This window comes from Chlamydotis macqueenii, chromosome Z, assembly GCF_036417535.1.
Source record: "Chlamydotis macqueenii isolate bChlMac1 chromosome Z, bChlMac1.mat, whole genome shotgun sequence".
Classification (NCBI taxonomy): Eukaryota; Metazoa; Chordata; class Aves; order Otidiformes; family Otididae; genus Chlamydotis; species Chlamydotis macqueenii.
The window spans coordinates 55,092,199-55,236,377 of record NC_141593.1 but is presented as its reverse complement, the minus strand read 5'-3'; the positions used below and the strand labels follow the sequence as shown (position 1 = coordinate 55,236,377).

The 144,179-nt window shown below is 39.8% G+C and overlaps 2 protein-coding genes across 4 annotated transcripts; one reads left to right on the top strand and one right to left on the bottom strand.

Moving 5' to 3' along the window:
• Positions 1 to 60,095: 60,095 nt before the first annotated feature.
• CHD1 (chromodomain helicase DNA binding protein 1) lies at positions 60,096 to 115,081 on the top strand. Of its 2 annotated transcripts, XM_086770523.1 has the most exons (37): positions 60,096 to 60,457; positions 62,107 to 62,309; positions 79,896 to 80,100; positions 81,063 to 81,167; positions 82,438 to 82,505; positions 84,653 to 84,802; positions 85,090 to 85,367; positions 86,904 to 87,129; positions 87,954 to 88,054; positions 88,315 to 88,493; positions 89,554 to 89,681; positions 90,263 to 90,479; positions 91,065 to 91,154; positions 92,013 to 92,203; positions 93,328 to 93,516; positions 93,834 to 93,996; positions 94,652 to 94,804; positions 95,300 to 95,371; positions 96,563 to 96,712; positions 97,301 to 97,449; positions 97,742 to 97,838; positions 97,927 to 98,022; positions 98,991 to 99,167; positions 99,364 to 99,524; positions 100,824 to 100,865; positions 101,599 to 101,729; positions 102,148 to 102,286; positions 103,016 to 103,166; positions 104,178 to 104,300; positions 104,676 to 104,813; positions 107,082 to 107,345; positions 107,777 to 107,917; positions 109,735 to 109,913; positions 111,765 to 111,861; positions 112,075 to 112,132; positions 113,057 to 113,267; positions 113,474 to 115,081. In XM_086770523.1, exons 2-37 carry the CDS (start codon positions 62,257 to 62,259, stop codon positions 113,835 to 113,837), a joined length of 5,436 nt encoding a protein of 1,811 aa, XP_086626649.1. In that variant the 5' UTR covers positions 60,096 to 60,457; positions 62,107 to 62,256; the 3' UTR covers positions 113,838 to 115,081. The 2 variants fall into 2 exon arrangements, with proteins under 2 accessions (XP_086626649.1, XP_086626650.1); XM_086770524.1 differs by lacking the exon at positions 107,082 to 107,345.
• Positions 115,082 to 120,730: 5,649 nt separating this feature from the next.
• RGMB (repulsive guidance molecule BMP co-receptor b) lies at positions 120,731 to 135,941 on the bottom strand. Of its 2 annotated transcripts, XM_086770526.1 has the most exons (3): positions 135,586 to 135,941; positions 132,942 to 133,453; positions 120,731 to 125,337 (listed from the first exon to the last, which is right to left on the bottom strand). In XM_086770526.1, exons 1-3 carry the CDS (start codon positions 135,686 to 135,688, stop codon positions 124,669 to 124,671), a joined length of 1,284 nt encoding a protein of 427 aa, XP_086626652.1. In that variant the 5' UTR covers positions 135,689 to 135,941; the 3' UTR covers positions 120,731 to 124,668. The 2 variants fall into 2 exon arrangements, with proteins under 2 accessions (XP_086626652.1, XP_086626651.1); XM_086770525.1 differs by lacking the exon at positions 135,586 to 135,941 and having other exon boundaries at positions 132,942 to 133,963.
• Between the last annotated feature and the right edge of the window lie 8,238 nt (positions 135,942 to 144,179).

The following is a 144,179-nucleotide window of genomic DNA, read 5'->3' as shown; positions in this document are numbered from 1 at the left end:
GTCTCATGAGAGCAGAGTAGAGGGGCAGAATCACCTCCCTGGACCTGCTGGCCATGTTTCTTCTTATGCAGCCCAGGATGCAGTTGTCTTTCTGGGCTGCAAGTATACATTGACAGCTCATGTTGACCTTCTCAGTAGCCTCCCTGCTAGCAAAACCTTGCTAAGCAAACCCAATACAGCTGTATATGTGTGCTTTGGGTACGTGGGTGCATACTGGCAATAGATTTTCAGTCTGTCTAGTGACTGGACCAGTGGGCACAGAGCTGAGGCAGCTTCAACTCTCATTGGTTGTAATTTCCAGCCTGATACCTCTCGTAACAGTTTCCATTTACGTATCTGGCTTTTATAAGCTATTTTACCAGCTATGCTCCAGCCCGTGCTCTTACAGAAGCTCAGAAGAAAGAAAGACCTTCAAGGAAAACCATGGAGTTGTTGCTCCTACATCCAAATGCAATCCAAGTGAAGTTCAATACCTCTCTTGGAGTTAAAGTGGGTTTTACTATGATAATAAACTGAGGCAAAGAAAAAAAAAGAAGTTCAAAGAGTTTAACACGGAGTCACAGATTTAAGATGCTTGGGAGTTTCTGTGTCAGAGTACTGAACATTGCAAGTCACTTTGTGGCTTCCTAATCAGAGTGTATCTCCTATTGACCTCAGTAGCAGCTGAATACTCAATATTTACCCAAGAGAAATCATGGATGTCCCAGCAAATGAGAAATACATTTACTGTCTGTTTTGAGAAATAGCATGCAAGTAACTTGCTCCCAATGCCACATAAGAACTCTATGGTCTATACAATGAAAGGAACAAATACCTCAGAGCTTATCTCTATTGTGAAATAAATCTCTCTCTGTGTAGGCATTCACACTACATAATTTTAAATTCCTGAAACAAAATGAGGTGGATGCAATGCAGAGCACAGCCTCTTTGATTATAGAAATCATATTCCTTTTCTGAACAGACTGACATTGAAGGCAGGTATCTTTTCAAACAACTAAAATTATATTGGGTAACTCTAACCATGTAGAACTCTGAAATTTTCAGAGAATTGAATGTATCACAGAGTAAACTCAAGCTTCACTAGCATTAGAACTCATTATTAGGTAAGCTTTACAAGTTTAAATGGCAAAGACTTTTAATTTCTAGGACAGTCTTTCCAAAAATAAAACTCTAACCTTTAAAAGACCTATATTCTGTGCTGCACCAGAACAGCAAGCTTGTTTTTAGCCTTTTCTACACTATTCAGTTCAAGAGTAGATGATAGAAATTAAATGCTGCCTTTTGCAAAAGGTACATATGATGCTTTTGAAAACAGGTATATTCTTGACTGAGTCATGTAGCAGCCATAGGCAACCGTCCAAAGATTTTTTTTAAATCACTTTGGATAGCTATTCAAAGCTGTACTAAGACACTGCATTTCTTTGATGTGAAAAAAAAAATAAGATAAAATCCTTAAAAGACCTTTTTCAAGTGTCATGTTGATATTTGCTTTCAATTCTATCAAATATATTTTTTAAATGTCTTCTGTTGTGATATTTTTAAATGTTTCTTTCCAGGCCTCAATCAAGAGAAGAACAACATAAAAATTAACAAATACTGTTTACATTACAAACCGTCCATTTTAGTCTAACTAATTGGATCTGCCACTCAATGAACAATTATGTTAAGGTGGTGATTAGGCTCTCCAACTCCATCATAGAGGAAGTTTTCAAATGAAAAGATTCTGTCTTTCAAACGATTCATAGCCTAAACTTAATATGTAATCTACCTTACACTCTTCTACTTACTCACATCTGGAGAACTAAATTGAATGAGAAAATTACTAATTAGACTTTGCTGATATGAGAGTATATAACAAGAGAAAGGATGGGTCAGTGGTTGCAGTACCAAAATGGAGATTGGAAAGAGAGAGTTTCATTCTTTTCCTCAGTCTCTCAGCTATTTTAAATAAACCATTTAATGTCCCTGTCCTTCAATTATCTGTTAGAAAAATCAGTTTTCCTTTACCTCCAACCCTCTTCTACCTCTAAAAGAGTCAAGAAATGAGCCAAGACTAAGATCTCTGCAATAGGAAACACACTTCATTTTGCTATTTAACTAAAGAGGTTCAACCCAGGAAAAAGGATTCCTGACCACTAAGTATATTTATAAAAATACAGTATAGAGGCATTCCAAAGAGAAACAAATAAGAAGAGGAGGAAGCAGGCTGTAACTCTTCCCTGTTACAGAAGATCATTCAACTTAAGATCGTCCAAGCAAACAAAACAGAGTAAATAAAGTATTAATAAAGGAAGCATTTCCATTAAAATGGAAATGTGACAGTATTTCATTGTCAATGCCACCAGAACTAGAAAACAGTCTTTTGGAGCTCCACCTGTTTTTATATGCTATAATATTTTGATTTGACTGGCAACAATGACATTAAGCTGAAGTTATAACCTCTGCTGCTATGGCATAAGAAGGCCTCTGCACTCTAGTCTGTGCCCTTTGGCCATGCAAAGCTTTCAATCATCAAATTCAGGTGTTAGAAACCCAAGAAATGTTAGCCACTTTGTATTTAACCTTTCATTTTTGTTTTGCCATGAAATGTCTCAAGTATAATCATATTAAGTACAGCGAAAGGCATCCTGTTACACACAGAGCATGCCAGTCCTCATGCCAGTATCTATATCATGTTTTCAATTGTGATAATTTGCGAAAGTTTCAAGAAGCCAACTGGAAAATGTTCCTCTGGAAACCAAGGGAGAAAGTTCGCAGTATGCAATTCAGTGTTGTCAGTCAACTGCAATCCCTCTAAATACCGAAGCTCTATTGAACCTTTCTATGGTTTTTCTATAACTGTCATGATTGATTATAGGCACAAAGGAAGTTGCATCTCTATCAAGGCAACAAAATAATGTACTACTGCCAGTTGTTAGAAATAAATGTCTAAGGATTTTTGGTGGAGCAGTAAAGACACGCTCATCAAAGATCAGTACTGATCTTTCTTTCTTTGTTTCCTTTCTCATATTTTCTCATTTGTAAGACTCTGTTCCTTCTTTAAAGTGACCATCCCTAGAATGTGAAAGGGCATTGTTGGAAAATGATGATTTGCCATCAGTAAAGAAATTCTCCCCCATTAAGAAGGTCAGACATTGGAACAGGTGCTCAGAGAGGTTGTGGACTCCAGCCCTGGGCATTTTCAACACTTAGTTGAGCAAGGCCATGAGCAGCACGATCAAACTTATGTTAGATCTGCTTTGAGCAGATTGTGACTACAAGATTCCAAAGCGTCATGTTACATGAGAAAAGGCTCATCTGGACATGCCTGAGGGAGCACTGGGCAACAAACCTTACAGACTGGGAGGGCTTATTGCCTACCAGTTTGAGACTCAGGGGAAAAGCATAATGTGTGTATCTGTGTGTGTCTGGCTGTGTTTAAGGGGAGCCTGCACCAGCAGCTGGAGTGGGCCTGCAGTCTTGTGGCCCACGTGCCCACGTCCCAGCAGCTGGAGTGACCTGAGATCCAGGGTATGCTACCTGTCAGACTGAGCACCTGAGTCAGTTTTTGAGGAAACCAGACTTGTGCATACACATATTTCCCATTAACAGATGTTTATCTGCCACAGAAGAGAACAGAATGAGGCTATTGGTGCTTTTTTGCATTTGCAAGTCTTTTCTGTCTACGATCTGTGTGGCCTCCTGCAGGTATGTGGACTCTATGTATGTATTTGTTGGTGCCTCTTGGGAATACATGCTCAGCATTGCTCCTGGTTGGGCCTAGGGGCATGGAGCAGCAGCATGCTGTCGGATTCAGCAACCCCTAACACAGAGAATCCTTGCAAGACAATTTTTCTCTGATTCTACAGGTTCTGAAAGAATCTTAAGGAAAACTAGATGTCTGAAGTGAATGTCAGGGAAAGTGATATGGACGGAAGTTAAAACTGGCAGCTTCTCCTTCTGGGATGAACATAGTGACCTCCAAAGAATTTTGTACTCTTATAATGATGTCTAGATTTTAGGCACAAAATGTTAAAATTCAAGGACCAGGAAGCTAGCCTGTATGACCTTTAAGATCAAAAACAACACAAGAGTTTAGGTAATCATTTTTACTTCAGGTCTTTTGTGGAGCAATAATTAAACTTGGCCTGTGTGTATGTCTTTCCCTCCCTTGTCCCAATTCAATAGTGAAAGTTAGCCTTGTTAACAACTGGTATCTGACTTCTTTCACCTAGAGACTTAAAAAGCAGCACTTAGTTCAAAATAATTTTAAAGGTCCAAACTATAAAGCCACAAGTACTAGCCAATTAAAGTCCATATTCTACAGGGAAATTAACCAAGACCTCACTGTAGTATATGAAGTAGGCATGGAAACAGAGAGTTTGCAGTGAATTATGTTGCTCATTAAATAATATTTCTGAATAGTTTTGCTGTAGCTTCATACATCTCACATTGCATTACACCTTTCTAGAAGAAAAAAGAAAAATGACACAAGGATCTCTTTAGACTTTTCTCACATATATTTAATAAACTTTTTGGTAACATTCACATTCTCATTAAGCACTTTGTTGACTTTAAATGGCTTCATACTGATTAATGAATAAATATAATTCCTCTGATTCATTAGCTCAAAGCTACATTCTAGTTCCAGCTACAGCTCCTTTAAGTGACAATACCATGATAACAGTTCACATGTAATAGAGATAGACTGTAGACTGCATAGCCATGCAGCAAGTTAGATCAGTGTAATGATCTGCAGGAAAACAAACCTTTACCTTTTTTTTTCGTTCAGTTCATTCTCAGCCAACTGACTGAACTCTCCAGACACAGGGTGTCCACATACTCTCTAAAGCTGATGCAAAGTAAGAAACAAGACAGCCCTGTCAGTGACAGAATGCCCTTAAAGCAGATTATTCTGACTCAGAATTTGCACATACAGTTAGCGTAAGTTTGATGTAGACATCCCCTTACTAATATGGTGGAAGGAATTTATTTATTCCTCCAAATTAAACCTCACAGAGGATAAAAATCCTTGTCAATAGGTTGGATCACTATTTTATTCTTCTCCTGGCAGTTGGAGAGAGGGAAGAATGGTAATTAAGAACACTGCTATGCCCATCTGAAGGGGGAGCACCATTCAATTAGCATATCAAAGAAAGTTGCATTTCGTGTGCTGCTTCTCTGAAATAACAAAATAGCCCAAAATTGTAGATGACTGAAACACCTGTGGTGTGATTAGAAAAATTTACCAGAAGATAGAGAGACAGTAGTTTCCATAAATGCTGAGTGGCATGGAGAAAATTTTGTTAGAAGATCTAAAGATAGGGAAAAGTAATCAAATATAAAAGCATTGTAGAGTCTTTTAAATTGAAAATGTTGGGGGGGAAAAAAAGCTTTTAATTATCATTTCAGCATTTATATGGCATCTTTTCCCAGCATCCTGGCACTTGCCTCTACTAATTTATTCAAATTCTGTATGCTACAACAACAACAACAATCTGATCAGATATGGAAAGCCCAATACCATAGATAGGTTTTTAAAGTTAAAGTGTGGTTGGATGCAAAACAAAATAAAGTCAAAAACAAGCAGATGAAAGCTAAAGTTATTTCAAGTCATTACAGCACCATAATTAAAAGTGTGAGCTTTTTTTTATTAATGTAATGCATGGGTAATTCAGAAAAATCTCTGCATAGTAGGGAAGTATTCAGCATGTAGAATTTGGAAACGTTACTTTTTTATCCGTAAAACTCTGATAAGAGATGGTGTTTTAGAAGGGTTGAGAGCTAGAAAAAGGAGAAAATTCTCTCAGAAACAAAATAATCCTGTAAGAGACAGTCTATGATGTGTGCTTTTATGTGCTGGATATTATATAAGTAATATATTTTCTTAAATAACAGAACAAAACTAGTGTTTCTATAGGCAGCACTAATTTCAGATAACAGAAAATCAAATACAATATTAATCAGAAATAAACTACCTGGCTAGAAAATTTAATACCTGACTAAATTTACAGCTCTTGCTAACTTAATCACAGCCGGGGGGTGTGTTTGCAAGGCATCTCTCCATAACCTGTATTAGGTCCATCTGCCATTGATAAGGCCTAGATAATGGATAAAACAATGATAAGCCCTAGGACTGTAGCAACACAGAAAATAGAAGTTGTGGGAAACAAGTACTGAAATCTGTTGCCATGACAACAAAATCCTAATTCCATTTTCAAAAGGAAGTCAATTCCTCAATGAAAAATAAACAGCCTAAGCAAGTTAAAAAAATTATGTTTGGGCTCACTGGCTCGCATAAATATACAAAAACTAACCTGGTCTCTACACAAGCCCGCTTTAAAACAAGACACTTACCTATAATAAAAACTACTGGAAGTTCCTCTGCAGTGAAAAAAAAAAATAAAATAGACCAATACTTTAGTGTGGCAAAGGAACACCAATTTAAAGAATCAAAAGTGTCACTGATTTCAAAAGAATCTAACACAGTGAAGACAAGGTAGAATATATTTTCTTTCAGTTTGGTCTTTGTGAACTTGACACTGTCACATACCACATTGTGGCTTTGTGGCCAAATACTTCCGGCTAGAGAAGTCCACCTCTATAGATATAAGGAAAGAGACATTTTGTGGGGCTTTCCAGTACTACTGGAAATTCAGCTGATCCTACATACAAGTGCTGTCAGATTCTTTAATAAAAGCACTTCTCATGATGCCAACATGGCTAATACTAAGAATGTTCATAGAATTATAGAATAGTTTGGGTTGGAAGGGCCCTTTAAAGGTCATCTAGTCCAACCCTCCTGCAAGAAGCAGGGACATCTCCAACCAGATCAGGTTGTTCAATGCCTCATCCAACCTGGCCTTGAATGTTTCCTGGGATGGGGCATCCACCACCTCTCTGGGCAACCTGCCCCAGTGTTACACCAACATCATTGTAAAAAAATTTTTTCCTAATGTCTAATCTGAATCTACCTCCCTCTATTTTGAAACTATTATCCCTCATCCTATCACAACAGGCCCTGCTGAAGAGTTTCTCCTCATCTTTCCTGTAGGCCCCCTTCAGGTCCTGGAACGCCACTCTAAGGTCTCCCCAGAGCTTCCTCTTCTCCAGCCTGAACAGCCCCAACTCTCTCAGCTTGGCCTCATAGGAGAGGTGCTCCAGCCCTCTGATCATCTCCATGGCCCTCCTCTGGACTCACTCCAACAGGTCCACATTCTTCTTATGTTGGGGGTTCCAGAGCTGGACACAGTACTCCAGGTGGAGTCTCATGAGAGCAGAGCAGAGGGAGAGTATCACCTCCCTTGACCTGCTGGCCACACTTCTCTTGATGCAGCCCAGGATGTCGTTGTCTTTCTGGGCTGCAAGCATACATTGACAGCTTCTCATCCACCAATACTCCGAGGTACTCAGGGCTGCTCTCAATCCATTCTCTGCCCAACCTGTATTTGTGCCTGGGATTGCCACAATCCATGTGCACGACTTTGCACTTGGCCTTCTTGAACTTTATGAGGTTTGCATGGGCCCACCTCTCCAGCCTGTCAAGGTCCCTCTGGATGGCATCCCTTCCCTCCAGAGTGTTGATGGCACCACGCAGCCTGGTGTCATTGGTGAATTTGCTCAGGGCGCACTCAATCCCACCGTCCATGTTGCCAACAAAGATGTTAAACACGGCCGGTCCCAATACCAACCTCTGAGGAATACCACTTATCACCAGTTCCCACTGCACTGAGCTGGAATTCAGTGGCAAAGAGTACCATTTGTCCTTAGAAACATATCACATCTGTCCTCCTCTTCAGAAAACTAGTGATACAAATCTTGACTCCTGAGATCTGCCAGCCAAAAAGCCAATAATTTATCAAGGTCTATAATGAAATGACTGTCACAATAACTGTACCATCATAAGTAGAGCCAAGAGCACCAGTAAAAATATATTATCAGTACTTTCACATATATACAGCACACTTAATTAAGGTAGACATCTTTAAATGGAATCCTTAAGTATTCAAGTGAAGAGAGAAGTTCAGGCAAAAGGCAACTCAACAAAAAAAAAAAAATCTTTACCTTCAAATTGTACCAAATACATATCCTCACCCCTCTCCATAAACACTATGAAACAAGTAGCCTTTGAAATATTCTGGAAAGATCATTTAATCTAATTGATATTGGACCAAGAGATAGTAAATCCCAGGGATCGCACAGAGAACATCCTTCCCCAAGCACCTCCGCAAGCAACCTTTGTGCAATATATCATAGAGTAAAAAATAACTCTGAACACACAGGAAGTACCTTTAAGCATACACACAAAGTAGCTTCACAAAGAAGACATGCATGTAACATACAAACCTGTATTGCTTTTATTCTGCCTCCTCTTGTTAAGGACAGAAACCACTTTTCTTCTCCCTTTCTTTCTTTAACCATAACTTCAGTGTTACTCTTTAAACAGATTTGTTCTAGATTATAAATGCATCTATAAGGAATCATTTAGTGTTCATGAGTATTTCTTCAATCTGTTAAACTGCATGCTCACTACTTATCAATGCGCTTGAAGTTCTATTCAAATCATGGTCAAACAAAAGTCTCCAGCTCAGATAAGCAATGGCAAATCTTTCTATAACAGAAGACTCTGAATATTGCGACCAAAGTTCTGGTGATGTTTTAACATCTTCATCTTAGCTGGTCACAGATTCATTCAACTACCTACCTTTGTTTCTGTTTATCAGCTACTAATAACATTCATGTTCAAGATACTCATCATTTCTGAATGGATCTTGAACAATATCTGATTCAGTACGAATCTGTCTTAAAACTTTAATCCATTATTCGTGCAATCTCCCTTCCACTGTCTCCTAACAATAATTATTTTTAGGTCTGGATTTTTTTCAAAGCTTTCAGCACTAACCCAATGCAGTAACAACAGAATTAGGATACTATTTTTCAGTTATTTTTCAGTATTCAACATATAAAGCCTTCATAGAATCATAGAATCATAGAATGGTTAGCATTGGAAGGGACCTTTAAAGGTCATCTAGTCCAACCCCCCTACAAGGAGCAGGGACATCCCTGACTGGATCAGGTTGCTTAGAGCCCCATCCAACCTGGCCTTGAACATTTCCAGGGATGGGGCATCCACCACCTCTCTGGGCAACCTGTTCCAGTGTTCCACCACCCTCATTGTAAAATAATTTTTCCTAATGTCTAATCTGAATCTCTGTTTTGAAACCTTTCATCTTTATTGATAGGAAAAATTATATATTTTTAACTAAGACAATAAAGGGTGAAGTAATAATTTTCTGAAGAGACATAGAACAGAGACTTGCTCTTAGAAGGAGCTTAAGGCTTTTTCTGTTTAACATGCTTCACAAGCAGCTGCACATTATTTTAAGTTGTATAGTGCTTCAGCTATATTGCTAATAACATTACATCATTATTTAGTGAATGTAACTAACTGAACAAGCACATATTCTTTAGCTGTCAATCTTTATCTAAATCATTACCTTTTTTTCCACCTTGTGCCTGCCTTATTACAGACAACATTCAGTTCTGAACAATGGAACACATAAAAGAAGGAAAAATCCATGTGGGAATAGTCACTTGATGCCATCTTCCTTCCACACCACATCTCATAGAAGTTCCACTTTGTAAAGAACCTCACACTTTGACAGAGGAGTGTACATACCCTGAGCGTCCAGAGGTGGTGTGCTGCAGGAACTACACAGGAGTAAGCCAGAAATTCTACCAAAATCTCAGTTTTTTCAGCATCTAATAAAAGGAGATTTTTTTTTTTTAATTCTGCATTACAGTTGATAGAGTTTGTCATACTACTTTTTTAAAAGGATGCTAATTAGGCACAGTTTTTACTTTGATCAAGCATTTAGTGGGGAAAAATATGGCAGACTTAGAATAATAAAATGTAGGGGATGCTAGATCCACTTTTGTCAAAAAAAAAAAGGAGTCACACTCGTATCTGTGTTACATGTCACCCTGAAGTGGCTATACATAGCTACTTTCACTGAATTTTTAGAGCACGCAAAGCCAGTAAAAACAGAAGGATTATCTGGGGGGAGGAAGGGTAATGCTTGCTTTGGATTTACACTTAAGAACTGAAACACTTCTGAATTACGTAAAAGCATGCCTTACACAACGTTTTTTCTCTCACAGGGAAACCAGCACTGCTGAAAAGCAAATGTTGCAGCGAGCTAATTACTTTTAAACCTAGCACTATGCAGGTTCCCCAGGTGTATGTTTTGCATTCACCTGCGCACTAGAGAAACAGGGGAAAGGTGCAATGCTCGGGCTTTCGTTTCAGTGACATCCAGGCAGCCTTTGCCCGGTTTATTTAAGAGTTTCCAGTTTCCTCTCCTCGCTGCCTTTTCCAGCTGAACAACAAGGAAAGAAGCCGCCAGCGTACCCTCCCCTGCCCGACGTCTGCCCCCCGCCGCGGGCCCGCCTCCACCAGCCCTCCCCACGCTCCCCACGCCCCCGCCCCGCCCCGCCCCGCCCCGCCCCCGTGGGCGACGCCCCGCCCCTTGGCGGCGACGCGTGCCGCGGGCGACACCTGGCGGCTGCCGGGAGGAATCGGGCGTCTAAGGACGGGGAGGGGGAGCAGGGGGGCAATCGCTGTCGCAGGCTTGGGGCTATCTCAGCTTCCTGAGAGGCTTCTCGTAGCGGCTGTACGTTCTGAGATATCTAGAAATTATACGAAATTATAAATTCCTGTCTTCTCAGCAATTTGGCGGGGTTTTGGAGAGGAGTTCGGGTTTAGGTTTTTGTTATGTTCTTCTTGAAAAAGTAGATGGAGTCTAAATTAGGGGGTAGACTGTACTATCTCAAGGTATATTTTGTTCCAAAGGATTGGACTTTTTTTTAGCAGAGAATCGTTGCAATACAAAACAATCACTATGGCTCCGTTCTACTTTACAGTTCCAATTTCAGAACAGGCCAGTTCCACTGAATCTCAAACACAAATCAGTCATGACTGAGGAAGAAAATTCCATTCCTAGTCATCCATGCATAAGACAGTACACCTGATTTTCATAAACCACTAAAGAAAACTGGGGACAAAACACATGCTATGATGGACAGGGAGGAAAATCTAATTATGTGTGACTATATTTCTTTTGAGACAGCACTATTGACAATGATGACAAATTTGAGCAGATAATAAAAACTAAGAAATTATAATAAAACTCATGTTAGACAAAGATTTACAGGGTCCTGAGTGGGCAGGGGTGCAGAGCTGGCAGCAGGAGTGAGCCAACAATCAGCAGCTGAGAAGGCAGCTACAATGATCTATCAGTCCAAAAACATCTGTAGAAGAAGATGTAGCATTCTGTTATTAGCAGAACAACACAACTTTAAAAGCTTGACATGGAAAACAATACATTTTTGTCACAGATGTCTCACTTTGAGACAGAATAAATCCCCAGCTATGGCCCAGAACAGTACCTACTACCAAAACCCAGGGGTGTTCTAATCTACACTGGGACACCAGCAACAGTCAGTTAAGATCAAAGCAACCCAGCAAACACCAAACTCAATGAAACAAAGCTCCAGGCTGACCAGAGAAGACTTGTAAGAATCTGCACAGGAGCTTGAACACAGCTCAGGCAGTCAAACAGGAAATTAATTTCATCAATACAGAGATGATACAGGTTATAAACCCAAATGCGTTTGTGTTTAGATACAACCAAGGGGTCATATCTTTGGACTTAGAAAAAGGTATGACTGGAGATACAGCTAGAAGTAGAGGGAAAGAGAGGTGTTGTAACTGAGAAGTGGTTAACCCTGAATCCTGTTTCAAGAAGGATACCCCTATTATTGAAACCACGAAAGAATGATACTTCTAAAATTCAGAGTTGCAAATTTCTTTCCATCATTGACTCTCTTCAAGAGTCATTACCATCATGTGATGGTTTAGCCTGAATTACCACACAGTTTCTCGCTCACCCTCCCCAGTGGGAAGGGGAAGAGGATTGGGAAGGAAGGAGAACTTGTGGGTTGAGATGAAGACAATTTACTAAAATAACAAGGGAAAAATACAATAATAACAGAATATAAGGATATTAAAATATACAAAGTGAACAATATATGTTTTCTCACCACCCGATGTCCCAATGACCGATACAGCCCATCCCGAGCAGCGATCACGGAAACAAAACTGAGCAGCAAGCAAAGGAGCAAAAGGGAGCCAGCAAGGTAGAGGGAATGATGCCAGCAAAACGAGGAAGAAAGATGGATGCCAGGAAGGCAGACACCCACCCTGGCCTGCCCCGACTTGTATACTGAGCATGGCGTTTATGGCATGGAATACTCTCTTGGGCCAGTTTGGATCAATTACTCTGTCTGTCTTTCTCCCAGCTTCCTGCATCTGCAAATTAGCGAGACTTGGAAAGCAGGACAGTGTCCTTGGTCTCATTCACCACAACTTATATCATCAGAGTGTTTATCAACATTCTTCACACATGAAATCCAAAATACACCAGCTACTGAGAGAAAAAATTAACTCCATCCCTGCCAAAACCAGGACATTTATCCACATGTTTTAATGTAAGTTTTCCCTTTGATACACACTGATGTGGTTTAACTTGTAGTTCTCAACAAGTAGGTCAAACGATTCTTTAAGCTTTTTCTGACTAAAAAGAAAGGGGTGAGTATGGAAACGATGTTTCATTCCAGCTATTTAGCAAGCATGCCACCTCGTTTGTTAATCTACACAGGTGCTACCTGCAGATATGAATAGAGATTCACCTGCCATTTCAAATTCAAAATAAGCAAGTGTATTTGGAGGTTTACATAAACCAAGCAGAAGGCTGTAGAAGACTGTAGTAAGATTTATTTATTTATTTACTTACTTACTTCTTAAAACAGCATCTAAAATACCAATAATCATCCTATAATCCAACAGGGACCATGCACCTATATTAATGCATTTCTTTTGCACACAGATTAGAGTCAATTTTGAATCACCATTTCAATGCTTTAGAAAGCTATTTCCAACCTCAACCACCTAGAAGGATCCTGTGACATCTCATTTATAAATTTATTAACTTTTAAAGCTTAAAAGCAAATGTTAGCATACTACTAGGGGTTATTAAAGTGAATATACAATTCCATTTTGAAGTTAAAAGTTAAAATTACAATTACAAAATTGATTTGTGTAGGTTATAATACCTGCCTCCAAAGAGATTATTAGTCTTCAGAAATATGAGCTACACTTGAAAATTGTAAATTCATATTCCCTGTGACCCTATTAGATTTACTAAATAACCTCAGATCAACAGTAGTACAGTTGTAAAAATTATATTAACATACTTACAGGGTGCAATGGGAACAGATTTGAAAGTAGTTTCTTGAAGCTTTGAGCTCTGAAAGCAAACTCGAACGCCACCTACTGGCCAAACTGACAGGAAGGGGTGTGTGTGTGTTTGTATGAAAGGCATCATCATCCTATGGTATCACAGAGTATCTCAGAAGAAAATTGAAAAATTCTTCAGACAATATTCCCCAAAGTGAAAAGTATTGGGTTTCACTTTCAGTCGACATCAATCAAACTCCATATTTAACACAACAGCTCTCAGCAAGGGGGCAGGGAGGGGGATACGAAGAAGAGAAGGAAAAAAACTTATTTCACAGTCGTGACAATGGTTTTGAAGACATAATAACTAACTGTACTAGCTCTCAGGTTTAAGTTCCATGAAACGAAACAACTATGGAAAGTCTATAAAGGAAAGCACTGTAGGGATGCATTCACAAGTCTCCACTCAGATTACAGATGCACCTTACATAATTTGTACAGAAAAGTTTTCACAAATGTCTTTTTACAGGCAGTTGTTACCATTTTACAGATGTGGATATTGCTGCAGTGGTTTAAAACATAATCTCTAGCTGTTTATACTAGCGTTCTCTCAGGTCTTACACTTTCATAAGACAAAAAAGCACAAAAGTCTGCCTGCACTTCAACCATCGCAATCCAGTCCAGAAATGTTTCTAAAACCTGTCAATGCTGCCCTCCAATGGATGCATGCTGACACAGGCTGGAGAACACTAGCTGTACAGTACTGGAGATCAGCTGGCTGTGGTCAGGTGGTGCTTCATTTCTATGGACAGAATTGTGTTCATGATGTGTTGCACTCTGAATTGTAAAGGACCACAAATAGTTCAATGAACAGTTCCCACCAAGTTTTAATGTGCTTTGCCATCTAGCTGCCTTTAAATTCTCAGCCTTAACCTAGTAATGAAACTTTAGCCTCCTGGAAAAAATAAAACCAAACTAAACTAAACAAAACCCCCATACATTAAAAGCAAATTATCTCACAGTCTAGGTAAAGGTGAAGTAATAAAATTTACTTGTCAGGGAAGGGAAATTATTTTCACTAATCATACATTAAGAAAAAAAAAAGCCTTATTCTTCTGACTTGTTGAAAGATTCAAGTTATGCAAACTTTAATTAATACAGTTTACCCTGTTGTAAAAGATTAAAAAGAATCTAGGAGTTCTCAAGAAGTCCATGATACTTCTGTTGCGGGTCAAGGAGCTTAAAAGAAGAATGCCACCCAATCTCTGAAGAGTTAGAAACAGGCTTTAAGAGGCCTGTATTGGTATTTTAGGCTCATTTCTGACTTGACTTTCTGCTGATGTTCATTTCAGCTACAAAGAGTATGACTGCTTTAAATGGGGATGAGCAGGAGATTATTTGTGTAGACCTACAAATAATGAGGAGGTATGTTAGTAACAAGGTAACATCCATGAAATTGTCATCTCAGAATTGACTCTTTCTCCTTCAATATATTACTGTTAGCTGCATACAGAAATGTTCCTGGTGTCTCAGTTTTATCATCTGCACCAAGGATCTCCTTTGCTGTACTCTAGAGTGTGGTCAAGCCATAGTCAACCATCTACTTGAAGGCTGTGCAATATGAGGAAGAGACTAATGAGACACTCATCAGCATGCAATTTTTAAACTTTTAATTTGGGTTTAACATATCCTTGCAGCTTTCTTTTAATGAAATTATGTCTCAGTGTTTCAGTAGCTTCATTACAGTTCATTTCATTCAGACACAGAGACATTCAAAGCTCAGAGTGGACAATTCACAGCAGGCTTGAAACCGAGATTTTTTACCTGTTTTAGCCAGACATATATCCTAATAAAATTGAAAAAGAAAAATGTAATTTTGTCTTAAGTCTAGTTTTCTTTCCAAATTTCTTCCATCAGTGGGGAAGACACCCCACTTCTTCCTCATTTGCCCATCTTCTGTCTTTTCAGCTGCATGGTACCACCACTTAATTTGTGTCTCTACAGCAATGAGACCAAGTGTCTCTACACCAATGCACACAGCATGGGGAATAAACAGGAAGAGCTGGAGATGCGTGCACACAAGCAGGGCTACAACCTCGTTGGCATCATGGAGACATGGTGGGATGACACATATGACTGGAGCGTCAACATGGAGGGGTATAGGCTTTTTAGAAAGGACAGGAAGGGGAGATGAGGAGGGGGTGTCACTCTCTACGTCAGCAACCGGCTGGAGTGCCTGGAGCTCCGCCTGGGGATGGAGGAGTAGCTGACAGAGAGCTTATGGGTCAAGATTAGAGGATGGGGACGGACAGGGGACATTATGGTGGGGGTCTGTTACAGGCCGCCTGGCCAGGAAGACCGAGCAAACAACGCGCTCTATAGGCAGATAGGAGCAGCCTCATGGTCACAGGCCCTGGTCCTCATGGGGGACTTCAACCACCCTGACATCTGTTGGAGAGACAACACGGCAGGGCACAGGCAGTCCAGGAGGTTCCTGGAATGCGTGGATGACAACTTCCTCCTGCAGGCGATAGAGGAGCCGACAAGGAGGGGTGCCATGCTCGACCTTGTGCTCATCAACAGGGAGGGACTGGTCGGGGATGTGAAACTGAAGGACAGCCTTGGCTGCAGCGACCATGACATGGTGGAGTTCAAGATCCACGGGGCAGCAAGGAAACTACATGGCAAGCTCTCTGCCCTAGACTTCAGGAAGGTGGACTTCGGCCTCTTCAGGGACCTGATGGGCCAAGTACCATGGCAGGCGGCCCTGGAGGGAAGAGGGGCCCAGGAAAGTTGGTCCATATTCAAGGAGCACCTCCTCCAAGCTCAGCAGAGGTGCATCCCGATGAAAAACAAGTCGGGCAAAAAGGCCAGGAGGCTGGCATGGATGAGCAAGGAGCTCCTGGACCAACTGAAAGTGAAAAAGGAAGCCTATAGAGGGTGGAAACAGAGACAGGTAGCCTGGGAGGTCTACAAAGAGGCTGCACAAGTGGCCAGGGATAAGGTAATGAAGGCCAAAGCCCTGGCAGAACTGAATCTGGCCAGGGACATAAAATGCAACAGGAAGAGCTTTTATAGGTATGCAGGGGACAAAAGAAAGTCCAGGGAAAATATAGGCCCCCTCCGGAATGGAACTGGTGTCCTGGTTACCCAGGACATGGAGAAGGCTGAGGTACTCAATGACTTTTTTGCCTCAGTCTTCACCGACAAGAGTTCTTGTCCCACCACCCAAGCTGTAGAAGGTGCAAGCAGGGACTGCGAGAATGAAGAACTGCCCATTGTACTTGAAGAGCAGGTTCGGGATCAGCTGAGGAACCTAAAGGTGCACAAGTCCATGGGACCTGATGAGATCCATCCGCAGGTCCTGAGAGAACTGGTGGATGAAGTTGCCAAGCCACTGGCTATCGTATTTGAGAAGTCATGGCTGTCTGGTGAGGTCCCCGATGACTGGAAGAGAGGGAACATAACCCCAATTTTTAAAAAGGGGAATAAGGAAGACCCGGGTAACTACAGGCCGGTCAGCCTCACCTCTGTGCCTGGCAAGGTCATGGAGCAGATTCTCCTGGAAACCATGCTAAGGCACATGGAGAGCAAGGAGGTGGTTGGTGACAGTCAACATGGCTTCACCAAGGGCAGATCGTGCCTGACCAATTTGGTGGCCTTCTATGACAGGGTGACGGCATCGGTGGACAAGGGACAAGCAACAGACATCATCTCCCTGGACTTGTGCAAAGCTTTTGACACTGTCCTGCATGACAACCTTCTCTCTAAACTAGAGAGACATGGGTTTGATGGACGGACCACTCGGTGGATAAGGAGTTGGCTGGATGGCCGCACTCAGAGAGTGATGGTCAACGGCTCAATGTCCATGTGGAGACCGGTCACAAGTGGCGTCCCTCAAGGGTCCGTGTTGGGCCCGGCCCTGTTCAACATCTTTGTCGGCGACATGGACAGTGGGATAGAGTGCACCCTCAGCAAGTTCGCTGATGACACCAAGTTGTGTGGTGCCGTCGACACGCTGGAAGGGAGGGATGCCATCCAGAGGGACCTTGACAGGCTGGAGAGGTGGGCCCGTGCCAACCTCATGAAGTTCAACCAGGCCAACCTGCACCTGGGTCAGGGCAATCCCAGGCACAAATACAGGCTGGGCGGGGAATGGATTGAGAGCAGCCCTGAGGAGAAGGACTTGGGAGTGCTGGTGGATGAGAAGCTTAACATGAGCCGGCAATGCGCCCTTGCGGCCCAGAAGGCCAACCGCATCCTGGGCTGCATCAAGAAAAGCGTGGCCAGCAGGTCGAGGGAAGTGATTCTCCCCCTCTACTCTGCCCTGGTGAGACCCCAACTGCAGTACTGTGTCCAGTTCTGGAGCCCCCAACACAAGAAGGACATGGACCAGTTGGAGAAGGTCCAGAGGAGGGCCACGAAGATGATAAAAGGGCTGGAGCACCTCTCTTATGAGGACAGGCTGGGAGAGTTGGGGCTGTTCAGCCTGGAGAAGAGGAGGCTCCGGGGAGACCTGATAGCGGTCTTCCAGTACCTCAAGGGGGCCTACAAGAAAGATGGGGAAAGGCTGTTTAGTAGGGCCTGTTGCAATAGGACAACGAGTAATGGTTTTAAAATAGTGGGGGGTAGATTTAGATTAGAAATTAGGAAAAAATTTTTTACGATGCGAGTTATAGAACACTGGAACAGGTTGCCGAGAAAGGTGGTGGAGGCCCCATCCCTGGAAACGTTCAAGGCCAGGCTGGATGAGGCTCTGAGCAACCTGATCTAGTTGGGGATGTCCCTGCTCCTTGCAGGGGGGTTGGACTAGATGACCTTTGAAGGTCCCTTCCAACCCTAACCATTCTATGATTCTATGATTCTAAATTATTCTTATGACAGTGAATGGAGATGTATTTATTTAAATTACATTGCATTCTGAGATTTTTAATTTATGAGTCTATCAATCCATCTGCATCATTAATAACAAAACAGAAAAAAAAAAGGAGGAAAAAAAGTCTTCCTGTGAAACAGTGGAGGGACTAAATTCTTCATAGCACCATACTTCCAGATACATGTGTCTAAACTTGTTCTGCAAATGCAAAGAGCTGACTAGATGATGTATAAATAGAAAGCCACACAAGAAAGTCCACAGCTGGCGACCGTCCAGGGAGGCAACCTAGCATGAAGACAGGCTCTGAGCAGGGATTTCAAGGAACATTGGCCCTTTCCAGAATCAAGGAAAAGCTTAAGTTAAGATAGTCCTTCATATAGCATATGGTTGAGATCAGCTCTGTCTTACTTGCTTTCAGAAATGGAGTAGGCTCTCTAATCACTGGTTATTGCTGTCACTGCTCCTAGAGGAAAGGATTAGAGGAAAGAAAATCAGCCCTAGTAAGGTAACCTTCGTTGATCACTGGAGTTCAGGACCTGGCTAACAGTAGGCTAATTACAGAGTTCCACCCCAGAGATGGGAGATGGCACAAAGCCAGCACCTAAAGGAAGAGCATATTCCAGACGGACCTGGAGGGCTCAGAAGTGCAGTTTGCTCTAACTGATGCACAGTGCAAAAGCACTAAATTTGGCAACAAGCTTCAGTGACAAGGACAATGATGTTTATTCACTGGATGAGCTGTAAATTTTCTGAAGCACTTAGATTCTCCTAACACAGGTCAATCATATAACCAACATCTTTGACTCATAATAGTCCTAGTCCTTAAAACAAAAAAAAAACCACCTGCCCTTCATTTCAACTAGATGCTTTTCCCTGCTTCCATTAAATTACACCTTAGGTTTAATCATGTGTGGATTCTATGAAGTTTCAGAGTTTTAAACACCTCTGCACCATTCAGATTTATGTTTCCTCACATCCTTATTTTTTTTTATTCCTCAGGGACTATTATTTCCCCCTCGTCACCTCAGCTGACAGGTAGCATCAAAACTTGCTGCACATCCCCTGTCTCGCAGCTGACATTTGGGAAATAAATTAGAAATATTCGGTTTGTTTAGAGTTCTAGGAAAAAAAATAGCTCATAATTTACTAAAATGTATTATTACAGTATCTGTATTTTCTTTCACTGTGATTAATTATGGGAAGTATACTACCTATATGGCTCAAGCCAACAACTATTCAGAGCTGTTAGCTTTGTCCAATTATTGTTTAATTGGGGCCATTATAAACACCAGTAATGTTTGTGAAATGATTCTCTAAGTCTTAGAAACAGTAGTTGTTAATATAATCTGAGGCATACTTTCTGAATGAAGGGAGAATGTATATGTATGGTTAATGACTGATAATATTCCAGATAGACTTGGAATTATTACAATGCTCACAAATACTGTAATTTTTGTTATTCTTCATGGTTAACATATGCTTTTTCTTATTCTGATCTGTACTGCGTTTGGTGTTTCTCTAACAAACTCTACTTTTAGCTTCCTTGAGATGGTTTATTCCCTTGATTATGGAGAAAGTGCAACACTGAGACTTAGAAACAACACAGAAAACCTCATTTTCATTTCTGCAATGCTCAGCAGGCAATTAAGGATCTTGGGCTCTTGAGCAAGTTGCTTTATTAAACTTCTAAATATTATTCCAAGTTATTGCAATATTGCCACACGTAAAGCATTAGTTTAAAATACACTGCAGTGTTTACTGATTTATTTACAATCTTGCTCCAGTATGACACACAAAGATGTCATCATCCTCCTTGATCCCTATTAATTGTGAAAATGTCACCTTGTTGCATGTTTATAATCACTGACTACAATGAAATCAAACTCAAACTTGATTTTAGTTTTCAACTTTCTGCTGTTGTATAATACTGTCAACAACTACTACTTGCTGCTGAGCAGCAAGTATAAATTGATACTCTTTTCAGGCAAAGTTTTCAACTGAGCTACCGTTTACTTCCTGCAGAATTCATTTCCTTGTATTGAATTCATTCATCCTCATACAGCAGGAAAACCTAGCACTGTCATTGTGTCTCTGAAGAAAACACGGCCAAGGTCCCAAGTCTGCTCTTGCACCTTTACCTAAGAGGGTCAGCTTGTCATGAACAGCTCGCCATCTGAGACCTTGCCGCAAATCGCAATGATCTTATATGCCCTTCCTAAGTTCCTAGTAGAACTAACAATCAGCTTCCCTCTTTTTCTGAAAAATGCAGCTCTAGTCACAGATAAACTGCAACATTAACTCTTTCTTACCAACACCTTCACTTGTGAGCAGGGAGTTTCCTAAGAAAAAGTAACCAGTTTTCTTATAAGCCCAGGCTTAAACCTTTTTCTCTCACCCAAAGAAAAATCCTAGCTAGATATTTCTTTCTGTGCACTCTTACTCCTCTTTGGTGCAGGAGAAAAGATAATAAATTTGCTGGAACCAGTTCCATGTCTTCTGGAGTCACACATATATAGGTAGGTTATTGCGTTAGGAAGTTCTTAGTTTTTCTCCTTGATACACATTTCTGTGGACTTGTGGGACACACAGGTTAATTATCCAACTTTCAATCTGCATTTTTAAAAATTTTTAATTAGCAAACTCTCATTCTTCCTTCCTTCTATGACACAGCGGTAACACAACTTACACGTCTTATAAAAATGATTGTCAGGGTTCTTTCCCTTGACCTTTGAGAAGAGTAAAATACACTGTAGTAGTGTATGAAGAAATTAATTAACTGCTGTTCTGGTTTTGTTAGTGAGGGGGGGCCTAAGGTGGTAGCTTCTGTAGGAAACTGCTAGAAGTCGCTCCCCTTTGTTCAGTGGACTCGGCCGGGCCTAGGGCGGACCTGCTGCTGGCCAAGGCCAAGCTGATTGGTAGCAGAATGTCCCGTGATAACGCCTCTGCGATAACATATTTAAGAAGGGGAAAACAGAAAAAAAAGAGGAGAGAAGATGTGAAGAAGCTGAGCGGGGGCAGAGGCGCAGAGGGGGAGGCGCAGGCCTCATGGGCCTTGCAGGCCTCACCCTCTGGCCTCTCGCCAGGCAGCCGATTGGGCCTGACTCGGTGCAGCCCAGCTGCAAGAAGTGGAAAGGAGATGAGAAGTGAATAAGATGTAAAAAAAGATCCTGAGAGACATCTACCAGCCTGTTGTGAGGAACGGCTGCAGACGCCAAGGTCAGTTCAGAAGGAGGGGGAGGAGTAATGCGGCTCCTGGCCAAGATTCCCCTGCAGCCTGTGGTGACGACCATGGTGGAGCAGGTTGTCCCCCTGCAGCCCATGGAGGTCCACGGAGGAGCAGAGATCCACTTGGAGCCCGTGAAGGACCCCGTACCAGGGGAGGTGGATGCCTGAAGGCAGCTGTGGCCTGTGGAGGGCCCGCTGGGACAGCTGTTCTGGAGAGACTGCACCCGTGGAAGAGATGACCCATGCCGGAGCAGTTTCACGAAGGACTGTGGCCCGTGGGAGGGACCCCACAATGAAGCAGGGGAGGAATGTGAGGAGTTCTTCCCCCGACCATGAAGCAGCGGCGTAAAACAACATATGATGAACTGACTGCAACCCCCATTCCCTCTTCCCCCCTGTGCCGCTCGGGAGGGGAAGGTAGTAGAGATAATGTTAAGCTTGGGAAGAGGGAGGGGTGGATGGAGGTTATCTTGTTCTCTGTCTCATTATCCTGCTGTTTGTAGTAATAAATGAATAGTTTTCCCCAAGTCGAGTCTGTTTTGCCCGTGACGGTAACTTTAAGGATTTCTCCCTGTCCTTATCTCAAACCTCGAGCCATTTTTCCTTATATTTTCTCTCCCTGTTCTCTCAGAAGGTGGGGGGAGTGAGAGAGAGACTGCGTAGTCTGGTCCGATCGGGGCTGAACTACGACAACTGCATTCCTGTTCCTTCAGCTCATGTTCATTGGTGTGCAGGTACTCTTCAATGCTGAAAAGACAGTATGAAGCAAAAGGCTATAAACCCATTATGCCAACGAAGGAATAAATAGTGGTCTTAAGCCTCTCTATTGCTCATAGCTATCTACTAAAATGAAGCTGACAAGCAACAGAGTGTTGAGAAACCCTGTTCCCTGCTATTTCTTGTCTTGAGAGAGACAAGCGTTTGTTGTCATTTCCTCTTTTGTTTTTCTTTTGCCAAGCTGGTGACAAGCAATAGCACACATTTTATTCCAGCATTTACTTCCTTCTACTTTCCCCCTTGTGTCCTCTGAACACTTAAGTGTTCCAACTTGAGCTAGTTTACTGCACTCTGACATATGTATGTTACAAAAGAATCCAAATTAAAGAGTAACTTATCTGAAAAATACAGAAAAATTTCCATAACTTCACAATTAAGGAAAAACTGGGGCACTTACCAAGAAAATAACCATAACCTTCTATCCTTCAGATAATGTCTTTGGGACAATTTACAGTAAATTAAGGAGAGATGCATCTAAAGGAATATAAAAAAGGAATATTCAGAAAAGAAATCAATTTAACAAGCCTGTCTTTGCACCCTTCTTCTGTTTATTTTAAACTCTTTATGTTATTGAATAAAACAATGAAAGATATATTGGAGATGACTAATCATTGTGTTTAAAAACAAAGTTTATTTGGGAAAAAAATAAGGTTTTTTTTAATATCTTCTTTTTTTAAGTTCTAAATGGGTTGAAGTGAAGAGAACAAAAACCTCAACAGTCTATTTTTGATAGACCTGATCTTTCAGACCTTGATCTTTGCAGAAAATTGAAGTTTTACTTTACATGTCTTGACCTGACAGAAAAACGAATAGAAGAAAACTGAATTTTTCAAAAATCTTGACAGATTATTAAAAAGAACAGACTTCTTTTGCTCAAACAACATAAATTCTACCTTCTTATGCCTCTGCCATTTTGACTAATTAGTAGAAAATTTTGAAAGATTGTTATAAGCACTTTAAGGAAAGCTGTGCCATCTGGGAGAAATAAATTGTTTAAACCACACCAACAGAGCTTGAGATCTGACAAGCTGTTTTTCAGCTGAACATTTGACAACAGTAGTCATTATCTTGTACTATTGTCAGTGTTATTGTTCTCTCCTTAGACATGTTATTTTGCTATATCTCTTAATTTTTTCTTTCACTTGGTTTTCCTATTCTCCTCTTAAAAATGAAAAAAAAAAAAAGGGAAGTTAAAAGACAAGAAAAAAAAAAAAGTTGATTTAAGAACAACTAGAAACAAAATAGGTGTATCCACCATCGACTTCTATCCAGGAGTGGATCTATCTTTTGTTTTTAATTCTCCCTTCTTTTCTGCATTCCACCTAATAATTATCTTCTCTCCATTATTTTTATTATTTTGAGAATTCACAAGCGCTTTAATACAAAAGGAGCAGCTGTTAAAATTTTTTTTTAAAGTAATCAATTGTCAATCAAGTCCTTAAAAGCAGCCTTTCGTTCTATGTACTTGTACAGAAATGTAAAAAAAAAAAAAAAAAAAAAAGAGAAAAAGAAAAAATACTCTTAAGGAAAATTTAGAAAGAAATGTCTTGTAGTTTACCAAAGATCATCCAGTACTGAAACTTATAGCAGCAAAGTCGCACATTGATTACCTTGTGTAGCAGATCGAGCTGCTACAATGCATTAGTCAAACATCCTGGAACGATTTTCCCTTTCATGTCTGCATGGGTGAGCCCAGCCGTCACTTGAATATTTATGTATTTTTTTCACTAGAGGGAGCCAAAATATCTAAGTATGTAGTTTTAAATACCAATATTTCTGAAGTTTTCAGTCCAGTCCTGTATTAGCAGCGACTGTGGTAAAGCTAAACATGCTACCTCAATAATATTTTATTATTATTATTATAATTTAAAATTTTAATATATTATTGCAGGATAAAGAGGAGGAATTTTAAAAGACACTGGTTTAGTCCCACTGGTACAAGTTTACAGGAATTCAGGCAGCTAAACTTAAAGTCTTGGTATATAGCAACAAGTTACGCATTTGCATCTCGGTACTAGTAAGGAAGTTACTTTATATCCAATCACCTCCCCTACTAATTCATGCTCAGAACAAGGTGGCCCAGTGTCACTGTTTTCAGTGACAGAGGATAATTCAGAACACATGCTAATTTGGCCGGTTTTAATCATGGGTCTGTCTACATGACACCAGGCCTGCTGGTGACAGATGGAGTACACCTGTCTCAAAAGGGGAAAAGGATCTTTGCACAGGAGTTAGCAGGGCTCATTGAAAGAGCTCTAAACTAGATTTGAAGGGGGAAGGGGATAAAGCCAGACTCCTTAAAGTTAAGCCTGGGGGTGGCATGTCAACGTTTGAGGGACAGTATGCTATTGAGGTCCTTCGGTTTGCCATCTCAGTGGAGGTAGGGGATGGAGATCTGTGCAGCAGCAAAGACACAAGGGTTCTTGATGTGTTAGAAACCATCTAAGTGCCTTAGAACAGCCATATAGGGATTAGGACTTCTCTCAAAAATATGGCAGGATCAACAGCCGAACTGAAGTGCATCCATACCAATCTACATAGCACAGGCAACAAACAGGCAGAGTTGGAAGCCATTGTGCAGCTGGAAAACTATGGTGTAATTGCGATCAAGGAAACACAGTGAGATAACTCACCTAACTGGAGTGCTACAATGGATGGGTATAAAACTACTTCTCCCCAGAAGTGACAGCAAGGAAGGAGAGGTGGTGGAGTAGCCCTGTATGTCAGGGAGTGTTTTGACTGTCTAGAGCTTGATGATGGTGATGAAAGGGTTGAGTGTTTACGGGTAGGAATCAGGGGAAAGGCCAACAAGGCAGATATCATGGTAGGAGTCTGTTATAGACCACCCAACCATGATGAAGAGACAGATAAATATTCTATAAGCAGCTGGGAGAAGTCTCATGATCACTAGCTCTTGTTCTCATGAAGGTCTTAAACTTGTCAGATGTCTGCTGGAAATACAACACAGCAGTGAGGAAACAGTCTAGGAGGTTCCTGGAGTGTGTGGAAACTAACTTCCTGAAACAACTAGTGAGTGAGCTGACTAGGGAAGGCTCCCCACTGGATCCGTTGTTTGTGAACAGAGAAGGACTTGTGGGTGATGTGATGGTTGGAGGCCATCTTGGGCACAGTAATCAGGAAATTATAGAGTTTTCCATTCCCAGAGAACTAAGGAAAGTAGTTAACAGAACTGCTACCTTGGACTTCCAGAGGGCAGACTTTGGCCTGTTTATGGCCCGTTATAGAATCATAGAATCATAGAATGGTTACAGTTGGAAGGGACTTTCAAAGGTCATCTAGTCCAACCCCCCTGCAAGGAGCAGGGACATCCCCAACTAGATCAGGTTGCTCAGAGCCTCATCCAGCCTGGCCTTGAACGTTTCCAGGGATGGGGCCTCCACCACCTCTCTGGGCAACCTGTTCCAGTGTTCTATAACTCGCATCATAAAAAACTTTTTCCTAATTTCCAATCTAAATCTACCCCCCACTATTTTAAAACCATTACTCGTTGTCCTATTGCAACAGGCCCTACTAAACAGCCTTTCCCCATCTTTCTTGTAGGCCCCCTTGAGGTACTGGAAGACCGCTATCAGGTCTCCCCGGAGCCTCCTCTTCTCCAGGCTGAACAGCCCCAACTCTCCCAGCCTGTCCTCATAAGAGAGGTGCTCCAGCCCTTTTATCATCTTCGTGGCCCTCCTCTGGACCTTCTCCAACTGGTCCATGTCCTTCTTGTGTTGGGGGCTCCAGAACTGGACACAGTACTGCAGGTAGGGTCTCACCAGGGCAGAGTAGAGGGGGAGAATCACTTCCCTCGACCTGCTGGCCACGCTCCTCTTGATGCAGCCCAGGATGCGGTTGGCCTTCTGGGCTGCAAGGGTGCATTGCCTGCTCATGTTAAGCTTCTCATCCACCAGCACTCCCAAGTCCTTCTCCTCAGGGCTGCTCTCAATCCATTCCCCGCCCAGCCTGTATTTGTGCTTGGGATTGCCCTGACCCAGGTGCAGGACCTTGCACTTGGCCTGGTTGAACTTCATGAGGTTGGCACGGGCCCACCTCTCCAGCCTGTCAAGGTCCCTCTGGATGGCATCCCTCCCTTCCAGCGTGTCGACGGCACCACATAACTTGGTGTCATCAGCGAACTTGCTGAGGGTGCACTCTATCCCACTGTCCATGTCGCCGACAAAGATGTTGAACAGGGCCGGGCCCAGCACGGACCCCTGAGGGACGCCACTTGTGACCGGTCTCCACATGGACAGTGAGCCGTTGACCACCACTCTCTGAGTGCAGCCATCCAGCCAACTCCTTATCCACCGAGTGGTCCGTCCATCAAACCCGTGTCTCTCTAGTTTAGAGAGAAGGTTGTCATGCAGGACAGTGTCAAAAGCTTTGCACAAGTCCAGTCTGTTGCTCGTCCCTTGTCCACCGATGCCGTCACCCCGTCATAGAAGGCCACCAAATTGGTCAGGCACGATCTGCCCTTGGTGAAGCCATGTTGGCTGTCACCAACCACCTCCTTGCTCTCCATGTGCCTTAGCATGGTTTCCAGGAGAATCTGCTCCATGACCTTGCCAGGCACAGAGGTGAGGCTGACCGGCCTGTAGTTACCCGGGTCTTCCTTATTCCCCTTTTTAAAAATTGGGGTTATGTTCCCTCTCTTCCAGTCATCGGGGACCTCAACAGACCGCCATGACTTCTCAAATACGATAGCCAGTGGCTTGGCAACTTCATCCGCCAGTTCCCTCAGGACCCGCGGATGGGTCTCGTCAGGTCCCATGGACTTGTGCACCTTATGGTTATGGTTGACAGGCCCCTTGGGAGGCAGTCCTAAAGGGCAAAGGAGTCCAGGATGCCTGGGCATTCTTCAAGAAGGAAATCTTAAAGGTGCAGGAGCAGGCTGTCTCTATGTACTGAAAGATGAGTCAGCAGGGAAGAATCTTCATCCTTTATTGGATGCAGAGGGAAACATAGTGACAAAAGCTGAGGAAAAGGCTTCAGTCTTTAATGGCAAGAGCAGTTTTTCTCAGGGGTACTCCACACCCTGAGCTGGAAGGTAGGGACAGGGAGCAGAATGAAGCCCCCATAATCCAAGGGGAAATGGTTAGCAACCTGCTACACCACTTAGACACATTCAAGTCTATGGGGCCAGATAGAATCCACCCAAGGGTACAGAGGGAGCTGGCTGAAGTGCCCATCAAGTCACACTCCATCATTTACCAGCAGTCCTGGCTAACTGGGGAGGTCCCAGTTGACAGCAGATTAGCTAATGTGACACCCATCTACAAGAAGGGGCAGAAGGAGGATCCTGGGACCTATAGGCCTGTCAGCCTGACCTTGATGTCAAGGAAGGTTATGGAGCAGCTCATCTTGGGTGCCATTATGTGGCATGTACAGGACAACCAAGTGATCAGGCCCACTCAGCATGGGTTTACAAAAGCAGGTTTTGACTAACCTGATCTTCCATGACAAGGTGACTCACTTAATGGATGATGGAAAAGTGGTGGATGTTGTTAACATGGACTTCAGCAAAGCCTTTGACACCTTTTCCCACAGCATCTTCCTGGAAAAACTGGATGCTTATAGCTTGGGTAAGTTTACTCTTTGCTGGGTAAAAAACTATCTGGATTGCCAGGCCCAAAGAGTTGTGGTAAATTGAGTTAAATCCAGTTGGTGGCCGGTCACAAGTGGTGTTCTCCAGAGCTCAGTATTGGGACCAGTTCTGTTTAATATCTTTATCAACTATCTGGACAAGGAGATCAAGTGCACTCTGAGTAAGTTTGCAGATGACACCAAGATGAGCTGGAGTGTGGATCTGCTTGAGGTTAGGAAGGGTCTACAGAGAGATTTGGACAGGCTGGATAGATGGGCTGAGGCCAATTTTATGAGATTCAACAAGGCTAAGTGCCGGGTCCTGTACTTCGGTCACAACAATCCCACGCAACACCACAGGCTTGAACTGGCAGATAAAGTTGCCAAGCTGCTGTCCATCCATCATATTTGAGAAGTAGTGGCAGTCTGGTGAGGTTCTCGATAGCTGGAAAAGGGATAACATAACCCCCGTTTTTAAAAAGGGGAACAGGGAAGACCAAGACCCGGGTAACTACAGGCCGGTCAGACTCACCTCTGTGCCTGGCAAGGTCATGGAGCAGATTCTCCTGGAAACCATGCTAAGGCACATGGAAAGCAAGGAGGTGGTTGGTTATAGCCAACATGGCTTCACGAAGGGCAAATAATGCCTTACTAATTTGATGGCCTTCTATGACAGGCTTACAGCGTCAGTGGACAAGAGACGAGCAATAGACATCATCTACCTGGACTTGTGCAAGGCATTTGATACTGTGCGCACGACATCCTTCTCTCTAAACTGAAGAGACATAGATTTGATGGATGGACCACTCGGTGGATAAGGAGTTGGCTGGATGGCCGCACTCAGAGAGTGGTGGTTAATGGCTCAATGTCCATGTGGAGACCGGTGACAAATGGCATTCCTCAGGGGTCCGTATTGGACCCAGCTCTGTTTAACATCGGCGATATGGACAGTGGGATAGAGTGCACCCTCAGCAAGTTCGCTGATAACACCAAGCTCTGTGGTGCTGTCAACACGCTGGAGGCAAGGGATGCCATCCAGAGGGACCTTGACAGGCTGGAGAGGTGGGCCCGTGCCAACCTCATGAAGTTCAACCAGGCCAAGTGCAAGGTCCTGCACCTGGGTCATGGCAATCCCAAGCACAAATACAGGCTGGGCAGACAATGGATTGACAGCAGCAGGAACAGTGTCACAAACTAAGAGTTACAGTAAGTCTTTCCTCATTCAACATTCGCATTCCTTCTCACAGAAAGATTTTGTACAGGACCTCAGACTAGATGAGGAATTTTAGAACAGGATCAGCCATGCTGCAATGTTAGTGTAGCGTGGCTGAGATGTAAGTTTTGTAGTAACTGAAAGGCAGTATTCACCAAGCAAGCATACGGAAGTCTGCAGAACCAAACTTGGCTTAACAATGTACATAAGATTACAGCTAGAGAACACTCATTTGGAGTGTAGCGAGGAGAATCTTCAAATGTGTCTTTAGCCTGAAAAACTGATCTTCTCCATCATTTTGACAGTGTAAAAAAGGTCTTTTTTTTTTTTTAGGTAGATCTATGATGATTCCAAGGATGTTGCAATAGTAAATTTGATTTCTGTTTGGCAAAAGATTTCATACAGGGACTGAAGATTTGGTGACCTGGGATTTGGGGTTTTTTCAGGTTGTTCTTTTTCTTTTTTCTTAATAACTTCCAAATACTAAGGCTTTTATGTTACTGAAAATAAAATCTACTTTTTCTTAACTATATAATCCTCTTTATTCCTCTAAAAATATTTGATACAAGACAGGTTTCATTTGTTACATAGATTGCTATGCTCTTCTGTTTCCTATTTCGTTTTGGCGGTTAGCTATAATTTATCTAGGACTAAGAACAGCCCAGATCAACCATAATGTATACAGCACCACACATTGCTGTTTCTTTAGTTGATTTACCACATGAAAGGGACATAAAAGACAACACAAAAAAAAAAAAGAGAAGATAGGATCTAAGCACTGTTTAATCTTGAAAGCAACATATTCTAATAAAGAAGGAAATTATTTTAAAAAGGCTTCTGAAAAAAAAAAGGCTTCTAACAAAGAAGGAAATTACTATGCTGTGTTCCAGGGGAAATATTACTTACCGATATAAAGATCTTTTAAATCCTCCTTAGTGGAGTGTTCTTTTTTCAATTCATTTTCAATTTTTTTTTACCTAAATGAGTTTTTCCTTTCATCTAGTCTCATTGTCTATGAGGGGAAAAAATGCAAGAGAGTAAGGAAAGTAATTACTCTTTACCAGAGGAAAGAAACTCTCATAGATTTGCTAGTGTAACAGATGAACAGTACAGCCATAAGTAAGGTAATTTTAATTAAGTTAGACAGAGTTCCTCAAAAACTGAAAGCAGACTTTGATATCTAAATTGCACTACATTTGTGCTTTGAACTTAGAGTCACACACGTGCAAAGTTTTGATACAATCTTAAGCTGGTTTCAAGAAATGGGTAGATGAGAAACTCAACATGAGCAGGCTATGTGCCCTTGTGGCCCAGAAGGCCAACCACATCCTGGGCTGTATCAAGAGGAGCGTGGCCAGCAGGTCGAGGGAGGTGATTCTCCCCCTCTACTCTGCTCTGGTGAGACCCCAACTGCAGTACTGTGTCCAGTTCTGGAGCTCCCAACATAAGAAGGATATGGACCTCCTCTGGAGAGGGGTCCAGAGGAGGGCCACGAAGATGATAAAAGGGCTGGAGCACCTCTCCTATGAGGACAGGCTGAAAGACTTGGGGCTGTTCAGCCTGGAGAAGAGGAGGCTCCGGGGAGACCTTAGAGCAGTGTTCCAGGACCTCAAAGGTGCCTACAGGAAAGATGGGGAGAGACTCTTCAGTAGGGCCTGTTGCAACAGGACTAGGGGTAATGGTTTCAAAATAGAGGGAGGTAGACTTAGATTAGATATAAGGTAAAAATTTTTTACAATGATAGTGGTAGAGCACTGGAACAGGTTGCCAGAGAGGTGGTGGAGGCCCCATCCCTGGAAACGTTCAAGGCCAGGCTGGATGAGGCTCTGAGCAACCTGATGTAGTTGGAGATGTCCCTGCTCCTTGCAGGGGGGTTGGACTAGATGACCTTTGAAGGTCCCTTCCAACCCTAACCATTCTATGATTCTATGATTCTATGAAAAGCTGTAAATAATATGGACGTAAAAATATAAATTTCCTACAGGTGGGGGTAACATTTGTTTAAAATATTTTTTAAAGTCACCCAGTTCTAATCATAGCACAAATAAAATAAAAATATAAACACATAATATTGGCTTTAGTATCTAAAATCCCTTCAATTTTCATGTTGGATTGTGAATCCATAGTCAGTGCCTGCATAGTAAGTAACTACCAGTGCCAGCTTCAGCATTTCTAGCCTAACAATTTGTGACAGTCATTCTAGCCCTTGCACTGTATCAGTGAAGTTAGGAGTATTATCTAACTGTCTCTGTTGTTTATACAATTTCCTTGTCTAGAATATCTCTCCAAGGCACAACAGCAAAAGCATTGTCTCCTCTATCACCCATCTTCACACTACATAAGTCTCAATAATAAACACAATGCAGCTGGGGATAATTTCAAAGGAAGCTGTCTCAGTGAAGCATACAGAAACTGTAACTTACTTTGCATAACAACTGTGCTTGAAAGCACTTTAGAGATCTAATAAAGGTCTGTGTATACAGGAAACAGGAAGTAGCAGCTCCGCAGTAAAGATGTTAAGACTGTCTAGTAAACTGCATCATAATTATAGAGTTATGCATTATAGTCCGAAAACATCACTTGGGGGTAAACGTATACTTGTACTGGCTTTGGCTAGGATAGAGTTAAATTTCTTCATAGTGGTCCGTATGGCGCTGTACTCCGCATTTGCAACCAAAACAGCATTGATAACACCAGTGTCTTGGCTACTGCTGAACAGTGCTTGCACAGACCCAAGACCCTCCCCATTTCTTACTCTGTCCTGCCAGGGAGTAAGCTAGGGGTGAGCAGGGGCCTGGGAGGACACACAGCCAGGACAGCTGACCTACACTGACCACGTGGAAATGCCATGCCATATAATGATGTTCTCAGCAGTAAAAACTTGGTGTGCAGTCTCTCCAAAGTAGTCCATGCTCAGCAACAACTTGAGCATTGATGTGCTGGTTGGAGATGGCAAGTAACTGCCTTTGCGTCACTTGGGGTTTTTTTCTCTTCACTTACTAAACTGTTGCTATCTCAACCCATAACATTCTCTTGCTTTTGCTTTCCCAGTTCTGTACCCCATCCCACGGAAGGGAAAGGAGAGGTAAACACGAGAGTAAGTGACCGGCTGCGTGCTTAGTTGCTGGCCAGTGTCAACACATTTTCATATAAAAAGGGTATAGCTGTTGTCTACTTGTGTGTGACTTCTTATACATGTTATACTATTGACAACAGATTAATCCAAACTGCAAGAAGCACCTCTTTAACCAGCTTGCTTATTCAGTACATAGATCATGTTGCAGAGTTTCCATTTCTTAGGGGCGTTGAGGCACTAAATACTTTAAAATTAGTAATAGCAGGAATAATAACTAAATTTGTGTACATCTCAAGAATATATATTCAGCAGTGAATACCAGCAATAGGAAAGCTGTTCTTTAAAATATGCATTCACAGAGCACCTGCTAAAACAGAAATCAGCACATACAATTTTAATTTTTGCCATGCCATCATTATGAAATCAACTGGCAGAGTTTAAAGGAACCCTTCTCATAAGAATAATAGCATCCACTATTCTAGCAAATATATGTAAAGAGTCCATTATGTTTTGCATAAACCTTGGCTTAAGCCCTTGTTAACAACTGCTTTGAGTAAAGCTTTATGGAGATCAGCAGTAAGCCTTCTACACTTCTGAAGTCTTCATCCATAAAAAGAAAGAGTGCCACTAATCATAGAGCATTCTCTAATAATAAATCCATTCTGTAATTTCTGCAGTCCTTAAGATTATTTTTCTTTACATAACCATAGCCTGAGAAAACCAAAACAGGAATTCCCTTATGTCTGTCACTACTGTGACAGAGTCAAATGGGTTGGAATACTTGGGAGTGACATCAGATTACCTCAGCATGTGAAGGAAACATTTGTTCTCCTGTTTGTAGATATTGTTACTGTCATAAATCAGACAAATTAGATTCTTACACTGATGAAATAATAATCAAATAAAAAAATACAAACAGCGAATAAGAGAGAAAGATTAGCACAGTCATGGTGTTTTCACCTCCAAAGTAATTCCAGAGCATTTGGTAATAAATAATGAAAAACTATTTATATTATATTTCTATTACCACAAATAGCATCTCTAACTGTGGGAACAGACTCCAGTGCTTCTGCATACACTCCCTGCTACACCACTATACAGTAGAAAACAATCAGAAGAATTAATGACATCATCTTCAAAATGGAGGGCAGCAATTAGCTTATCATGACCTAAAAGCAAGGGAAGGCAAACTATGTGTAGCCACTGGAAGAAACCCCTTTTTGAGCAATAATGAATCAGAAAGAGCAAAGGAGAAAATTATGGAATTTCCAGTTAGTGGAGCGTGTTAAACCCTCCTTCAGAGTCAAACTTTGGCACTCTTTAAACATTAAGCCATACAGAAACTCATCTACCTTGAAGGTGCTAAAATACTGAGACACAGATATTTAAAACCCGTAAGGAACACTCTTGACAATCTAGTCTGAAATTTTATGCCATAGAGACCAAAACTCTGTAATCAGCAGGTTCTGCATCGAGTTTATCATGTGTCTGAACCTAGAACATTTGCAAGTAAGGCACTTTGCACATACATAGGCACTTCAACATCAGGAATCTTTATGTGATCCCTTTATACTACATTCCAATTGCTGTCAAAAAGCTACTCTGTCTCTAGTCTGAATGTCTAATTTCAGCATCCCCAAAATGAATTTCAAAATGCTTCTTTATATCAAAGTGAATCTAAAGCCAGCTCTTTTCACAAATCCTTTCCTTGAGTATACATAGACTATAATTAAATTGCTGCTTAACCTTTTCTTTAAAGAAACTGTATAAGTGGCTATTCCTAAATATTCCTTCTAAATCCAGCTATCAAACTTCCAGACACTGTAACTTCATTTTGAATTCTCACCTTGTAGCGTTCTCTTTCTAGGACACAAGCAGGGAAGGTTCACCTCAAAAAACACTCTCCTGGATGTCAGCTGAAGAGAGTGCTGCTTTCCTGTCTGCCAAAAAGCTTTCAGGCTGTTGCAGAGGACTCCAGGCACACTCACACTACGAGAGGACTGACATAAATCCACTGACTCAGGAAAGTCAGTCCCAGTTTGACATCGGCAAGAGATTATTCAACACTGACACATTTCTGCCTTTGACACCCTCTTTGCTGGGCACCTAATAAAATATCTCCCTTCAAAGTATCTTTTTTGCAAGACAAGCTGTCATAGCTAAAAACCTATCCAAACTATAATTAATGGCATATCTAGTACTCCTTCACTTAGACAGATATATATTATGAACCATTTATTAAATATGATCTCCTTGAAACTTTAAACCATTTTCTTCCTGTTCTAATAGATCAATTTTATACAGAAATATTGTATATGTTACTGAAAATAGCAATATATGACATTCAGAAGGATATTAAAAAATAACTTAGGCACGGCAAGATTTTTCATTATCCTGGACACATAATAAGAATGCACCAGAACCAATCTCTTACTCCCTTTCTGACATGGAACTACAGTCCATGTGAAATTTTATGACCTGTCATAACAGCCAAACTGTGACTGATTGCCTCTCTTAACAGTTCAGAAAGAATGTACCTCAGAATTTAGAATCTGGCCTAAGTAGCTCATTTTGCTTAAAGTCTGCAATGGGACAATTGTTTCAATTATTAAATTAACAGTTAGAGACTGCTGATCATGTCTAGGTTTTCAACTATCTCACAAGAGCCTCCTTAAACAAAATTTATTTTGATCATGTGTTTGAAGAAAATTGTCACTAAGCTATCACTTAAACAAAACTGAAGTACAATATTACAAACTCACTGAAAAATATTACACTTGTGTTACTTCTAACAGCTGCATAAAATTACAAGCTATTTTGATAAATCCATATTTTGAACCTGATTCATAGCTCAGCAGGTATTCCCATATACACAGAACTACAAATTTTGGCACAAGCCTTCAAGTTAAAAAAAAAAAAAAGTCTTTAATTTCTTATACAGTTCTTAGAATTATACATAGAATAGCATCTTAGAAAGTCTAAGACTTTGCAAGCATGATGTGAAGAAATTAGGAGAAAGGAAACAAAGATCCACTACTCCATTAGCATCTCTGTACCTTCATTCAGCTGTAAACTTTGGTCATAAATAATTTTAATAAAGGTAAAGCACTTGTTCACGTCTATTACCTTGCACTTGGGAAGGAACTCTGTTCCCTGAACCTGTCGTAAGTATTCACAAGTCAGAACCATGCATTCTGCCAAGGCCTCATCAACAATAAATTTATATATAGGAAATTACTCAAAAATCATGCAAGATAGGGCATAAGAGGTCATTTACAGCTCACGACCCTGTTTGATGCAGTTCTCACAAGCCTATTGAAGACAGTTAAACTTCTACCTTGCCATAAACAGTGTATGCGCTGATTCTAAAACATTCACCAAGACTTATGCCTGCCCCGCAACTTGCACCTGCTACTGACAGTAAATATTGGGTTACTTGATTAACAAATGCTTTTAAAAAGGTATATAGGGAAGTTGCTGATGACTTACAAAAAAAAAGACATTTTAAGACAATTCAGCTAGTTTTGCCTAATAGATAGTTGCATTATCTCAATACTAAATCCATTCCGAAGGTCACATTATTCCCATACTAAACTGTAAAAAGATCTTTGTAGCTTTTATATTTTTATAGCATCATTTTTATTTGCAATTAAAATGACACCAGTTTCTGCACAGGCTGATATTTAAAACAAGATTGCTAATACAGCGAAAATCATTTGCTCTTATTCAAAGCTCTTAATAAAAAGGCTTTTCTATTCAAATTTGCTTTCATTCCTCCTAACTCAGCAAGAGAGGGTAGTGTAGAGAGAGAGAGTTTACCAAAGGCAATGGAATAATATCAGCTCAAGTGTCAGGGATCAAAGAATGACATGCTCACGAAGTAAAAAGTTTTATTTATCATACCAGGGGGGTGGGGAGCTGGGCGTATTTATTTTTTTAATCAAATTAAAATGCAGCCTTTTCATATTTCTTGGAAGAAATAAATTAATGATTCAAAAAAGTAATTTTTCCCATTTTTATTCTGTTTAAAAAAAAATTATTAACTAACAAATTCCAAATAGGTAAGGTAGCAGCAATTTTTTAGGTGTTAGTAGCCGGTAAATATGAAAATTCTTGTTCAGTCTGATCTTGATTTCCAATATTTCTTAGAACTGCATCTGTTTTAATCTAGGATTTTAAACATTACAAATTATGCTGTTTCCTCAGGTAGATATAGAGAACTTCCAATTTTCATGGCATTTCAACAATTTTTGGTAGTTCTGCTGAATTTATACATACTAAGTTGTTTAGTCCTCCAGAACCAGATTTATTACTTCAACTGTACTAATAGTTTATTATTACAAAAGTGGGCTTTATAAAAGCCTTTATCCTTCAGTTAAAGCAGCAAAAGAAGAATTTTAAGCTGAACTTTTGACTGAAATTTGGTTTATTTTCGAGATTTTAGGGAATATCCTTGTTCTAAGATTTGCTCGCCTGAGCTACCAGCATTGGATCCTATGTTTTGGCCTAAGTAAGGCCTTTCACTACCACAGCTTTTAAATGTATAATGGAAAAAACTAGTGAGGTATCTTACATTCTAGTAGAATGATCAACGACTGCCTCTAACAAAATCCTTAAACCTTTGTTTCAGCACTAGGTTACGTAACAAATGATGTTTCAAAACATTACAATGAAACTCCTCCCTCTACTGCAGAACTTGTAAAGAACATAAAACATACTAAGATTCTCTACAGGTATGATTAATGATTAATTAATTAAATGATTAATTATTTTATAGTCTTAATCTGACCTGCATTAAGTGAGATTCTGAAGGAGATGGTGTTAGTAAAATACTTACTCCAAAATAAATCCACCATGATGTCCTTAATGATTAGGTGAGTACTTGCATTTTTTAAAATAAAATAATTTTTTCCAGTTACTGATCAATCTGCCCATTTCTCTGTCCCTTTCTAGTACCTGTTTTACCCTACTGAGTACTGAAAAGATCAACAAAGAAAGATGTAGAGTGATGATCTTGATTTTTAGTTTAGTTATTATGCTTTATTGACAATATTTCTCAATTATCTGCAGAGTTCATCTTTCTAGAAGGGAATAAGATCTTCCAGTTTCTGAGTTAACATAATAGTTACCCATAACAATCTAGCAAAAAAAAACCCACCAAACAAAAAAAACAAAAGGCATTTCATCAGTAGTGGTTTAGAATTAGTGGACCTACACAGTAGTTTAATATAATAGGTACCTTCTATAGAAAAGCAGTTGTGGGTTATTACAAGCCAATTATGACTACTTCAGGACTACAAAGATTAAAGGACTATAAAGATATGTAAAACTAACTTACATTTTAAAAGAATACTGAAGATTCAATTAAATAGTTGTATTGGGTCTGGCTGGGAGTCTCATTGGTGCTCTCTCTACTGCACACTGACAAATCATACAAAATCAAATTTCAGCAATACAAACGTAAGAACATGTTAGAATTTTATTTTCTCCAATTACTGTGTTTAGTTTGAATAAAAGTTCAATACCAGTAGTACCTTACACTGTAACTTATCAGTGTCAAAAATGCCAGCTGTAAATACTAATATAAAAAATATTCCACCATGTGAAATTAATGGTGTGATGACAAAGTGTCATTTTTCAATCCTTCTGTTCAAAAATATGTTATTTTGTCACAGAGCATTAGCTGTTGCAACAATATTACAAATTTAGTTTTATTTTAAAATGTGTGATAATTTATTTTAAAATGTGTGATAATTTATTTTAAAATGTGTGATAATTTGGCGTACTCCAATGTTGTTAAACACCTCACGCATGTTTAACAGATCAACATTCCTCAATGCTCCCTTTTACATCATACCAATTACTTCAAAATCCTAGATCCTTCAAAGATGTGAAAGAATTAGTGCATACTGAAGGACACAACATGTATCCATATTATAATCCAGGCTTCTCTAATAAAAGTAGAGAAATATCTACTGTCACTCTCATTTACATGCTGTACTAGGGCCTCTAAGCTTTTTTTTTTTTTGTGCTGATTGTCAAAACAATTTTAAAAATCCAAACAAACAAACAAATAAAAACCTTAAAACCACACCACACCACAGCAATAGCAAATATTTCCTACCTAGTAAAAGAATGACTTTAAGACACATTTATTATTTATTATTTAGACACTACCAAGAAAAAGAGACGAGTGGTAGTAGTGGGTGACTCCCTCCTGACAGGTACGGAGGCACCCATCTGCCGCCCCGATGCGGTCTCTCGGGAGGTGTGCTGTCTCCCGGGGGCTCGTATCAGGGATGTCACAGAGAGACTACCTAGCCTCATACGGCCCACGGACTATTATCCACTGCTGGTGTTTCATGTGGGGGCCAGCGACACAGCTGGCAGCAGTCTGAAAAACATCAAAAGGGATTTCAGGGCTCTGGGTTCAACAGTCAAAGACTCTGGGGCACAGGTGGTCTTCTCATCAATCCTCCCAGTGGAAGGGCAGGGGCCTGAAAGGGCCAGACGTGTCTGGCAGGTTAACTCGTGGCTCAGGGAGTGGTGCTGCAGCCAGGGCTTTGGGTATCTAGATCACGGGGCGTGCTTTGAGAAGCCTGGGCTGCTAGGGGCGGATGGCGTGCACCTAACCAAGAGGGGGAAGAGTGTGCTTGGACAAAGACTTGCCAGGCTCATCCAGAGGGCTTTAAACTAGTGTTGCTGGGGGAGGGGCGCACAGTTCAGCCCACTGCGGTCAGCATGGCGCCAGTGCCAGCACCGAGGGTCCAGAAGCTGAGGAAGGATCGCAGAAAAGTGCAAATAAACCTAAACTGCGGTCCAATAGCACCCCTGTTGCTCCAGCCAGCAAGTCGGCTTTGTCAGGGGCCCAGCTGAAGTGTCTCTATACCAATGCACGCAGCATGGGGAATAAACAGGAAGAGCTGGAGATGCGTGCACACGAGCAGGGCTACGAACTCATTGGCATCACGGAGAGGTGGTGGGATGACACATACGACTGGAGCGTCAACATGGAGGGGTATAGGCTTTTTAGAAAAGACAGGAAGGGGAGACAAGGAGGGGATGTCGCTCTCTACGTCAGCAACCGGCTGGAGTGCCTGGAGCTCCGCCTGGGGATGGAGGAGTAGCTGACAGAGAGCTTATGGGTCAAGATTAGAGGACGGGGACGGACAGGGGACATTATGGTGGGGGTCTGTTACAGGCCGCCTGGCCAGGAGGATAGAGCGGACGAAGTGCTCTATAGGCAGATAGGAGCAGCCTCACAGTCACAGGCCCTGGTCCTCATGGGGAACTTCAACCACCCTGACATCTGTTGGAGAGACAACACGGCAGGGCACAGGCAGTCCAGGAGGTTCCTGGAATGCGTGGATGACAACTTCCTCCTGCAGGCGACAGAGGAGCCGACAAGGAGGGGTGCCATGCTCGACCTTGTGCTCACCAACAGGGAGGGGCTGGTGGGGAATGTGAAACTAAAGGACAGCCTTGGCTGCAGCGACCATGACATGGTGGAGTTCAAGATCCACGGGGCAGCAAGGAAACTACATGGCAAGCTCTCTGCCCTAGACTTCAGGAAGGCGGACTTCGGCCTCTTCAGGGACCTGATGGGCCAAGTACCATGGCAGGCGGCCCTGGAGGGAGGAGGGGCCCAGGAAAGTTGGTCCATATTCAAGGAGCACCTCCTCCAAGCTCAGCAGAGGTGCATCCCGATGAAAAACAAGTCGGGCAAAAAGGCCAGGAGGCCAGCGTGGATGAGCAAGGAGCTCCTGGACCAACTGAAAGTGAAAAAGGAAGCCTATAGAGGGTGGAAGTGGGGACAGGTAGCCTGGGAGGACTACAAAGAGGCTCCGCGAGTGGCCAGGGATAAGGTAAGGAAGGCCAAAGCCCTGGCAGAACTGATTCTGGCCAGGGATATAAAATACAACAAGAAGAGCTTTTATAGGTACGTAGGGGACAAAAGAAAGTCCAGGGTAAATGTAGGCCCCCTCCGGAAGGGAACTGGTGTCTTGGTTACCCAGGACATGGAGAAGGCTGAGGTTCTCAATGACTTTTTTGCCTCAGTCTTCACCGACAAGAGTTCCTGTCCCACCGCCCAAGCTGTAGAAGGTGCAAGCAGGGACTGCGAGAATGAAGAACTGCCCATTGTACTCGAAGAGCAGGTTCGGGATCAGCTGAGGAACCTAAAGGTGCACAAGTCCATGGGTCCTGATGAGATCCATCCTCGGGTCCTGAGGGAACTGGCGGATGAAGTTGCCAAGCCACTGGCTATCATATTTGAAAAGTCGTGGCCGTCTGGTGAGGTCCCCGATGACTGGAAGAGAGGGAACATAACCCCAATTTTTAAAAAGGGGAATAAGGAAGACCCAGGTAACTACAGGCCGGTCAGCCTCACCTCTGTGCCTGGCAAGGTCATGGAGCAGATTCTCCTGGAAACCATGCTAAGGCACATGGAGAGCAAGGAGGTGGTTGGTGACAGCCAACATGGCTTCACCAAGGGCAGATCGTGCCTGACCAATTTGGTGGCCTTCTATGACGGGGTGACGGCATCGGTGGACAAGGGACGAGCAACTGATATCATCCACCTGGACTTGTGCAAAGCTTTTGACACTGTCCCGCACGACATCCTTCTCTCTAAACTAGAGAGACATGGGTTTGATGGACGGACCACTCGGTGGATAAGGAGTTGGCTGGATGGCCGCACTCAGAGAGTGGTGGTCAACGGCTCACTGTCCATGTGGAGACCGGTCACGAGTGGCGTCCCTCAGGGGTCCGTTCTGGGCCTGGCCCTGTTCAACATCTTTGTTGGCAACATGGACAGTGGGATAGAGTGCACCCTCAGCAAGTTCGCCGACAACACCAAGTTGTGTGGTGCCGTCGACACGCTGGAAGGGAGGGATGCCATCCAGAGGGACCTTGACAGGCTGGAGAGGTGGGCCCGTGCCAACCTCATGAAGTTCAATCAGGCCAAGTGCAAGGTCCTGCACCTGGGTCAGGGCAATCCCAGGCACAAATACAGGCTGGGCGGGGAATGGATTGAGAGCAGCCCTGAGGAGAAGGACTTGGGAGTGCTGGTGGATGAGAAGCTTAACATGAGCCGGCAATGCGCCCTTGCGGCCCAGAAGGCCAACCGCATCCTGGGCTGAATCAAGAGAAGCGTGGCCAGCAGGTCGAGGGAGGTGATTCTCCCCCTCTACTCTGCCCTGGTGAGACCCCACCTGGACTACTGTATCCAGTTCTGGAGCCCCCAACACAAGAAGGACATGGACCAGTTGGAGAAGGTCCAGAGGAGGGCCACAAAGATGATAAAAGGGCTGGAGCACCTCTCTTATGAGGACAGGCTGAGAGAGTTGGGGCTGTTCAGCCTGGAGAAGAGGAGGCTCCGGGGAGACCTGATAGCGGTCTTCCAGTACCTCAAGGGGGCCTACAAGAAAGATGGGGAAAGGCTGTTTAGTAGGGCCTGTTGTGATAGGACGAGAGGTAATGGTTTTAAAATAGAGGGGGGTAGATTTAGATTAGATATTAGGAAAAAATTTTTTACGATGCGAGTTATAGAACACTGGAACAGGTTGCCCAGAAAGGTGGTGGAGGCCCCATCCCTGGAAACGTTCAAGGCCAGGCTGGATGAGGCTCTGAGCAACCTGATCTAGTTGGGGATGTCCCTGCTCCTTGCAGAGGGGTTGGACTAGATGACCTTTGAAGGTCCCTTCCAACCCTAACCATTCTATCATTCTATGATTCTATATTCTATGATTTATTTATACATAATCATTTATGACAAGCTAGTTCAATTCCTTGGTTTGCTTGTTAGAAAACAGTATCTTCATTTTCCAACAGCAGAATTCATGTTTTGGAATAGTTAGTTGCAAGAAGCTTTTTTCAGGTTTAGCCTACCTCACGTGACTGTGATATACTGAATTAAAAAAAAAAAGTTTTAAAATAGACATTATTTTGAAAAGCAGTATGACAAGTCCTCAATTACATATTTTGAAGGTAAATCTCTGCTGCTTACCATAGGATATCTCATCAAGTATAATCCGTCTCTATTCTTGTTTCCAAGAAAATGTTGCTTAATGCCAGATCCATCTCACACAGCTGTGTGATCTCAAGCAATTCACAATCACTATTTATTTCCCCACTTTCATAAATGCAAATCTGGATTTTTTTTTCATAGTGCAAGCAAGGCATATATGCACATACTTCTCTCTGCATCTTGAGGCACTCTGTCTTCCTCACTAGTCTTAACATCTAATTTTTGGACCTTAGGAATAAAATTTAATAATATACAGAATAAGTAAATTTTTTTCTTCCCTTTGAATATGTATGCATGTGCTTCCTTAATGTCAGCATACATTTTAAATTATTTATCAAATTGCTAGGTATACCATACAAAACTAAAATAAACTGAAGGTGGCACTCATTCCTATTCTACATAACCATGATATTTAATATTGGGGAAATATTCTCCTGTCTGGTATTTATAGGCAAAGTCAAAGTTGAAAGTTAAGAGCACTACTGGGCTTACATTTCCTGGATTTTTAAGACAGAAATTGCCATTTTATCCTGATCTAAGATGTTATTTTTCTTTTCTTAAATTAAAAACCAGTACTGTGTCTATTCCAAATTCAGTAATCAAATTTATTTTCTAAAACAAACTTTTGACATCTAAAAAATGGAAACAGGTAAGAGTACAGTCTCTGTATTTAAAGTCTCTGTGTACAGAAAGATATGACAGAATTTCTGTCGTATGAAAGTGTCTTCAATCACAAAAAAAAAATATCTGTAATAATAGTGAGAATCATAATGATACTATATACTGTAGCTAAAGATCAGGAGAATTAACTAACTGAGCACTAATGGTTTATTCAAAATGAGGAGAGCTGGTATGGTTCACTAATTTGGTTATATTATAGTATCCCTCATGTCTTCAATGAAAACAAATAAATAAATAAATACTCATTTCTTCAGTAACAAAGTTTTGGAGTTTAGCGCTTTATTTCTTTTTTAAACAGACATTCTAAAAATTGTAGATGTATTTTTTTGCAGTAGGATTTAGCCTGGAGAAGAGGAGGCTCTGGGGACACCTGATAGCGGTCTTCCAGTACCTCAAGGGGGCCTACAAGAAAGATGGGGAGAGGCTGTTTAGTAGGGCCTGTTGTGATAGGACGAGTGGTAATGGTTTTAAAATAGAGGGAGGTAGATTTAGATTAGATATTAGGAAAAAATTTTTTACAACGCGAGTTATAGAACACCTGCATTGAGGTTGCCCAGAGAGGTGGTGGAAGTCCCGCCCCTGAAAATGTTCAAGGCCAGGTTGGATGAGGCTCTGAGCAACCTGATGTAGTTGGAGATGTCCCTGCTCCTTGCAGGGGGGTTGGACTAGATGACCTTTGAAGGTCCCTTCCAACCCTAACCATTCTATGATTCTATGATTTCTAATTCATATATTTGTATATGTATTTCCCATCCAAAAGACTGGAATAAGGCTGTTCATATATAGTTGATCTAACATTTTCTAAATTTTAAGTTGTCAGTTTCTTTACATGATTAAGGGTCTCTTAAAGACAGCCACATACTGAAATGATACAACACTGCTGCTTTACCCAGTATGCAGAATCTTTGGTATCCGTATCACTGAATGTTCTCCATTTAAAAACACGTAATGACCAAATGCACTCCTGCCACAAATATAAAGGTATTAATTTTCTCTGAGGCTTTTCTCTAACAAATATTATTATTACATCTTCTTGTTTCATAATAATTTACTAAGCTTGATGAAATCTCTCTGAGGTACAGTAATGCTCTTACTTCCATTCTGCACCTGGAGAGCCATACTGCAGAAAGTTAGATATGATGTTCAATAACTTTGCATGTCTAATTTGAGAAATCCAAGATCTGATCTGCCACTATCCCCATATATACATTTACTCATGTTGTTGTGTGGTGGTTTAGCCCTGGTCACTACAGTTTGTCACTCACCATTCCCCTCCCCAGCAGGATGAGGGAGAGAATTGGGAAGAAAGGAAAACTGGTGGGTTGAGATGAAGACAGTTTACTAAAATAGCAAAGGAAAACTACAATAATAACAGAATATAACAATATTAATATTTACAAAATGAACAATGCACGATTTTTCACCACCTGATGTCTCAATGACCAATACACCCCGTCCCAAGCAGCGATCATGGAAATTAAACCGAGTGGCAAGTAAAGAAGCAAAAGGAAGCCAGCAAGGTAGAGAGAACAATGCCAGTGAATGAGAAAGAGGGATGGATGCCAGGAAGGCAGATACCTGCCCTGGCCAATCCCCACTTACATACTAAGCATGATGTTTATGGCATGGAATACTCTCTTTGGACAGTGTGGGTCAACTGTTCTGTCTGTCTTTCTCCCAGCTTCCTGCATCTGCACATTTGTGAGACTTGGAAAGCCAGAGAATGTCCTTGGTCTCATTAGCAACAACTCACATCATCAGGGTGTTTTATCAACGTTCTTCACATAAGAAATCCAAAACACACCGGCTACTGAGAGGAAAATTAACGCCATCCTTGCCAAAACCAGAACATGTTGTCTTGAATATCACACTAAAAGCAAGCAATGCCCAACCTTACAAACATATATGTAAAACCACACATGGTTCCAGGTTCCTTACTGCCACTCCCTTTGGGAGACTCTTTTAAATTTCAAAATCTGAGTCTTGTTCAGGTTTGAAACAGGTTGAAGCCTTTTGCCGGTTCCCTCCAGATCTTGTATGCCTTAAAGAAGGACAGGACGTTCTGTTAATCACGGAGGGGCCATTTGTTCCCAGCCTCCTCTGATGGAAAAACAGGCAGGGCGCAGCTTGTGTTCACAGACAGCTCCACACCTCCTGCTTTCTGCTTTTTACATTTTACACATGTAAATACTAGGATAGAAGAGCACAACTTCCTGTAATACAATACAATGTTTTTTTTTCTAGTCATCCGATCCCTCAAAGTCTTGCCACACAGCTAGCAATTTACTAGGACTTCCCCAGGAAATGGAGGAGCACCTCAGCAAATGACTTCGTTAGGGCCATCAAAAGGAAGACATAATTGCCTAATCTCTGTTGCATAATCCACATTTTGGTGCGTGCATAATTCATATCTCTCCAAGTCAGTCCTGACTTGTGTCTCTTGAGCTATGCTTGGAAGGACTATCCAGTTCTAGAAAAAAAGCTACACGCTCCCTTCCAAGGTCAGGAGTGCTGCTATTACCTGGGTGCATATTCAGCTACTGATAGTCACCAGAAAGAAACTTTTTGCTCTCAGAATTTTGGAGTATCATCTCTCAAGCAGACTGAGCAGCTCAAGTTGGGGTACAACATGAAACCTTTTGGAGATACTTTTTGGAGTTCTGGTTACTGTGAAAGCGATCCAATATCTTAGTGTCTTAGGTTACAAGGCAACATTCTGGTAGCTGGGGTGGTCTGCAAGAGTGGCCTTTGGGAGCAGAAGCCGGAGCTGCCCCATGCCAGACACAGCCGGTTTGCAATGGGCCCACCACAGGGCATAGCTGAGCCCATCAGCCAAGATGGTGGCACCTCTGGGAAAATGATTCTATGATTCTATGTATTTAAGAAAGGGTAAAAAACACTGCACAACAGTTGAGAGACAGGAGTAAGAAATATTTGAAACAGCCCTGCATGACCAGAGTCAGTGAAGGAGGGGAGGAGGTGCTCCAGGCACTGGAGCAGAGATTTCCCTGCACCCTGTGGAAGAGACTTCAGTGGAAGTGTTATTCCCCTACAGGCCATGGACAGCCCAGGCTGGAGCAGGTTTATCCTGAAGGAACCACAGCTTGTGGACAACCTATGTTAGAGCAGCTTGTGACGGCCTCTATCCCATGGGGGAGATCTGCCCTGGAGCAGGAAAATAGTGTGAAGAGGGAGGAGTGGCAGTGCAGAACCATTATGGACAGATCCCAGCTCCCATTCCTCATACCTCTCTTTTGCTCAGGGGAGGAGGTAGAAGAGTTGAGAATAAAGGAGTGAAGTTGAGCCTGCCAAAAGGCAGGAGGGTGAAGGGAACGTAGTTTAGGTTTTTTGTATTTGTTTCTCACCACCCAACTCCATTTTAACTGGTAAAAAATTAAATTAATTTCTTCCAAGTCTAGTCTGCTTCCCCTGTAACAGTAATTAGTAAGTGATCTCCCTGTCTTTATCTCAACCCATGAGCCTTTAATCTTATTTTCTTCCCACCCTGCTGAGCGGGGAGAGGGAGAGAGCGGATCCACGGGCATCTGGCAGCCAGCCAAGGTCAGTCCACCACACCCAGTGGAATTTGTCACCATGAAGAAACAGAAGAGTCAGATAAAAGCATTCAGTTTCATTGACAGACAAGTTATAAGGTGTGCTGGTTTCAGCAGGGATGGAGTTCATTTTCCTCTCAGAAGGCCAGGTGTTTTGGATTTCCTAGGTGAAGAATGTTGGTAAACGCACTGACGTTATTAATTGTTACTAATGAGACCAAGGACACTGTCCAGCTTTCCAAGACTCACTAATGTGCAGGTGCAGGAATCTGGGAGTGACGTGGCCAGAATAATTGACCCAAACTGGCCAAATACATTATTCCATGCCATAAAAGTCATGCTCAGTATATAAGTGGATGTTGCCCAGGGTGAGGCATGTCTCTCTCTCTCACTTTCTCCCTCTTGCTCCATTGCTTGCTGCTCGGTTTCATTTTCCATGACCGCTGCTTGGGACGAGCTGTATCCATCATTGCGACATCGGGTGGTGAGAAATTGTGCATTATTCATTTTGCATATATTAGTATCCTTATATTTTGTTAGTATTGTAGTTTTCCTTTGCTATTCTAGTAAACTGTCTTAATCAGTTTTTTTTCCTTCCCAGTTCTCTCTCCCATCCTGCTGGGGAAGGGAAGGGTGAGTGAGAAACTATGTAGTGACTAGAGCTAAACAACAACATAAGGACAAAATAACTTGTTTACTTAAAGTTGCAGATTGTAGAAGAAATAAACAAACAAAAAAAAAAATGTTAAAATTCACATTATACTTTCTCCTTAGCCATTCCACCTTCTAAGCAAGTTTATGAGGCTTTCTGATTTGTTTTTACAGTTCATACCTGCCATGAACTTGCAGAACTTTATCTTTTCTGCTCTTGCTCTGACATACAGCTTGATATTTTCTAGCAGATGCAAATAAACCCTCTGTTACTATTTCCTTGCCTCTTGTGACCTGACAGTGGAGTCTTAAATAATAGCCTGATAACAAAGTTGTCTCTCTTACCTTTCTTTGGGCTTTAGAGTTGACTCTTCTATCTCAGTTATCAGATTCCTAGCTCTACAGTGTTTCTTCCTGCTAAGTGAGTTCTCAGCTCTACAGTAATTTACTTCTCTAACATTTTGGTAGAAGTATTACAACTCAGTATTAATAACTTCAGAAAGAACTTTTATCCCAGCTTGTATGTAAGACCCTAAGACAGAGATATACATTTCAATATGTTAATGAACTGTCTCAGACAAGGCCTTAAAAATTTCAGGAGTTCCCATTGCCCTTCTTCTAATTTACATTAGCAGTACATAAAATATGCAATTAGTGTCTTGAGAAAATAGATGCAGTGAGAGACACTGTTATGTCTTCAGTGTCTTGCTGTAAAGTCCCAACAGCCTAACATTTTGCAGACCTTTTTTTCTTCTGATGCTATTGAATAATTTTAATTCTTATTTATTTTGTAAGTACTTTTAATCTTCATTTTCTTACTATAACCTGGCGTAAATGCTGTGTCACAGGGAAATTTTGAGGATCAAATTCTTAGTGACAGTACAAATGCTTTGAAGGAATTAATGTATTTCACATTTGTTGTGACTCTTCTCAGCTTCAAAACCATTGCTTTTCACCACTTTCTACATCAAAGAGCAAGTTACAGATCTCAACCCAATTGTTACTGTTGTATACAGCAATATAATGCAGGCTTTTTCAACAGACCTCTGCATGTGTTGTATGTTACATGGCTAAGTCCACTTTCAGACAGTTTCTGTTTACTCTCCCTTTAGTAACTGGAAGAAACAGTTCACATATAATTCCCTCAATTTATCTGGTCTACTTTCCCGTCAGCAGCAGAGATAGTAATAACCCTTAACTTTGAGCTGGACTTCTGCATGCTCAAGTTATAGCCAGCTGTCCACTCTCCCGGAGATAGTCTAAACTGAAAGCACTGAAAACACTCAATTACTTTTTGTAAATTTATTTACACTTAAAAGTACTAAAAGTATTGAAGTACTAAAAGACTATTCATCAATATAACTGCTAGCATGATCTACCCATTATATTGGAACAACTGAGAGGGAAAAAAACAGTGTCTTATACAGCTTGGACCAAGTCTAAGGCAATACATTATTTCAGTTGCTCTAGTGAGAAAATCGCATTAATCCAGTAAGCAACAGGCACAATATTCAATGTTTTGGCCAAATACAATAGTTATACTAGTGTAACATATATTGATTTCATACAATTGATACCCAAGTAGACTTCCTGTAGTTGAGGGGAAGCTCCAAACATTTGCATTTGTATATGTTTGTAGTGTAAACTATGCTAGGCTGGGATATGAGTAGAAGAGGCTTGTGTCTGAAATAGGTGTGCAAACAAAAGCTCCAGATGTAAATACAGTGTTATATATAGTGGCATACAGATATGTCACTTTATGCCTCTTTCCAGTGAATTATAAAATCCAAGACTACAGTGACATGTTACAAAGAATGGGCATTTTATGCATAAGGTCACACAACAATAATGCTTATCAAATGAAAGGGAGGTTCCCAGCAATACATGGCCACAGAGGTGGGTCTACAGCACAGAAAATGTCATATAATGGGAGTTCATTAGGTAAAGGTGTATATTCCCTGGCAGCTGCTCAGTACCATGTCTTTTGCTGGGCCACTCCACCTGCCATGTGTATCTGGCCAGTTTTGTTGGTTTTGTTTAGTGCGGGGCCTATGTTGGCAGCTTCTGCAAGAAGCTTCTAGAAGTTTCCCCAGGCCTAGGACGGACCCGCTGCTGGCCAGTGCCAAGCCAATTGGTGGCAGAATGTTCCCTGATAACGCCTCTGTGATAACGTATTAAGGAAGGGGAAAAATAAAACAAACAAACAAAAAAAAAGTGAAGAAACAGAAGCCAGAAGCAGAGAGGGGAAGGTGCAAGCCTTGTGGGCCCTGCAGCCCTCACCCTCTGGCCTCCTGCCAGGTGGCCGACTGTGCCCGACTTGGCCTGGCCAAAAGAAGAGAAGAGAGGAGATGCGATGGGAACCTGAGAGGCGTCTGCCTGAGCCGGTTGTGAAGAACTTGTTGTGAGAGGAACGGCTGCAGACGCCAAGGTCAGTGAAGAAGGAGCGGGAGCAGTAATGCTGCTCCTGGGAGAGATTCCCCTGCAGCCCGAGGTGCAGCCCATGGTGAGGCCAGCTGTGCCCCTGCAGCCCATGGAGGCCCACGCAGGAGCAGAGATCCACCTGCAGCCCGAGGAGGACCCCACACTGGAGCAGGTGGATGCCTGAAGGAGGCTGTGGCCCATGGAGGGTCTGCACTGGGGCAGCCGTTCCAGAGGGACTGCACCCCGTGGAAAAATGACTCACGCTGGAGCAGTTCATGAAGGACTGCAGCCCATGGGAGGGACCCCAGGGTGGAGCAGGGGAGGAATGTGAGGAGTTCTTCCCCTGAGGAGGAGGGAGTGATGTAAAGCGACACATGATGAACTGACCATAACCCCCATTCCCTATTCCCCACTGTTCCGTTCGTGGCAGGGAAGAAGGTATAGATATTTGAAATGAAGGTAAGCCTCGGAAGAGAGAGGGCTGAAAAGAAGTTGGTTTTGTTCTCTTCCTCATTATCCCGCTTTGATTTTATTAATAATAATACAGTTTTCCCCAAGTCACGTCTGTTTTGCCCATTAAGGGTAACTTTAATGATATCTTCTTGTCCTTATCTCAAATCTTGAGCTTTTTGTTATATTATCTCTCCCCCATTCCCTCAGAGAATGGGAGGAGTAAGTGAGAGACTGTGTAGCTTGATCCTGAGCAGGGCTAAACTACGACACCAATACTCTACCAGCCAGGCCAGATGGCCCGTCAACTGAATTTGGGAGGACTGATCAGGAAGGAGACCACTATAAGGTCATTATACACTAGCATGAAAACAGGAAAAGCAAGACAAACCAGACCTGTATGATATTATTACTGCAAACTCTGAAAAAGGAAATCTATACTATAAATAGTATAACAGCTCTCTAAAACAGACTTATGATGACTTAAATCTGTATGTAGGAGCTGACATTTTTTGATTGTTCAAGAGATATTTTAAGTAACTTTAAACTTAGATTTTTAGGGGTGTTTTGCAAGTGGACAGTAGAGGGACTCTTTGAAAGATTGGCTAGTTTCTTTCTCACGAGCATTGCTGGCACTCTTCTTCTAGTAGAGCTTCCTAATTAAAAAAACATATGGTTGCACTGACTCTATTTACTTTTTTTCATTCTGTACCTTCTTCTGCAATAAATTTTGAAATCAGCTAGTAAGTTCAACCAAGTGTATCAAAAGTGCTGGGGCTCTGAAAATATAAAGTCTGTGATTATAAAGAGATGTCTAAATGAAGGACCCTAGTATCGGGTATCAATTGGTATCTGACAAAGCCAAATCAGTCTCCTCCTGCCTTCCTCCTCCCTCGCTCTGCAGCACAGCACAGTTAGTGGACATAAAAAGGAACCTGAGGCGTTGAAGAGTGGGAAAGGTCAGGGAACATAACAGAGATTGAGATGGTGGTGTAAAGGATACAAGTTTGCAGAAATAAAAATCTTAGTTAGTTGTCCCCAGAACACCTATTTTTTTTTCTTCTTTCAAGTACTTGGAGACACCCAGGTACTGTGTAACCCTGCAAAGGTAACTAGTCTCACTTCGTAAACAAGAAAAAGGTATCTACTATCTGGTGTGCTTATGGCTGGGTCTGCTCATGTCATTTTTTAAAAATAGCCAACTCTGGTTTTACATTCAAAGCCTAAATGATTTTAAAACCAAAGTGCTCTTTTGAAATAAGACACTGATTTTTCAAAGCGACAGGTGAGAACCAAATTAAGCTGTTTCCTGTCTTGGACGCTGCTACTGAAGCCATATACTTTTCCAGGTAATTGAAGCACTCAGTAAACATTGCAAGAAAGCACAACCTAAAGGAAAAATGGTGCCAAGTGGAAACACAGTCTGAAAATACTGTTGTTGTTCAGCACTGGCTTGCCACTTGTGTTGGAATTGCTCTGATGTACAGGACCAGAAAACACAATCGGAGTGTTAATCATTTGTACAGCTACAGATGAGGTATTACTAGTATGCTGTCCTGTTTTCTGGAAGGATGGAGTTAATTTTCCTCTCAGTAGCCAGTGTGTTTTGGATTTCTTATGTGAAGAACGTTGATAAAACACCCTGATGATGTGAGTTGTTGCTAATGAGACCAAGGACATTCTCTGGCTTTCCAAGTCTCGCAAATGTGCAGATGCAGGAAGCTGGGAGAAAGACAGACAGAACAGTTGACCCACACTGTCCAAAGAGAGTATTCCATGCCATAAAAGTCATGCTTAGTATATAAGTGGGGATTGGCCAGGGCAGGTATCTGCCTTCCTGGCATCCATCTCTCTCTCTCGTTCACTGGCATCATTATCTCTACTTTGCTGGCCTCCTTTTTTGCTCCTTTACTTGCTGCTCAGTTTTGTTTCTGTGACCGCTACTCGGGACAGGGTGTATCGGTCCTTGGGACATCGGGTGGTGAGAAAACGTACATCGTTCATTTTGTACATTTTAATATCCTTACATTCTGTTATTATTGTAGTTTTCCTTTGCTATTTTAGTAAACTGTCTTCATCTCAACCCACCAGTTTTCCTTTCTTCCCAATTCTCTCCCCCATCCTGCTGGGGACAGGGAGGGTGAGTGAGAAACTATGTGGTAACTCAGGCTAAACCATCACAGATGCTTACAGTGATGATTATCACATGCAAACCAAGTAGTCTCAGAAAGGCTTGGAGATTACAATATTCTGAAATTAATTTTACTTAGCTGACTGTTGCTCCCCACCCTTCTTCAGCTTCTCTTGATTTCTTCAGCATCTCTTGAACAGCCAAAACTTAGCTATGCCAATGACTTATGTGTTAATCTTTAATTTATGAGCTAATTTTCAACTAAAATTAGAACTAGAAAGCAAATTTAGAACACTTAACAAAATTGGTTAATTATGAATAGAATCACTTCACAAAGTGAGATCATTTGAAAACAAATAATATAGGAGCCTCAAAGTGAGAGCTAATATACTAGAAAAAAAGCTTCACTAATATTACCTACCTATCTAATATCAGGCTTGATTGCATTTTGCTTCAGCAAACCAAATAGTCTGCTTGTTGAAGTATAGGCTACTTCAAACATACATCTTTAAATCTTGCAGTATTTATTTTGGCTTTTAACAGTTTCCTTTAAGTTACCTTGTAGACTAATTCAATACATGTGTATGATAAGACAACTATAAACCAGAACTTAGTAGGGGTCATTGTTAGAAGTTACCACTTCCTACTATCATCAACAAAGAAGGCTTTATTAGATTCTCAAATTAAAATTGCAAGAAATCTGCCTTTGGTATGTCTAGCTCTCAGCTTTTACAAGTACTAAGCGTGTCCCCCTCCCCGAGTCTTGCCTCGTCAAAAAAAAAAAAAAAAAAAAACTAAAAACAACCCATAGACCTACAAATATCACGTTCCTAATAAGGACATGGGCTGAGGCTACAACTTTTAATAATTACAGTAACAGCTGTAATTGCACTTTCATGAGCAGAACAATCTGAGATTGTTGAAAACAGTGTGGGAAGAACTTAAAGCACAGGCCAAAGATATATTTATAACAAAGCCAGGCTATCTACATTCCATCCATATCAGAAAATGTCCTTCCCTTTCCAGACACACTGAAACTATAGGAAACTAAAGACTGGCGATATCATCACAGAATGAAGGTATCATAGACAATGAAGAAAAAACAATCGACTTATTTTATTATCAGATTCTAAAGCACAGGTAAACAAATGAAATATCTGGAATTAACTGCATTACAAACTCCTCTTCCTCTCAATATAAAAATTCCTTTTTTTTAATTTTAAAAATCCTCTGAAAGAATTATTATGTATATGATCAATCTGACTGAAAAGAAGAAAGGCTACAGAAAGAAAATAGCCACGTTTAAAATTATTATCTGACAATTATTTATACAAAGACTACTTGTGGCCTGAAGGATCCTTACTGTAAGTTTCTTCTCTGGATGCTAGATTTATTATTGTTATCTGCAAACATGTATGTGCTTACTGTGATTAAGTAAATCTCCAAGAATTAATTTCTTTCTCCTACTCCAGAACATAGTCTAAAACAGTCCATGGTTGTCTCTGCAACAAATAGGCACAGGTTTGTCTTTATTTTGAAAATACCAAAGGTTATTGCCTAAGAGGGAGAAAAAAGAAAAAGTTTATTTCAATCTCAGTTTACACTTTCTCTAGCTAAACATCGAGAAGATTACACTAACAGACACCATGCTTATAAGGCAGGCAAGGTCTACAGCCTGCAGCTGCTTGTGGAGAGAATTAATGTCTCCAACAAATCAATGGTAATTTAGATAGACCAAACAAAACAGTACTCTAAAGAAAAATGTGAACTTTTCTCAGTTGGCCTGGTGGATATTAACTTTAAAGTCTCATTATAACCGTTTGAATGCCACCGTTTTAATTACTTCTTTGATCTTTTCAGCAAAACATTCAGTCAGTGCACTGATCCAATGTTTCTGTTCAGATGTTCAAATCATGTTCAGATACTCTGTCCAGATAAGGCAGAAATTTGTAAGTAAAGTCTTGAATCATACTTGCCCAGTTATCAGTTTGTTGTTCAATTTAATTAAACTCATATATTTAAAAAAAATTTATGTATACACTTGTACCAGTTGAAACTGTTATATTTTGTTTTGACTGAAAATAACTTACTTGAAGCTGATGTACTTCATAGGGATTGCATAAATAACTTAAGAAATTTATAAATAAATTATTTTAAAAACTAGTTAGTTGGTCAAATTTAGCCAATTTATTTAACTAGTCATTAGGATTTTTTTTTCTTTCATATTTTCAGTTTCCATGCTCTGCTGTTAACAAATCTGCCTACATTTTAAGTATCTACAGATTAATGACATTTAAAACAAACAAAACTTTGTATCTTACTATGATGTAAGTATCTATACACAAAATTGTTTTGAAATAAGTACTTCTGATCAGCTAAACAAAAGCTAAACAACTGGTGGATTTAAAAGAAACTAATTTCTAACAAAAGCACCCTGAAAGTGGCCCACAGGCTAAATAGATAAAAGATTTAGACTAGTTTTTTCCTCCTAGCACAGAATATTTTTCTTTTCTTTTTCTTTTAGCAATTTCTATAGAATAAGTGATTTTTTGTCACCTTTGTTTTCTTCTAAACTTAATCTCCCTAATCTTTAGCATTGTGCAGCTGGCTGGCTGATGAGGCACAAGTGTTTTAGAGTTAACTGAAGAAGAGTAAAGTAGAAGGAGAAAAATCAAAGTACTAAGACTAGTGGGAGAGTTGTTTAGAAAGAAGATAAGAAAAAGGGAAGAAATCAGCACATAACTTAGTGCTTAGTTAAGGATATTTCTTGTGTCTGTCTTGCCTCACTGAAGGCTGCTAGATCCAGTATTTAAGGCCTCAGTACTTTGAAAAGGAAAAAGCTTTGTTCTCCAGAAGAGCTTCTAAATGTTAAGAGCAGATCAGTGATAAATCTTTTCTTTAGCATAAGATACTGTGATAAATATGAACCACTACAACTGAAAAAAAAAAGTTAAGGCAAATAACCTGAAAACATAGACATTCAAATGGATTGTGCTTATTGTGTAACAGTGCACCTAACTTAGATTGTATATTGATTATGTTTTGTCTATAAGCATGAATCTAACTCAAGAACAGGTGAGGTGGAGGGGGTATAGGGATGGGGTAAATCAGTGGCACCTTAGGCACAAGAAATATTCTTACCCACATCCTGGAAGCATGCTGAGATGCCAGAAACCTGTACAGTTTAAGTAAAAGACAGCTTATTCCCATGGGTGATAGCTTTTCTGTCACAACAAAAACCTCTGTCCAGTCATCCTTAAAATGTTGTGCATTACATGTATTTGTCTTTTGATACAGACTAAAAGCTATTTGTATCAGAAGTTAGTACTACTTGTGGTATGAAATGCTTCTAAGATAGGAATGTCACACATACTTTACTATGTCATCTAGGAAAGAAGGAATTGACTAAAGATGCAATACACACAAGTTCTGATGTGAAAGAAAAATCCATATTTCACAGGGATGTGGAGAAAGATCTGCAGATTCTTCTCATGTTTTAACTCCAGTCAGTAATTGAGTACCACACAGCTGTTCACTCACCCTCCCCCTCCCCAGGAGATGGGGGAGAAAATCAGGAAGAAGAGAAGACATGTAAGTTGAGATAAAGACACTTTACTAGGATAGTAAAGTGATGATAATATATATACACACACACAAATAATAATAATAGGATTTTTTTTTTACAAGGAGGGAAAAAAAACCAAAACAAAACGAAACAAATGATACACGATTTCTCACCATCTGATGACGCAATGACCAATACAGCCTGTCCTGGGCAGCAATCAAGGAACGAAACAAAAAAAACCTGCAAACAATCCCAGAACGATTCTGAACAGCAAGAGAAAAGCGAGAGCTCACTGGTCCACCCTCACTTAAATACAGAGTGTGACATTTATGGCATTGAATACTCTATTTGGCCAGTTTGGGTCCACTGTTCTGACTATATGCCTCCCAGCTTCCTGCACCTGCACATTCACAAAACCTGGGAAGCCGGACAGCATCATTGGTCTCTTTTGCAACAATTTGTAACCTAAGTGCGTTTATCAACCTTCTTCACATATGAAATCCAAAACATGTGGGCTACCGAGAGGAAAATTAACTCCATCCCAGCTGAAACCAGGACAATACTGTTGCAGAAACTGCTAATCACTCTAAGTAACAATTGCTGCTGCTATCTTACTGCACAAGGATTGCTCCATGAGCAGCTGTATGGTCAGCTAGTTCAGAGAGCAGTACTTTTTGAGAGGAGGTAGTCTTGGCCTGATATGGCAGCACGAGGATAGGATCACAGCAACTCTAACTCCAGTTAATTTAAACCATTGTGAAACCATACCTTCAAAAGGGATTTCCAAGGCAGTTGAGAGACTACCAAAAAGAATCTAGGTGAAGGAAACTGAAGAAGCTTAGACAGCTATTAAGTAAAATACTAAAAATGAAGACTTCTTCCCAGTTTTGTAATTAGGAGTTCAATTCATATCTTGCAGAAACAGAAATTTATTCTGCTTTAATCTTAAACCTGCCTTACATTGCAGTGACTCCAAATGAGGTTACCAAATGTGAGGCACCTTAATTTCTCAAACACAAATGAAAGGGTGTGTGCATATTTAGAAGACTTAGGGAATGGAGGTTATCTCCTGGGTTGCAAAGTTAGGCCAGTATTTTTAACTGCTGGGTTCAGGAAACAATTCATATTAGTGAGCACATAGGCTAGCATGTTTGCTACAGACAGGAAGAAGAAAGGCATCTCACAACCTAACTAAATCATGCAACTATTAAAAAAAGCTCAGAATTGCTCTTCATTGGAAAGGAAGTATGTTTAACATTATTAATTTGGTTATGAAAACTACTGCTGTTGATAGTGAAAAAAAAAAGTGTTTATAGCAGACCACCCAATAGTAACAGATTATGATAAAGTTTACACATAAATGCCTTTCTGGCAAAAGAATGTTGATAGCAGATAAATATACGTGTGTATTGCTTAATTAATCTAAAACAGCATTGCCCACTCCAGAACCTTCTAGCAACCACAAGGCAGCTCTCCAAGGACATCTGACATGCTGGACTGCATGTAACTGTGACGAGGTTAGAAGTGCTGCGCATCTGAAAATGGAACCATATGTAACAAAAACATTAAAATCTTCATAGTGCTGCTGGTAAAATTCTCTAGCACTCACTCTGATTATTAATTCATGGTAGTGTTCATTCTGTCTTAAGTTCACAGTTAGTTACATTTGATAGTTAAAATAAGCTATTACAAATATACTTAATATAAGTACCTTCCTATCATGCAGACAATCTTGTAGAATGTGACCATCTTAATGAAGCAGAGGCCATAAACACTTAGAGAAATGCCAGGACATTTTACTCATATTTAAAATGAGCACATTTGCTTGAAGATTTGGGGCCTCAGCCCAAAAAGGAAACTGTATGTGCAGTGTGATCAATATTGAAATCTAGAAACTGTCACAACAGTAACTCTAACTATGCAAAAGACAAAGTACTAGTTGCCATGTGAAATGAAAAAAAACCTGGACTTTCTCCCTTATTTTCCTGAAAGAGTAGATAGTTTTTGTTAATTCCTGTACTAACAGCTAAACCAACTTACTGGACTTACAGGAATACTACTTTACTTTCATTTGTTAACTGAAGTTGATTACTATTGTTGATGTTACTATGGATTAAAAATTAACATGTATTAAAACAAAATTATGCACGTGACTCAAAGCAGCTGCCAGGAAAGATACTTTCTAGCAGAATAAAACTCTTTTCTGTACATTATTTATTACAGAGGGGTAGGAAGGAGGAGAAATAAAGAAAAGAAGATGAAAGTCACTGTATCTCTGTGAATAATCAGGAACTTGACAGGAAGTTGGATAGCAAAAATAGAGGAATTTAATTAACGTGCCCTCTTCATTGATGTTTAGCTTTTTGGATGGTTAGTAAGAATTGAGTGCATTCTGTACTTGAGCAACTGCAATTGCTGGAATTTATTTAGTTTTCTCTTTTTTTTTTTCTTTTGTTCCCAATCTCCTTTCTTTCCTAAGCATTTTTTATATATCTCCAACCAGATAAAGTGTAGCAGTTTTACAAGACAGATTCTGTAAACAGAAAGGGACTTCTAAATTCATGTATTTCCTTTTATTTGTATTTAGACATGATTGCATTATTAAAGATTTTACTGATTCTGTGGATTATATTGATATTAAAGGCATAAATTTTGTATTTACATATCTATATTGACCTATGGGAAGTTTCACAACCAGCTCTAAAACCCACTGAAAAATGAGTTGTTATTTATCTATGTAATTCAAGTTACTCATCAATGTAAGTCACATAATTTGTACACCTAACCCTGAGCATGTACCCAAATTCTTATCAACTTGGTTTTACCTCCTGCATGCTGCAGATAACTGCTTTAGTCCACAATTTCCGCTTAAGGCTTATCCCTTCTGCTTGAACAAGGCAGTGGCTTTCCACTGTTTCTTTCCTGAAAATTATCAAATCCCTAACAGTAATAAAAATCTGTGTCTGAACTATCCTTGGTAAAGTGTTTTGGTATGAATTACCTTAATTTAAAACAGTTCCTTTCATTTTGACATTCTGATTTTTATTTCAGGCCATTGATCTTGCAGCACTCTTGTAGAGCACAACAAAATATTCTCCCTTAAGCTGACTTAAGCAAACTTTTGTGCTTCAGTAAGGAACATAGTGTAATATAGCCTCCTTGCAAACGTTGAAGCTGCTTTCTTGTCTGAGCAATTCCTGGTGTATTTTTTTTTAACTCTAGGGGGAAAAATTATTCTGTACCATCAACCACTGAGATTTTGGGGTACTTTCCTATAAGGTGCCTGGGAGCTGGGCTATTGTATATGCCTCATCTAACCTCTTCTGCTCCTTAGACAGTGAGTCACAGTGGGTGGCAGCCAATCCCACAACCTGCTTGGTGGGCAGAAGGTGCAGCTCCAGGAAACCCCAGCAACCCAGAAAAAAGGTGGTGGGTACATCGCCTGCCTGCTGAGGCAACCAGCTTTGCTCATCTTGGAAGAGCAACCATGAGGTAAGCTATAGGCCCAAGAGGTCTCCAGCTGACTGGTTGCGGCTCAGGCATTGGCTCCCAGCCAACACAACTCTTCAAGGTTGAACTCATTTGACAGCTACTATAACCACCTTCCTAGAGTGAACCCACACCGTGACTTGCTTCCTTCTGTCGAAGAGCAAACTGTGTTTTAACGCTGATCTTGACTTCCTTTGCTCATGCTGGGTTCTAAGTGAATAAATGTTGAAAGGTCTGGTGCCAGATGTCAGTCAGCAATGACCCTACAACCCTCCTTTAGAGTGACAGAGCAAAACTGCCTCCATGTGCCTGCAAAGGGAAGAAGGCAGGTGAGGTGCTTCCTCTTTCCAGTGTTTGGCTGCTGCATCGTGTTGTTTACGGAACACTCTCACTCAGCGGCCACTGCTTTCCTTTGCCACTCTGAGACACTCTGGACACACAACTTACACGACTTTTTTTCTTATGTCTTTTATGCCGGGTTCGTTTCTTTTTTTCGTTTGTTTCCCTGATAACCAAACTGAGGCACGTTAAACTAACGGCAGACGTTAGGCGCTTCGGAAAGAGCGGCGTTAGGTCTGGAATGGAAGGAGGAAGGCCAGCCCGCAGACAATCCGCACGGCGAGCAGCGTCCCCCAGCAGCAGCGCACCCAGCCTTCTTCAGTAAGCCCAGTACCACTTCTAGCCGCCTCGTTAAGACTAAGAAATGCGGTCGTGTTGTCGTCAGGCTCTGATTTTACACCGAAAACCGTCGAGCAAACACAAACCCCGCGCTGCGCAGAAGGATTAACGGGCAGCCCCAGCGGGCAGGCGGCCGCGCCGCGCGGGTCATGGCGCCCCTCCGCACCCAGCCAGGCCCTGCGCCTTCACACGGGGACGGGGACGGGGACGGCGGCAGCGAGCAGCCACGCCGCCTCGCACTCCCCTTCCATGCAGCGAGCGCGGGAGCCTGCTGCCGGCCCCTGAGCCCGCGAACGACCCATCCGCCCCCCGCCGCCCCCGCCCTCCCCCCGCTCTGAGCGGCCCGGCGGCGCTGCCCGCCGCCCCCGGCCGTGGCTCCTCCTCCTCCTGCCGCTGGGTCCCAGGGCGCAGGGCTGACATCACGCCCGGGGTTTCCATCCGACCCAGGGAGGGGGAGGCCGAGCGGAGCGGCAGCGTGATGGCGGCGATCGGCAGGACTTGAGAAGCGGTGGTGGAGCAGAGCAAGAGAGGAGCGGAGCGGCGACCACCCTGGTTCTCCACTCCGGTTCTCCCTGCCCGGTTCGGGGCCCCATTGTTCGTAGCCGGCGGGCGAACCCACTGCCCGGGGCTGCCGGGAGCCGGCGGAAGGAGCGGCGGCCCAGGCCCCACCGCCGCCGCGGGAGCAGCCCCCCGACCCTGGCCTGCGGCAGGAACCTTCCCGTGGGGCGTAGCGCAGGCCGAGGCGGCCCTGGGAAGGCCGGGCCGGGCCGAGCGCACGCAGGTAGGCAGAGGCCCGCCATGCCTCCTCTCTCTTTCGCCGTCCGGGAGTTGTGCGGCTTCCGAAGACGAAGGAGGGGGGAGCGGGCGCTGCAGAGGCGGTGGGGCCTGGGGCCTGCTGTCGGCCGGGGGGAGCTGGATGCCCGACGCAGGGCTGGGCTCTTGGGCCCTCTCGCTGTTTTCTGCGGAGGGAGGGAGCTGCGAGGAGCCGAGGCGGGCAGCGGGGTCGAGCCGCTCTCGCTGGCTCCTGCTGGGGGAGCCAGCGTTGAGCCGCCTGGGAGGCAGGAGAGCGGCCGTGGCTCTCCTCTGGCCATGGGGGGCGCCGGGGGAGGCGAGCACGGAGGGCAGCGGCTGCCTTGGAGACGCTGCCTGGGAGCCTTGGCTGGGAGCGGCGCCTGTGCAGGCCGCGCCGCCGGCCGAGAGCCGTCTCCGGGGGCGGGAGGCGGCCCTGGCCCGCGGGCTCCCGTGGGAGCGCCCTGGGGGCGGGCAGCAGGAGAGCGGCAGGCCGCGGCAGCGCGGTGCGGGCGGCCGGGGCCCCGGTAGAGATCGCCGCAGAGCGGGAAGCGGGGTGGCAGGGAGCAGGTTTTCCGAGGTCCTGAGGGTGCTGGGCCCGGAGGGGAGGCGGGCGCAGGCGGCTAGGAGCCCCGCCAACGTGGGGTCCCCGAACTCGCTTCGCGGTCCCTGTGGGGCTCCAGGGCTCGTTCCTGTCACTTTTCCCTCCCTCGTCGCCTTTGTTTGCTGGCCGGAGTGGCCCGGGTGTCTGAGCGTAGGGCATACCCCCCACCCACCCGGTGAGCTCTGGATTGGGCCGTTGCAAATTAGAGGAGAGCACCTCGGGGCAGGCAACCGGCAGGCGAGCCCTTAATCGGTTTCACACCACTAAATCTGTGAGAGGCGCTGCTCTTTATCTGATTATCAGTGAATTTATACTTGCAGTCCCTTCCCCGTGAGCCTAAACTTTCTCTAGCTCCCTCGGATACTGCAGTGATCTGATTTCAGGTGCTCTTGTATGTGAAATAATGATCATTCCATCTGTGGGGTCTTGCTGGTTTCATTTAGTTGAGACAGATTTTTTTTTTTTTAACGGGGCAGTCTTTATCTTCCTGCTTCTACCCACAACTGGATGTAAGCATTATGTGTGTATCTGGAAATGCTTCCATCATGTTTTGTACAGGAAATGTATTTTACTAAGCAGCTGGTGTTTCAGAAGAAATTGCCAGCTTTATAGCACCATCAATGAAAAGTTGCGTAAAGAACTGTAATGGCCTGTGTGCCAGGACCCAACTGCAGTCGAGGAAAAAGCTAAGACAAGTCTTTCACACTTTTGTGAGTTTTGCTTGGTAATTTAAGGTTTTTTAGGTTTAACTAATAAAAAGACCTGTTCTCTTGAGAAAATTTTCTTCTGATTTTTCACAGCCATCAGGAAAGATTTTAGGTTTTGGTTTTTTTTTTGTTTTTTTTTTCAGATAAGAAAATGGTGATTCATAATCAACCATGAACAGGTAGCACACAAAAAGATATTTTTCACTTAAAAACATGACGTCAAACATGGTGCTCCCTTTCAGTGTTACTGAAAGACCAAGTTATTTTTGGTATCTTTTTAGCTGCAAATGTACTTTCAAGTTGTGCCAATGTTTTCCTTTACTGTTTTAGGTATTTTGGGAAAAAACGTGAATACCCGCAGAGAAAACTAGTGCAAACACATCACCTGGAAAACATACAGTACTAAGAAGTGGATTCTTAATATCCACCTTGTATCCTGAGTGGACTTTTATTTATCTCTTAAACTTCTTAATATTTACAATGAATGGGCACAGTGATGAAGAAAGCTTAAGAAACAGTAGTGGAGAGTCAAGGTAAGCACTTGTTCATTTCAGTTATTCTTGACTGTATGTTCTCCTATATTTTGTTTGCTAAAAGTGGTTTATTTTTGAACTTGGTGCCGAAGCTTACTGGTTAGCAAGCAGACCATAGTCAGGAGAACTGGATGTGCTTTCTGCAGGTACTTAATCTGCTTGTTACATTTCCATTGCTTCAGCTGAGAGTCGTAGTAGTCTTGTATGTGCCTTGTGTAATAAAGATTAAATGGTATTAAAACCACATCAGCATCCAACAGTCTCTTGAGGGGAAAAAAAAGTCTAAAGTATCAAAAGCTGAAACATTGATTAGAATGTTTTAATAAAACTACTGTCCATAAAGTGCAAGGCACACTTGCGTAGTATTTGTTGTATAAAACCCTAACTAGACATTCTCTACAGGTGGAGCAGTGAGCTGTTCATTTTAGTTTTTGTTATGGAGTACTTCATTATTCTTCCTTCTTCAGAGCTGTCAGTGCAATATAACTGAAAATGTTAACTTTGTATTTATTTTCTGAAGTGAAAGTACAGTTTTCCAGCCATTTTTTTTAGTTAAAAAAAAAGTCACTCCTAATGTTAAATGCTAGTCTTCTAGCATGCGTACAGTGTTCACATGTTTGCAAGAGCCTGATCAGAACTTCCCTGCGTCAATGCAGGATGACATCCAATTTGTAGGGGTGAAATTAAGTTCTCGTTCTAGAACAATGCTAAGTTCAAAAAGTCTCTCCTGCGCTAGAAGGTTTATGTTTCTAAAACTGGAAATTTGGTGGATGCTGAAGGTTTAGGAAGTCAAACTAAATTTGCAAATAAAAAGTGATTTTAGGCTTGTAAGAGGTGGTTGTGACCATACTGTTAGTCGACCCATCTGTCTCTCTGCCCCTTGTTCTGATTGCAGCCTGTTGAAGCAGTTACCTGATTCTGTCAGTCAGAGGATCATAAAGAAAAGTGTGTTCTGCAGACTTTAAGAAAACTTCCGGTTGGGTAGAAAGTATAGAAATGCAAAAAGAATATAATTTCCAGCTGATCAGTCAGCATGTGCTGGCTATTATGCTTGCATGTAGCCCAATGTATGGTGGAGTGGGAAGCAGGGGAAGAGAGTAGTGTTTAGGTGAATTTAGGTGCAAATTGCAGGGAAATCTATGAACAGTAAAACTAAAGAAATTTTAGTAACTTTTGTGTATTTTTATATCAAGCTTCCTGTTACACAAAGGAATGTCCTAGAAAGACAGTAAACTTTCAATCTTGTGAGTAATTTGTAAGCTCTAATACATAACCATTTTTGAAGATTTCTCCTTCTGATAAAGTTGATACTGTTCCAGTTAGAAAAGAAATCTGTGGTTTTTGTGAGTAAGGGGTGGAATATTCCTGATTCCTTAAAAAACAAAAAAAATGCTTGTCAGGGAAGAAGAGAAATGTGAACAAGTAAAATGGTGTGAGCAAGGCTATTCTTCTGAACTATAAGACCTCCAACAAACATGAATTTACCAGGGACAGGTCTGACGATTTTGTGTGTGAATTTTTTTACTACTTGAAACAACCTTGTTAAAGATTATGTGGTAGAACTACTTTGTATCCAACTGTGACTGACCATAGATACCAGTATACCAAAGTTATTTAAAAGCTGTAGCAACTTGTAAGACTAAAGCAGCTAAAAACATCATGAAGTTCCCGCCAACTTCATTAAAAGTAAGTATCAGGACAACGCATCGTACTCAAAACTTTATACTTGCCTGTGAAGCAACACTCTGTTCTTCATCTTTAATGCTCCACTGTGCACATCTTAAAGTTTTAGAAACTTTAAAATGCTAAAAACTTTTTTTTTCCTAGGCTCAGATCAATCATTAACTTATAGCCTAATTCAGAGGCAGGTCTTGGAAATCTTGTTTTCTTGTTTGCCTCGCATTATTAGGAAACTGTTTTTGTAAATGAAAAGTGAAAGCTTACAGTTTTAAATGATGGAACCCTTTTCTGTGTAGCCTAGTTCCATTATTAAAGTAATTATTGCAAAAGGAGTGTGATGCTTACGGAGTATCTTTATGTGGCTTGCCACTGTTGTTTAGTCTTTTTTTTTTTTCTTCTTCTTCTTTATAAGTTTCCAGAACTCTAGATCATGTTTATCTGGGAGTGAATCGCCTTAGCAAGCTGCAGCTGCAGACAGATAGCTAACTGTAACTTGAGAAGCGTTGCTGTATTTAGCCTTCAAATCTGGAAATGTGAATTCTACAGAATAGAAGTAGAGATCAGTAGCAAAATACATTTACTAAGCTTCTAGTGGTCCCGTTCCATTCAGAATGCTAGGTAGGGAAGTGGAACAAGCAAGGAAAACAATTGAGAATTGCTGCTGGCTGTAAGTTGCAAAGAAGATCCAAACTCTCAAGAACTGATAGAAAAGAAGACATGAACGCAGTGGCATTGGTGATAAGTACAAATCTTTGCGAATTTGTGTCCTTTCACAGATTTGGCAGTTTACAAGTGGGGTCAAGCCATTCACTTTCCTTTGTCTTGTGTAAACTTCCATTGCTGTCCTTCTGGAGTGACAGTCTTAATAACAATTCAAGATAGCCTGATCTAGAGGAGTCACCATCATTACTTCAGAAAGCTAAGTAGAGGATCAGGGCTCAATTTACAGCAATAAACAGGTCTCATGGATCCTGCATTGTATTGTTTTATGGAAGCACCATGATTTGCAAAAGGAACTGATCATGAACGTTTGATTTTATGCGCTCGTCAGCATTGTGGTAAGGAATTGTAGCTGTCCTTTACTCCCTCTGGCTGTGAAGGTGAATTATTTCTGAAGAAATGGCCAATTTGCCATGCTCCTTCATTCCCTTCCAGCATTACATCTATTTATCTGTCTTGTAGAGGAACAGAAAACTTTCCCTTGCTGCAAGTGTTAGTCTGAAGTTCTGTTTTGCTACAGGTGGAAAAGTGCATCTCTTGTATTTTCACAGTTGAATAGCTGGCTGCACTGCTTGTACTTTCCTTGCCTATTTCAGCAATCTCTGGAACTATAAATCAGTGATGGAAATTGTAGACTAGCATAAACTCTATTACCTAATCTTGTTACTTGATATTCTGTTTTCTGTGTAATAATTACAGTGGAGACTACTGCTTGTTTACTTGAACCATTATTCTGGAATATTTTTCAGTAGCTCAAGGTAAAAGTATCACAGATATTGTTCACCTGAACAGCAAGTGAATGTAGACACAAAAACGTTATAGCAATACTCTGAGAATCTGACTCTTAAGCAAAGCATCTTTGGGTAGTGTTCTTGAAAGCATTCTGTTGTAAACTTGAATACAAGTACATACATAGTAGTTAGATAGTAATAAGAAAGCTTAATCAGCAAGGAAGGGCAGTTATACCTGAACTGCCAGAGACGCTCCAGGTAGAACAGGGACTGCTGAAGTGCAACATTGGTGCTAATTGAATAACAATCTGATTTTCCATCTCTTTACTCTTCCTATGTTTCCTGCAGAACAAGGTATAGAGGACTTGAGCAAACCTTCCTTCTCTGTAGGTAAAAAGGGATGTGCTCAGAGCAGCTTCACCAGAAAGTAGCTGGCTGGAATATATTGTACTCCCATTTTTTGCAGAAAGCAGCTGCTTACATGAAAGACTCATACCATTCCTTACACACTTGAAAACTGATGTTAACACAAGATAGTAATTTCAGTGGGTTTCATTTGCTTTGTGGATTGAATACTCTGTGTACCACAAAAGGTAGTTGAGTAAAGACTAGACTTTGTCAGCAGGCTTGAATTTACTATATAAATTCATATCTTCTGTAAGAGGTAAAAAAGATTACTTGAAAGCCATGGCTTAAGGTTCTTCCTTGCTAGAGATCTAAGTGGGAATTAAAACAGAGATTTCCCAAGTGTATTTGCAGAATTACTCTCATGTGCTGGCTTCTTTTTGGTACAAGTTTAGTAGAAATATTAATAAAAATGTGTGTGGGGCAAGAGAGAGCATATACATAAAGCTATACATATGTAGATACATACTTAGTGCACTGAAATTCTCAGATCAACAAAAGTACCTGAATGGTAAAGGAAACTGTTGGTAGAACTTGCTGTGAACGGTTAGTGGGTAAAGCAAGCTTTTCACTTTTGTTAGCAGTGATCTTCTCTTTGGTTAGTAGGTTGCTATTTAGTCAGGAATGATCTCTTACAGAATTAAGTATACTAAAGCATGATAAGGTGTCCCAATTCAGGCATCTTTTTGCTTCTTTTTGGAAGAGTTCAGAGAGAATAGGTATCAAAACCCAGGTATTATTTGTCTAGAAACCTTTCTGACTGAAAGCAGAAATCATAAATTCATGATACAGTTTTCATTGTGTGTACGGTCTCTAGTTTGGCTTCAGGACTCCTGCTGAATTTATCCAGATCCCAGTCTTTGTGTAACCTAACTGGCTGGCAAGTAGTTGTTCCACATATTTTAGGTTAAATTCCACCATTATAAGAGTATCAGTATTTTAGGTGATGCGAGCTTTTCACATTCCTCAAAACTGAGTAAAGTGGTGTGATAGATTCAGTGTAGAAACTGCCTGTATCTGATGTGGCCTCTCAAGTGTTTTGTTTTGTTTTGTTTTTTAATTAAATTCCATTTAATACTTTTTTGCTGGTGATCTACAAGGAGTTTCTTGTAAAAACATCACTGTATTGCCTCTGGAACAAGCTTCAAGTCGAAGCATGGCCACTTTACACAACAGAGTAGTGTGCTGATACCTCCTGCCTGTGAAGGATTCCTGGAACTTCTTTGCAGTCTTAAGATATTTGTCTTGGGGCTCTGAAATAAAGACTTGCAATGCGGTTCATAGGATCACAAAAGTTGGTAGATGATGAGTGTAGTTTTGATACCTTTGTTTTGGGAAAAGTTTATAGTAGTCACAGCAGATAATACTCTGCAGAACTGGAAATATAAAGCATCTCTTTTAGTTGCTAGCCCGTATCAGGAAAATTCACTTGAGTTCATGCTTTCTATTAGCTGAGGACAGAAAATAACACTTCGTAGCCTGAACCTTATACTCTTTGTCCCCTCTCCTTTTTACTGGTGGTGCTAAATAACATAAATCTTCTTTATGCATCTAATTCAAGTTAAATAGTTAAGATTTCTTTAAATATAAAACTAAAAACCACTTACATAGCATTTGCCTGAAGAAACTTACTTGTGAACTTGCACTTCTAGGAGTTTGGCATTTAGTGTCTGTTACTTCTGCGCATTTTGAGTGGACTGTTCATATTCATATGCTTGCCTTCCTTCAATTTCTGGTTTATTTTAAAAACAAAACAAAACAAAAAACCCAAACCAAACAGTCCACTGTCATTTCAGATGCTTTTCAAACACCAAGCAGAAAGTAATCTTTTAAAAAAATTTATGATCTTGAAATTGGTACTCGTTCCTGCTGTTCTTAAAATGGAAGATTCTTAAAGTAGCTTAACTTAATGAATGCACTTGAAATCAGTGGTAACAGATTACCTGCTCTTGGATCCATTATTAACCTAGACCTTACACAGGAATCTAAATACTCAATCAGTTATTTTACAGTGTGACTTGTGCAGCTTTCCATCTTATGATTTCTCTTCCTAGTGCCTTGTGTAAATTAGCAGACTTTGTTCCTCGTTGTGTGATCCTGTCAGGGGCACTTTGTTTTAAGGTGTAAGCTGGTGAAGCTAAATTAAGACTATTGAAAAGAACTTATGACTCTGGGTCAGGATACTTTTTAAAAATCTGTTTCAGTGATCTGTTCAGATTCTCCAGTTTCATTGCATAGGTATTTATTGGGGGAGGCTGAAAAACTAACAGGTAAAATCAAATGTGGAAAATTATATCCTTTGGTACTTCATTAAGCTATGTTGCTTTTCTTGGAAAGTAGTTTGTAAATAAATACTTCCTTCAAGCATAAATTCCCCTTGAATATATAGGGAGTATCCAGAGACTGTTTATAAAAAAGAATAGGCAAATAACTTCTGTGTGTCAAACATCCATAGCAAATCACATTTGACATGTACTGCTGTATGCAACTACTTGACTCAAGGACTAGGGGTGAGAGGTGTTTCTTGACTAGATATTCTGGAAGGTGCTCTTTATAGACTTCACCTCAGTTTGTCAACATGCATGAAACTGTACATTTTCAAGTACAAATCCCATCCTGAGAACATGTTACACATTTTTACTATATACTGTTGCATGCCTGCTATGGCAAGTTATTACTGACAGCTGACTTTGTCATCACTGCTGTGGTTTGTTTGCATGGTAGAGAAATAGTCTCACTCCAACAGTACTGAAGAGATCATAATTTTTGCTTTATCCATCATGTTTATTTCTATTTCCAAAAATTTTACGATGTTTTGCTGTTTTGTACTGTCTTATGTATTGCTCTCTTTGTTTAGTTTTGTGTTTGGTTTTTTTCAGTTGAACAAAGTACGGTGAATGTAATGTAAGATCTCTTATTCAGGAACACCTTAAAGCAGCATTATGTGTTTACATTTTACTGATTTTTCTTTTTTTTTTCTTTTTTTTTTTAATAAGAAATATATGTAATTTGCTTGGAGTTGCAGCAGTGAAGAAGGCTTATGAGACACATTCTTAGATGAGTGACAAAACCCAGAATTCAATTTTGAATAGTAGAGTTAGGTGCCTAAAAGAGCACAAATGGTCTTCAGCAGTTGAAGTTAGCAAATACTGTATTTTTTGTCTACATTATGTATACAACACCTCTATTCTGTAGCTTAACATGCTTTGCCCTGTTGTTTTCATAGAATCATAGAATGGTTAGAGTTGGAAGGGACCTTCAAAGGTCATCTAGTCCAACCCCCCTGCAAGGAGCAGGGACATCTCCAACTAGATCAGGTTTCTTAGAGCCCCATCCAGTCTGGCCTTGAACATTTCCAGGGATGGGGCTTTCACCACCTCTCTGGGCAACCTTTTCCAGTGCTCTACAACCCTCATTGTAAAAAATTTTTTCCTAATATCCAATCTAAATCTAACCCCCTCTATTTTAAAACCATTACTCGTTGTCCTATCGCAACAGGCCTTACTGAACAGCCTCTCCCCATCTTTCTTGTAGGCCCCCTTGAGGTACTGGAAGACCACTATAAGGTCTCCCCAGAGCCTCCTGTTCTCCAGGCTGAACAGCGCCAACTACACTTCCTATTTTAGTCTTGTTAGTATTTATAATTTCTGTTGGCATTTTGTTTCTTGGAAGCCCATTCATCAGTGAAGAAGGCAGGAAAAAAAAAAAGCAAGTTAGACCAGAAAGTTGGTTAGAAGAGGTCAGCAGTACAAGACCAGCGCAAATGGAAGACATAATGTGACACGGTAGAATAGGGTAAATTTGACAAACACAAGTGAATAGTTAACTAAGAATGAAGTCTTTTATGCTGACTGTTTCTCTGATTATGTTTAAGGTATGTATGACTCTTCTACCAGAAGACTGAACGAAGAAGGTAGGCTCCAGCTGTGGATTGTCGTGCAGAGAGGCTGTCTTGACTATGTTCAGAAAGGATGAGGGGAAGGACAGGAAAGTCCTAATTTATGCTAGCCGACTGAAAATAGGGGAGATTTTATCTTACTTTCCAGTTTTAAACAGGACTTTATGGAGGAAGCAGAAAAGAGGATACAGATGCACAGGCATAAGGCTGGTGAAGTTGTACCCAAAACATCTCTCTTACTCTTACTCCATCTGCTTACACCTCAAGTGTCAACAGCATGATGGGTATGGCGTGCAGTTCAGCCTTTTGCTGAACTGTTTCCAGTAAAAAAAGCACCTTAAGCAAAGACCAACAAGCCTGGCCTGTACAGGAGGAGAAGGTGGCAAGAAATGAAGCACTTCATCTCTCCTTTTCTGTAAGAGGAGCTCTAAAGAGCAGGGGACCTGCTCCTCTGTTCCTGAGACAGTAATTATATAACAGCATTAGACAGCAGATGACAAGTAATAGTGGCAGTATTCCAGTCCATAGTTGAAATATTTAATGTTCCTTGCATCCTACCTCTAGAGAGATGATTCCAGAATGTCAGTAGTTAGTAGTGCCATTTTGTCGAGGTCAGTGGTGCTACTTTGCCCTAGTGGGCATTACTCATTGCAAGAAAAGTTAGTCAAATTATGGACCCTAGCTAGACTACATCAGACTACCTCAGACTACATCTTAAAGCTTGTTAGCTAAAGAAGGAATTGCTTATAGACTATGCCTCAAAAATGCAGGGAAAATTAAAGAACCCCATAGGCAAAGGTGGAAATGAAAGTGACCAAGGGTGTTAGTGACTACCTCACAGCTATTATCTCCTTGAATTAATGTTTTTTAAGTGTTTGTTACAGAACTTAGGTTCTATTTCTTTAATGCAAGTAAACTGTCTTGTTATGACAGGATTTTAATGTATTTTTTTTTAATGCAGCAACTATTTTTAAAGTCAAATTTTAGTACAGTGTGAAATGCTCTCACTTACTTGGTTTGCAATGGTAGCTTCCGTTGATTATAGAAAAATATATGTGCTTTTTTTCTTAGATTGTATCTCCTTTCCTTTTCCACTTCAAGGAAGATTAAACAATTTCTGGAATTCTGCTGATACAAGTTGTTAAACTAAGAGATTACTTGTCTTCAAGCTCTGAAAAGCTTGTAGACCTCTCTCAAACTGATTATGATTGGTTTTGCCTTGTTATAGTTGGCTGTTAGAGTATCCATTGCAAGAGACTAAGAAAATGTCATCTGAGCCACTAGAAATCTGTATGAAACTTCTATATCCTGTATGTCTTTTCCTCTGAACTTCAAACCTCAAACAATTATGTTTTAAAAACTCTGGCAAACAAGCTCTCTAAACTTTGGGTGATGCTGGTGGACACTGCAGTGTAATAGGAGTTCTACATGCTGTTGCCTTTTTTCTTAGTCGTGTCAGCAATGCCATGCTCCATGGGAAAGGGGAGAAGGTATTACACCATATAGCAGTTTAAGCACTTGCAAAAATTACTTGTCACAGTGCAGTGTGGAATGTGTGTGTACTAAAATTGAAAACTGCCAAAAAACTTCTTCGTTTGAAATCTATTTCATTTTTTTCTAAATTTTATATTGGTTTGTGCTGTTTTATACTTCAGTGTCAGGGCAGCAGTCCTAAGAAATACTGCCTGTTTGTTCCACTTCTTCACTGGGTCTTTAGAATGTTTATGAAAACAGAGGCTGTTTTAAAAAGCTGAATCTGTTCCCTCTGTGGGTGGTACTGACACCATAGGGGGAATTGGAGGGAGCAGCGATAACAATGTCAGAAGAAGTTATTCTTCTAGAACCCTTACCAACAGGTGAATGTGTTAGTAAGGACTGAGAGTGTTTCAAAGTGCTCATACTGCTGCTTGTATATTTGTTTGAATTGTGTGAAAATTGCTGAAACACGGAGCAAAGGTAGGAGCAGTTAAAGGGAAACTTTGAAGTTCATTTTTCCTGTGTTACCCCTTTACTGTGAGGAGATGATGGATTTAAATTTTCTTTTTGAATGCATTTGTAAATGTACGTACCTTTTCTTAGACAATTCGATCTTTACTCTTAGGGTTAGCATCAAGCATACTAGGATTTAATCTGAATTACTGCTCATGTGGAAGAGGGTCATAAGTAATCCTGTGAAAGGGATTACAGATTTATGTTCATTTTTAATAGCCAAGGCTTGCCTAATATGTCTGAGTTAGGGAGAAAGGAAGGCTTCTCTCCATTATGTGTTTTTTTTATTACTTAGTGCAGTGGTCTCAAATTTTTGCTTGTACACTCCTATCAATAAAAAATATTTGAGCACACACCTCCATTGTATGTATATTCATTTATAAATTATATACATCTACTGCTGTACTAATACCTACAGTATAAAACATACACAAGAAATATAAATTTTTAAAGTATTATTGATATTTGTAAATATTTCACTTTGTTAATGGCAAAAAAAAACCCCTCCTTTTGCACCCACTAAAAAAAAATTAATAATATTCTTACTTATTTAAATCTTAGTTTAACACTTTATGATGCAGCAGTTTGAAGGTATGGTTCTAAGCTCAGTTTATGTTGATACTTGGTTTTAATGACTGGTGTAGCTGAAAAAGATACCTCACAAAGATACATGGATCTGAATGGAAGAAGTGCATCGTTGACTGTGCTTACTAGATCATGATACTAATGTGTTCAGTCCTATCCACTAGTTATGCAAAGGTTTTTCTTAAAACTTGGCTAGTAAATGCCCATATGTCCTAATGTCAATCAGTTCTTGCAAATTAATCTGAAGCAGTTGCAGTTTTAGGTTTTTAGCAAATGGGTTCAAAACCCACTAAAACTTCTTTGAAGATTTTTAAACAATTAGAAATTTCTCTCTTTGACTCTTCAAGTGTACAGAGATGATAGCTTTTATAACTGACATGCATTGGTTTTGGCGATAAAATCACATAATAATGGAAACCTTTCCAAGCATCTGTTTTGAGAATGTGCTCTGCATAGCGTGACTTCCTTTTGAAAAGCAGTTGCTTTCTCATTGTTAAAATGTCACCTTTATCTGGAAGGGATACACTAAGTGTGTTTATATTTTTGAAAATACCTGCAAGGTACCATGCTACTGGGGACCACTTATTTGCACTGAAAAGGTCAGCAGATTTTAAAGACTTGATTTTTTTGTTTGTTTGTTTGTTTTGTTCTGCCCCTCCCTCCCCCCTCAGACAAATGAACAAAACCCCTTGAGCTGGCCAAAAACTAAGTTCAGGGTCAGTGATGCTTTTAAACAGTGAACTTCTGTTGGTCCAAAAGACTTGTATGGTCGCTCCCCATCAGATTGCAAAGTATTGTAAAAATACTACTATTTAAGTGTCTTGTTTTCATAAAATTAACCACATTGATGACATCCTTTCACACTTGGTTCACTCTTTCTTGGCTCCTGATTCTTTGCTGCAGTAGCTTACTCATGGTTGATGAATTTCATGTGTGGTGCTATCTCTGTCACCCTTATGAGAATCTATTTTTTATTCCAGTCAAAGCAGCTGCTCCATCAGTGGTTACACTTGCACAGTTTTTCTGCCTTTTTTTTTTTTTTTTTTTTTTTTTAGTTAAAGTTATTTACTGCTGAGAACATATCTTCTCTGGTACATCTTTCCTTTAGTGGCTCACAAAAAAAGTAGTTCTTCATGTATTTCATCATTGAAACAGAATCTAGCAAATACCATAAGCTGGGACGTGTTAGAAGCATCTATACTTTCATCCAACCATAGATCAAGCCTCCTACAGTGCATGATTTGTTCTAGTACTTGTTTCTTCAAATCTTCACCACTGTTTTCTATGTGTCTTTCAACAGTGTTTGCTGACGAAGAAATGCACTTTAGTTTGTCACTATTTTTTTCCATGTATTTATTTTAGCCATTGTTGTGGTTTAGCCCCACTCAGCAGCTAAAATACCACACAGTTGCTTACTCCTCCCCTAACCACCCGCCCCAGTGGGATGTGGAAGAGAATCAGGAAAGAAAGAAAGGGAAAACTTGTGGGTTTGTGGTAAAAACAGTTTAACAGAACACCAAAGGAAGGGAAAAACAGAGATGGAAAACAAAACCAATAACAGAATATACTTAAGTGTAATTTACAGTACAGTAGCTCACAGCAGACCCTGATACCCAGCTCCCTCCGAAGTGGCAAGAACCTGCCCTGTAGCACAGTCCACACTTTATACACTGAGCGTGATGTTACATGATGTGGAATGGCCCTTTGGCCAATTTGGGTAAACTGTCCCAGCTGTTAGCTGATTAGTAAGTGATTCCAGCTGTGTCCCCCAGCTGCAGGTGCCACCAGCTCCAGTTCCCCTCCTTGCTCTGGTTCCTAGCCAGAACCACAACAGCCATTTTTACAGCAGCAAGAAGTAAATTCTCCAATAGCATGTGGCATTTTTGTCCCTTGCTGTTAGGTAAAAGAACCTCAAAAGAGGCTTCTCAAGTTTTGTCATTAAATTTAGTGTTATTTTTTAAAGTACACAATTGAGTATCACATGACTTAAACATTACTGGAAAAAAACAGGTTTGTGTTATGGGTGGTTACTTTTCAAACGTCTTACTGATGGGGATGGCTTCATGCAATTGTTGGCTAGTATCTCAAGGCACAGTATACACTTAGGATGATGTTAATTGTTAACAGTAGTGGATGTAAATACATATTTCAAATAGCCTTGATAATTCCAATTTTCTTTTCTAACTTCTTGTCAGATGCGACTAGATTGTCATTGTTTTTTACTTCATAATGTGGCTGATGAAGAGCTTGTACTAGGAGCAGAAGTGTCAGCTCTGGCCTTTTCTTATTGTTCACTCGTGCTCACAGTATTAGTGTTATCTTCAGTCTACTGTGTTTTTTCCAGGAATCTTTTTAAACTGCTCTTCCATTTTGTGAGGGTTACTTTGACTAAAACTAAGTTATATAATCCGCCTAACCAGGCAAACTGCAGTGTGTCACAGGGCACAGAAAGGGAATGAAGGAGTGATTGCACCACTGTCATCCCTCTGCATTGTGGAGCATACGCTTCCCCCAGGACACCTCCTCTGCCATATGTTACACAGGAGCCTCAGACACATGAACTGAATAAAATCACCAGTGTCAATCCATATATAAAATGTTTGTAAAGCTGAATTTCTGGGTTGTTGGTTTGTTGTAGTTTTGGTTCTTTTTGTTTATTTGTTTGTTTTTATTAAAAATAATTCTAAAGAGAAGTTCCAATATTTTCTTCACCTATCTCCATGAGCTGTGTTGCACACCTCCTGGGAGCGTGCACCGCTCTTTGGAGACCGCTGCCTTCATGTGCCAGTAGTTTTTGTCTTGACAATGAAGTGTGGTGAGGCTGGGAGAGGAGGGAGCTCTTTCTGCCTCATGAACACGTTAGGGCAAATAGTACAGCTAAAAGATTGGCTCCCTAGAGCACGGTAAAGGCTTCAGTTAAATCCTGGCATTTCTCATATCAGTTAGCGGAAGTATGGATTGTCTTACTCAGCAGGGAGGCTGGCTTTCAGAGATACCTTTCTCAGTTAAGTCCTGAGGCAAGATGACTCTGGGTCCTGCTCATGTGATAATGAGAAGCAATGACTCATTGTTGAATTTTATGTAAGTCAACACTACATGTGAAACAAAACCAAAAAGCCAAGTATAGATGATGTGCCAGTGATTTTATTTCTGCAGAGGCAAGGTGCTAGAGAAGATTGGTCTCTGAATGTTGAATTGATACAGTGTAGCAAACTACTAGTATCTGTGCTGAAGAGGTTGAAGCTGAAAACTACTGCTATAGTAGTTTTTCAGTAGGACTTCATTTTCAGGTTCCTGTTTTTTTTCATTAAGGAGGCTGCTTAAGAGACATGGATAGGAAACCCCACAGAAACATTTTACTTTTGTTGTGAGGGAGAAGGTAGTTCTTTATTCTCCTCTTCACATAACATTTCTTCCTTTGTTCCAAGCCAACTTTTGTATATTTTGGTGGCTTTCTTGATTTTTAGAAAAATGTGAGATAGGTTTACCCAGCAGAGGCAATTACTTTGATAGAAAGAGTGGGTGAACTGAGTTCCTAGTTCTTCAGCCTTCTCATGATGACACCTGTGTTAGTGTAAAATAACTTGAAATTTTAGTAGAGGAAAACCAAGGACACAATCTGTGCCCAAAAGTGTGTGATGTTTTGATCTTGACATAAACATGTGGGATTTTTGGCTGCAGTGACTTAAGTGGTAAAAAGAAAAATAACACATTTTTTCTGCAATTTTGAAAATATTTTTTAATGCTGAAAACTGAGCACTTAACCTGTAGCTTTTACTGTATGGTTTGTGTTTTGCCTCAGGTTCCCCATCACTGTTACTGTTGGTTCAAATCCTTTAACCTTATCAGAGGAAAGTCCTTCGATGTATGGACTGTTGCTGCTATTGGGGATTTATAGGTATTACATGTCACACAATGCTGCTCAGTACTGTGTTGACAATCTGAATGTATCTTTATTGCATGTGTTCATGCAGAACTTACTCATATGTTACCCTATCTCCTCTCACCTTTGCAAACAAGAGCTTTAGGTTTCTGGATTATAGTACTGTTGTACTATAGGGTGTTCCTCCAACTCAAAGTTCTGCTGAAGCTTGGGTTGAAACATGGTGTGAAAGAACATGTTGAAATAAATATGCACTGGTAGTCCTCAGAGCCTATCAGTTACTTTTGGTGTGGCCAGTGAAGAGGGAAGCTCTTCACAGTTCAGTAGAAATGAAGTCCTATCTGTTTAATGTTACCTGTTTTCTTGTATATGGTGTAATTGCATCAAGACTCTAGGAATGTGTGGTGCACATGAGGAGGTATATAGCTAGAAACTGGTGTAGTTTCACACATCTGTATTAATTTGGATTAGAGTTGAAGTAAGCTCTGCCCAACATAGACTAGTCTTGTATGCGTGAAGTCCTATAGTTCTTTTTGCTAGTTAATTTCAGGCTTTTTTTAAGCATGTACAGATACTGCCATGTCATCTTAAGATTTGATAAATGTTTTAGCAAGTCCTTGCTGTTTCACTAGTTCTAAAGTTACTTGCTGCTACTCCGTTTGTCCTTTCCCATTTCCTTGTGCTGATTTAACACTGTGGGATAAGAAAGATTAGTAAGACATTGTTGATGCTATGGCCTTTAAATTTTATTTTTCTGGTTTTCTCTGTTCTATTTACCAGTTAACTATTAGTCTACAGTAGTGATCCTGCATTGTCCTTCATACATGGTATCGTTAGAGCAGCCTTAAATCAGTTGTGGTGAACATTATTATTTGTTCTTTCTTCTTGCTTCTTTTAATTTCCTTTCTTTGTCTTCCCGTCCCTTTTACTTTTACCTGCAGGTTTGTTTTGTAGTCTGTGTTTATTAGTAATGTGGTTGAGTATTGACTTTGAGATTTTTACTCTTGTCAGATGTCACTATTAGTTGATATTCAGTTGGATTGTATTAGTCTGCCCTTTTCCAAATCAGGCAAATTTATTGTGAGAAGCAGGGTTTATGAAATAGCAGTTCTTTGCTGGTCCTGCTTGTAAGCCTAATGGGAATTCATTCCCACACTCCCACCTTTTTGGAGAGCTAGTTGGCAAGGTAAGGAGTCTGTGAGTTTGTCCGAATATTGAATACTATATGATCCACATCTGTTGACAGTGTGGTACTACTTAACAGAGACCTTAGATGATAGCTAGCTGATCCCTTAATAAACAAAAAGGCTGGGACTTAGTTGGGTTTTTTGCATCCAACCCCAGAGCAACTAGAATTATCTACTGGATGACTTCTTCCTATCTCAGTGCCCTTGTTTTTGAACTTACCGCTTAATTTGTGTGTTCAAAAACATCAAACAGTTTAAAATTTCCCATCAACTGTGAATCTAACTGACGTGATTTTTGCTTACTAATTTAAGTAAACTGGAAATTTTGGTTTTGTTTTTTGTTGTTGTTGTTTGTTTTTCTCTCTTTGGTCTCTCTGTAGCTGGTTTACATGTTTTGCCTAACGTTGGCAAGTTGTTTGACCAAGGTGGCTTATTCCAGTGTCAGTTTCCCCACACTGCCTTAGAAAAGAGGTACTTTGTTTTGGTTGCCTCTGGCTTTATGTGCAATTGAATCTATAGTTAGTACTGTATTAGTGTGCATGAAATATTTCACTGCTGTATGGAAAGCTAACTTAATTACCATCCTTATGGCTTAGTGTTTTGTGTCTTTTTTAGATTTGGTAATCCACATTATTATTGCCGTCTTTGAGCAAGTCTTTTCCTGCGTGGAAGTATTTTATTCCCTTCCCCTCCTCCCAGGTTATGTAGAATTTAGATATTTTGGGTGGCTTTTTGTTACTGCGGCTTGTCTGGCTGGTATTTGCTTGTGTCTCAAGGTTTCTTCCAGATGAATTTTCTTCTGTTTTTCTTCATTTATATTTAGTGATGACTTCCACAGTCCCCCTGACATTTACTTATGGCACTTTACTATGCTGAGAAATACTGTTGTTTTAGAATGGTCTGATTTACCCAGCATTAAAGGGAAGGTAGTGTTTATATACAAGAACACTATTACAATTATTATCTCTTTGGAAGACCATAATGGAGTGCCGTTAATTTCTGGTAAACAGTTTAAACTCTGGTCATATTCTGTAGCGAGTGCCCTGGTTTATTTGGCAAATGAGGTTAGTGTTATGGCACCATGCCTGAAGTAAGCCTTTGATGACAAAAATAGGAAATTTGGGAGTGGCTGTATTGCCAGTTGTCTTCTTGGCATGTGCAAGGAAACCCAGCAGCAGTGTATTTCTCTGTATCTCCCCTTTTGCAACAAGGAAGCTTCACCGTGTTCTGTTTCTTTTTATTTCAAAGTTCACAGATGCAGATGGCTGATTGAGGTGCAGTCTACAGGAGTAGGTTTATTACTATCTTGATTTCTTCTTTACTGATACAGTTTTGTTGGTGTTAGCAAAAGCAGAAAGAGGAGCAAATTTGCTTTGTTTTGTAGTCTTAAAATGTTGTCAATTAAGTACGTTATAGGGCAGAGGATGATCAATCTGCCCTCTCCTCACCCTACTCCAGCTCCAGTTGACTTTCAGCCAGATAATTGTGCTGGCAGAGATCAGCTAGGTTTTGATAACCAGTTTTTGGTTTTATAATTTTTGATTCTAACTTCATGTTTACTCTGTTTTTTAAGTGTTGCACTCAATATGTGTATAATTTGAAATTATTTTGCTTTGTATTGGTGTGATTCCAATGTTTTTTCTCATTAAAGCTTTGAAATGTGGTAGTATTAACCTAATGAGGAATCTTACTGAAGTTTTAACTCATCTCCGTTGTGAAGGAGAAGTTGTTGCAGAAATGCAAATGTTTTTAAGTTTTTGAATGGTCCTAAAATAAATATTTGTCTTCAAATATTATGCTTTCTAAGTATATTAAGTCTAGTGTAAAATAAATATGCTCATGGAATAAACTGGCAGCTCAAGTATATGCCAAGGAAAGCACCTTGGCACAAGTCATACCTTCAATGACAAATTCAGATTTGTCTACTTTGGGAATTTTTCTGCTGTTATTTTAACAGGAAAATGTGTTCTACAAAGGTTTTTTGTTTGTTTGGGGTTTGGGTTTTTTGAGAGAGAGATATGTGCTTCTAAATTATTTTTTTTAAGGACTAGTGCTGATCTATGAAGATTGAAAACAATCTTTTATATTTTAGTTGGGCAGGTCTTTGTGGACTAGACTAAACTGTTAAGGGATCATGTGTATGTGGGATTTGATGGAGCTAAACAAGGATTTTGGAGGGAGTGGGGGTGGAAAATTTGTGTGGGTAAGAAACATTTCTACCACTTTTATATCCCTTGCTTGACTCCTCCATATTAATTTGAATGTTCTTGCTTTATCTGGCTTTTTTTTAGGCTTCAGAAAGAGTACCTGATTACACTCCGAATTCTTTTTTATTTCTTTTTAACTTTATTAATCGCAACTTATTTAATTAACTGCATCCATTTGTGTACTACCCATTTGTCTGGTCAAACTTAACAACTGATTTGTAGGTGAAGCTAAGGCAACTTTTTTTTTCTTAATCCTCTTACCTTGGCAGTTGTGTAATATCCTACTAACTTCTCATTGCAGCCGATCAGATGACGATTCTGGGTCAGCATCAGGTTCTGGATCTGGTTCAAGCTCTGGAAGCAGTAGTGATGGAAGCAGCAGCCAGTCAGGCAGCAGTGACTCTGACTCTGGTTCAGAGTCAGGCACTCAGTCAGAATCAGAGTCTGACACGTCTAGAGAGAAGAAACAAATTCAAGCGAAGCCACCAAAAGTTGATGCATCCGAGGTAAGAAAAACATATAAATGAACCCTTTGTGGGGGAAACAAATACTTAAAGAATTGCTCTATGCAGTTAGTTTCAAGAGCAGTTTTCACTTAAAAAACAAAAAGAGATAATTAAGTGTTTTCAATTAGATTTTAACTTGGGTTAGTGAATGCTTGTGCTTAGCTGGCCGAAACGTTGGGCTAAGTTTCTCATGGATGAGTACTTGAATTGGAACTTTTAAAATTCTCGCATCTTTAAGTATTTTGAGTTAAATGCTTACCTAAATTTTGTCATGCAGAAGCATGCCCTAATTTGTTGTATACTTATGGAAGGCAAAGGCACATGTAATATTGCTATTTCTGAAATTCGGTTTTTTAACATTGTTTCTCTAACACTTAGTTTCCTAGTATCAATAAATGATTGTATAAAAATGTCAAGCTTGCATACAGCTGGCTTTCTTTATCAGTATGTCAGCTAAATTCAGGAAAAAGTGGTGTTTAGAAATATCTTAAATCCAGTGAGCCAAAATTACCCGTACTCTCCTGTGTTATATGGACTGAATTGGGATAGTAGACCATAAATATGAAAGGTAGTTGTATATTAGTTACCACAAGAAATGAAGGCTGTTAATTCTCTGTTATCTTTTTGGTCGTGTACTTCAGTATTACTGTATGAAAGAAGAACATCAGCTAAGTGGTCTGAAAGGATTTATCTGTATCAGTTTAAAAATGTGCTTTATAAATGTTTTAACTTAACAGTACCTACACACCTATTGTTAAATGTGCTGTAGATGTTGTCCTGCCAATTATTATGTAACATTCTGTTCTGCATTAGTGCATGCAGTATTCTCTAGTCAATTTTTATATTGATAAAATTTAAGTTCAGTCTTAATATTCATGATACTCAGGAGGAAAAGTAAGTACGTTATAAAGTAGAGACCTTCACTATGCTTAACGGACTCTTGCATCTCCATCCCTGTTCAGTTTTGGAAGTCTAGTCCAAGTATACTTGCTGTGCAAAGATCAGCAGTGCTCAAGAGGCAACAGCAACAACAAAAGGCAGCCTCATCAGACACTGCTTCAGAAGAGGTGAATAACATAATTTAGATTTTTAAAATGTAAATATGCCCATCTTACTGTCAGAGGCAAGTTATATTCTCTAAGTATGCATAAAAGTCTGGTTTTAATCTGTAAAAGTAACATTGAAATAACTGACATATTTATGAAGAAAAGTAAAAATATCTCTAGTTACTTGTTTTCAAGTGAATTGTGCCAAAATTGTAGCAGCCTCAATTAAGTGATATTTTTAGGTGGATATTCTGTGATATATGGACAAAATTTTCCAGTCACGTAGTACTGACTTGCATTGTGTTTTTGGCTTCTTGTTTTTTGTGAAGACAGTTAAAAATGCTGAAAGATTTTTTTCAACTTCTTCTGTACAAAGGTAGATGCTGTAGTTTTCAAAAATTCTGTAGAGAGTAGAAAACTACATTTATTCAAATTCTTCCTACAGAAGAATTATTATGTTTTAAGAATGCTACCTGTATTCTAGGTATTTTAAAACATAAATCGTCGGCTAAAGAAATCTTGATTTTGTGCAGTAGGAACATATTTTAAGGACACCAGTGACTATAAAATTGAATTTATTTAAAAACCAGACTTTTTCTCTTTCATTACAAAAACTCTGCAGTGTAGTCACACTCATTTAGTTGAATTTCTGGTTTTCTCTGGTTTAGCAGCTTATCTTCAAAGCTTAAACACAGTAGTTAATCACTTATCATTAAAACATTAATTTACAGCTGTTGTTTAGTACACTTTCTGAGAGGTGTTTTTCAGGATAAAACTTAATCTAAATCTAAACTTAATCTTGGTAAGATTGATTTTAGGAAAAATTAATTTTAAGAGGATTCTTGTTTTTTCTTTGAGCATAGATAAGTAAGAAACATGCTATTCTCAAAATTTTCTTAAACTGGTGTTTAAATGTGAAAGAATAAGGAAAGAAACCTCCTAAGGGTAGGAGATTTTATTAGGATTCTGATAGAACTATCATTTTGATTAACTTGGGGCAGCTTAAACCATGACTGTTTCTATGTAGGCCCAATGGTTATTTTGTAAGACAGAGGGGTTTTTTTGGTGATGCTCTATAGAGCTGTACTGGGACAATGTATTCATAGATGGATAAATACAAAAACAATAGCAGTCCTTATCTCATTCTGCATTAAGAGCTACGCTGCGGGGGATGAAGAGGGTAAAATGTGAATAATAAGCCTCCAATTTGAAAGCAGAAGCTGATTTATCTTTTTAATGTCAGAACTTATTCTTTTTGTGATAATAAATTGGTTTTTTTTTTCACCTGCAGGACTCATCAAGTAGTGAAGATTCTGCAGATGACTCATCCAGTGAAACCAAGAAGAAAAAGCATAAAGAGTAAGATAATTTCATAAGTAACATCTCATAATTTTTTGTCATAGTGACATTGGTCATAATTCGTCCTTCATTTCCTCACACTTGAAATTATTAAGTTCCCTTTTTAGTTAATTTTGATCTTGTGTTTCCAATTTTGATAAATATTTTGGAATATTTAAAGTAAGCTCTCAAAGGAACATCTGTATCATATTAATTTCTGAGCAAAAGAGTCTGCGATATTGTTCAAGAACATTAATCAGTGCTTTTATGTTTAAAATACTTTGTTGCAGTTTATTTTTGAGCTGAAGGCCCTCCGTAAAAATTCTTGTAGAAATGCAAAAGCTACTTAAGTAGGTTTTCTCACATCAAATTTAAGTTAGAATCCCTTGGTTAATGCCAAGTTCTTTTTGTTTGATTTTTTTTTTCTCCTACATGTTTAAAAGTTATTATAGTTCTGACAGTGATTAGCTGTCTAGCAAATTGACTAGCAAATAATTTTAATTGCAAATAAGCTCCTTAAGTGATAGATGAAAAAGTTGGTGAAAAAGATTATACGTTGTTATTGTGGTGGTGAGGGGCAGTGACCTTGTTTTTTATAAATGGTATGTAGAAATAAACTGTTCTATCATTTCTCTTCTCCCAGTTCATGAATCACTTCATTGTTCAGGGTGGCCAGTATAATATTTTTAAGAAATGGTAGTTGCAAAAAAAAAAAGAGTTTAAAAAAAAAAAAAAGCGCTAACTGTGCAAAATGGCACTTTACTAGCGATGAGCTGTTATTCATAGCCTTTTGTAAGTTAAGAATTTGATTGCATCTAATAGCATACTCTGTCACAGGAGTGATATTTAAGTTTAGGAACCTATAACCAAATCACTTCATATATCCAGTGCTTGAATTTTTTCTCCTATGGCACTTCTGAACAAGTATGTCTGCAGTGGTTATCTGAGATGCAGATCAGAGATTTCTCAGTGTATAACTCAGTACATGATTAAGCCTTAGAAGATGGTGCTTTGTAACTGTTTTGTATATTTCCAAATAAATACAGTCACGGGTTTATGTTATTTTTTTAATTTACTGTTTGTAGAAAAAATATTTTGATAAGACATTCTATACCACTGGCTATGTGCCGCCTATACAATAGACATACAGATATATTTGTTGTGAATGACTGGAACAATGGGAATGTAATTTTCTCCAGGACCTAATGTCCTGGAAGACAGGAAAGAGAGAATAAGAAAGGGATCAAAGCACTGATTCCTAAGCTTCCTGATTGGAAATTTAAGGAAGAGATTTCTTGGTAATATTCCAGCTTTGATGAACATTACTGCTGCTCAAGTAGACTTAAACCTGATGTTAGCATAAAGATTTAGCAACATTTAAATAATGTATACTAGACTTTTTTTTCCTTTCTTTTTCATGACAATATTAAGATTGTATTTGCTTGTATAAAGTCAGAGTTTGAAGCAAGATACTGTTCATCAGTGGGTACATCATTCCTGTTGCAAAGCAGAAGATCTCAGTTAAGCAGGAACAAGCAGATACTGTGCTCAGTCACAGGTGTCTTCCTTATAGTATCTTTCCTGATTGTGAAGCACTCATCTGGAAGCTTTTGGGAGCCAGTGCCATTCACAGGTTGCTGCAATTCAAGTTTTTCCAACATTTCTCAGATCTGCCTCTTACTTTTTTTATTTTTGTGCCAAAGTTGCTGATTCTTCATGTGGGCTATAGGGACCATAGGCATTAGACGATATGGGACTCTTCAGAATATAAAATGACAGTGCTTTATGATTGGAGCATGTGTAAGTTCTGATAAATACGTATCTTTCCGGTTAGACCGGTTAAGTGCTTTCCTTTCTTAATGTCATGTTAACTCATTTCTTAATGCTGAAACTTATATAGAAATCCAGGTTTTTGATAGCAGGAAACTTACTCCAACTCCCTTTGGAGCCACTGGACATTTTTACTTATCTGTTATTCACAGATGACAATTTTCTGTCTCATCAGCTGAAATAACTATTACAAGATTTTTATTTCTGGCAGGAATGTTGAAATTACAGCAGGTACCCTGTGGATGAATACCTGATTTTAAAAAACAAAAACACAAAAACAAACAAACCCCCCACAAACCGTCAATGTAGTTTACTCTTTTGTCTTCCATTATGTACAGTGAAGACTGGCAAATGTCAGGATCAGGGTCAGTATCGGGAACTGGTTCCGATTCTGAATCAGAGGAAGATGGAGAGAAAAGCAGTTGTGAAGAGAGTGAATCTGACTATGAGCCAAAAAACAAGGTCAAAAGTCGGAAACCTCCAAGCAGGTAAGAAGTAATGTATTTGGATACTTTGGTATTATTTCTAATAAGCAATTGAGCATTTACTGTTACTATACATGTGGATGAAAACATTAATGCTTCTTTAAAAAAACCCCTTTTTTTAAAACTACGAAAGATGTTGATATACTAATGCTTTATATTCTAATGCTGTCTACTGTAACTGAAAGTAGAGTAACTGAACATCCATAAAATACGTATATACAGAAAGCAGTACAGAAGACTTATGTCCCTGTTGAAACATTATTGTTGTGTCATATCTTATTGTCTTCAAGAATTAAGCCAAAAAGTGGGAAGAAGAGTGCAGGACTGAAAAAGAGGCAACTTGATTCATCGGAGGATGAGGAAGAGGATGATGATGATGATGATGATTATGATAAGAGAGCATCTCGTCGCCAGGCAACAGTCAATGTTAGTTACAAAGAAGCTGAAGAAACCAAGACTGATTCTGATGATTTACTAGAAGTTTGTGGAGAAGATGTCCCACAAACTGAAGAAGATGAATTTGAAACTATAGAGAAGTTCATGGATAGTCGAGTTGGCCGAAAAGGAGGTAATTTTTTTTTTTTTTTATGGTGTTCTTACTATCCTGGAGTGCATCGTTGTGCAACTTCAGCATTTGTTCTCAGCTGTAGGTCACCTGTGAGTTTTACAAACAGCAATAATTTTAAAGTTACCAAAAAGTGATCTTGTTTTGTCTTTCGTATTCATGGGATGTTCCTTTTCTAAGTCTCTTCTAAATATTGCGAGGTAAAATGTGGAAGGATTACATATGTAAGTAGAAAATAAAAATGAAGTGGACAATAGCTCCATGTTGCATTTCATATTGTTACACCACTGTTTGTACAGCTTGGTGATACCTGATCAGTATAAGTTACATGTACTGGAGTGGAGAAAGTCGATTAGATAGGAGAGTAGACTGTTAACCTTAACTTGGAAAAGTTATGTTGGCAAGGCTGAACCACTGAAGTTATGATTTCAGTTATTGCTGTACAGATTGTCTCAACGGTGTGCACTGTGTGGAATGACTACAAAATGCATTTAATTTCAGTGGTGCACTTGCATGTGAACTCTTAAAAGTATTTTGTGAATAGTGGTAGGCATGTCATATTTCCAGCAATAATGGGATGCAGTATCTAGCAGTTCTGCTTATGTGTTTGAGTCTGCAAATTAGGATTCAAATTAAAAAGAAACACACACACACAAAAATAAAACAAAAAAAAACCCCCACAAACCGTAGGCTTCTTGCACTTCAGAGCTACTTTTCTCAATTAGTTAACCCAGTCTCTAAAGTTTCTGACCCATCTCAGAGCTTGCACTCTTCTTAACTTTCTTCTCCCATGCTGTGCCAAATTCTTGTGTATCCTGCTCCAATACATAGTGTTGCTGCTGTGGTCAAAGCCTTTGGAACTAAGCTTCTTATATTCTTCCTGCCCAGATGATGTTGCTAATTGTGCTGTCTTTTACTGTTGCCACTCTCTGTTGCTTTTTCTGGCCCCTGCAGCTTGCTGGACTTATTTCCTTACCTGGCTGTTCTCACAGAAATGAGCCTGTTGCTAGATTCCTTCAGCTGTGATACAGGCAGTATATAATTAAACATTTTCCCAGCGAACATAACAGAGGCAGAAAAAGTAGTAAAATATGTTTAGGAAGAAACAGATTTGTAGTATCCCTAGTAGTAGGTTATTGATGTTTCAAGGCTGACCAAGCGTAATGTCAGGTATGTTTTGTATGCTCGGAGATGAGAGTAATGTAGAGACAAGACAACAAGCAGCGTTAATGGAGCATTCCCTGGTGATCACTTTGAAAACTAGGAATGCAAAGAAAATTCTCATGAGAAAAGATAAGGAATTGCAGGTTAGGTGCGGAAGTTTTGATTGCTTTTTTTGATTGTCTTTTGACTGTTTGTGCATGTGTTAACGTACCTATGTTATAATTGTTCAAATAAGAGTAATGACATGAGAGCTGTAGATACTAGTCAAGTATATGCTCATCTAAAACTACCACTAGTTGCTTTCTACACTACTTTTGTTACTGGTTAACTTGTGACAATACGTACTTAATGCTTATGATGTGTTTTCTTTCTCAGCCACAGGTGCTGCAACCACCATCTATGCAGTTGAGGCAGATGGTGACCCAAATGCTGGGTTTGAAAAGTCAAAGGAGCCAGGAGAAATACAGTATCTTATTAAATGGAAAGGTTGGTCACACATCCACAACACTTGGGAAACTGAAGAAACACTGAAGCAGCAAAATGTTAGAGGAATGAAGAAACTGGACAACTATAAGAAAAAAGATCAAGAAACAAAACGATGGTGAATATTTTTATGTAGACTTCCGTGATACTTATTTTGTAACAATGTGGAAGTTCTTTTGTGTTCTGAGACCTGTTACCTCTTTTTGAGGGCGTAATTTCTAAGTGTCTGTGAAACAGGAAGACTAAAACTTAAAGCCTCCTTAACATGTTCCTGTAAGATAATCGTCTTAACCTGATTTTAGTGTATGTGTGTGTTTTATAAATGGAGTTTTAACAAGATGGGTAGTATTTAAAATAAAAAATAAATTGTACCTTTTACTAGTTTTGTTGTTACACTTTGATCAGAATTCTTTGGGAATTGCTGCAGAGATTGTTTTCTTGGTGCATTCGCAATTTCAGATTACTTTGAAGAATTCGGTTTTCTTGGCTCAAACCTGAGGTTCAAGCTTGAGAACAAAAACCTGAAGAAATCGATATGTTTTAAAGTTTTATTAGTATGTTTAATATAATCAATGAATACTGGTGGGATTTTTAGCAACTTAATAAGATGGATTGTTATAGAGTGAGCCACCTGGAATACTGTTCCATGAAAATAACCTGTAAAGTACACTACTTATTGTTGAGAATAGCTATTCCAAATTAGCTGCATGACTAGTACCACGTGTAGCTGTAGTATCTTGATAAACATTCTCAGTCATTAATGATGAGGCACCTAGGCCAGATGCAACGATTTTGTAGTAGGAATTTCTAAGTTGTCCGTTCAAAGAACCTCTCTAAGCAACATTCCTGTGATGCTTACATTCAGAGCTTTAGAGCTGCCAAGTTTTCTTAGTTTTAAAACTATACAGTGTATTAAATGTTGTAAATTAATTTCTGTTACAGGCTGAAAAATGCTTCTCCAGAAGATGTGGAATATTACAACTGCCAGCAGGAGCTTACAGATGATCTACATAAACAATATCAAATAGTGGAAAGAATAATTGGTATGTTACAAACTTGCAGATAGAAAACAGTGTTGAGAATTTTATATGTTTAGTGCTTATAGTTGCATTTGTAGTTAAGAAATTTAGAGTATTAATGTAACTACACTTTTGAATCCAAACTAAAACTTTGGGTAAAGAGGAAAGTTATCATACTGCCTATGCTATGAAGCTAGCTTATGTTGTCTTATTACTTAAAATAAGAGTTTTCGTAAGATACAGGAGTAAAATGCTGATCAGATATCTCTGGTGTGTTTCTGAAGCTCATTCAAATCAGAAATCAGCAGCTGGTTATCCAGACTACTATTGCAAATGGCAGGGTCTGCCTTATTCAGAATGTAGCTGGGAAGATGGTGCTCTCATTGCCAAAAAGTTTCAGGCACGCATTGATGAGTACTTCAGCAGAAATCAATCCAAGACCACTCCCTTTAAGGATTGTAAGGTGAGTATGTAATTTGCAGTGGATTTATAATTAGTTATACTGGGTCTGGATGGAATGGAGTTTATTTTCTTCATAGCAGCCTCTATGGACCGTGTTTTAGATTTGTGACCTAAACAGTGTTGGTAACACACTAGTATTTTGGCTGTTACTGAACAGTGCTTGCAGTGTCAAGGCCTTCTCTGTTTCTTGCTGTGCCCTTCTTGCTATGAGCAGGCTGGGAGTGGGCAAGGGAATGGGATGGGACACAGCCAGTACAGCTTACCTCAACTGACAAAAGAGATGTTCCATGCCACTTAATGTCATATGCTCAGCAATAAAACTGGATGGACTGAGCAGGGGGTTCAAAGGTGGCTGTTGCTTGGAGGCTTGCTGGTCATCAGTCTGCTGGTGAGTTAATGTGTAACTCCTTTTCTGTCACTTGTGGAGTTTTTTTTTGTTATGAGTTTTTGTTTTGGTTGGTTGGGTTTTTTTTTCCTTCACCCAATAAACTATTTATTTTGACCCACAAGTTTTTCTCACATTTGCCCTTTCGATTCTTTCCACTGTCCCACTGGGCTGGGGAGTCAGTAAGCAACTGGGCAGTGGCTTAGTGGCCCACCACAGTTAAGCCATCACGTTGGTTGTCATAGTAAAAATGTTAAAGTCTTCTATGAATCCAAAGATCAGATACATATTATGAACTATTTTTTGAAGGTTGTTCAGAATAGTGATACTGATAGATAGTAATATATATGGAAGGTATTAGTACAAAGAGTAGCTTTTTGTAGATGCCAATCCCCTGCATTTTTACTGACATTCAAAGGTCAACTTTGGTATTGTAGTTTATCTTTAAAGTAAACTTTGAGTGACTTAGTGTCACTCCCATTGTGAAATTTAGATTAGTAATCAAACTAATTTCAACTTGCAAATTTCTTGGATGTTTTTATATGGCCTAGTTTTTGTCAATGGATAAAGAGTAGACTTGGTGACTGAGCAGATCCCTACTGCTATTTTTTCTATAGGAAGACATTTTGGTAACTTCAGTCAGCTGTAGGACTGATGATCGATTTGCTTTTGACAGGTTCTGAAACAGAGGCCGAGGTTTGTTACACTAAAGAAGCAACCGCCCTACATTGGAGGACATGAAAGTTTAGAGTTAAGAGATTATCAGTTAAATGGATTGAATTGGCTTGCTCACTCATGGTGCAAGTAAGTATAATCTGAAATTATATTTTCCACGTGTAAATTGTAGTCAGCATTTGCAAAACTTTGAAATTTATTTTTCTGGTTTTTTTTTTAAGGTGGAAGGTTTCATACAGTAACCTCAAAGTAGAGAACTGAGGGTAGTGGTTTTGCTCTAAGTAGTACCGAAGCTTATCATTCCATGGCTGTTCTGGAAAACTAGCTGAGCTCTGTTGTTGCTTTACTTTTAATTTTGTATTAGGTGTAAGTTGTATTTTTAAAAATAACAAACAAACCTAAAACAGTAAAACCAGAAAACCCAAAGCAAACTGTTCTGAAATGTCAACAATAGTATTATACTTTTAAAATTAGTCTCATGAGAAATACTTGCAACGTTTTTGTTAATTTTGTTAATTAAAATAAAGTATTAAGGGCACGGTGTGGAAATTATTTTTATAGAAAAACAGTGGAAATAAACTTCAAGATATATAGTTGCAAAATCTTGAAAACTTGTATGAGTGGATTTTTTGCTCAAAATATAATTTCTTCCTGTCCAGTCTCCCCTCCTCTCTATGCTCCCTCTAATTTTCTTTTTTTTTTTTTTTCAGAGGGAATAGCTGTATTCTTGCGGATGAAATGGGTCTGGGTAAAACAATACAAACAATTTCTTTTCTGAACTACCTGTTTCATGAACATCAATTGTATGGGCCTTTCTTGCTGGTCGTGCCACTTTCTACCTTGACATCTTGGCAAAGAGAGATTCAAACCTGGGCTCCTCAGATGAATGCTGTAGTTTACTTAGGAGATATAACTAGCAGAAATATGGTAAGTATTTCTCTGTATCATTGGAATGGCTTGTAGATAAATAAGACTCGCCTCATATTCCTGTCCTCTGCTAATCTCCGATATTTCATTTAGGACTGAGCAGATACTTGCTGAAACACGTTGTGTTTAACATGCAAATTGAAAGCTTAAGAATTTGATCCGATATAAGCGTGTGTGAAAATTTTCCTTCCTGCTTAATAGTGAAGAAGATTAAGAATTTAGTATTTCATTTGAGAATAAATTATCTTCTGTCATATGATTATTTAGGTGGATATAGTAAAAATAAATATGTAAGCAAGCCAGTCATGACCTTAAATTTATTTTCCAAAAGATTCTTTGTTTATTTTTTAATGTATTTTCTGCATGTTAGTAATCTTATCTGTTAAAGTTAAAAATATTTTGTATAAGTTCTTTGCTGTTTATTCATAAGATTAAACAAAGTATTTTTGGAGTGCTTAGGCTGAAGTTCAGTCTTGCGGTGTTATTATTGTATGTCATTAAACATATACATTGCTGCAGTACTTAAATTTATCCCAGTCAAGTCCTTTTTTCTTTAGCTTATAGTTCATTTGATTCTTTTTGTAGATTAGAACTCATGAATGGATGCATCCACAGACTAAACGATTAAAATTTAACATACTTCTAACAACATACGAAATTTTGCTGAAGGATAAGGTAATCACACTTCTTCAGTGAGATAAAAATAATTTCTGCAGTGTAGAACTCTCTTTAGACTTGCATGTATTTGGGTTGTGAGTCACTGAATTTATGGAGAGTGTGATAGCTTTTGCTTTTGGAAGTACGACAGTGTGTGACTTGGGTGTTTGAGGTTTTTTTTGTGTGTGGTTTTTTGTAAGCACTTGCAGATTTTTTTGTATGTGTGGTGAGGCTTTCAGCCTTTTTATATTTTAAGTGGGTAACACCTCTCTTTCTCAGGTTTGCTTGGGATTCTCATTACTATAATAATCTCCCATCTTCAATAGCTCTGCTTCTTTGCAGACCACCATCAAGGAACTGAAAAAGAACCCAACCCCTAGCCCCAAACATGATACAGAACTCTGAAATTCCATGTAGTTTTTCTCTGTTATTGTGCATACAGTGGTATGTGTACATGAATTAATGCTGTCTCCATTGTGGTAGCACTCAGAGTTATTGTTAAACCTTCTAACAGCGTATGGAAATTTTTATAGATAGTCAAGAAGCAGAACATCTTTACTTCATTTGTTTGTACATGCTGGGAAGAAGAGGTCAAAAGTAATTTTTTTTTCTGTCATGTAAAAATTAATGTGGGTCAGACTTTTGACCATTTTTTTTCCTTTTAAACTTAATTTATACTTTCTCGGCATTCTTGCGCAGCCTTTCATTGAATCTGAGAAATGTAAAAGCCATAATTAGTACTAAAAACATGTAACTGTCCATATTTTATTAAAATAAAGAAAGAAGTGATGGGGTTTATAGCTCGATTATAAACTATGAGAAATTATACAATGTGTTTATTTGTATAACGTTCACCTCCTCTTCCGTTTCTTTAAGTCATTCCTTGGTGGTCTGAATTGGGCATTCATTGGAGTTGATGAAGCTCATCGTTTAAAAAATGACGACTCTCTTCTGTACAAGACTTTAATAGACTTTAAGTCTAACCATCGTCTTCTTATTACTGGAACCCCTCTGCAAAACTCCCTCAAAGAGCTTTGGTCTTTGTTGCACTTCATCATGCCAGAAAAGTAAGGAAGAGTTTTATGTGATGCTTTTTAACATTTTTTTTTTATCAAGTTTCTTATTGTGAAGTAGCATAGTGATTTGAAAATCAATAGAGGTAGAGAGTCATACTGAAAGATAATTTAAATATTCTGTACAAAGTAGATGCATATATTTTTTTTTTCATGCTGCTATTGATATGTAATGCTGGTAACAGTTGTCACTTTTTTCAGTTTTAGCAGTCCACAAAAATGATGGATTGATGTATGGGTCAGAACCTAGAAAAAAGGCCTTGTCTTAGCCTAAGAGGAAAACTGTATGGATTTACTCTGGGGAAATAGAATGGAATCTTTTTCCTATTAGTACTATTAATGAAAACAGATTTGTACTGAGATGCCCAATATCCTGTAGTTCAGTCAGCTGGTTTTCCCAAACAGTTTTCATACAGTGAGCTTACTGTTTTGACCTTACTTTGTACTAGTCTCTGTTTATACCCAAGGTAAACTAGAGCTCATGTGTGAGAGCACATGTTCCTGTCAGACATCTTGTAAATGCAAAGTACCATAGCTCCATTTAGTTTGAACTATGGATTGTACTGACATCTTCAGAACCTTACAAGCAAAGCCACTATAGTCTAATACCCATTCTTAATTTGATTATTATTCTGTTCTCCTAGTCTGCTAGAACAGAGGATAGTTACATTTCTGCTAGACCATACAAGCTGCAAAAAGTGCATTAAGTAGTCTCTTGTTTTCTTGCACACCCTCCAGCCATGCAGCTGTTTTTTCATGCTGTTCTTGATAAATGTAGTAATGGCATTTCTGCAGCTGTCGAGGTGAGTATCCTTGCAGAAAAATAAAAATGCTGGGTTGCCACTAGGGAAGTTAAAATTCAGTAGTTTTCATTCTGGAAATGGCTTTGGAAGAGTCCATTCTCCTATTTACAGGCACAGTATTTGTAATTTCTTGTGAGACGAAATTCAGAAATTGGAAAAATTAAACAAAAGTGAGTGGGGAAGAAATACAAATCCATCTGCTCTTGTGGTACATTTATATGCATTCTGTGCTTGTGTTATCTTTCTTCTTCAATTTTGCTTTTTCAGGTCACTGAAAATGTTACTATTTTGTACTCATTCTTTATTATGTTGAAGGTTTTCCTCCTGGGAAGATTTTGAAGAGGAGCATGGCAAAGGGAGAGAGTATGGTTATGCAAGTCTTCACAAAGAACTTGAACCATTTCTGCTGAGAAGAGTTAAAAAAGATGTAGAAAAGTCTTTACCTGCTAAAGTTGAGCAAATTCTGAGGATGGAAATGAGTGCATTACAGAAGCAATATTACAAGTAAGTAACAGCACTTTTTCAGTTGTGCTGGTTTAGTGATATGACTACATGCAATTTACTGAATTATAATAGTTTCTGAAATGCAGCTTGAATTTGAGGCTTCTAGGGTTTCACAACAGTAATTCTATGAAGCAAGGGCTCAAGAATTTTACTGGTCTAATGTCTGTTCACGTTAGCTTTTTTTGTTTGGCATGTTAGTACATTCTTTTGGGAAATGCATTTTTTTTTCTTTTACTTTTTTATATTTTGAGGGCTTACATCTGTCTTGCTTCCATATATGCTTGGAAATTGCTTACATTGTACATCTTATATCATAGGTGGATTTTAACCAGGAATTACAAAGCCCTCAGTAAAGGTTCAAAAGGCAGTACCTCAGGCTTTTTGAACATCATGATGGAACTCAAGAAGTGTTGTAACCATTGCTACCTCATTAAACCACCAGATGATAATGAATTCTATAATAAACAGGAGGCCTTACAGGTAATGTAACTTTTTAATTTAAAAAAAAAAAAAGTTCTGTTTTCCATCTGCTATATTCACGCAATTTTATAGTGCTTTGGCAGTTTATTAATTCTTATTGAAGTATATTAAGAAAAAACAGGTTCTCTGGAAAATATGCATCCGTGAGTGAATTATTTTTTGTTTTTTAATTGGAACTGAATAATTGACAGATAATTGACCAAATAAAATATCCCTGATTCTAATTACAATCAAAGTAAAAAGGAAGTAGTTTGAAACAAGCTGTATATTTTTATGCAAAATAAACTTGAGACCTATTTTAAACCTAAGTGAAATAAAGCAGCAAGCAAGTAAATGTAATATGACTGGAAATACGTGCGAGTGGCAGTGACACACCAGCAATCTATGTGATAGTAGAAAGTGTGCTTTTAAGCCTTTTTTATACTCAAATACTGTTCTTTGTGTACCTGCAAAAAACCAAAGTGAAAGGAAATGAAAGTAGTTCTTTGAGACTATATATTATATGCACATTTTAAACTATGAAATTCTTAAGGAATGTTAGAAGTTGCCTTTTTTTCCCTTCCTACAGCAATAGAAATGAGTGTCTAGGCAACTGCAGTGTGTGTTAGTGTTGAGGTGAACTTATTTTGTAATACATGTTTCTTGGGTTTTCTAGCATTTAATACGTAGCAGTGGGAAACTAATCCTCCTTGACAAGCTACTGATTCGTCTGCGAGAACGTGGCAACAGAGTTCTAATTTTCTCACAGATGGTGAGGATGCTGGACATCCTAGCAGAATATCTGAAGTATCGTCAGTTTCCGTTTCAGGTAAGAATCTTGGTGGTAGTAGCCAGGAAGCTTTGATCTTGAATATAAGAAAAATAGCTTTTTTTCACTCTGAGGGTAGCAAAGCAGTGGAACTAGTTGTCCAGAGGTTATAGAATCTCAGTCTTCTGTGACATTCAAAAGCCATCTGGACTTGATCTTAGACAACCTGCTTTAGCTATCCCCACCTGAGTAGGGCAGTTAGACAAAAGGATCTTTAGAGGTCCCTTCCAACCTTAACTGTTTTGTGATTATGTGATTTTTGCCACATTGCTTAAGAAAAGATACAAGAAAAAGTGTTCTTTTTCTAGAAAGACTAGCAATTGCTATATGTTAAGTAGTATTTTGAAATTAAACTGATGAATTAAAAAACTATGTGAAGTGTTGCATTACTGTTTTTCCTTCACATAACAGTTTTGGAGGTTGAGAATTCCAATTGCTCTGATTTCGGATATAGTATGAGAATTACTGTTTAACAGTAATATTCAATCTCTTTAGAGACTTGATGGATCAATAAAAGGGGAACTGAGGAAACAAGCACTGGATCATTTTAATGCAGAAGGATCCGAGGTATGGTGTTTTTTTCCTAAGGAATCTGTTTTATTTTTTCCCAAGAAATACAAAAAACACTTCACAAAAAAATGAAGGCTGAGAAAAGTGAGTAGTATATTAAGGAGGTTGAAAATTCATTGTTACTGCCTAGGCTACAGGGTTTGCATCTGCTAGGTTTTTTTCTCTAAGAGGTTAAGTAGAAAACACATAACTTAAGAAAACGGTACTTAATTAGTTGTGTAGATGTATTTTTTTTTCTAATGCTCTTTATCAGAGTAATATTAATTACTATATAATTGCTGCAGAGATTTAAGCTCAGCCTTGCTGCTGTGTAGAACTTAAGCCAACAATTTTTACAAAAGCATTCCACTTACACAAGCAGTTAGTGTCAGAACTAACTTGTGTATATCATTGCATGAACAACCATCCTTAACTATTTCAAATCTGACTTGTTATCTTCATTCATTGCCACCTACTTACTTGCCCTGAAAGAAATAGTGCAGAACTGATTTGTAGCCGTTCTTTGTGAACAACCCATAAATATATAAATGTCTGTTACAGATTCTTTCTCTTCTGACTTGGAAGATTTGTAGTTTATTTAGCGTTCCTAATATGCAAGCCATTCCATACTTTTGATCTATATTGTTTTGTTGCATGTCTCAAGATCCTTCTACACTCCTTCATAGTTGTCTCTGAATGAATAATTCTGTGTCATCTATAGGCTTTTTCACGTCATTCCTTATTCCATTTTCATATTGTTCATTAATATGTTGAACAGCATTGAACCTGGCAGAAGACTTTTGCTTCCTGGCTCTGAACTAGTTACCTGTAGACTCAGGCATCTTCCTTGCTCTGACATTCCTGCTTAGTCTTCCAGGGCTTGGAGCAGGGAATGTAGGAAAGGGACTTTGTAACATACAAGGCTTTAAGAGTAGGATTTTGTACTTTTTGGCTGGTCTTTTTTTTGGTTGGTGATCATCTTATAGGATGCTGCTTCCTTTAAACTGTTGAGAAGTCAGTAACTACTTATGAAACAAATTGACACCAGTGTTTGCTTTATACTTAAAGGAGCTTTAACTATAGAACAGGTATTGGTAGTATATGATTTTGTAGTCTGTGCCACAGACTGCATAAACAAGTGTTATATTGGTTCCTTTAAGAATATTACAACTATTGTATATAAAACTGTTTCCTGCTTTATGATTTCAGGACTTCTGCTTTTTACTGTCTACCAGAGCTGGAGGATTAGGTATCAACTTGGCATCTGCTGACACTGTAGTTATATTTGATTCTGACTGGAATCCACAGAACGATCTGCAGGCACAGGCTAGAGCACATAGGATTGGACAGAAGAAACAGGTACACACGTTCAACTTTAACCTCGAAACCTGAAGGGAGGGTTCCATACAGTAGCTGTCCACTCTGCACCATTCAATCTTCATGTATTTTTAAGAATAACTAATACTTGCCGCATATGTCAAAAAATGTTAGTAATGCTCGTTTAACTTTCTTTTAAAAAAAATCTCTCTATATGGAGAGATAAGATAATATGGCAGCTGTGGTATATGGATGGGAGAGGGAGAAGAGTTGTGAGCTTGTCTGTCCCACATCCATTGGCATCATGTCATTCTAGAAAAAACCTGCTCCATCAGGCACGTCCCCTTGCTTAAATATTTCTTAGGTCTCTTTAGGTTTCTTTCTTGTAGAAGACATACCATAATAATTGGAAATGTGACAGTTGTGCCTGTGGTAATGCTTGTGCCAAATCACTGAATTTTAAAAAAGGCAGATCTAAAGAGTTTACTTCTCTGTTATTTTAAAATGCTTGTGTAGAGACTGTGGTAACATGATTGAAGTAGTATTTCATATTTGCAACCAGTCAATAAATTCAGTATTGAAGACTGAGATTTCTTTTGTTGTTGCTTACTTTTTAAAAAATATGCATAGGTTAATATTTATCGGCTAGTGACAAAAGGATCGGTAGAAGAAGATATTCTTGAAAGAGCCAAGAAAAAGATGGTGTTAGATCATTTAGTAATTCAGAGAATGGACACTACAGGGAAAACTGTACTACATACAGGCTCTACTCCTTCAAGGTATATTTGTGTTTATTTCCGTATAAATTTACCCTTAAGTATACTTGACAACTAAGTAAAAATTTAAGTTGTTTTACTAGGTTAACAAAAGGCAGAGTGAGGCTAAATAACTAAAGATGCAAATAATATTGTATTTATAGATTTTTATTTGCATATTTAAATATACGTATATTTTGTATTTGTAAAATAAATTGTATAGTAAAAAGAAAGCTTCATTGACTAATGATTATAGAGAACTTTTTTTCCAGTTACTCCAGTAAAATGTTTTTCCTTGAACCATTCTTTACTTCAGCTCAACACCTTTTAATAAGGAGGAATTATCAGCGATTTTGAAGTTTGGTGCTGAGGAACTTTTTAAAGAACCTGAAGGGGAAGAACAGGAGCCCCAGGTAAGTAGTGTTCCTGGACTAGATAGATAAAACAACCAAAAATATATATGAATTATTTCATTGTAAAGAGAAACTACTTGTTTTTTAGGAAATGGATATAGATGAAATCCTGAAGAGGGCTGAAACTCGAGAAAATGAGCTAGGTCCATTAACTGTAGGAGATGAATTGCTTTCACAGTTCAAGGTATTGCTATTGTTCCCTCCCTCCTGCCATAATTAAACTTTCCTTCATAAATGGTGCTGTTTTTCTTTTGTGTTCCTATCCATGTCTTCATTCTTATGAAATAGATGCCTCAGTAAGTCAACTCAGTATCTCTTTCTAATAAAATATCTTTTCACCTATACAAGTTACCTGCCATCAGTATAAACTTTTAAAAATGCATGATGTATTTCGCTAATGAAATAAGAGATATTTATGAATGTGTTAATGATTAGAATTCTAGGTAGTTTTGTGTTTTATTTACTGCCTTTGTTGTTAAGCTGCTGCGGTATCATTGAACACAAAATACCAAGTTTGCATTTCTTAGTTGGTGGCTTCCAGAAATAGCTTTTAGCCCTGAAGTAAACTTGAGTGCCAGTTATTTTAAGCATTATCAGTTAAATGTATTATAATTTGTATGCAAAAAAAATACAGAGCATGATGTGTTTGTTTAGATTGGCGGATTATTAAATAGCTCTCCTGCTGATCACTAATTTTTTATTTCTAGAGTGTATTAATGTTTGATTAGTTTTATATTATTATAGTTTCACATTAACTCAGGCATTCAGATGTCATTAGCCCTATTTTGAAGGCAATAAGCATACAGCTATTGGGGAGGTGTTTCATTATGCATCTGCATTAGTCAACTTTTAAAAGAAGAAAAAGATTCTCATATTTTCTCATCTTAGCCCATGTTGCATGGAAGCTGTGTCTGTTTCATAAAGGAATAAAAATACTTTCCTTAGAGACAGTGTTTCATGAAGCATTTTGTATGTATAAATTTTTTATATATATATATATATAAAAATACAGTATCTATAAGTACATAAAATACATAAAAGGATAAAATATGCCATCTAGAACTTCATTTTCCTAAAATATTAGTTACTTAGTCTTTTTGTAATAAAGTCATGTATTGATTTGATGAAAATATGTATATTCTGATATACAAGGTGGCCAACTTTTCCAATATGGATGAAGATGATATTGAGTTGGAACCAGAAAGAAATTCAAGAAATTGGGAAGAAATCATTCCAGAAGTCCAGCGGCGAAGAATAGAAGAGGAGGAAAGACAAAAAGAACTTGAAGAAATATACATGCTTCCAAGGATGAGAAACTGTGCAAAACAGGTGTCTCTCTTGGTTGTGACTGACTTGTACTTCTATGTTCCTGTTGGTTTGATTTGCTTGTTTTGGGGGTTGTTGTTGGGTTTTGGGTTGGTTTTTTTTTTTTCCTTTTATGAACACATATTTTTGACAGGTTAGGTAAGACTTTGCTTCTGTTTGTTAATCATGTAGATTTTAACTGCTTATTCTGAAATTCCAGATCAGCTTTAACGGAAGTGAAGGGAGGCGCAGTAGGAGCAGAAGATACTCTGGATCTGATAGTGACTCCATCTCAGAAAGAAAACGACCAAAAAAACGTGGAAGACCACGAACGATTCCTCGAGAAAATATTAAAGGATTTAGTGATGCAGAGATCAGGCGGTAAGATATGAGGGAACATGCATGTTTAATTTTTTTGCTACTATTATGGAGCTCAAAGTTTGGAAGGCAGTTTATTTTTCCTTAGTTTATTTGAAATTTTTTAGTCTAGGCATTTAATGTTTTACCTTGTGTTCTTTGTGGTGCTGATATAGTGAACTGTTATGGCAAGAGTTTGAACCCATTTTAATGAAGGATAAACTTAGGTTTGAAGAATATTCTTGATTGTTTTAAATTTGTTAATTCCTGCAACTCATGAAGACAGTGATTTAAAAAACCAACTGTTAACAGTGGCTGAGCTTTTTTTTAAAATACAAGCAAAATACTCTCCTTCCTATCATTTTATCTAAAAACTGCGGTGCTGAAAGAATATGAAGATCATTTTGGTGACAACTATAAAAGTTTGAGTGGATTTCGTTTTATTCTGAAACTTCTTGATACTGGAATTGAACTAGTGTTATATAATGCTTTTTTAAACTAAAAAAAAATCTCAAATCGTATTTGAATCTTGTACAGCAGATGTTTTCAATATTTGGTGCCAAAATATTTTTTTGGTAGGAGAAGGAATTGTTTTGGTTTACATTTTTGAGTTTGTGAAATACTACTTTGCTTCTGAAATTTAAGTATGCATGTTTCTCTAAAATGCTGTAAAGCTTGCAAAATATTAACTTTAAAGATCCTTTTTGACTTTCCATTTCATCTGACAACACAGCAAATTGGTACTTTTTTCCGAGATATTTTTGTGCTTACATTAGCACTTTGAAGCCTTGGTTGCTGAGGAAATTTCCTTTCTTTTTTTAAAATTAATTTTATTAATTTTATTTTTATTTTATTTCCTTTCTATCCTGGTTATCTGCAGTTTCTTTCCATCACTTACACATTCCTAGTATCTCTCATGTCATATTTTCCCAAATCTTCAGATCACCTTTTGCATATTGCTCCTTTTGCTATATAAGGCATAACATAACATCTGAAATCTCTACTTACTGTAAATCCACATTAAATTTTTACGATTAGACACATGCAGTTGCTGAATCTTCTGTCTTGTGAAATTAATAAAGTAATTTCTGAAATAATTTGTACTTTCTATTGTTTTATTTACATCAATTCTTTAACCCATAGACCTGACTTTCTTTGAGTTATCTGGCTATACTAAGCTGCTCTAATCTCTCTCTCTACTTACCCCCCCACCATTCTCCATATAGTATTACACTAAAATTAATAATTGTATTAATACCATTTTAAAAATAGTGTCATTAAGTAAGCATACATTTAAATGTCAAAATTATTTTCTGTTACTAGGTTTATCAAGAGTTACAAGAAATTTGGTGGCCCTCTTGAAAGGTAAACTTGTTTGTTCATTACTTGTGTAATAACTTGGAACCTTGTTTTCATAAAAAATTAGAATATACTAAGAAACCTCAGACTGAAGAGTAAATACAGTGTATAGTCTTTTGCCTTGACTATAACATGACTTTAGCTGAGTATCTTACCTTTCTTCATGTATGGTTATGTATGCAAACAGCCATACAGCAAACCTTACTACACAGCAGAACTACTTACTCTGTCTTTATACTTTACCTGCTGTCTTGTTTAATCTTCTTTGGTGATAATCATTCAGTTGTCTTATTTGATAGTCTGTTGAAAGCCTACCGGTTTATCCACTGTGACTGTCAAAGTCAGTTTTTGCGTTTTCCTTGTTGTCAGTTCTTATTTTAAGCTTTCTTTATTATTCCATATTTTAAGAAAAACTTCCCATACTTATTTTCTTAAAAATATTTATAGTCCATATGAACATATTATGTATGTTTATTCATTTTCTTTTTTTTAAAGAGATGTACAGTAGTTTAACTCAAAAAATTACAGTCCTTTACAGTTCTTGTATTTTCCTCTGATATCTGAATCACTTTTTTTTTTTTTTTTTTTTTTTCCCCTTGGATCAAAAGTGAACACAGCATAATAAGTGCAGGTAACTGATAACTTACATGATCATTTCTCTAGTTCCAGAGTCTGAAGGGAGTAATTCACAATTACTAAAGTTTCAAGGCTATAAAAATCTGTATTTGTTTCATTACAGATTGGATGCTATTGCTAGAGATGCTGAGCTAGTTGATAAATCAGAGACAGACCTGAGACGTTTGGGAGAGCTTGTGCATAATGGATGCATTAAAGCTTTAAGGGACAATTCATCTGGACAAGAAAGAGCAGGTACAGTGTGTTCAGGTGACTTCAGGAGCAATAAAAAATATCAAGAAATCTGAACTATTCATGCAGTCTGATAATGGCAGAAAACAGTTTTGTTTGGGGAAAGTATAAACAAAAATGTTAGCATGCTGGGTGATTTTGAAAAACGGTTATAGTAAGATGACTTCTTTTTCCCCCCTTTCTGTGGGTGAATTGTCATTGGAGAATCAGTATGTTTTTGCTTTACTGTGGAGTTTAAAAGTAATTTATTATCTGGAAGACCTTTTGATTCTGAAACTGAATTCAAGCATTTGGTTAAGAAAACATCATTTTGTATAATTGAAAGTTTGCTGATATACCGTCTGTCTTACTTCTTAACTTACATTTTTCTGTATGATATTATAAAGGTAAATATTATAATAGCTTTGTCATTTGTTTTAAGGAGGTAGACTTGGGAAAGTTAAAGGCCCAACATTCCGAATCTCAGGAGTGCAGGTGAATGCAAAGCTAGTAATTTCTCATGAAGAAGAGTTGGCGCCATTGCACAAATCCATTCCTTCAGATCCAGAAGAAAGAAAAAGGTATTGTGTTTTTTGTTTTTTTTTTTTATTTAAAGGAAGCAATAATGTAGAAATCTTCTGAAGCTTTTTTTTCAGACAACTTTGATTCAAAGCACACTGTGACAGCATTGTCCCTCTAGTCTCTGTAAGGGCTGGTAGCAGTAGCGTGTTCCACATCTGTTCTTCTTTCTTCCCTTGCTGTAGAAGCCAGTACCAGCTTTGGCTTCTTGGTTATATTCACTAAGGACTATATTCAGTAACTGATAGTAACCAGAACTAGAATTCAGACTTGCGGGGGAGCTACTGTATGTGTCATCTCTGCTTGAGGGGAAAGCAGCATCTGTCGAAGTGCAGCAGTAGTTGTTTCTACCCTCTGAAATTCTTCCCTTGCCACCCGTGTATCACAATCCCTAAACTATCCACTTAGTTAGCAGTTACACTTCGATGATGATTTAGGCTTTTATTCATGGTTAGCCAACTGTGTGACACAGCTATATGGCCACAGACTACTGTCTGTTTTTCATATTTTAGCCTTGATCAGCTTTAAAACACATTTCAGTGCTGATTTCAGTAAACACTTTATAGACATGTTAACAAAATTATAAATATTTGAATTACTTTCCGAAATATAACAGAATCTTAGAACAGAAAATAAATCTAGTTATGTGACTTTTACTATGTTCCCTTCCCCCTTGCTAAGCTTCAGAAGTAAAAAATCCCTTATTTGTCTTTCTCATTTGTTTCTGCTAGATATGTCATCCCATGCCACACCAAGGCTGCTCATTTTGATATAGACTGGGGTAAGGAAGATGATTCCAATCTGTTAATAGGCATCTATGAATATGGTTATGGCAGCTGGGAAATGATAAAAATGGATCCTGATCTTAGTTTGACACAGAAGGTATGTCATCTACAACATTTCATCAAGGACTCTTTTTGTTTAGGTAATAATGCTACTAAGAACAATTACTCAAAGAGCTTATTTTATGATAACGGAAATTGCAGAAACATTATACATCAGTTGTACTTACTGGTATCCTTCTAAGGTCTTTTAAGGTCTTGTGTATTCAGTTGAAGCATGTCTTTTTGCAGTCAATTATGTTGCCATATTTCCGTGTTGTTGGACTTCTCTCATTTGAATTTTTATTTTCAGACTTTTCCTTCTCTATTTTAGGTGTTTTAGTTTTGGCAATCTTGTATTCTTGAACTTTTGGAAGGGAATTTTTCTAGAGATTTGATTTGGTTTCCCCATCCCTACTTAGTCCCCAGGTTCTTCACTTGAAGCTGTATTTTCACTCACAACATGAGAGTAGTTGTACTAAAATTAGTGCAATAGTACCTTAGCAACAGTGAGCGATGGGTATTGAGGGAAAGACTGGGGTGAAGTAAACTTTGAGACAGTGCCAACAAGCTATAATTTTGGGATTTGAGGAGCCAAGATTGTGTCCAGATTTTTTTAATAATGATTCCTACTCCTGCCTTCCATTAATTTGCCTGGTTTTTGAAACCACTAATTTCTATTTTTGGCGTCTGCAATATCCTGTAGAGAGTTCTGCATTTCATCAGAAGATGAATGAGGCAGAGCCAGGAGTTCTAAGGATCAGTGGTGCAGGAGTTCACAATTTCTTAGATGAACTATCAGAGTAGAAATAGAAATCTGAGGCTGTTTTCTTGATTTTGTTTTAAACTGTGGGGCAATTTCCAAGACTCTGCATTGGCTGCATGATTGGAGAGAAATGAAAACTTTTAAGAAATTTTCCATTGCTTCAATCATGCTGGCGTATTTGCTAGGTACAGTTGTAGTAGATTGTTTTCCACCTGCTTTTATGAAGCTTTTTCTGTTATATGTGCTCCAGGCTAGCATCTTCCAAACTTGATAATATAACTGTGAAACTGCCATTGTTCTCCTCAGATTTTGCCTGATGATCCAGATAAGAAACCCCAGGCAAAGCAGTTACAGACCCGTGCAGACTACCTCATTAAATTATTGAATAAAGACCTTGCAAGGAAGGAAGCACAAAGGCTTGCTGGTGCAGTAAGTACAATTCTACATTTGTTAGTGAGATAAAACAGTACACTTACAGGCATATCAACTGATCCTTTTCTTTTACTTTTTTAGTTCTAGTCTTTTTATTTGTTTAGTATTGCTAATCATATTACATGAGACTAACTCAAGAAATTAATTGCTAATTTAGTATTGTATTCTCTTATTTGTATGTATTCTCTTCTGTTTTACTATGTTCTGTCTCCAGTTCAGAAAAAGTGGTGATCGTTAGTGGCAATCAATAAAATAAAATGAACCCTTTATTTGATGTTAAAAAAAAAACCAAACCAAACACAAGCATATTTTGCAACTGTGATGCAAAGGTGCCTGTCAGTTGACTTATTAAAGAGACCAATTTGCATTCAGGGCAGTTCAAAGAGGAGGAAAACAAGAACTAAGAAGAATAAGGTGATGAAAGCTGCAAAAATAAAAGAAGAGATAAAAAGTGATTCTTCACCACAACCCTCGGAAAAATCTGAAGAAGGTGATGATGAGGATGACAAGGTAAATATATTTTGTGTGGTAAAGATGGCTATTCAGTTCTTTCTGTTATCTATTTCTATTGTATCTTCTGCTTGACCGAATAAAATTGGAGCACTTGAGTGTCTGAGTGTCATTCTTTTCCTGTGGGCACTGTAGTTGATGCTGTATCAGTAGAAGTACATATTTTAATTTAATGATAAGCCCGTAGCTGAGGAATTATAAGCAGTTTTCCAAATCATATTATAAAAAAAATGTTGCAGTCTAATTGCAAGTAACATTGCTCAGTTTCAGCATTCTTTAAAGACTCCAGCATTGTATGAGCTAGAAATGTGAACGTAATGTAGCACACAATTATAAAACTAATGTTTCTGGCTAATGTATTATTATTACTACTGATAGCAATTCTTCAGGTAAAGTTTTTTAGTCAGGCTCAGGGAAAAAACATTAAGCTCAGTTAGAATGAGTAGCACAAATAAATAGTATTTCAAGACTTGCATGTGAAAGCTCCTGTATATGGCATGGCTTTCATTATCCAAAAAGATTATTTAACTGACTACTTAGCCTTGTTATGTTCTATTACTTCTGATGTGTTCCTTTTTATTTTTTAATGTTTTAACAAACGCAGAAACCACTAGAGATAAAAATGTAGGAAAAGCTTAGGGTCATGTCACAGCTATTTTATGACTTTGAAAGTGGCTGAAATAGATCAGTGCAAATCTGTATGTATCATTAAAATACTTCCTACTTGGTTTAAAATAAACTAAATTGAAGTGTCTTGGATAACTGTCTTAAACTATTACAAATCATTGTAGTTGTCAACTCACTGTAGAGGAAGAAATACTTATGCAAATACGTAGCTAAAACTGAAAACCTTAGAATGACCTTGATACATCTATTAAAAAAGAGTCATTTTTAACTGAAGTATTCCTATATGTATTTAAATTGTACTATGAAGAATAAAATGTAAAACCAGAAAAAAAACCTACAACTTTGAATGGAGACTGGCTTATGTTTACAGATATGTGTGTAGTCTGAAGTGTAAGACTAAAAACTCAAAGCGCTGTCACAGTTTCCAGTAAATTAACATGGGCAGCTGAATCCTAAAACAAAGCAAATTAAGTGTTCAGACTATTTAAAAAAATAGTGTTAGACTTATCTCCACTCAAAACAGAAGACACTGCCAGTCAGCTGATTGACTTGCTTTATTTTGAGGAAGTGCCTAGAATGCTCTTGCCTTTTGTATATTTGATAACAGATATTCATCACTTTCATACTTTTGGACACAGATTAACAATTGTACTTCTAAAAACTGGGCTTTAACCACCTAAACAGTTGGCTTTAGCTACTTAGCTGCCATGCTGTGTGCAATATTTGAAACTTGTCTGTTTAATTGCCAGAACATTCAGGACACTCTTGAAGTCTTTGGATTTTTGCTGGGAAGTTTCCATGATACCTAAATACTGAAGTCCTATTTGGGCTAATTACTTGATACCTCATCTAAGTAACTTGTTCAGATTCATGTATTAGGCATTCTTTTGTCTGTGTTTCTGCAGTGGAGCCTATATATGCCTTTCCAGGGTGTACTTCAAATCAGTTCAAAGATGATAATGATTCTCACACCTGTAGATAATATTTTTGTTACTTAGTCTAGTATTTTTCTGTCTGAAAGGATTTGAATTTCCATCTCAAACCTTGTAAGTGACTATTACGAAGACCAGTGGAGTGGTTTTTTGTTCACCTTCAAATAATTAAATTGTCCCTGTCAGACAATCCATAACTAAGACCTTTTTTAAGCCTCATGTAAAGAACACCTCTGGAAAAGAGAAAGTTAGGACTCCATTACCTTCTCTTGTGAATGTTTAATATGGGTTTGGTAAGTTGCTGGGACAAAGCTAACAAGAACAGAGGTCTTCTAACACCCCTGTCACTTGAATGTCCTGACCAATCAGCTCAGTTTTGCAAGACCTGCTTCCTTATAGTTTTTAGCTCTTCAGAGCCTAACTACCTTTTAGAGAAACACAATTCTAAGTTAATTCTCAGTTAAATTGACATAATTTCTCACCTCCACTGCCACTGCCAAATCAATACTTGCTTTGTCACATCAAGGAAGTGAGTGAGTAGTTCTCATCTTTCTTTACAACTACATTCAGTTCTGTTTAGTAGGGGTTAAATCTATGTTCAGCAAGAAAAAAAAATACACAGATGAAAAGTATGTTTTAATCTAATGGTTACGAAACTTGTATAGATAGGAACTCAGTTTGATATGACATATATGCTTGCGTATTGCAGGATGAGATTGTTTCAGTGAAACATCCACATAAAAAAAATAAAACAGAAAAAGAAAATGAAGAAAAACCTGAGCCAGATATTGGTATAAAGAAGGAAGCTGAAGAAAAAAGAGAGACAAAAGAAAAGGAAAATAAGAGGGATTTGAAAAGGGAGAAAAAAGAAAAAGAGGATAAGAAAGAATTAAAAGAAAAAGATATTAAAGAAAAGAGAGAAAACAAAATAAAAGAATCCACACAGAAAGAAAAAGAAGTAAAGGAAGAGAAGGTAACTAGGTTTACTTATCTTATATAGCACTAGAAAAGGCCACTAGGTTTTCATGGATGATTTCAAGATGAAAAGGTATTTTGGATCTCATCAATTGTAATTTCACTGAAGTCTTTTACATTGTTTGAAGTTTTATTTTTTACTACCTGAAACCATGAGGACTGGCATACGATATGGGAAATTACATCTTCAATGATAAGTATCTTAGTTAGACTGAGAGTAAAAGTGTGGGCAAGAAATTATTTTATTCTTTTTCTGTTCTCCTTTTCATCCCACAGAGAAAGTAAAATGTACTGTCATTGAATGTTAGCATAGTTTTTTATTCTTCTTATTGAGGAGAATGTAGTAGTTAGTGGGATTATCATATCTTACAGGTTAATTCCAGAGCCACAAGTAAGTTTTACTTAAATATTTTAATGTCTTATTCTCAGGTAAATGAAATCAAATCTGAAAATAAAGAAAAAACTAAAAAAATTCCATTGTTGGATACTCCAGTCCACATTACTGCAACTAGTGAACCAGTTCCTATATCGGAAGAATCTGAAGAACTGGATCAGAAAACTTTTAGTGTGGTAAGTCCCTTTTTGATAAGTTACTGTTAATATTTGATCATCTAAATGAGGACAATTTCTAACGTTCTTCGTTCTGTTATTCAGCACAGTAAAACAGGTGATATTTTGCTAGTGAAATCTCAGATCAATGAATGTTACTGACACTACATGAAAGAAGTTTTTGTCTTCATTCCAGCAGCTTTGTTTGGTTTAACAACCAAACTGTGTTTATGGAGGACAGTAGGAAAACTTAGTGAGTGATCTAGTACTGAATAGATTTAGACTATATACTGTAAAAATACGTCCTCAAGAATAACTTCTGTGTCCTGCTTCTTAAAGAGCAGTCATGAATGAATTTCAGTGCAATTGCTGGAGTGTTTGGTTCCAACTTAACATATATGCCTTTCTTTGTAAGATAACAAGGGAAATTAAGTTTTAGCACTTCCCTCCTGAAGTGTTGCAGACTTAAACTAGTAGACACAGGAGGGAACAAATGTTACAGCCATTAGAAATACCTTGCTGGAGTAATCTCTCTGACACCAAAAGCGTTTCACTTAATCACTACTTCTGACTAAGAACAGAATCAATATTTGAGGAAAAAAGCTACCTACACACAATTTATGTAAAGTTGTATAGGTCAACAGGGGCCTTTGGAAAGGTATTGGTGAGTTACTTCAAGCAGCTACTCTCCCATGGGTGTTTTGTTACTCAGATTTCAAAAGTTGATGTACAGGCAAGAGCTGGCAATGAAACAGCTTCACTGATTTTTCTGAGTTGTCCGTAGATGCTTACATGGTAAAGGTGATACTTTACTTCATTCCATTCCAAACTTTTGTTTAGGTTTTCAAAATTTTTTTTTTTTTTTAAATTTACAGACTTCCTTTTTTCCTTACTGGGAGTAGTTCTAGGTTGGGTCTGTGTATAGAACAACTTGGTTTTTTTTTTTTTTTTTTTTTTTTTCCTCCAGACTTTTTGTTCTGGAATCTATGTTTGTCATTATACCATGATCAGATGCAATCTAATTAGCATATTTAACTACACCGTCAAATGAAAATTACTACTGTGGGTTGTTCAGGCTTAACCAATTTGTCTCTTTGTGACAAGGCGAATATGAATTACCATGCTGTTGTAGTTGGATGGTGTCCTGAGCAGGTGTCTACAATTTACATCATGCTAACTGGTTTTATCTGGATTTATTGTTAAAATATTTGATTCAAAGTGTGAAAATTCAAGAATACATATCGGTGTTGCCATCACTGTTGTTACTAATCTAGACATACTTACACTAGCTTTACTCTAGACAGTACAAGTTCTGCTAGTATCTGCATAGGACAGGTTTAAAAGTTGCTCAGAGAAGCAGTGTTGATCCTCTGCTGAATGCCTGGTTTAATTCTTGCAGAAAGTATCTGAAGTGTAAAGAACTCTCTCATATTTAATTTTGACATTGAGTTTGTATAGCTTTCAAAGTGCTAAAAAGTATGTCTTGTCATATATGATTGTGCTGTAAGCTGTGATTGTAAAAACCAGTTGTAATGAGTCCTTTTCCTCAGATGTCTTATATTAAATTAGTGTTTTCTTAAATTCTTGATATCTGTATTTTATACAATCTAATGCTTTCATAGAGGGGTAAATTTCCAAATGGTTTGAAGTGCAGCTTTTTGCAAAGGAAAGCTGTAAAACATTTTTAAGAGCTGTGAGGAAGTCTTGTTTTTCATTTGGCTTGTAACAATACTGTCTTACTCTGTGTGTATATATATCACAGTAAAGGGTGGGTCATGTTTTTGAAATACTTTTATTTTTCTTTGATATAATACATTCTTTTTTTTCCAATTTTACAGTGCAAAGAAAGAATGAGGCCTGTCAAAGCAGCGTTGAAACAGCTGGATCGACCAGAGAAGGGGCTTTCTGAAAGAGAGCAGCTGGAACATACTAGACAGTGTCTAATCAAAATTGGGGATCACATTACTGAATGTCTAAAGGAGTACACAAATCCTGAACAAATTAAACAGTGGAGAAAGTAAGTTATCATCCTTGTTTTTTCTTGAAAAAGGAAAATCTATAACAGCTTCTATTAATCAGAATAGTTTTAAATTATTTCTCTCATTTCTTATTCTCACTTTCTTGTATCTTTCTGCTGTTCTCAATAGGAATCTATAAAAAGGTGATTATAGATGGTTCTGACTTTTAATGGATTGACTTTTTCATACTGCATAGTGATGTATTTTGTCCAGTAGGTGGAGTATCTCGCTTCTTACAACGGAAAGCAAACACTAGATAACTTGTTTCCTAGGCCATGTTTAGTGGAACAGCATTCTAACCTTTAAGCATGTGTCTTTTTCATCTGTGAGTTGTTTGGGTTTTTTTCTTAATTCTAGGAAATTTTTCCTAATTCTAGGCAATTCTAAATTTGTGTTGAATTTTCTATGATTTTGAGTTGCAGAATTATTTTTTTTTAATATACGCTAAAATTAAATTATTACATATTATATGTTAACTGTGACTTGATAAAAGTATTTATCATAATGTATTTGGATGTATTTCAAAAATTAAAGAAGAGTTTGCATCTTTATCAGGTGACAATGTAGAAAAATTGTTGGTTTGTGAGCTTCTTACATTTAATTGTTAAGTTCTTAACGCAATTTGAGTTACCTTTATCGGAATGTGCACTTTAATCTTCTGTGGTTGAAAATACATCCTGCACTTCCATATACAAAAGTCTGTTAAATGTTTCATTTTCTTAAACACTTCTGTTAGTGCAGAATGCTTCTGCTGTTTTTACATGCGTTACTTCAAAATATTAAGATGATGTGAGATACAAAACCAAGATCCATATCTTAGATTTTAGTAAATTTCTGTATTTCTTGAAGTGAAAGCTCGTAATAGAGCTGTTATTCATAATAATGCTAAAATAGTGTATGTAAATTATTAAAATACGTATTTCAGCTGTCTTTGCTAGAAAGTGTAGTTAAGGTACTTAGCTTATATAAAGTAATACAGGTCTCATTAGGTACACCATTGACTGGTTGTCTACTTCCACAAACCTCTAGACCAAAATTACAATGTTTAATCACAGTGAAGGAGCAGACTGATGCTTCCTGAGCCTGCATGCTTTAGATACTTCTGAACACTAGTATTCTGTAGTTTCTTTTTAAGCATTGCATCTGTAAATTTCAGTAAAAGAATTCTAGACTTTAGATATGTTACCTGTGATCATAGAAGCAAATGTTTTCTTCAGGATTTTGGCGTCTTGACAGCAAAAGACTTGATTTGTTCTTTCATTCCTTCAGGCATGGATTAGGCACAAATTTATTGTCATGCCACTTCCATCCTCTTCCACAGTTCTCATTTGGTTTCAAAAGCTTTGACTAGGCTTTAGAATTCTGTGGAAAAATTCTATCACTGATAATTTCATGAAAGAAGGCTTGTAGGTCAAATGTCTTACACTGTCAGATATTTCACGGTTTTTTTACTAACTTTATTTACTTACATTTTTATTTACTGAGTGGTAAATACTCAAAATTCAAACAAACTTTCAGAAGACATAAACTGATAGCTGCATTTTTAAGCAGTTTCACAAGTAATTCTATTAACACAATTGTTATTAGTACTACTTTCCATGGACTTTGCACTCTGAAGTACTTACGATAAATACTACAAAGAGAAAAATTGTTAAAAGGAATGAATCTTTCAATTTTTTGAAATACAGCTAGGTTATGTTTGCTGTGCAGTACTGTGTTTTGGGTTTGATAGTGTTCTGGGTTTGCTGAAGTACTGTTCAAATAATTTCTGTTAAATCTATGTTCTGCTGCATAATGCAAGAAAAACAAATGTATAGAAGAATTATAACTTCTCCTCTCTTCTCCCTCAGAAATTTGTGGATTTTTGTCTCTAAGTTTACAGAATTTGATGCCAGAAAGCTGCACAAACTGTATAAACATGCAATCAAAAAACGCCAAGAGTCTCAGGTAATGTTTTCAGACCCTTTCTAAATACACAAATATGTATTTTAAGTATTGTAACTCTTTTATTAGCTTTAAGGGATTATAAAGGACACAGAAATACACTTCAAGTAGTATTTGTGGTTTTAGTAAAGTAGTCTCTTTTGTTAGGATATTTTTCTAACTAATTCAGATTAACTTTGGGATTTAGCAATGAGTTTTTGTCCTTGTCTCTTTTAGCAACACAGTGACCAGAATATTAGCAGCAATGTGAATACACATGTAATGAGAAATCCAGGTAAGAAACCTTAAGTATATTCTTGTGTTAGATATCTTAGTTTTCATGTTTATTTAATTTCATGTCTCCTAGACCTGTCTCCCACACTGCTAAGTATCATAGAGATAAGCTGATTAGCAAAACTTTACAAGTTGGCTGATGAAATCCAACTGAGTGGAGACTGAAGCTGGTACTTGCTGGTTTTAGTAACAAGTTATTTGGCCATACTTGAAAAAAATTTGGCAACATTCTTTTGTGTTTAATTTTGGGGAGGGACAGAGGTCTGCTCAAAACTTGTAAGTTTCTTGGAAATTCTGTGCCTATTTGTAGCTGTTGTAATGTCACTATGATGTAAGAAAGCAAGCCATTCCTTGAAGTCATAGTTTGTAATTAGTTACATGGGCTATCTGTTGTTGTTGACACTGATTTTCCTATGCTTCCACATGTGCCTTCTTATAATACTTGCTTTTATCTTGTGTTATGTAACAGTTTGAGTATATTTTCATGGACTTAAAATCAACATACTGTATTTTAGGAATTACCACTGAAAGGCTTTCATTAACAAGGTGTGTCCTTAGAACTCATGCTAAGGCTGTTCCTTCTTAGAGAGGAACTTGCTATCATTCTGTTTAAAATTGCTCTGCTAAAGGCACCTCCACTCACAGTTCATTTGGACCACACTTTGCTTCACAGACTGAATGGAGAGGTTGAAAAGTTTGGTTCCTGAGTTATACACATCTACACTCTAGTTTGCTTTTCTCTTACTTCTGGGTTTCTTTCAGTTCACTCACATGAATGCATTGTCTTTCAACTGTTTAGATCTTGTTTCTGTCAGATTATAATGTCACTTGCATACAGCTTTACATCTGACAGGTAGAAGTGCTGTTTGAATTAGATGAAGAAAAGACTTTGAGACTTCCTTTTAACCTCTGCTTTATTAAACAGATGTGGAAAGACTGAAGGAGAATACAAACCATGATGACAGTAGCAGAGACAGTTACTCTTCTGATAGACATTTTTCACAATACCACGATCATCATAAAGACAGGCATCAGGGAGATACTTACAAGAAAAATGACTCTAGGAAAAGGCCCTACTCCGCTTTCAGCAATGGAAAAGATCACAGAGACTGGGATCACTACAAACAAGACAGCAGGTGCGTTTCCTCAGCAATTTTTATATCCTTTCAGAAGTCCCTTCCTGTTTTTGTAGTATGCTTGCAGCAAGCACCAAAACATCTTTTTTGAGTAACACAAAATTGCAAAGATGATATCTCTTCAATGCAATTCTGTTGATTTGACATTAATTGTGATTCTTAATCCGTGTTCAGTAACACTAATACAAATAATTTATATTTTTTAGATACTACAGTGATAGTAAACATAGGAAGTTAGATGACTACAGGAGCAGAGACCACAGGTCAAACCTGGAAGGAAGTTTAAAAGACAGCCGGGCTCATTCAGACCACCGTTCTCATTCAGACCACAGGATACATTCAGATCACCGTTCCACTTCAGAGTACAGCCATCACAAATCTTCTAGAGATTATAGGTACCACTCAGACTGGCAAATGGACCACAGAGCTTCGGGTAGTGGCCCAAGGTCACCACTAGATCAGAGGTCTCCTTATGGTTCAAGATCTCCTCTAGGACACAGATCTCCATTTGAACACTCATCAGATCACAAAAGTACACCTGAACATACATGGAGTAGCCGGAAAACATAACAAAGACTGACATTTCTGGACTTTCTTTTAGCCATATTCAGTAAACTAACACAGTAATTGCCTTACGTGACTTGAAAGATACAGACTGGATATTCTATCAGTAGCAGTATTGTTACTTCTTTCCAGGATGCAAGGTCTATTATCCCAACAGAAGAAAAATATTTTTGTATTTAAAGTTTATGCTGCACTCTGCTGCAAATGTTGTGGCACTCTTTTTTAAGAAATGGAAGATGTTTACTTTTACAGGGACCTCAACACTGCCCCTTTCAGCCTGGATCTTACTATAAAACTGTTCATGTCAAAGTGGTTTTAGGCTGAACACATTTTAAGTTATGTTTGTAAATGAACTTTTACTGACCTGTGCTCATATTTCAGGAAGGAATAAGGAGTTTATTTTCTTTTGTTTCTTAGTAAGGAACTCTCAAGGACTTTGTTCACTTTCCAAAGCTACTTGTTTACATTGTACACTGCGACCACCTTGCCGCTTTTCATCACAAGCTTGAATATTTAAATTCTGTACCTATAACTGTAAAATAGTCAGGATTTCTGCTGTTTGTGATCAGTTATAATGCATTTTTACAAAACAAACAAACAAACAATAATAAAAAAAAACAAAACAAAATGCACAAACAAATGGCTGTAAATTATTGTAAATTAATTAAATGAGCTTTTTTCCCTCTTAGGCTTTTTCTGACTGTTCCTTTCCCCACCAACTCAGGCCTTCTTGTCACAAGTATGAAACAAAATCAGTGTACTTACCTGTTTTAATTAAATACCTTGATGGAATCATTGTTCAGAACGTAAAAAAATGGGGAAAGGGAACATTTTATTCCATTTAGTTCTCCTTTTTTATTGGATACTTTAGAGATATGTTTTGCATTTTGGGGTTTTTTTTTTGTTTGTGGGTTGTTTTTTTTTCTTCCTGTTAAACTGTCAGTGTTGTGATTATTTGTAATGAAATAGTAAGAAATATCCAGCTAAACTATGCTCTGGAAAATTTTTCAGGTGCATTGGTTTTAAAGAAGGAGTATTAAATATCTAAACACTTCAGAATCCACATCAGCCAAAACTTATTGTAAATCCATTTTGTGTTCCCTCTTCAACATGGGCAATAATGTCAAATGTCTATGCAGCCAGTTTATATTTTAGAAGATTTTAATTACTTTATTGACAGGATTGTTACAATGCACACTGATTGTACATAGATAACTTCTATTGGACAAATTAAATTTAAACTAAAAGGATATGTGGGCTCTTGTAGTTTTCTGCTGTGTTTTTCTCTACAGCGTTACTTTTTCTCAGATTTACCCATAACAACATTAAACTTTTAAGTACTAAATTTTAATAAGCAATGTGATAATTAGGGAAGAGATGTAGCCTGGCGTCATGAGGTTGGAGCTATATCCATTGCTCTAGTTTTTCTCTGCTCCTGCAATGTTGAGCATTTTTTCCAATTAAACAGGTTTATATGAAAGCATTAATATAGAACTAAAATCTGTCCACAGAGTATCTGTTAGGATCTTACTGTAGGCATAGTTGCTGCACATTAAATTTTAAGCTTATTTAATGTAGGCTGAGACTCAATTAATGCTGCTTCATTTCTTAACTCTTCATCTTCCCAGGATCTGGAGGGTTTTGAGTTGTTTTGCTCTTGAGCTCAATTACTGAAGCAGTTTTTAGGCAGCGGAGTGGTGTCTGATAAGGTTGGGCACGTGTGTCATGCATCTTCTGCTTCTGGTGGTGAAAATCTAGAAGTTGAAGCATCTCCAGCTGCTGACTGATTCTTAGCTGCTTGGGTAGTGCATAAGTCCATCAACAGAGCATAGAGAGAGCAGTCCGACCAAGTGTTATTCACCATCAGTGTAGGTGTATTATGGCATTGTGGCGGAGCATGTCTAACGTTACATGATTAGTCTGCATCCATTTTTGTTAAAGGCATCTTCAGGTCTCTCTGAAATAAGCAAGACAGAAAATACTTATCTGGTGGCTTTGATGATTAGGATCTTTGGCAATTAGTTTACTTAGGCTGTATTAACTTTCATCCAATCATATTTACACATTGACAAATCATATTTGCAACAGTTTAAATTTCCTCCCCCCCTGGTTTCAGTCAAGTCTCAAGTATAAAGTTTAATGGTGGAGATAGCTTCCACTGCTTAAGAAGCTGACTGTTACGGTCTATGTGGGAGAATCCTCTATCTTCTGCAAATAAGCCATTTATAATTTATTTTCCATACATGCAGATTTAATCCTTCCATTCATTTGTAATGAAAAGTCTTCAAGGAGTGTGTCCAGTTCCAAAGCATCCATCAGATACTAATGTTGCCTGTCTGTAAGAGGTTTGGGGAAGTCAAGAATTCTGGTGACTGCAAAAGAACTTGTATGGCTGTTGATAAAGGCTCATGTGTTTCATCTACCATGCATGGAAGTCTAAGATTTTCATCTTAATCCTATTATGTATTTCTAGTCTACCATTCCCACTAATATTTAAAAAGAGCAGATTGTTGGTCAGTTTGAAAAAGCATGTTAAAAAATGTATTGCTGCTGTTAGATTTAAGGAAAGATAAATGCATGCTCTGATCAGTTGCCATTAGTTTATCAGCTGCTCTGTTGGGATCCTCATCTACCAGCTCACAGTTACTGTGTCTTCCCCATTTTGATCTTCAGTGCAGATGTTCTGGTGTCTGAGTGGCACTCAGACTGCTCCTGGTTTCTGGGAACCTTTCACTACGATCAAGAACAGGACTTGCAAAGGATTCAAGCACCAACTACAAAAAGATGGTAGTGTCTGGAGAAACATGATGCTTCTATTAGAGTGTAGTCAAGACTTAAAATAGGTAACAGCTGGTACAAGGTAACACCTTGTACTGATCAAGGTTTGTTTTACTGAGTTAGGCTGGGACAGATACGTAGTGCTGTTGCACATGAAATATAAGCTTTGTTCTTAAAATTTTATGCTGAAGCTTTTTTTTGTGAAATGCTCCAGAAGCAGTAGCTAAGAAATACAATTGCGTGAGACACTGCTAGGAGCAGACAGAAGAAGAGCTGCATGGAATTTGTTACTTGTTTCTTATTCTTTTCATTTTTCTCTGTAGTCCAATTATTCTTTGTAAGACACAAGCTGAGAATGAAAGAGTAATGGGGAGCACATTCTGGTCCACTTATCCTTATATTCTCGCTCTGTAGGGGTCAGTGGAAGATCTTCCTTTGGATATGATCAACACTAAACCAAATAATGTTTCTAGTATGTATTTTCCAACCTCCTAGCCCTACCAATGTACTGGTAATTACCTTTTTTTTATTATTTTCAAAACTTCTAACAAGTGAAAAATTGCTTTGGGGTAAATAATGATGTTTAATTATGATGTTAATTTGCATTCAAAAGTAAGAATTGCTATTTGTTGCCGTTGAAAAGAAAAATATTTCTAAGCCTAACATACAAAGAAAAGAATTCTGCTTTTAAAATTCTTTGTGGCATCTTCATAAACCTATGGTGTGAGCTGCTTGCTTTGTTTTACACTCTAAAGCTGAGTCAGCATTAGGCTTTTAATTTATATCAATAGAATTCCCACTTAAAATATAGCAGCAGAATATTTAAAAAAAAATCTCAGGTACTTGTTATATTCTTTGATATATATTGTAGAAAAAATTGAAGGGGGTGTTGTTTTACAGAAAAGTGGTAAGTCGTGGTCCAGTGCATAATTTTCAGTTTACTCTAAAACTTCATTATTTACATAAACTGATAAATACAGAAAATTTGCATGCGTTTATTGTGGATTATCAAGACTGTATTTCAAATTTGTTTTTGAATGTCTTCATGAACCTTACATTCACAGGAAGTAAAGTGAGCAACAATCCTTTGAGATACTTAAGTCCTATCTGGATTTTATGAAGAAACTTCAAAGTGATTAATTACAGTTCTGTATTTAGTCAACACTTGAGATCTCATTGTAACCTGAAACTACTTAGTCCAAGCTTGGTTCATTACAGTATTTCTTCTATTCTAGCTATAACGACTAACAGCTATGCAATGGTCTACAATAATACATATGAATCATATGTGAGGTAGCTGCTTTCTGAACCTTGATTAACTCTTTAATCCTCCTATAACAAGTGACTCACAGCCTTTGGCCACAGCAAGTAACGTGGCCACACGTGGGAGTTCCTTTGCATCTGGACCTCTCTTCCATTATGGGATTAACATGGGAGATCTCTCTTGTGCATATCGTGGATGTATCAATAGTCAGGCAGTGGTGGTCTGTTTCACCTGACCCACCTAAAGTGTTTTGGCAGCAGATATTATCTGTCACATGATTGGCTATAAAGAGGACAAAATGATGAATTTGCCTCCCACTGCGTGGCCACAAGGCACCTTGCAGCACTTTGAGAAAAGGGCAGCAGGCCACAGACTGCCAGAACAAGGCATACATTTCACAGGTCAGTCTTGGGCCACATTTGAAGGGCCTCTGGTGAAGAAGTATTCAAAGGATGGGTCATGGACCAGATCTGGTTGGCAAACCACAGCATGGACGTGTTCTTACTGACAAAATCAATGTAGCTGTACCAGCTCTATTCTGGAATTGATTTGCAAACTTTTAATAGAACATATTGCCTTTTTGTGTAAGTGAAAGCCAGTGACCATAAGCACTACTGACTAAAGCCATATAAATATTTTTCTATTTACGTCTTCCTGTCACAGATATTACCCCTAAACTTCAGCAAATTGGTGTAATCGTGAGAGCTGGGCATCACTGCAGTTGATCTTGTATAGTTAGAGGCACCATGTTTGCCAACAAAAAGGAGGGCATTGCTGGAAGGATGACAGCCTTGCAGCTGCATATGGGGTGCCTGAACATACTTTGTGGGGAAGGGGAGTCAGATGAGCCTGTACTTCTTGTGTGTCAGCCAAGTGATCACTGGGGAGACGGTGCCCCTGGGTACTGCCAATCCCTCTGACCCCTATTGTTCAAAGCTGAAGTATCCAAGCCTGGCCTGCTACTGATGCCCCTGATTTTCCCAGCCCAAATTCCCACCCCACAGCTTCACCCTCAGTGTTCCTCACTCTGCATTTTTGTCAACCTGCCCCAGAGACAAGTAAGGAGAGTCTTCTCGAAGCTTTCCTCTCCCCTTCACCATTGCTCCGCTTCTGCAGCCATCTTGCCGACCCTGTTCCAGCTTTCTACCAACACCCTTAACTGCATCCTCTAATTAATTTGTTTTCTCCAGGGTCTCCAACTCAGCGCACTCATGCATGTAGCCTACAGCCTCTCCACAGCTGAATTTTTTGGAAGTGTGCTGTTTTATTGCTAGCCAACACCCACCTTTACTCTCCACTGGCTGTTGCAGTTAGCAAAGCCTGTGCATCCTTGTAAGATCAAAGCTTGAGGTCTGATTTTGGTGAGGATTTTGGAAACCCAGGCAGACTGCTCTTCCCCAAAATCAGCCAAGAGAGTTTTCAGATAACAGCAAAGGAAGACATCCCAGGGAAAAGTTACTCATGTAACATATCTAGGATTCTGTGAAACATGTGCTGACACAACACTCCAGAGCACAGAGGCTTAATACAGATGCTGCTTAATGTTGCGATAGCCCTGTTTTTGACGGTTCTGCAGACCATCATAGTAGTTCAATGGTGGATTAAATACTACAGTCAAAAAGTTGCAAAGAGAACTTCAAAGCTCTGATTTTTGCGAGTGTATCAAATCAGCATTCTCTTAAGGGAAGCTTAATTTAATCTTATTTAGAAGTTTCTGAGATACTTAGGAATATATTCTGTGAAACTATCTATGAAACAAGTGTCATAATTAAGTGCTATGTCTTGTGAATCTTGGAACTGTGAAATATAGTCAATGACGGAGCAACACACACACCTTCCATGGCACTCAGCATCCATAGTAAAACTGTTAGAAGTCCATAGCCTTAAATGCCTGTCACTTCTTTTGTCTGCAACCAACCGCTGCATCTCTTTTTGGTACTGTCTGCAAAGGAGTTGTTAATGTGAGAGGTAGTTTTCTGTTTTAAAGAAGGGTGGTTAATTATATTTCAGGTACCTGCCAAAAAAGTCCTGCAAGTAAACCATGTAAATGAACAAGATATGAATCTGGCTAGGGTGCACGTAAACCCCTCAAGACTGTATTTTTCTTCTCTGCTCAGCAACAAAAATACAGGTTCCTTGAAGGACTTTACTAGATTAAGAAGAGTGAGGTAGAGATCCTGAGGAAAAGCCTGGGTTCAAGATGAGAAGGCTTTAAAGTGTATCTCAATTTTGGATTTAAACACTTCACACACCAACTAGACATGCCAAATCTTTTGCAGACCTAGCCCTCAGCACACACTAGAATCCACGACACGAATAATATTGATTATTCTTCTGCTGTTATGGTGTAGAAAAGAAGAGGAAATTACGCCTTAGAACTGCAGTAATCATGAAAACAATTCCTATAAATAAAAATTATTGGCACTCCACATATGAGACATTAAGTCCTTTTTATATCTAGTTATCAGTTCTGATACATACCCCTGCATGTATCTGAAGTTTGTAATCAATCTTACCGTTCAGAGATGATTTACTAATCAGCAGCTTTTAATTTCAATGAAGTGTAATTTACAAACACAATCAAACTAAAAGAATTCTGAATCAGATCTGACAGAACTGTTTTACATCAGCATCGCGATAAATTTACCTGCATACCTGTACTTGATCTCTGGCTATCCAAAACAAGTTAAATAATAAGAATAGTTAAATTCTAATGAACAACATTGACCCACATAATCCTTGTTTGTTTTGAATATAGATGGAGAGAACTAGCAGAACAACATAGAGAATGCTTACCTTGTAAACAACAATAAAGAATAGCTTCTAAAAAAAAAAAAAGGAGTCATTACTAGTCATGTCTAGGCATTGTACAGATAGCAGTCTTTAATAACTGGAATAAGGAAAGACAGAAAGGAATACAGTTTATATCAGTCAAGACACAGATGGGAATTAAAATAACCCAAAGCATGAAAATGTCAGTGTAAAACACACCAGCTATATTTACATGAAGAAAATGAATGCAACATTTGAAAATGTGCTATGAGTCTGTCAAAAGGGCAGAAAGCCACAAGCCACGGCTTTTTTTCTAAGCATGTCCACTAATGAAATCCTCATCAGGCAGCACAAAGCTTGCAACGTTGCTTGCTCCACCTCAGTGTATATAAGTAAACTGTCACTTTCACATCCTCAAAACCCACAGAACAAATGCACGGTAGCCATAATGCTAAGTTAAGAGACTGTAAATAGTTGGTGTCCTATTTTCTGGCAGTACAGCAGCAGTTTGAAAGGAAATGCACTACTGAAGGGCCCTAACTTGACAACAAGAACAAAAGCCAAGTTGTTCTCAGATTCTGCATTCTCAGGTTGTGTTCCACTTAACAGGTGCTCTATGCAGATTACTCTTCCTGTAAGGTTTTCCAGGAAGAGAGAAAAAAAGAATTTTTGGTTTGACAGTCAGTTAAGCATAGTATTTCGTTTTGTAATACCCTTTGTTCAGGAGCCGTACGTACATAAAAAAAAATAAGGATTAAGCACCCAGTTCTCTTCTCAGTTCTGTGGCATGCTTCCCAGGGAAGCTGTCAGACTCCACAACTACAGAGAACTATCCTCAGTTGCTGTTAGCATAGGATTAGGAAATACTCTAGTTAGAAACGCTCTAGAAGATACTTAAAATAACCTTTTGAATAAGCCACTAATAACCAAGGCATCAGCCAACTTTTTAAAGACGAAGGCCAACAGACAGCATCAGCAATAGCTTACTAGTTGTTGCAGTAAAACACTGATGATGATGCTATATTGCCTTCTGCAGAGCTTGTGGCAGATCAACACCTTCGAAAGTAAGGTCTTACAGGTATGATGGCCATCTTTGTACACACTATACATAGATATATTTAAAGCTCCTTCCGCATTCTACAGTCATTTCCACAAAACATTTCAATGAGGCATCTACCACAGAAGATTATTACCCACACACCTCAAATTCTACCTGTACGACATGCTTAACAAAACACCACTCAACCTGTTTATTAGGTCAGTCTTTCGGGGTATGTATCTGACACAGCTCGTTTTATGTTTTGTCACTTTCAGTTTACCTTCACAAGCCCGGCAGCTGAAATATTACAGCTCCCACGTTTACTTAGCAGATCACCTTGTTATACAAAGTTCTGTAATCTCATGGACTCTTCTATAGAATTTATTCTTTCAATGCTTCAATATCTTCTTCAGTTTTACAGCAAGAAATTTTCTCTTCCAATGTTTCTGGTCTGAGAGTTCTCCAGTAACTTTTGAAGAGGATTTTCATAACACCTCTCAAGATAGATGCAGCAATATCAGATCACTGTGTTAAAGCTCTTCTAAATACCTACGCAAACATTGCAAAAGAACTGTGCAAGTGGGATCCTGAGAGGAAGGTTCCGGCTGTTCGTTTCCCATACACTATCTCCTCAATAAACTGTCCTGGTTTGCAGCTGCTGGGCACACATTTCACAACACAGCCTATTCAGCAGAGGAGAAACAAGCACCTGCAAGGAAGTGTAACAATTGTACTCAGCACATTCCAGTACAAGTGATAGCTAGGAAACAAATTTGGGCTTTGTTTACAGATTGTCTGCCCCTTAGGTGGCCCACATCCCCAATTTCTCTGCACCCCACCAGGGGTCACTAACATCACATTACAGACATTCCTCTGCAGGGTAGAAAATTTTATTCTTCTAGCGTAATAATTTAAAGTATTTACACACTGCACAGCACTCTTTTACACAAACATAATCTTACTGGTATATTCATGAACCACATCTAAAAGGTTTTGCAAAGAGTGACACATTGTGGGGTTTCCAAGCATGAAAAAAAAATACCTGTAGCCTTCTAAAAGACAGCCATTTGGAGTGCCTGTGGAAAAAAAAAGTGTTCCTTCTAAGCTCAGGTTCTCCCTAAAGACAATTCACTAGCTTCAAAATATCCACATCTGGCATTAACTAAAGTTCTCTTGGCAATGGCAGACTTCAAGAATGAACATGTGCAAATAACACTTTCTCAATAAATCCCACAGCAGGAACAGGAAAATGGAAAACTCTTCAGTAGAATTAAATTTCTGAAATTATTTATCTGAGAGGCTCACACCTCAATGCGAGTATACATATATACAGCATGTATATGTGTACACATCCAGGATCCAGGGTCAGAGGAAATTAGAATATGATGCCTGTCTGTAGTAAGTATGTGCACCACTGCAAGAAGCACTAGGTTCATCCATCAGCTTTCAGCCAGGGGAACTTTAAATTCAGAGCACTGATGAGAAAGTTCAGCCACACAAAATAGGCAGAAGCCTGTCACCATCAGGTGGAACCGCAGAAGTCGCATTGTCAGACACATCATAAACCCACAAGTCTAACTCATCTGAAACAGCACCATCAGACAGCATAGCCAGAACAAGCCGCCAGTAGTCTAGTCCAAAATAAATTTTTACCTTTGGCCTTAACTTGGTTCTAACTGGTTTCATCTCAAGTAATCCCAGAGTCCCACCTGTGTGCAGTTACCCATCCATACAGGGAATTAATCAGTTTCTTTGAGAAGACTACTGCTGTCCTTACCAGGCAACTAGCCCAAAAAGCCTTCCTAAAAACTAGCTTTCATTCCATGAATAACCTCTATCCCCTCCACCAAGGTAAACACTATCTCAAGCTTGCTTAACAAAAGGAAGCGCTGTTTGAGTCTCATTCAGCTAGCACTTCCAGTGTATCAGTCCAGTCTCAGATGAACAGCTTTAAGACTGAAATAAGCCCATCTTGGAGCTGGGTTTACTGTGGCATGCATTAAAGCTTCCACTTTCTGCAGCAGATTAAGGTACTGAGTAAAGCCAGCCTTCAGGCCACCAAATCATTCTTCTCCTAGCTCCTCAGTAAAAGCAGTCAGAGCCTGCGTCCTCACTCCCCTCCTCCTTCTGAATGTATAGACAGAATTAGCACCTAAGCAAGGGACAGAATTCAGGCTTGTGATTTCTCCAGTCCATCTTGGAGAATGACTTAACCCTCCAGGTTAGAGGCAGCTGCAACAGTTACGTTATGTCTTATACAACTAGACCGTTAATATATTTTGAAGTGATCTTTCTACTGGTTCTGTAAAGGTATGTAAGTCTCACACCAATGCATTCCTTATTCTTCTTTTGGAAGCTCATACCATGAAACTAGGAAGTGTTAGAATTACAAAGAAGGTTCTGTAATTTGTGTTATGCAAGATGGTCATCTGAACTAATGGGAAGCACTTTGCTCTCTCCCTCCAAAAAGTGGGATGGCCATTTGTTTGATAGAATACAATTCCATTCTTGATGATTTAACCTAGTGAGCGCAGCAAATCACAAATGTCATCACAGGACAAGAGACGTGCTGTCTCTAGAGTAACAGAAATGACAGAAAAAAAACCCCACAAATTAATCCAGTTTAAAATTTTGTTAAACCAATTCACAATTCGAGGGAGCACTGAGTATAGTATGCACATGTTTATATGTATAATACATAGTTACTCAAATACACACATAAATATTTAATATATAAAAAATAAAGTGCTTTCTATCACGTCCCAATGCAGGGACATTATAAAATATTTCACCAACTGCAAAACAAATAGATACAAAGAATACTACATCAAACATACAATAAAGCAGTTAACACAATATGTACAATCTAGTGGGTGTCCCAAGACAAAACATCCCTTCATATACATGGTATATACATATATACTCATCTTTAATCCATATATTACGACAATATGTATTTAAAAACTTTGTTACAGACAAAAAGCCTACAAAAACACAACAAGGATCAAGCACACAAGTCCAGGACCGACAAAGAATTCGCTACCCTTGCCCACACCACCATCTCCACTGCTGGGAAAGATACGCCAGTGCTCTTTTCTGGGGTGCAGTGCCTCCACATCCTGCAAGGCACTCTGAGCAGCAGCCGTGAAGTTCGCATCACCAGTGGTGAGTAGGTCAAACACACATGAGTAAAAATAGATGTCTTTCACCAGCATCTTCTCATGACATTTAGTGGTGGCAGTTTCCAGTGTGTACACTGACCAAGAATGAGCAGCACCACCCTGAGGGAGCAGCTGCCCCATCACAGGCAATGGTAAGTGGCCACTGTCGTCAATACGCTCACTTGAAGGGCAACCGTTCACGCATAGCTGCAGATCCTGACTCTCCTCGTAGGCCATGACCAACTCCTGAGGCATGCGAATGGCCAATGTTAAGTAGTGCCCAAGCTGGCGTATATACACTGTGGTCCCAATGTACCTGGCACGCATTTCAACGTATTTGCCACTGACTTTCTCCACAATTTGCAAGCTCTTGGTGTTCCCATCACCGCCGCTTGTTGTACCATCAACAAAAGCCGCTGGCAAGTCATCAGTCACTGCTTGATATACTTTCTGATCTGTACAGTCTTGGTATGATTTAAAGATAATAGTTATCTGAGGGGGATGGAAAAAAAAAGGCAAGTTAGTGGGGGGGAAAAAAAAAAAAAAAAAAAGAAATATTTTGATCCCTTGTCCATTTTGCAGCTGAACATATCTGGGACTGTCCACTAGCTCAGAGCTTGACAGTCGTCTCCAACTTGTGCCTGAAATAAAACAGTCTGTAGGTGTGCTTAAAGCAATATTTTACCAGGTGGCAATTGTTAAATTTGTTCTTAGGTTGGCCCAGAAGCAAGACTATTAGCATGTGGCAATAGCCACAAGGGTCAGGAAAGCAAAAGGCTTTATATTTAACTAAGCATCACAACTCCTTGCTGCCTGATGGTTTCTCATCACTTTGGAATACATCTTGCAGTCACAGAGAATAAGTGCCAAGTAACTCCCACAGTGCCACTATGGTCAAACTAGAATGAGATTGTGCGAAATCACGGAAAGGTACAAGAGAACCCCGCTTCGCCCACTAACAATATTCTCATCACTCCTTCTGCATGGACTGTTTGACCCTTGATAGGGCACTGTACACTTGTTGGATGTGTTGCCAGGATTAGCTGTCCGAGACTACTTTAAAAGCACTGGTGTGTTCACTGCTTTATCAGCCATCAACACAACAGGCAGTGAGATGAAAGACCAGGAAGAACAACTAGTCAAATAACTGCTTAGGGCTCCTGGATTCGTTAGTCCTAGGAACTGGGAGATTTGACACTTCCAATTCACTGTTGCTACAAAACATGCCCATGGAGAAACAACGCAAGACTGAAAGATACTTGAAGACGTACCTTTGAAGAGTGACTTCCAACACAGAAACCAGGAGCATAAAACAATTACTCATTCTTTTAAGATTACAACTGGCCTTTTAAACCTTTAGGCTTATTTGCATAAGCCATAACAAAAAGAATAGGTCCTCCAGTCTTAATTTAAGGGAATAACTAGGCTACTTGGCAGACCAAGTTTGGAGTGTCTAGTGGCTTTTCCTAAAATAAGAAGTATAATGAGAAATCACATGTAAATATTAGAAACAGGTATTCTATTTTCCTTACAGTTTCAGATGGGAGTGACTTCTTGGAAAGGTCAAAAGAAATTTTGCACCAGGAACAGGTATTTTATTCATTATTTTCACAATTTGCTGATTACATTAAAATTACTTAGTGTATGATTTAAGCAGCCTTCTACAAGATTCAGAGTACTCCAAAACACAATAGAAGGCACTTTCAGTCTGACATTGTAGTTTTTCCTTAAAATCTACTCTGTAGCAAGCCCACATTCTAATTTCAGTTAACCAGTACACTTCTGCACAATAGCTGTGGCCTCCCGCCCCTCTGCTTTGAAGTAAGAGCTAGAGGTTACATAAACAGCTGATTACAGACAATCTGAATAAAATCTCTAATCCTCATTAGCCTCACCTCTCCACACCAGTTGTGTAAGACAAAAGTCTTTCCTTCTCCCTCCTCCCATTGCAACAATTCCTCTTCTGAGTATGCAGACACACCCTAAGTGGTATTACATTAGTTTTCAACATTTGGTTTGTCACAACTGGTTGACCATCTGTCAGTCTTTCTGTCTGTCTCACACACACAGATAATACGTGCTACTTTGATTTCATATGTTCCCACTGGTGCTGTCTGACTGGAATTTTCCAGTGGTTTTTCTTTGCACTAATCAGTTACACAGCTAGCTTGAGACCATCTGTACACAGCTAAGCTTGAATGACTATGCCCAAAATCCAGAAAATGCAGAAGTGTCCTTATTGCTGTAAAGACCCCCTCACAATTCTATGCTTAGTGAAGTAAGCTCAGCAACTCAGAGAAGAAAAACCTGAGACTTGTCAAGTGATTAGTATTTCTGCATATAATCCAGAGCCTCATGCGGTAAATCACGTCTTATATTTTATATAACAGTTTTAATGAAACAGACTTCTGTCTCAGCCTGTTCAGACAAAGAAGCATTTTTACTTCCTCGAGTACATATGCACTGCTTTGCAAGGAAAGAATGATTTACATTCCAACAGAAGTAAAGCTGTAAGTCTGCTCAGCACCTGAGCAAATCCTGAGCCAAAAAAAGGTAATCGTTTTAGTGTATCACAGAACTGGCTACTTAAGAGAACAGTCAAGGCAACTGGCAAAATTTAACAGCAAGCAGCCACCAAACTGTTATCTCCAAAGCTCCCTCCTCTGCAAGAATGAAATGCACACAATTTCAGATACAGAGGGAGAACAGAAGCCTTCACCCTACTAAGGTGTTGTGGTTTTGTTTAGTGAGGGGGGGCCTAAGGTGGCAGCTTCTGTAGGAAACTGCTAGAAGTTGCTCCCCTTTGTTCAGTGGATTTGGCCAGGCCTAGGGCGGACCCGCTGCTGGCCAAGGCCGAGCCAATTGGTAGCAGAATGTCCCATGATAACGCCTCTGCGATAATGTATTTAAGAAGGGGAAAACAGAAAAAAAAAAAAAAAAAAAAAGAGAAGAGAAGATGTGAAGAAGCCGAGCGGGGGCAGAGGCACAGAGGGGGAGGCACGAGCCTCATGGGCCTTGCAGGCCTCCCCCTCTGGCCTCTCGCCAGGCAGCCAACTGGGCCCAACTCGGCCCAGCCCGGCTGCAAGAAGTGGAGAGGAGATGAGATGGATGATGTGAAGAGATTCTGAGAGGCGTCTGCCAGCCTCTTGTGAAGAACTTTTCTTGTGAGAGGAACGGCTGCAGATGCCAAGGTCAGTGAAGAAGGAGGGGGAGGAGTAATGCGGCTCCTGGCCAAGATTCCCCTGCAGCCTGTGGTGATAACTATGGTGGAGCAGGTTGTCCCTCTGAAGCCCATGGAGGTCCACGGAGGAGCAGAGATCCACTTGGAGCCCGTGAAGGACCCCGTACTGGGGGAGGTGGATGCCTGAAGGAGGCTGTGGCCCGTGGAAGGCCAGCTGGGACAGCCATTCTGGAGAGACTGCACCCCGAGGAAGAGATGACCCATGCCGGAGCAGTTTCATGAAGGACTGTGGTGTACGGGTGGGACCCCAAAACAGAGCAGGGCAAGAATGTGAGGAGTTCTTCCCCTGACAATGAAGCAGCGGCGTAAAACAATGCGTGATGAACTGACCGCAACCCCCATTCCCCCTTGCCCCCTGTGCTGCTCGGGAAGGAAGGTAGTAGAGATAACGTTAAGCTTGGGAAGAGGGAGGGGTGGAGGGAGGTTATCTTGTTCTCTGTGTCTCATTATCCTGCTGTTTTTAGTAATAAATGAATGGTTTTCCCCAAGTCGAGCCTGTTTTGCCCAGAATGGTAACTTTAAGGATTTTCTCCCTGTCCTTATCTCAAACCTTGAGCCGTTTTTCTTATATCATCTCCCCCTGTTCTCTCGGAGAGTGGGGGGAGTGAGAGAGAGACTGCGTAGTCTGGTCCCGATCGGGGCTGAACTATGACATAAGGCAATGTCAACAACAACACGGCACACTGAATGTCTAGTAACTGAATGAAGGCCTCCACACACCTTGCCAAGATGCTCCAGAGAATTAAGAGACCATTAAGACTTAACAAGAACACACTCGTATTTAAACACTGTAACTCAAGACATTAGGTTTGGATACTGTGTTTTCTGTCATATGACATCCATCTAATCCATAGGCCAGATCAGTAAAACCAGAGTTCTGTGAGGTTCTTCCCTTATCACCCACTCCTACCTCAATCTCACACCCTGGTACTGCAGGATACTCAAGAGATTGTTGCAAAATTCACTGCAAAGGTTTCTCTGTTTAACTTCTCAAGGTAACAGAAAACACTAAATAGTGAAAAAGGTTATTTCAAACAAATGTAACATGTTATAAGTGTACATGTACCTATAACATTTTCTACACTCTGGCTGGGTTGTAAAAATGCCCCCACAAAGCTCATGCATCACTGTTTACAGAATAGAAACTAGCTGCCCTTTCTATACCTAGGACAGAAAAATCCAAATGCCAGAATCTTCAGATGAAGAAAATTCTTTTGAAAGTATCTGTATGTGAGCCTTGTCCTCTGGACACATACAGAGCTCTTAAACTACTGCAGTGAGGAATCCTAAAAGATGAAAATAAGGTTGTTCCAGAGATTTACCAGAAGACACAATATACAAACATCAACTATACTAAGAGTACTAAAAAGAAACAAAAACATCCCGGGGATTTTGACAGTGGGATCAAGTACACTCTGAGTAAGTTTGGAGATGACACCAAGTTGAGCCAGAGTCTTGATCTGCATCCTGGGTTATATCAGAAATAGTGTTGCCAGCAGGAGTAGCGAAGCGATCATTCCTTGTTACTCGCCACTGATGAGGCTGCACCTCAAACACTGTGTTCAGTTTTGGGCCCCTAACTACAAGAAGGACAGAGGTGCTGGAGCACATCCAAAGAAGCGTGACGAAGGTGGTGAGGTGTCTGGAGAACAAGTCTTATGACAAGTGGCTGAGGGAACACAGGTTGTTTAGTTTGGAGAAGAGGAGGCTGAGGGGAGACCTTATGGCTGTGTACAACTACCTGAAAGGTTGTAATGAGGTGAGTATCAGTCTTTACTCTCAAGTAACAAGTGACAGAATGAGAGGAAATGGCCTCAGGTTGCACCAGGAGAGGTTTAGATTGGATATTAGGAAAAATTTCTTCACTGAAATTGAAATATTGAAACAGGCTGTCCAGATGGTTGTGTCACCATCTCCTGAGGTATTTAAAAGACAGGCAGATTTGGCACTTAGGGACAAGGCTTAGTGGGACTTGGTAGTGTTAGGTTGACAGTCAGATTCGATGATCTTAAAGGTACTGTTGAACCTAAATGATTCTATGATTCCATGATTTGTGATGTCCTCCAAAAAACAGTAGTATGTACTACTTCTGAGAAATAAAGCCAAATTCATCTTTACCTTAGGCAGGATGTCCATAAAGACGAAAAAAATTAATCATACGTGATCAGTTATCTGATTCTTCTACTTAGGAGAACAACTGAACAGTAAATATTACTTAACGGAGACTAAGTACTCAAGTGTTCAGTCTGACAACTTCTTGTTAAAATATAAACTATGCTGCAAAAGAGATACTTAATCTTTTGACTCTGGGAAAAATAACAGTTGTACCCAACATTCCCCTACCCTGCTAATACCACCAATTCCCACATTCAAAGCCTTACGCTCAGTAAATCCACTACAGTAAAAGCTCTGTGTTTTTTCCTTCTCTGTCCTTCCATTCACTCTCTCACCCTTAAACTATTCACAATGAAACACTGGATAGGAAAAACTCCGTTTCCAGTTACTGCAAACAAGAAGGAAAGTTTTCCATAGGCAAGCCCAAGTATTTCTGCCTCATTTGCTATTCAGGGACAACTACCTTACTGATATCCAGAATACTTGTCACAGCAATGAAAGGCAATAAAGACTTTGTACCCCTTCAAATAAAGCACATAATAAATAAACACCTCCTCCCTCTATTTTATGCATTCTACAATACCCAGCTTTTCTGTATCTTTTATAGCAGTCTGCTCCACAAAGAAACAAAGGAATCAAGACGATGCATTAGCAAGATAAGTTTGAATATCTCTAAGTTACTTGTACATTCAAATAAACTTCATTTCCTACCAAGAGGCGTGCGGGTAAGTTTGATTACCTGTCAAAGAAAAAAAAAAACTCAGGGACTGTACAATATGTAACAGGTATTAGCACTAGAAATATTTATAATATCCTAAACCATACATCTTATTTTATTTAATTGCTTCTGCACACTTAGCTGTACTCGTCCAACAGCAAGGATGTTAAATCACTATTATAAAAAGAGAAAAACGTATTATCACTTTTTCCAGAATGGCAACTCAATGAAAACCACAAAAGCATTGAGAATAAATAAAGACAGAAGGTGTGCTCTTTAAAATATGTACTTTCCCTCAGTATGTGCAGACATTTATCTCGGGAAATTCTCCTCTTGGTTACCTGTTTGAGAAGAAATATTCTGGCATAACATGCTACCATAGTCAACCACTTTCAGAATGTGGCTAAAGGGTAAGATAACATCACCCATCTACTACCATCACACCCTAGTCACCTACAGAATTTGTACACCAGAAGACTCAACTTTTTGCTCCAGTACTACCAGGAACAAGGAAATAAAGAACATTCTGCAAGTCTTTAGCAAAACTGAGAATAAAAGCTTACTGCAGATTATGAAATGTAGCTTTTTCTTGTACTTACTTTCTTGTACTCAAGAGTCTTTTAAAAAAGCCACTGGAGCAGATTTCAAGGGACCTAAGTCTCTTTTGCAAAGCTTATTCAGGTTAGCCTCATTCCCTCATTTTAAACTCCTTCAGAACGTATTCATGATGCAAACTGTTCTTGGAATAGGCACAAGTTAAGAAAAGGTGATTCTGAATTTCAGTGATGGACCAGTCCAACCTCTGGCTTCTGGCAAATGCAAATATCTGCCTCACTCATACAAGCCAGTATACATTGGCCAGTACCTCAGAATCCAGCAGGAATGCAACAGCAGGACTGATTTTCACCTATTAACATTACTGGACAGCTCTAACCTACTGTGACCAGCACCTCCTGATCCCAGTAATAAAACCCTTCTTCTGAGCTTAGCAAAACAGCGAAAATTCTCCAGTACTCATGGTCCTGAAACCATGTACACACAGCCTGACATACCTTGACAACAATGGCTACACTAGCACAATTTTAAAAGGCCATTTCACTCCAAATAGGCAATGAGATATGCAACAGCATCAGCTTCAAATGTGTGTTCAAGTAATTTCTTTTATTGACAGAGAGATGCTCCCAAAAGTGCAGAGCAGTTTTCACCCCTGTCTCTGGAGGTAAATCTAAGAACATCCCAGCCAGGCTCATGCTTTATACCGCCCCATTTTCTTCCTACAGACCCACCTGCTATCTGCCTTCAGCAGAAAGAGACACGTACTTTTCTTAAGGTAAGGAAACAGCATAAGCTATCAATACCAGTGCATGTATTCTTTCTCTAGCCACCTAAAGTGGCTGAGAGTCATCTTAAGTCTTGCCTGTCTGAACAGGGACTAACACCCTCAGCAGAATTTTCAGGCTGCTCCTTCTTTAGTAAGGCCAGAGTACTAAGACCTTCTGACGACCATTCGGCATCAATGTTAATTTTTTGCTACCTCCTCTAAATTCTCCACAGTTCCCCTTCTTGTCTCTGCTCTGAACCCTCAGAATCTTGGTAACTCATTTGTTGTGCCAGTCATTTTTTTTATTTCGTTTTCTACTGTTACAGCTATACCATTTAGAGAATTGACGAAAAGCAGGGACTTACACTCTCTCCTTGCCTCGAACTTCTACCCAGTGCAGAGGCAGTCACAGATGCTGCAATCTGATCACTGTTTTAAAGCATCACATTTAATATCCTTAAAGGCTTTGTGGTGATATGTACAGGGTTTTCTTGCAGTGAGGAGAAAGAGGAAGAAAAGGATCTGTTAAGTTTTGTTTGATTCTCAGAAAAGAAGAAACTAACAGTTTTACCTTCTTAGACTACTGCATGGAAGACTGTCAAGCTGCTACACTTCCTACCTGGAAAGGGCTAAGTGACTAACTCTGCTATCTTGGCCTTTTACTTCTGTATGCATGCACAGTGCTTAAGAACAATCCATACCTTATTTGTAGCAGTAGCGCTGGACCCTGGGACCACAGGCACGTTGGTCACTTGCACTGATAAGTAGTTATTGTCTATGAGGGGCCAAGCACCTTCCACTTTGCATGTCTGGAAATGATCCTTAAAAGTCCTCAGATGTGGATCACCAAATAAGCCACAAAATAGGTAAGTAGGAGGAGGAGTCTTCTCTCCTCCCTGATGTTCTCTGGCTTCCGTGTGACCACTGTAATTGCAGGGATCATGGGTCTCTTCAGGGTTGGTGGAGGATGTAGGTCCATCTTTGGAACAGTTTCTCTGGCTCATGAGGTCGCTGATCCCAAGCACTGCAGAATGGTAGTCTAGGTTTCCACGGCATACTTTGGAGTTGCGATAGGTGCAGGCAGAGTACGCTCGCAGGGCCTTGCAGAACTCCAAATCAAAGCTCTCAAGAGCCGAGTTTAGATGTGAAGTTAAGGATACAAAATCAGTCGTGCATTTCTGGATTTGACAAGGCGTTTGCACCTGGCAGTCACCTAAGCACAAGAGAGATGTGAGAGAGAAACCAAGCAAACCTCTTAGACTGCAATACCCCATTCCACACCCACAGGTACTGTAGAAAACAACTTGAAGACAACTTACAGTGCTCATCCACTGGGGAAACACTGTATAATAGAAAAAAAGGGGTTGGGAGGCAGAAAACAATACAGACCATCTCAAAGGCTGAGGTGACCCATGCATGACTTCATCCATCACTCGCTATTGTCTAGATGAAAATCACGAGCACAAACTCCTGCCAAGCGTGAGCCCAGCATTTCTTTCCAGATATCAAAGTGCTGATGCAATTCTGTGCTTAAGTTAATCTCTTACGCAACTGGCAAGTCTCCATTTAGTCTTTCACTGCTTTACACTACTTACTGAACTTTTAAACAGAATCCTGCCCCTCAGAAGGATGTGGTAAAGGCAGCAAGCAATATACGTTCAGACAAAACCAGACTGAATGAAGTAGAAATCAAAGTTTCTCTTCTAGAAAGCAGGGTGGGACAAAGGAGGGTAGGGAGGTGCACAGACCATAAATTTCCCTGGCACTGCCATAGCTAAAGCTTCACTGCTTGCTTTCTGGGACTAATGAGAGAGAAAATCCACAGCTACGTGAAGTGCAAGTTGCCAGCTAAGGAATCAAATACCAAAGTAGCAGTGCCTCTTACAGTGTAATTCAATAAGATGACAACGGGCAAAGAAACCATCTCCCCAGGAAAACCTGAAGTACTTAACAGATGTATGCAACAGGTGTATAGTTCAGTTTACATGAAAAAACCAGTTAGACCTTATCTGGTCACCTGATCTCTCCAAAGAAAGCCTAATTACCATCCCAGCAAGCAAACTCTGTTTTTACAGTCCTCTGCTCCACAGCTCTCAGTCACGCTCTGAAGTCCTTCCAGAGTCTCACGGTTAACATGAGACATGGTTAACAACAGTCTTCTGCAGGTAACTTTTACAAAAGAACTCATGAGAAGCAGAAACCAAACAAAGAAGAATGCTGCGCTAAAGTAAAGAGAGCCACATGTTTCACGGGAGTTAAAACTAGGATGGAATCCTAACAAAGGACAGATCTGTTTTTCTCCCATTCAAAGAGTCGAAAACAGCCATAATAGAAAATGGACCTTCATAACGCATACGTGCGAGACTTCATGCAACAGCTGTCCAGTCACCCAAAACTAGCTACATGCTGTGCTTATTTGTTCCTTTTATGACCTTCAAAATTCAGCAGAGCATATATTAATCTGTAATTTTAAACTGTCATAAAGCAGATTTTTAACACCACAGAAATGCTTACAAAGATATACGCAAGTGCGGAAAAAGGAAAATACAATATATCTAACAGATAGTCTTTTCCCTCCCCTCAAATACCTCTTTACAACATTCCCCACTTGTTTTTTATGTTCTCAAAGTAAAATAGGCACAGATCTAGTCTGATTTTAACTGCCTAATTAAAATGTTCCTAAACTTCTGAGACACGAGGAGTGGAAAACTGCCTGAATAGTAGTGTTGCACCTTTCATTTTTAAACACAGCTGTTTTCTGCAATTCACACAGTGATGAGGGGATATCAGCAACTGCTTTGCTTGCCCCTTAGCTGACCCTCCTGTGAGTCAGGACTCATGTGACTTACTCTGAATACCCAACCCTTGCATAAGGGCAACATGTTTTGTCCGTGATGGGTAGCTAATGTGAATCTCCTGCCAAAATCCCAAGCCAATGCAGAGTAGAAGGAGGAATTCTCTAACCTTCAGCTAAGCGTGACTATGAACAGTATAAGTAAGCAGTAAGTTTCTCAGTTTATCATTTATCTCACCAAAGCTATAAAAACGCAAAAAACCTCACGCCAGGGAGAAACCCCCTCGGAGAAGCACCAGCAGCAGCCCCTCCCCGCCCGGCGCCGCTCCCGTCGCTCCCCGCGCCGCTGCAGCCTTCGCTCCCGCCCCCCGCAGGCTGCCCAGGGCGGGGGGAGGCCGCGCCCACGCAGCCGCTGCTCACAACCCAGCACTGCCAACGCCCTCCCCTCGCCCCGGTACCCCGGCGGCCAGGCCGAGGCGGCGGCTGCACCGCCCCGCGGATGCGGCTGCTGCCGGACCCTGGCCCCGCGGCCCCCTGGCCCGCCCCGGTACCTGAACCCAGCAGCAGCCCCAGGGCGGCGAGGAGACCGAGGGCAGCCAGCGACGGGCGGCACGGCCCAGTCCCGGCGGCGCGGAAAGGCGCAGCTCTCCCCATGCCCGTCCATGCAGGTTCCCGGGCCGGCGGCGGGGACGGGGCCGCGGCATGAGGCGGCGGGCGGGCAACCTCCTCCTCGTCCTCGTCCTCGTCCTTCAGCAGCGCGGCGACGAGCGGAGGCCGCCGGGCCGCAGCGGGGCGGGCACGAGGCGGCGCGGCATGGCGGCGGAAGGAGACGAGCACAAAGGTGAAGCACCCCACCAGGCGGTGGTAGCGGCGGCCCGCAGGCCCCCGCGCTGCCGAGCCCACTGCGCTCGCCCGGCCCGGCCCGGCCCGCCGCCTCCCATTGGCTGTTCGGCTTGTCCAACAAGCCCCGCGACGTGCCGTCGGTGCGGCCGCAGCCCCGCCCCCCGAGCGGTATGGGTGTGTCGCCAGCGCCTGACGGCGGGGAGCTGCGCGAGAAGCCCCTCCTCCCTCCCTCCCGCTAGCTCCCTCATGCACGTCACTCAGAAGCTCGCGGCCAATCGTGGCGGCGCCCGCTGGCGGCCTCCAGCCCCCACCGCGGCGGTGATTGGCTGCGCCGGCAACCCGGGAGCTGGGAGGGTCCGCAGTTCCAGGTGCCGCCGCAAGGGGTCGCGCCAGCCTCGCCCCGCCCCGCCCCGCCCCGCCCCGGCTGGGTGGGGAGGCGGGCGGCAGCGCGGCCCGGCCGGTACAAGCGGTATCGGCGGCTTTTTCATAGCACCGCCCGCCCACGGTGGAGGGCAGAAGTGGCGGCCGTACGCCCCCGGGGACTCGCCCAGGCCGCGCCGGGTTTGGCTCCAGTGGGCCGTGTGGCTCGTTGGGGTGGAAGGCTGCAGCGCGCTCTCCCGCGGGACGGTGCGGGGCGCTTCGCGGATTATGACCTGCGTATCGAACGAGTGACAGCACGGGCGCGGCTGCCCACCTTTGGGAGGTACCTGTGGAAAGTGCGTGCTTGCTGCCACTGACCCCAGCGGGGCTACCTTTCTCCATCCAGGCCATCCACTCACCCACCTTGACTTCAAGAAGGGAACAGGTTTTAGGCACAGAGCAGAGAAGGCCCTGTGGAACCCCTGAAGGTGACATTCGTGGGAAGTGCTCCGTGTAGGGAGCTGTTTCCTTGCTAGGATGCCGCCTGCAGTTTGCAGACTTGCAAGGGAAATCCAGGTGTGGACAGGTCAGCAACACCCCGGCACGCCTGCCGCCCGTCCCTCTCTCCCTGGCACGAAGGGACAAGACGTGCTTTCAACGGTAGCCCGATCTTTCTGCCACCTGTAGAAAACCAATGGAGAGGAGAGGGGCAGGAAGCGGGGAACACAGGCAGCCCTCAGGGGAGTGCAGGGGTGCTGCTCCGCCCGCCTCTCCGCTCCCCTCGGTGCGCATCCTCCTCACACCTGCTGGCTCTCGGCCGCCTCAGCGGTGGCAGCCGCCCATAGTTCCGAGCTTTTCCTGGTGCTGGAAGCCGGCTTGACAAGCTGCATGCACAGCACAGCCCCCCCAGTTTGGATTTTCCCCTTGTGTGGGTCTTTGCACCTGCTGGTGAGCTTCCCTTTATGTCAGGCACCCCGTACGAGGGCTGTCCAGCCCCGTAGGAATAACGGTGACCGATCGATGATACAGCGCCTGTCTGGAAATCTGACCTCACAAATGCAGAGGCAGAATGTAGTAGCTGGGCAGAAAGGTGAACAGAGATGGTGAAAAGCTTCCAAACTTATCCTCGTGGCTAGGAAAATCTTGGCTGCGTTATTAGAAAACTTACAGATGCAACCTGATGTTCTTTTTCAGGCTCATTACATTTTCACCCCTGAATTTGCTACGCAGTGTTTTGGGGAACAGATGTGCCTCTGATGTTTTGAGGGGCTAAGGGCTGCGTTGTGCAGTGGGTGGGTGCATCTTAAAATGACCAGCCCTCTGCTACCTGTGCCACTGGCTTCTCTGTTCCTCAGTCCAGCGGCAGATGGATCTGAAGAAAGCCTATTGGAAATTCTGTAAGGTCCTCAGGGTGCTTTGGGTGAGGCCCTACCCTAGAAGAGAGGGAGACCTCATTCTGTTCATAAGTCTGCACCCACAGCCTGCGGTGATCTATCAGTCACAGATCACTGTGTGGGGCAATGGGAGTCCAGAGCTCCTGAAACTTCCTTTCACTTTCTGACACTGGAAGCAGGCTCTTCTTGTTAAGAACATTTCAAACAGCTCCGTTCATAGCCCACAGGAACATGGGATTTTAATTACACAATTGCTTTGGAGCTTGCAAATCCACAGTTTCAATCAGGAAACTTGCAGCTCTGATTAAAAAGGCAAGATTCATGTTGTTTCTTACTTTCCTTATACAAGCACAAAGGAGATTGGGAGCATGAAGTAACATGTGAGAGTCAAAAGCAATCCCAGAAAGCTGGCCTTGGAGGTTGTTTTCTAATGCAATTCCAGCTCTTTACTATTCTCCTTTGTTGAGTAAGTGCCAACACAACAAACATAATCTAGCAGCACAAAGCCCTTTTCTTTCCAAGAGCATTTGTGAATGTGTTTTAGAAGTCAGCTGGTCCAATATTACGGAAATATAGTAATTAAATAAACATTTTTAATAGGGTCTGAAACAGATCTTTCCTCTGTTATCAAGGCAAGAGGCCTGGTAAGGGAAATGTTTCCCCACCTGTGGCTTTTGTCAGATTTCTGAGCTGTTTGACACCAAAAAGCATTATTATTTCCAAAGGAGTTTTTCCAAGTGCTGAATAAGTTGCGGGGGGGAGTAGGCAGAGGACGAAAAAAAAGGTAAAAAAAGCAAAGAATAGAGAGGTCTTCTCTTTCATTACCTGTCAGAGATAAGCTGTCTTATGACATTTACCTATCAATCTAGTATTTCTCTACCTTTATAATGATGCTTATTATTAGCAGGTTGAGAAGTACCTCTGATCATCACTCTGATTTTAGCAGAAGTGATGTTTCACATCTGTATCACAGATAGTTAAGGTCCTTTCCAAGCAGGAACTAATGTTTGGAATATCCCCCTGAGACATGGCTCCTACACATTTTATCTGTACAGAAGCACTGTTGTGCCAACACCATCCCAACTTACAGAAGATGATAGTTTTCCTCTTTTTTAGAAGGGAAAAATGGAGGAGTAAGGCAAAAGAGAGAGGTCAGATACTAGGCAGAGAACAAAACAACTGTTAAAGTTCTGTTAAGACTGTCAAAAAGTTAAAACTTTTACAATAAAACTTTCTTTTTAAATGTAAAAAGGCTATAATTTAAATAAACCATCCCAGCTGGCTGCTTCTCTGACACTCATTTCTTTGCTATGATAGAAACCCTACATACAGAAGACCCAAGTCCATCTGTCTAAAGATTCTGCAGAAAAAAAAAAAAAACACTTAACTAGTTTTTCTCCTTTTTTTTGGCACTTAGAAAATTATTGTAATTTACTAAGTTCCTTTTTATTTTGCAGAGGAGGACTTAAGAGGAAGGGGTTTTGGCAATAACATACCTGCCATCTGTGTCAAATAGCCTCATTCCTCTCAGCCAAGTATCTCTGAGCAAGTATCAATCATTTGGATAGCAAGACTGGAACCTTAGCATCCTATGACACACATTCTCTCCATAAAGGGGGTAGAAAAGGGAGGCACAACACACTTCAAAAAAAAAAAGAAAGTTTATAGAAAATATTTTAGTAGAATGGCATTTTACGCATTTCTAAATGCCACTGAAAGAAAAAAAAAGAAAGGAAGGAATGACAGGAAATACAAAAGACACTCTCATAGTCAAGGAAGGAGGTGTGCATCCTTCATGCCTACGTTACTGGTACAGCCACTGTCCTGAGTCATCTCACTGTTTCACTCACATTATTTACAGAAATCACACTGGCTGTTTCTGCCTAGACACTTTGAGTGATGGCACGACAACGGTTCTGTGTTCATCCCCAGAACTCTAGGTTAAGTTCCAAGTGACCGCTGGGACTGGGGCTCTCCTCTTTATTTTGCAGAAATAACGGACAGCCAAAATCCATGTGCTTGTAATATTTCTTTTTACTATTAAAATGTAGCTGGGCCAGACAATGGATCGTGTTTAAGCAGAAGGCAGTAATGGTAGTACTGAGTAGTAGAATCTCTTTAAATTAAATGCAAAATAGGCATCACAAACAGGTTTGAAACAGATCAGGCATTATGGCTGAGATTCTCTATGCAGTCATGTCAGTTTTATCCTAAAACTGTTGGAACGAGCTTTCCTGGAGCTACACCCCTTTGAGGGGGGAAGCACAGTTTGGATGTGTTTATCGTGGCAGTTCACCGGGGTTATTGAAACAACCCTGCTATTACAAGCTTTTGTGCTTGTAGTGCTTTGTCTCCAGCAGTTCCTGTTACAGGCACAGCCCCGTTGTGCTCAAAGGCTATTAAAGCGAATCAGGAGGCAAAGAGAGAGTAAACTGAACTGGAGAAAGGCGTGAAAGTAGGGAAAAAAGAGCGCAAAAAGTAGAATACAACTGTCTAGGAAGGAAAAATATGTACGATATATGTACAGTAGGTGAGAATTCATACTGTCCCTAACGATCACATCCTTACAGTGGAGGAACGAGCTGCTGTTGAGGATGTGAGATAATGATGCAAACTAAACAAATCCCTGGTTTACACTTCAAAATACATCTCTTTTACCCTTCACCTTTGGCTTCAGTTCCTAAATCCCACTTATTCTATGCACAGCTGCATAGAATGCCAGGATCTTCCCATCTCAGACAGAGAGGTTGGGGCACAAGTGCCCTGTCCCACATGCAGCTTCTAATCTTGATCTTTTTTTTCCTCACATTGGTAAAGGATTTTTCATGCTGTTGGGATTGAGCTGTATCATTACTGCTAACTACACAAGCGCAATCATCCTACAGTCTGAAGTGATGTTGGTTGGGTTTCAGGCTTGGAGACCTCAGTTTCAGGTCCATGCTGGCATGTTTTCCTCCTGCTTACAAACTGCCATTTCGGAGAAAACAGGTCACACTGGCAAAGGTAAGTTTCAAAGAGGCAGCTTGTAGCAAACGTGTGTCACACATCACTGGTGTTCTTGCTGGTCCACTAGCATGGATGGACCCTGCTTCTTTCCTCAAGAGACATGGACAGTCAGGATTTCCACAGGGTATTAGGATCGGCCATAAATTACTGCCCTGGAACCAGAAAATAGTGCTTGGGTTTCTTTGCCACAGAAAAAAACAGGAATGTTGGGGAAAAAAAAATAATGCTAGCTGAGTCTTGTTCTGGTAGGAGTTGGTAGGGCAGTTCTAGGGTGTAAAAGCAGTAAGGCAGTGCCTCCTGCTCCAGGTAGTCTAGGATTGCTGTATAGCACTAATTGACTCACACTAATTCATACACAAAGCTGTCAAACATGATCTAATTCATTCTTCCTGCTAGAGCAGTCTGAATCTTTATTATGTGCTCCTGCCTGACTTTACTAGGTATCTGAGTGGTTACTGACAAGTCTGACCCTTTTCTGAGATATGGTGAGGGAGAAAGGGCATCATCGAGGGGCAGCACAAGGCTGGAGTTAGTTTTTCTTTTCCGAAGCATTTCGTATGGAAGCCCCCATTTCCCCTGCCAGAGAACCAATCCTGATGCGAGGTATACTTTTTTAAATCCTCAGAAAAAGGGACTTTGTTCCTACTCTAAATGAAAGGACTCAGCTGAGAAGACTAGTAGCCACTGCGTTTTAGGTCAGAATTACACTGTTAAGGTTTCTGCATTACCTGCTGCGCTTAGGTTTGAGAATAGTAACAATTTTTTTTTTGCTTTTTGGCTGGGATCAGCTCACAAACATCTTAAGAAAGTAGTGACACTTTGGAAGAAAGTAAGGAAATGGAATATTTTGATACTCCACTACTAAATTTGATAAGGATTTGCCATTTGACTACCTCCAGATCCTTCTCATTTGTAATACGAAGTGAAGTGTGATCTGTGAAATACTGAGCCTCACTGTTTAAATAAAAAACATTGCTTATGTGTTTTAATTCTATATTCATTATGTGAGTGCATTAAGTGATTTACATTGTCCTCTGAGTTAAACATACGTGCCAAGAACTAAGACAACTGTGCTTTTGGTTGTTCTCTTCTTTTATTAAAAGAAAACTGTACCATTATTACAGAACTGTGGCAGCAAGGAGAGAGGGTTTTTTTCAAGTTTATTTGAAAGATATTTTAAGTTAGGAGATGTCGTAGTTCAGCCCTGATCAGGACCAGACTACACAGTCTGTCTCTCGCTCCCCCCACCCTCCAAGAGAATAGGAGGAGATGATATAAGAAAAACAGCTCAAAGTTTGAGATAAGGACGGGGAGAAATCCTTAAAGGCAAAACAGGCTCGACTTGGGGAAAACTATTCATTTATTTCTAAAATTAGCAGGAGAATGAGACAGGGAACAAGATAACCTCCCCCTACCCCTCCCTCTTCCCAAGCTTAACATTATCTCTACTACCTTCCTTCCCGAGCGGCACGGGGGGGGAAAAGGGAATGGGGGTCACGGTCAGTTCATCACGTGTTGTTTTACGCCGCTGTATCATCGTCGGGGGAAGAACTCCTCGCATTCCTCCTCTGCTCCAGCGTGGGGTCCCTCCCACGGGCCACAGTCCTTCGTGAAACTGCTCCGGCGCGGGTCATCTCTTCCACGGGTGCAGTCCCTCTAGAACAGCTGTCCCAGCTGGCCCTCCACGGGCCACAGCCTCCTTCAGGCCTCCACCTGCTCCGGCATGGGGTCCTCCATGGGCTGCAGGTGGATCTCTGCCCCTCCGTGGACCTCCATGGGCTGCAGGGGGACAACCCGCTCTACCATGGTCTTCACCAGAGCTGCAGAGGAATCTTGGCCAGGAGCCATATTACTCCTCCCCCTCCTTCTTCACTGACCTTGGCATCTGCAGCCATTCCTCACAACAGGCTGGCAGACGTCTCTCAGGATCCTTTTTACATCTTATTCACTTCTCATCTCCTCTCCACTTCTTGCAGCCAGGCCGGGCCGAGTTGGGCCCAGTCGGCTGCCCGCAGGAGGCCAGAGGGTGAGGCCTGAAAGGCCCATAAGGCTCGCGCCTCCCCCTCTCTGCCCCCTGCTCAGCTGCTTCACATCTTCTCCCTTTTTTTTTTCTGTTTTCCCCTAGTTAAATACGTTATCGCAGAGGCGTTATCACGGGACATTCTGCTACCAATTGGCTCGGCCTTGGCCAGCAGCGGGTCCGTTCTAGGCCCTGCCGAGTCCACGGAACAAAGGGGAGCGACTTCTAGCAGTTTCCTACAGAAGCTGCCACCTTAGGGCCCCCCCCCACTAACAAAACCAGAACAGGAGAATTAAATCTCTAAAGCAACCTGGCATATAGTATGAAAGAAAAGCCTGTTGTTATGTTAGTCATTTTCCTTATATTACTGTTTGCAGAGAATCAGGCAGGTGTTAGAATGCTCAGAGTTTTCCAGTTATCCTCCTGTTCTTAGCTTCATAGGTGTTAATTTTTCATCTCTATGAGACATTTGTAGCCTCTGTGCAATTTTCTTTTTGTCTCATTGCCATATTCCTATTTTTCTTTTGGTGAGGCTTACCAAAGAAGTTCTAGGGAGTGTATAGTCCTTATATATAATAAGGTTTTAAGGACTAAAACATTTTCTCTTTTTCTCTTTTATTTCTTCTCTTTATCTTTTATTTCTCTCTTTTTCTGTATTACTTTTTCCTTTTTTTTTTCATTTTTCCCTTTTTTTTTCTTCTTTCTTTTTTTTTTCTTTTCTTTTTGCAGGAAAATACTAAACTTCTTTTGAGGAAACTTTTTTTCTTCTTTATAGGAAAAGATATTGAAAGACTGATGTTTAACCAACTGCTTCTTTAAATTCTTTCCAGATTCTTCTGTTCCCCTTTCCATCCACATTTGACTTTGCATTTCTATCTTAGTTTTGCCTCTGTCTCCTTAGTTCCCTCTCATTCCTCTTGTTTCCGTTTTCTGTCCCTTGCTTTCTGCTCTTTGCAGGCTTCCCCCTCACCTCCAGTTCCTTGTCTTTGAGCCTCTGTTGATTTCCGTGTGAAATTCCTACTCGTTTCCCACAGTTCTTGCCCTGTGGCTTTTTTTCAGACCTGATCCTTGGTGTATTTAGTTTCCCTTTCCCAGCTGTGCCATCCTATACCTAACCCAGATGAAGCCAATCACAGTTCAATGGCTGAAGTGGCTGCAAACTGCAGGAGCTCTGTGGTGTGTTTTTAGAGCAGCATGGGTTTATTTATCTGTTTCAAATTGCTACAGCTGTGGTGCAGCAGTGCAGAGTAGGGGATGAAGAGGGGGAGATGATGAATGGGGGCGAATGCCAGGTGCAGCACTTGAAACACACGCAGCTGTCATACAATGCCCTGGATCCTAATTGGTCTGCTCTCAGGCATCCTAATATTACCCAAGGGCATAAAGTTAGTGCCCTAGTGTGCTGCAGAATAAGATTTTTCCCTTATTCTGCCATCTAGGGTGCTATAGACCATCAGCCCTGTGTTGGGCTTCCAAATTGCTGACTGTTCTAAAATATCTTTATTTTAGCATAGTTACCAAA

Coding starts and splice junctions, on each gene's coding strand:
- RGMB (XM_086770525.1), bottom strand. CDS start 133,670: ATGGATGAAGTCATGCATGGGTCACCTCAGCCTTTGAGATGGTCTGTA. Junction 125,338..132,941: donor GCGCTACTGCTACAAATAAG/GTATGGATTGTT, acceptor CATCCCCCTCAG/ATAACTATTATCTTTAAATC.
- CHD1 (XM_086770523.1), top strand. CDS start 62,257: ATGAATGGGCACAGTGATGAAGAAAGCTTAAGAAACAGTAGTGGAGAG. Junction 97,450..97,741: donor ACAGGCTCTACTCCTTCAAG/GTATATTTGTGT, acceptor TCTTTACTTCAG/CTCAACACCTTTTAATAAGG. Junction 101,730..102,147: donor ATCTGGACAAGAAAGAGCAG/GTACAGTGTGTT, acceptor ATTTGTTTTAAG/GAGGTAGACTTGGGAAAGTT.